Source organism: Elgaria multicarinata, chromosome 3, assembly GCF_023053635.1.
Source record: "Elgaria multicarinata webbii isolate HBS135686 ecotype San Diego chromosome 3, rElgMul1.1.pri, whole genome shotgun sequence".
In the NCBI taxonomy this organism is placed as follows: Eukaryota; Metazoa; Chordata; class Lepidosauria; order Squamata; family Anguidae; genus Elgaria; species Elgaria multicarinata.
In genome coordinates, this window is record NC_086173.1 from 17,958,971 (window position 1) to 18,089,583 (window position 130,613).

A 130,613-nucleotide genomic window follows, 5' to 3' on the forward strand; every position below is an offset into this window, starting at 1 on the left:
TGATCATCTTTGTTGTCCTTCTCTGAACTTGATCCAGTTTCTGTCTGAATCCTTCTTAAAGTGTGATGTCCAGAGCTGGACACAGTATTTGAGGAGAGATCTGGCCAGCTCAGTGCAGAGCAGAATTATTTCTTCCCGTGATTTTGAAACTATACCTTTATTGATGCAACCTATAACTGCATTTGCCATTTTAGCAGCCTCATCACACTGCTGACTCATATTTGACAACAACTCCAAGATCCTTCTCACAGTTGCCAAGCCAGCTATCCCCCATTTGCACTGAGGCACAGTGATACCACCCCCATTTTGATGAAGAACCATTGACATGCACTCTTACGTTTCTCCAGCCAGCTATAGCTTCACCTAGAATTAGTGCCATCCAGCCTGTGCTTAACTAGCTTGCTAATCAGGATATTCTGGGGTGTTTTGTCAAAATAGGTAAAGTGATTTACCAGGGACAGCTACCAGAAAAGAGGTTGTCCTTGGTCAACTGGGTTTGTTGGAATGTTTGGAATCTCTTTTACTGTTCTTTTTTGCTTTGTGACATTACTAATAATGTCTGGCATGGTATATTGTGCTGTGTTATTGTGCATATTTGTGTATGGGCATATCTGTTACATTTTCTAGCCCTTAATGATGAGTCGGAAGCGACTGAACGAATAAACAACAACAATGATGATGGAGAGAACCTGGGGCTGAGTTGTGGTGAAGACAGTGGAGGCTTGTGCCTCCGATTTCAGTGGAGCTGTCAATCCACTCTGGTTTTCAGTCAAAACCAGTCACAACTCTAAAAGAGCCATCCAAGGTGCTGAGTCCGTTTTGGGGATTAGGTTCAGCACCTCGGATAGCCAGTGTGGTGTAGTGGCTAAAGTGTTGGACTGGGAGCCAGGAGATCTGGGTTCTAGTCCCCACTCGGCCATGGCCCACTGGGTGACTTTGAGCCAGTCACACTCTCAGCCCAACCTACCTCACAGGGTTGTTGTTGTGAGGATAAAATGGAAAGGAGGATTATGTACGCCGCCTTGGGTTCCTTGGAGGAAAAAAGGTGGGATATTATTATTATTATTATTATTATTATTATTATTATTATTATTATTATTTAGAGTTCTGACTGAAACTCCGAGTGGATTTACAGCCCTACTGAAATCGGAGCCACCAGCCTCCACTGGGTGAAAATCATTCTCTTCATCCTGGTCTCTTCATGTTCATCTCTTTGATGGGAAATCTGAATTTTCTGGGGTCCCGCTAGCCTGTGCCCCCACACAAAGCACCTGTGGCAGAGTGCAGGAAACTGTGAAACCGGCTCTATCAGAACATGTGACCAAATGAGATCACCTAGTTGTGATGTCAAACCTTCCAGAAAGTTATTTCATAGAATCATAGAACAGCAGAGTTGGAAGGGGCCTACAAGGCCATCGAGTCCAACCCCCTGCTCATTTTCTCTCTCTCTCTCTTCCTTATTAGCCCCAGAAGGGTCCCTGCCATTGAGCCAGCCTGGTACCCGTTGCTGCTGCTGGGTAGAATGCACCCCGTGATGGGGCCCAAGCGAAGGGGAGGCCCCTCCATCAAGCCTCCACCCTTCCTGCCTCTTGCAGCCTTTGAAACTGCGTTCCCAGCGCCCATGCCAGCCCCTTATCTGAGAAGGCAAGAGGACTGCGTGGGGAGCAATGATCTCACTATGTCGGCCTCCAAAGGCCGTGACTTGATGGGCCAGATAAAGTCCCCACTGCCTCCTTTGATGGCTCTACTGAAGGATGTGGGAAAAGGGGAGGGAGAGATCTGGGCTGATACACCCCCATCATCAGCACTTCAAGGGAGACCAAAAACTCGGCCGCCCTTGGAGGGATTCTCCTTAGATTACGCTAAGAGCTCCCGGAAAGGAATACTGTTGCCTGTGTGGGATGAGATGAGTGCACGCCAGATCTACACCAAGCAGGATACAACACTTTAAAAACAATTTGAAACTGTATCTGTAATGTGTCCTGGGCCTGAACAGTTGTCAAAACCATTATAAACCATTATAAGCAGTAGTGTAGATCCAGTGAAGGTTTCTAGGCAGGGTTGCTGTGTGTCTCCTGTTGGACAGACGGAGCTCTTTTTTCATGAAGCAGCAAAGCAAGGGGACAGGAAAAAAAGCAGCATTCCTGTAGAATGTCGCTACCACCCTTAGCTAACTCAAGTCTCCTTGTCCCCTAAACAACACACACACACATCACCCCCCACTCTTAAAAGAGCTACCCACTGTCAAAATGTAGATTGCAAGTTCCTTGGGACAGGGACCTAGGCTTTTTGCTTATGTTGTCCTGTGAAACACCATATACATTGATGGTGCTATAGAAATCGTCATCATCATCATCTCTAAAACTCTAGGAACTCTTAAGAAGCCAAGCTTGATTTGGGACTTCTGGCATCTAAAAAACAGGGTAGGCTATGGCTTACAAAAGTGTATATTCTTTTCTTCTTCTTTTTTTAAAGGTTAAAAGGTGCTACTGGACTGAGATTTTCTAAATTTAATGCCAAAAGCCAACGTTTAACGTTTATTTATTTTTAATTTTTGCTGGTAGGACACCACATTCCTAGCTTTGATACTAGAATCAACCACTTTCCTTGTTGGTGAAATTGTGGGAATTGTAAGGCTGGGAAGCTGGGCATTGGAGAGTCAAACTTGACTCTCATTCCTTCTCTGGTGCAAATTGCCCTTCCCTAAGGATGCTTCACAAAGAAGAATCTTTCCGGGTTTTGTTACAGGTAGTCACGAAGAGTCGGAAACGACTGAATGAATAAACAACAACAAGCTGTAGTATAACATATAGTTTGCTCCTAAATGTGAAAATGAAACAAAGCTCCAACCTATTATTGACATGATAGAGAAATTGACACATGTGGCTATGGTTAATCAATGGTTGAAATGAAGACACTCGGCACATGCTCAGAGAACTCTTTCTAATTATACCACATGTCCAACCTCATACAAAATAGATGCCAGGGCTGAACCCTGTCCTCACTGTGGTGGATGCAGATGAAATCAGTGTTGTGGTGTATATCCAGCAGGTTCTCATTTAGGTGGGCTGCAGTCAGCACAAACCTGTATTACCTAGTATGTAGACAATAGGTCTGCGTGCCATCCTCAGTATTATAGAAGAAGCTGAGATCTAGGGGATTCAAGTTCAGAAACCAGCATGCCTGGATTCTATCTCAACAGCCACATTTCTGGGTACAGTAAATAAATGCTGGCATTGTCTACCTTTTGTTTTAGACCTGCACAAGCTGTGACACCCTGCTCCCCTGCCCCCAAGAAACCAAACACAGCCCACCACTTCTGTATTGTCACTTGCCAGGCTCTTGTCACTTCCCCCTTGCTTTTGCAGCCCCAGATGCGCAGCAAATACAATGACTGGGTTCACACAACACACTAACCCACACTCAAGCCACCTTGAGAACCCATGGCTTGTTGTTGAGTTGTTCAAGGTGTTTAACAAGCCACACTCCAGGGTTAAAAAGTTGTCTTGTGGAAAATGTCCTGGGTTTGGACAACACACTAACCCACGGTTCAACAAACAACCCACATTCAACCACCGTGTGTGGGTTAGCATGTTGCGTGAACCCAGCCAATGTTAATATTGAGCCCCATTGGTTCAGGCTGGAGGATCGCAGGCTGTGCAGGCCTGTTGTCTCTTATGTTTTATGGTTTTAATTTTTGTGAACCGCCCAAAGAGCTTCAGCTATTGGGCAGTATAAAAATGTAATAAATAAACAAACAAACAAACAAACATATTTTCTGTGTTACTCTCAGTAATGAGAGCACACACACCCATCCAGAGGTTGTTCCTACCAGGAGTCAAGGTGCAACCAGTGCAACCACTCCTGTTCATTTCAGTGAGGAGACTGTCCATTTGAATTGTGACCCATGTCAATTAGACTTCATTTAATTCATTCATTTAATTACACAAAATTCTTCAGAAGGCACTTGAGAAAGCAGGCACTCCGTGCAGGGATCTCTTCCCCTGTATTCCAAGTCATGCCATAGTTGAGACCTGCAGAAACGACACTCACCCCCTCACCTTTCTGTTATTAACACGAAGTAGTATATATATATATTGACAGCCTTGAAACACATTTCAGCCCCAAATAACAGGGCTTCAATGGAAGCTCAGCATCTGGTTTATAAAGCCAATAAAGAGACCATAGCCAAGAGGGTGTATAGTATAGTTAGTACCTGTGCTAGAGGGTAACATATATCTCCCGTTCTCCTCTTTCCTGTTGTGGTGCTTTAGAGAAGAGAGTGAAGGCATCAATTCACGGAGAAGCTGTATGAACTGGGTGGCAAGACAAGGTGGGGATTTGGGCAGGTTGGATGGATTTGGATTGCGATGGAAAGAGCAAGGACATGGGTGGGAGAGAGGCCAAATGATTATTTTTTGTCCTTTCTAAGACAGGTGAACGGAGAGATGATTGCATAGAACAGGAGTAGGCCAAAGGTTGAATGCAGTCTACGCGTGGACTATTAGATCATTTCAGGTGGATCAGTTTGAGGTAGACCTCCAAGTTTTTGCTGATTATGGGGAATCGGGATCCTTGCAAATAATGCCAATCTGATCCAGTATGGCACTTTTTTAAAAACAAGAGGTATATTCATTTTATGTGAAACTGCCAACTGCCCAGGGCTGTCTCGTGGAGTTTTGTACATTTAAAACTTATTGGTGGACCATTTAAAAAAATAAAGTAGACCATGCAAGATAGGGGGCAACCCTCGTCCTGGCATGGAACATGAAAAAATTGCCCGTTGACTACATTTTTTTTAACAGGGGTGGGGGGATATTTTCGATCAGCAAGGGCTAGAGGTGGGCGAGCAATGGTGGCTCCAGCATGGGAACCAAGAAGACACAGGCCACTCTCCTTGAACTCTTTAACAGTTTAAGTGCTTCTGCTTCAGTGTGAACAGCGTGGCAGGTTCCTCCTTATTATCTCCACAGCCACTCACTCCTCTACTTGATCCAAGACACAAGGTTAGTTTCTATACTCAGCAGAAACATGTGGTAGAGCTTTTCTTGGACTGAACTTCTTCAGGATGCAGGGGTGTGTGGGTGGGTGTCAAGTTTAAGTGCTCCCCAAGACAAAGGGCTCCTTGCGTATATAAAACCTCCATGCACATTTTTTCATGTCAGGGGAAATGGCTTGCCTTCGTCTTCTCCTTTATATGTTGGGAGTATATTCTTTGGGAGAGCATTCAGACATGGGGTTCCCTTCCTTTGCAGACCGTGGAGGCAAAGAGCTTTTCAACCTGATTTTGCTGATCATATTGTTTTGAGCGTGGGGCGGGGGCAGGATTGGACTGGACTGGATAATCTCCAGGGTCTCTTCCAACTTGGTGATTTTAAAATTGGGGTTTGGCGAGATTAATAGTACCAGCCATGACCAACAAGGTTCTAGTTTTCTTTGAAGGTGATATGTTGCCATGGAAACTAAATAGTTGGCCCTTGTTTCTTGGTACAGAACCATCAGAGAAGGGTCTGACCTCTCCCCTCCCCCACCCCCAATAAGGGTGATGTAATCAAGTGTGGTCTGATACAAAACGAACAACAGACTGGCAAATTGCAGTTTGAGGCAGACTGAGAACAGACACAGAGGATTTGGGGCAATTCCTTGGAGCTCTACCTCTGTTCAACCTGTATATTTGCAAATAAATGAAAAGCTTACAAAATGCTATAAGCGACTTGTGGCCTCTTTCCAAAGGCAGTCAACCCTAGGTAAGCACTGCACCCCAGAGCTTTCTCACAGTGTGTAACGCTATAAAGTACACCCTTAATAGACAAATGGGATTAAGTAGCTCAGATGCATAAAGGGGGGATTTTCCAACATCTCTGTTGATGTTCACACAGGGGTGCAGCAGATTAAAAAAAACTTTGGCACTGTTTTGCCTTACTTGGGAGAGAGCAGTTGAGATACAGAATGCTGGGACAGTCCTTGGAAGTGAGACTGGGAGGGGGCCAGATGGGAAAATCCGGGGGGCTGAACTGAACCTTCAGATTGCAATTTGCCTACCCCCATCATAGGGTGGGGGAACGTTTTGGCTCTTCAGGGAGGGTTCATGGCTCAGTGGTTGAAGAGCCCCTGCTTTGCATGCAGAAGGTCCCAGGTTCAATCCCTGGCCTCCCCAGGTAGGGCAGGAAAAGCTGCCTGAAATCCTGGCAAGCCCATTGCTGCCAGTCAATGTTGACAATACTGGACTGGATGGACCAAGGGTTTGACTCAGTGTAAGGCAGCTTCCTATGTTCCTTCCTGTTTTTGGATTGCAGGTCCCATCATCCCTCACTATTGATTATACTGGCTACGGCTGATGGGAGTTTGCAGTCCAGCAAAATGTGGAGAGCAACACGTGCCCCACCACTGCCCTAGCATATGGGGCGGATTGACACAGGGAATAGACAGAGAGTGTGTCCAGTGGTTTGGTGACTGGCTGAAAAAGGCAGGGTCAGCTCACCAGGCACGTGGCAAATGGAGTTAAGCGAGATGCAATTCCTCACGAGCATAAAGCAGGAGTTTTGCATTTGCAGGCCTCCCTAAAATGGGGTGGACAGAAGTGCATAAATCCCTGGGTCTGGCTTATAATGGGCCAGTTCAGCAATCCGAGTGGCATCGGCTATGCCCCCAAGGAACCTGTTGCCGGGGGAAGCATCAGGCCCACACAGCTCATGTGAATTATCCCTCAAGGGGTGCATAGCTGAAAGGACAAACAGATGCCGATTGTTCATGGGGATGGAAGTACCCAGATGAACTCCAAGGGGTGGGGTTGCAGAATAAGCAAGGAAGAGGATATGTATGGGGGTTATTTACAGATGGCTGGAGAAAGCTGGACATGGTGGTGATGGACAGTTCAATTCAGTCTTTGGCTTGTTCACAAACAGCAGATGTGGTGTTGTAACAAGGTGGCAGAACTGCTCCTGGACTGTACCACTTTGGATAGCAGGTGGGGGGCTGCATAATAACGTACCTCTGTGTGTGTGTGTGTGTGTGTGTGTGTGTGTGTGCGTGTTTAAAAAATCTTTCCATACGTAGCTGACAGTCAAGTGTCCAGCCTTGGGTCTCTCCTTGCGATCAATCAGTGAGGTCAAAGTGCAATACAATTGCTTTTACTATGCAATCGATAAGCAATAGTTTTCCACTTCGACTTCTCTGATCGCTCGCAAAGACAGCCCTGAGGCTGGGCACTGGACATTGTCAAAGAGAAGGGTTGCAGCTTAACCCGAACCCTCATCTGCTACTTGGATTTTGTACGGACTGCAGTGATCGGTCTGCCTGCCCATCTGCCCCCTTGTGACGTAGAAACATCCAACCACACGATTCCCCCACCTGCAATCTGAAATGGTACAATATGGGAACACGTACCCTTTTATCACCACCTCGTCTGCTGCTTGTGTGAATTAACACATGGTCTATCTCTATCTTCCTGGATGAGCTGAGAGATCATAGTACCTCCTATTGTTACCAAATATTTTTACCCGTCATTTCAAAGGCACCAAACTGCAAGCAGTTAATAGGGCTGCTCCGAAAGGTTATCAGCGGATAGCTGCTGCTCCCTCCACAACTCTGCCCCAGAGTCTCTGTACATGAATGTGTGGGTTGTATGTTACAGGGAGGCTCTTTACCCCAAAGCAGAGACAATCCCAGGGGAGCTATGTGGGGCAGCAGACGCCTGTGCAGGGAAGCCTGGAGGAGGCCCTAGAAGGTGTGGACTGGGTCCAAAAGGGAGCAAGTGTCCCGGCAACATCATGGGGCTGAGACTGTACAGGGCGGCAGCTTCATCCCCCATCAGAGGTGGCGGCATCATCTCCAAGGGGGCGGTTGTGGCGATGGAGGCTTCGCCAGAATTTCCCTTGCGCTTTTTGGACTTGGCGGAGGAGACCTTGCGGTTCCGTGTCTGGATCCCATCCTTGCGCATCGCCAAGGGACGATTCACCTGAAAGGTACAAGTAGGAGCCACAAGTAAATGTGTGCTCAGCATCCCAGATAGAGATCAAAAGCAGAAATCACTATTTGGTAGGGTTAGAAGAGAAAAACATTCATGGAAAGATCATGGAGTAAAGCAACTTGTAGCCTTCCGGATGGTTTTAGCCTACAATTTGCATCGTCCCTGACTCTGAGCTATGCTAGCTAGGGCTGATGAGAGCCGTAGGCAAAACATCTGGAGCACCACAAGTTTCCCACCCCTGGAGTAAAGAATAGACTACTAGACTATAACTACAAGAGTGATACACAGCCCTGAACCTTTGGGGTATTAGATTGAAAGCTGCCATTTGCAGAGCAGGAACACAGTGCAGACAGAGGGAAGATAGGTGTAGTACTGGCCCAACTATAGAGGCAAACACTTGCAGTGCCAAAATTCAGAGGGAGTGAACAGAGGCAACTCAGCAGCTCAGTGTTCCAGGGGATACAGGAGCAGAGGAAGCTGCGTTATACGAAGTCAGACCATGAATCCATCTCGTTTAGTATCTACACTGACTGGCAGAGGTTCAGGCCGGATTCTTTGCCAGCCCTACTTGCTTGCAGGGCCGAGAGGTTGAAGCTGGCATGTTATGCATGCAAATGATGTGCCCTTACACTGAGCCACGGTCTCTCTGTGGAACCTTATGATCATAGATCTGTTGTAAGGGGAAGGTAGTAAAGAAATGACAAACCTTAAAAATGACAACAAGCAAATAGTATCCAACTGACTTCTTGGTCATTTGATATGCCACTGTTAGGCTTCTCAGCATATGATAAGACATCAGGTGGGTTTTAATTTTTTATGTGCTTAAGGCAGCAAAACAATCCTTGGGCTAAGCCCAGAGAGAAGAGTTGCTCTACCCTCATGCCTATCTTGTCCAATTTGCTTAGGAGAGATTATGTAAACCACCCAGAGAGCTTTGGCTATGGAGCGGTATAGAAATGTAGATGATGATGGTAATAATAATAATAATAACAACAACAACAACAACAACAACAACAACCCTCTACACCAGGAGTGGGCAACGTATGGTCCTCTAGATGTTCCTATCAGTCCTATAGCATGGCCAGTGGTAAGGGATGATGGGAGTTGTAGGCCGAAACATCTGGAGGGCCATAAATTGCCCACCTCTGCTCTATGCCATGGGTAGGCAATCTCCAGCCTGCAGGCCTGGGGATCAGCAGCTTAGTTGAAAAAGGCATTGCAGGTAAGAGGTGGGCAAAATGTTAAACCCTCTGCTGCTTCTCTGTTGAAAATGCCCACCCCCACCCCCAACAGCAGCATTCCCAGCATGCCCGAGAATGGCAGGAACCAGGTTGGGGAAGGCTGGAAGCAGCCATCAGAATTAAATAACACATATGGATAACACATATGGACAACCATCTGTCAGGGATGCTTTAGGGTGGATTCCTGCATTGAGCAGGGGGTTGGACTCGATGGCCTTGTAGGCCCCTTCCAACTCTGCTATTCTATGATTCTATGATTCTATATCACATGTTGTTCAGGAGAATGGCTTGTTCAAGGCCACTGCATGAGTTGATGCAGTGGGCGAGGGGACGGACCTGGCGAACCGAACGGGTGCTGGTAAGCCTGTGCTGCCTCTTGCAATTTAAATTACTCGCTGCTGTTCCCCCCACCCATCAGCGAAACCGTGGGGTTTAGCGGCAAAATGATGGTGCCCTGGCAGTCTGCTATCCAGGTGCTCACTGTAGATGGGCAACCTCCAGGCCCTACCTGCTCTGCCTTCTTATGGTTCTTTGACTTTAAACTGGACTTGGATTGGACAGCCCATGACACAGAGCCCTGTCCTCTGACAGCTCTTCAGACGGAGGATTGTCCTCTGCAAAGCAGAGGTATCTGGCCTCCCTGGTGCCTCTCAGCCCATGGAACCCTTTCCCCCAGATATTCCAGACCCAGTTTCCCTGGAAACAATCACATTCACACAGATGCCCCTGTCCCACTCACCCACCCACCACCTCACTCCTTCTGCCTACATTGTGGAGCTTGAAGTAGAGACCGCAGGCGTTGCACACGGGCTCTCCATTTGCGTTTCGGCGCCAGAGGGTGGTGGTTGTCGTTTGGCAGTTACTGCACTGGGTTCCAGCTCGCTTGCTGACAATCTGTATGAATGAATATGACAATGATTAATTATAGGCATCGATCCTTTGTAGAAGGGGAAGTACGGATGAACCTATTGTCCAGGGTCCCAAGCTCAGAAGGGCTGTGGTCACGTGGTCAGGGAGGGTTTGCACTCCCTCAGAAAGGACATGAACACAAATGGCATCCCAGATGCGGCTGTTTCTGTGGCCAACCCTAAAAACAGAAAGTGCTTTTCAATTCTGATTACATTCCTCTTTATCTAAATGCCATAACAGAGGTGGGTCATTATTTCCATTTTACAGGCCAGGAAAACTGTACTAGTTGCTGACAATGCAACCTAATATACAGCAACAGAATTCCATTCATTCTGGACATATCTTACAAGTTTTACCACTGAGGCCACAGCTAGACCGAAGGTTTATCCCTGGATCATCCAGGGGTCAAACCTGTTCATCTAGATGACACACAGGGGATCCAGTGCTCAGGCAGGGGCGAACCCTGGATGATGCAAGGATAAACCTTAGGTCTAGCTGTGGCCTAGCTCTCACTATCCTCAAGTAAACAGTGAGGTAGGTAAGGAGAGTACAGACAGGATGCAAAGAAAATATTGAGACAGAATTGTAAGGGTAAGGCGAAGGTTAAACTGGACCTTGGGGCTGGCATGTCTTTTAATTTATGAATTTTATGGTTCCATAGGAAGGGAGATAAGAACCAGGCAGCTGTATGGGGAGAAGACTGGAGCGAAGCCGATTGTAACTGTCCACTTGTCCTTGAGTGATTAACCATTCGGGCGGAGGTGTGAAGACGCTCCACGCATCAAAGCTGAAGGGAGGGGGAAGGAGTGAAAAAGAATAGTATAAAGACATCCCTGTGAAGGGAACAGGGAGGTCATCGGCTGAGATCGGTCTGGGGTGACGTATGAATTGTAGTTTTAGTTTTTAGCTTGCTTGCTCTGGGTTCTTACATATATATGCATGCTTTTATAGTTTTACTCTGTTAATCCCATGTATTCCTACCCTTTTCCTAATAAATGGTCTTAAACCTCATTTTGTGTGAGCCGTGAGTGTCTGTGCCTGGGGATCCGTGCTAAATCCAGTCAAGAAGCCAACTGTTTGCTGGGCGCTCTTCCTTTACATGGTGGCAGAGGTGGGATTCGACACGGATCCGGAGGGGCAAGATGCTGGTAGGAAAAAGGGGATAGAGACGAGGCATAGGTTTGAACCCAGCGCGAGCAAGGTCGAGTAGACAGCCGACAATGTTGCAGGACCAGGGAGCAGTAGCTTCTGGTGTGGAGTTGTTGGGGGCGACTTCTCAGGAAGGGGCGGAAGGGGATCCCATCCCAGCCACTATTGAATGGGTGGTGGAGGGGACGCCTAGCTCCGTGGAGAGGGCCCGGAGATGACATTCCGCACAGCTCTGGACGCCAAGCGAAGGGCAGGAGAGTGTGTGGTACGACATTCAGCCTAAGATCTCTTTCCCTCAGGGGATGATGGACGGAAATGGCCCAAGCGTACAGATCCCACACCCTCAAGGGGTCCCTCACCCTCAGGGGGCGGTGGATAGAAAGGGCCCAAGCGCGAAGGCAGAGGAGGAGAACAACGAGGGGAAGATGCAGCGAATGTATACGGAGTGCTTAGAGCTGATGACCCGCCACCTGAAGGTGGTCGGAATGGAGAGAGAGGGGACCTGGGGTCAGTCTCTGGCGGGATCGTCGAGGAACCGATTTGACCGGCGGGCGTTCCCAGTGTACCAGGAGGGTGATGATGTGGGGGCTTTCTTGGCGCTCTTCGAGGATACCTGCGATGAGTTGGGGGTCTCGGCCACCCAGATGATGAGCCTGCTGCGTCCGCAAGTTTCCGGGACATTGAGAGAGATGATAGCCACCATCCCTCGGGAACTGCGGCACGATTATGGGCATTTCAAGTCAGTGGCAAAGGAGCAGTATGCCCTCACGGCAGAACACTGTCGCCAAAAGTTTCGGCAGCTTACCAGGAACCCGAAGGAGACCTTCGCGGCATTCACTACACGGATGCTGACGGCAATGGAGGCCTGGATGGAGGCAGAGGGAGTCCGCGACCTCAAGGCGGCCAAGGATCTGATGGCCAAGGAGCAACTCTATCGGCAGTTCCCCGAGAAGTATGATGCCTGGATGGGGGAGAAGAACCCCAAGACACCGATGGAAGCAGCCAAGATGGCGGACCGCGTGCAGGTGTTCGAGCGGAAGGGCGCTGGGGGGACCCCTCGGGTGACGGAGAAAGGTCCGGAGCGGCGCCCCAGTGGAACGTCAGTGGAGAAGAAGGCAGCTTGGCCCGGGAAAGATCGCAGAGAAAAAGGGAGTGCCTCGTCAGCGGCGGTGGCGGCGGGGCCCCAAACGAGCGGGGGGTGCTTCTACTGCAAGGAGCTCGGGCACTTGAAGAGGGAATGCCCCAAGTTGACGGCAAAGCAGGCGGGGGCGAGCGGTGGCCCAGCTCCGCGGCCGGTCATGCGAGCGGCGGCGGCCCCACCAGCACTGGCCTCTCCGTTGTCGAATTGGAGCGACGACAGTGAGGGAGAAGTTGCTGACCTGAAGTGGGAGTACATGAGCACCGAGCCAGCCGGAGTAGCGAAGGCAGGCCAGGAGAAGCCAGGTTCCTCTTCAGTCGTCGCTATGTGGTTGGTGACCCCGGCGCAGCTCCAGTGGAGTCGGAAGAAATTCTGTGAGTGTGTGGTGGTCGATGGGAGACAGGTGCGGGCTCAAAGAGACACCGGCGCGGATTTGAGCAGCGTACATGTGGGCCTGCTCAAGCCGGGACAGAAACTTTCGGGCCGAACTGTGACAGTAACCCCGTACGGAGCACCTCCTTTCGAGGCTCCGCTGGCTCGAGTAAAGATTGAGTACCGGGGGTGGAGGGGCAAACTGGTTATACTCACGTATACCAAGGGGCCAGCTTTCCTACTGGGAAATGACTTATGTTTTAAAGTCACACAACTTGCCGTGGTTACTTGGGGGAAAGCCGCCAAGCGGAGGGAGGACCTGGGGAGCGAAAAGGAGGATGCCCCTTTATCCGAGTCACCCGAAGCTGAAGGAGAGGGAGGATGTCCTTCCCCAGAGGGCCTGGACACCCCCGAGTTCCGCCAAGAACTTCAGCAGGATCCCACCCTACAAGGGTGTCGGGAGGCGGCAGGGGGGCCGTCAGAGGGATGGGGAAAGACAGGCGCGGCGGTGTTTGCCTGGGAAAAAGGCCTGCTGTACCGGCTGTTCTCGCCCAAAGGTGGGGGGGGGTAGAGAGGAAACAACTGGTAGTACCCCAGTCGGTGCGGGGAAGGGTACTAGAAGCGGCCCATGAGTTGCTGTGGGGAGGACACCTGGGTATCTGCCGAACCCTGGAGCGGGTGAGCCGGGATTTTTACTGGCCGGGGGTAGCCCAGGAAGTACGGGGCTTCTGCTCCACGTGTGACACCTGCCAACGAGTAGGGTTTCCCTGGGATCACCCTAAGGCCCCACTTCGTCCTTCCCCCATCACAGAGGTGCCATTTGAAAAAATGGGGGTGGATATCTTGAGACCGTTCAGCCCAGCCACTTGGTCGTGGAAGAAATACATTTTAACACTGGTAGATTACGCCACCCGGTTTGTGGAGGCGGTGCCCCTGGCTACGATCTCCACTCCGCAGTTGGCAAAGGTGATGATGACGATTTTTACCCGCTTGGGGGTCCCCAAAGTACTGGTACATGATTTGGGAGGGGGAGTTATGTCCCAGCTGCTGAAGGAACTATGGAAGTTGGTGGGAATGCAGCAGTGTACGTCCGCGGCGTACCACCATGAGGGCAACGGGCTGGTAGAGCGGTTTAACCAAACCCTAGGGAGAATGCTGAAGGCGTACGCCACTAAACACATTGGGACCAAGCCCTACCCTATCTCCTTTTTGCTGCCCGAGATGCCAAGAGCGATAGCTTGGAGTTTTCGGCGAACGAGCTGGTGTTCGGGAGGGAATTGAGAGGCCCACTAAAGTTGCTGAGGGAAGGGTGGGAAGGGTGGACCAATCCCACTCCTGTTTCCGTAGTAGCGTACATGCAAAATTTACAGAACTTGCTGAGGGAGGTAGGAGAGGCTGCTCAAGAGAACTTAGCCCAAGCCCAAGAAGTCCAAAAGGGGTGGTACGATAGGAAGGCACGGCAGCGGGTGTTCCAGGAGGGAGACAAGGTACTGGTTTTAAAACCACTGAAGCTGGAAAAGCTCGCAGTCAGATGGGAGGGGCCCCTGGTGGTGGAGAAAAAGCTAAACGAGGTTAATTATCTGTTAAAGGACCCCGCCACCCAATGCCGCTCCAAAGTGTATCATGTAAACATGATGAAGCCGTTTCAGGAGCGAGTTGTTCGGGTATGCCAGGTGGGAAAGGGGGACCCGCTAGATCAGCAGTTCTCAACCTGTGGGTCGGGACCCCTTTGGGGGTCGAATGACCCTTTCACAGGGGTCGCCTAAGACCATCGGAAAACAAATATTTCCGATGGTCTTAGGAAACTGTATTGACTGAACTATGTCATGTATCATCTTTTGTATTATTAAAGCTATTGTTATGTATTATTTTCATTAGCAAACCATCCCATGACAATGGATCGTGTAGAGAAGAACGAAAATAATTTTATGGTTGGGGGTCACCACAACATGAGGAACTGTATTAAAGGGTCGCGGCATTAGGAAGGTTGAGAACGAACCACTGCGCTAGATGGAGAGGCGGGAATGGACGTCTTAGCTAGTTATCGGGGGAAGGAGGGGCTGGCCGACATTCAGATACCGGAGGAATTGGGCCAGACACAGCAAGAGCAGCTGAAGCGATGTCTAAGGGGGTTTGAGGAGCTGTTTTCAGGGTTGCCGGGGCGAACGTCCCTGACAACACACTCCATTGACACAGGGAATCACCCACCGATCCAGTCCCCTCCCCACCAACTGAACGGCAGGCAGTTAGAGATAGTGAACAAGGAGATCGAGGAGATGTTGGCAATGGGGGTTGTGAAAAAGAGCCACAGCCCCTGGTCCTCCCCCCTCGTCCTCGTGGCGAAGAAAGATGGCTCGATCCATTTCTGCGTGGACTTCAGGAGGCTAAACAGTGTTTCCACGGTGGCGGCTTATCCCATGCCACGTACGGATGATCTAATAGAAACACTAGGGAAAGCCAGATACATATCCACATTGGATTTAACCAAGGGATATTGGCAGGTGCTGCTAGATGAGGACGCTGCCTTGAAGTCCGCCTTTTCCACCCCTAGGGGGCACTACCAGTTCACAGTGTTGCCGTTTGAGCTCTCGAATGCTCCGGGAGGCTTTCAGAAACTAATGGACCAGGTTTTAGAGGGGTTGGGGGCTTTTTCGTGTGTTTACCTGGACGATGTGGCGGTGTTTAGTGACACCTGAGAGCAGCACTTAGAACATCTAACTCAGGTGCTGGGGCGGCTACGGGAGGCTGGGCTAACCGTGAAGGCCTCCAAGTGCCAATTTGGAAAGGGGGAAGTAACGTATCTAGGACATCGGGTAGGGCAGGGAGCGTTAAAGCCCCTGGAGGCCAAAGTGGAGGCAGTCCAACAGTGGCCTGTCCCACAAACTGGACTGGCAGGTCCAGTCCTTCTTGGGGCTAGCGGGCTACTATTGCAGATTCGTTCCCAACTTTAGCCAGCTCGTGGCCCCTCTGACTGATCTGTGTAGGAAGAGGCAGCCGGTGAGGGTACAGTGGACGGAAGTTTGCCAGCAGGCATTCGAAAGGTTAAAAGAAAAACTAAAGCGGGCTCCAATTCTCCGGGCGCTCGATTTCAATCGGCCATTCGTGGTGCAAACGGACGCTTCCGAAGCAGGGTTGGGGGCGGTGCTGCTTCAGGAAGGAGAGGGAGGGCAGCTCCAGCCAGTCGCGTTCATTAGCAAGAAATTGCTGCTGCGAGAAAGGGCCTTGGCTACCATCGAAAAGGAATGTTTGGCCATTGTATGGGCAGTGGAGAAATTACGGCCGTACCTGTTGAGGCGGCCATTCCAAATACAAACCGACCATTCCCCGCTGTGCTGGCTATCCCAGGTGAAAAACAGGTCAGATTATCAAGAGAGTATGAGCATTTCTATAACGGGCACAATTCAATGCAGGAACTACCACTTTTAGAGCCAGGAGAGAAAGAGTACATATGAAACAATGGAGAAAAGAAATGGCTGCATAAGGAAAATATGGAAATATTCTTTTGAGAAAATGAACACGGAATACATAACAGAAACTGGCAATATCTTCTTCCTACTACTGAAAAGGTACAATCACCAAATGCCTAAACAGTACCTGAAAACCCAAGTTCATTTTGTGAACCGCCCAGAGAGCTCTGGCTATTGGGCGGTATAGAAATGTAATAAATAAATAAATAAATAAATTTACTGAGATTCTGCCAGAGCTGTCTTGTAAGACTACCAGTGGTGTTACTACTTGTTCTGGGTGAGTTATTCAAAAGTCTTAAATATTTAGAGATGAGTGAATATGTGAACCACCAAACTACACTGTTGATATATTTAAATGTTTCTTTAAACAATTAAATATTGCTTAAATATTTCCATGTGGCTTGTTTAAATATTTCTGTGTGGATAATGCCATTATATAGTTCAGTCACCAGGTGGTGCTGGCGTTGATTGTATTTGGGTGGAGACAGGAGTTCCTTGCTGCTGTTCTGGTCTTGTTAGAGAAAGGCATTAAAGTTCCTGTCTGGCTTCCAGAGTGGTGGCTCCTCTAAACCTTCCATGACAGTACCAGATTTTTTTTGTAGCTGTTCTACAGGATTAACACTCTTGGCCTCTAGGCAACACTGATTCCATCCTTGCTGCCTCTACCGCCATTTTCCAATGCCAACAGCCATTGATTATCATCTGATGTAACTGATTGAAATACAGAGGTTAGAATTGGTGTGGACCCTTTTATCTTGCTTATGAATACTATTGATTCTGAATTTTCTTTGGCATCGAGATGACTTTATTTGAAATCTTTTCACGGCTTTCAGGATTGTCCTGGCAAGATATTGGAGAAAGTGTGATTATTCTATCTGGAAAGGAGGTGTTAAAAAAAAAGTTGTGGAGCTAGCCAAGATGAATAAACTGACTATATCAAGAGGAGAAATGCACTCTATCCTACAGTTTCTATAATGGAATATTGGAACAAATATTGTCATTTTATTACAGTGTTTCACAATATTGAATAGAACGGTAAAACTTTTAGACATATATACTAATTTATTACCCCCACCTGCTCCCTCTGACAGCTGCAGCCATCTACTTTAAGCAGCATCCCTGACAAGGCTCACCTGGCGCCAACGCTGCTATCTTTCCGGCGCCAGGTTAGGACTTTCCCCTTTGCCCAGGCATATGGCAGCACATCTTAAGCACCCACGTGTTTATTTTTAACGGTTTTAAATGTTTTATGTATGTATGTTCTGCGTTTTAGAATTTTAAATTTTGTATACTCGTTTTTAATCTCAATTTTAGAATTTCTGTAAACTGCCCAGAGAGCTCTAGCTATGGAGGTAGTATATAAATGTAATAAATAAATAAATAAATAAATAAATAAATAAATAAAATTAGAATGCCACTTAGGGCAAAATCTTATGTATATTTAGACAGAAAAAGTCCTACAATTCTCAGCACTCCCCAGCTGGGGGATGCTGGGAGTTGTAGGATTTTTTTCTGTCTAAACTTGCATAGGATTGTGCCCTTAAACAGACAGCTGGAATCCAGAGACAGGAGACTTATGAGGGGCAGCAAAGTAGAGATTCCCAGTCTGATGGGGAGGGGGGGAAACTTACCAGGCGCTTCTTGGGCCGGATGAGAGGCCGGTTCTGACCATTCATCTTGTGGTAGAGCCCGCAGGCATTACAGAGATAGTGGCCGGTGCCATCCCTTCGCCACAGCGGTGTGGCTGTGGCACCACAGTTCACACACTCACGTGCCTCTGAGGGAACAGATGGAGACAGAAAGTCAAGCAAGAAGGGGCAGCATAGCACCTTCAGCTCTGAAGGAAAGCTCTGAAAAAGACACATCTGTTTTGACTGACCTTCCCATAATGTTCAGACGGTTTTTATTGATCTATTGTTTTTATAGATTTTTGTTTTATCTACTTGGCATTGTTGTTGTTTTTAATCTTGTATGCTACTTTGAGAGGTTTCCACCCTTAAAGGTGGACTGAAAAGAATGATTAACAAATTAATTAGTTAATTAATAAGGTGAGGGGCCTTTCACCTGTAGGAAATGCTGCCAACATTATCTCTGATGCAGTGCTGGGCTGGAACAAGAAAGTAGGTAGAGCCTAATTAATTAGGGAAGGAGCAAGAAAGTAGGTAAGGCCTAATTAATTTGTTCAGTGGCTCATCAGAATTTGGGAAGTAGAATATCTATTCATATGCATACGGGATAAAGAAGGACACCCTCTGCATGATAAAGATACACTACTATAGGCTAAGTTCAGTTAGGACTCTGCCTTTAGCCTGTAAGCTCAGCTTCAAAACCTTCTTACTGTGCCAGACCCAGAGCTGTAAAGTTGGAATTAGAGTACTACTGAGCAGATGCAGAGCCCATTTACAGTGTGCGGCAGGAACACATCGCACAGGTCTGGAATTGAAGGACTCTAAGAACTTCTCCAAAATGGAATTTGGCCTGTGAGCTGAAAGCAGTTTCCCACCCCTGGATTATGGCAATTTTTTTAAAAAAAAAAGTATTAAAAGAAGACACTGCCTTTCTGGCTGACATCATTTCACCAGCGTGCTCTTTTTGTTTGTTTGGACCTCTACTTAAAGTTGTCAGGACTGGAATTTGACAATTTATGGATGCAAAAGCATTTGCTCTACCACTAAGCCACATACATTCCTTGACTTAGGAGAATTTCCCCTGCCATGCCCACTAGTGTGAACGGAACATACCAGGATGTACAACATACAACTTCCACCCACAATTAACCAGGTTAACCATTCAGCCCTAAACTTTGATTCTGCAACTTCCTTTGTCTGCATTGGTAAAGCAGACCCCCACTTGAGTCTCAGACATCTTGGAATCCTTCACCAAACTGTGGGTGGGTAATGTAGCTTAGCCTTTCCCACCAACCTGTTGCCCGCCAGATATTTTTGGATTTCAGCTCCCATCAGCAGCGGCCAGCATAGCCATTGCTCAGGAATCCTGGGAGTTGTAATCCAAAACATCTAGTGATGGGGGAAGACTGTTGTAGGACACATCCCAAATTCAAGGGCAGGCCCTGCTTTAGGCATGCAGCAAAGTGAATTGGCAGAATGGACTGAACCACCTCAGACAACAGGTGGGGGGATCACATGTTTGTATGCTGCCTGACATTAAAAACAACAACTGCACTCTGCCAATAGAAAACCAGCACAGCAAGCCAAAGGACAGAGTAAAAAAAAAAGCTTCCTAATGTGTTAGGTTTTCCCTTTACAGGGGGATTTTTTTTTAATGTAGAGAACCATTTAAAAATTGTATCCCCCCCCACCGTCTAAAGTGGTACAGCCCACTCCACCACCTGGTTTCCCTCTTCATTCTATGGCACGTGGGCAACCCAGCAGAAGATCTCACCTGTGGGGGAGAGCTGTGTAGGCCCTCGTATTTTGGGGGAGTATCCAGCTGTCAGGGGGCTCCCGACCGGCTGGAAATATCCATACTCCTGCCCCATGGCGTAAGGGCTATGGGCCGCTCCAGTCGAAGTCCCCAGGGGCAGCAGTTCGGTGTGAGTGGGGCTCATCCGTTCCGTCTTCAACATCTCCAGGTATCTGGGGCTCCCCTTGCTGTCCTCAGGGCTGAGATCCTTGGGCGAGGGAGGGGCTTGGAGGGTCTGGTAGGAGGACGTTGCCGAGGTGTAGATCGGAAGTCCAGTGTGAGGTTTCCCAGAAGCACTGGAGGCCCATGTGGCTGTGCTGTAAGGGTGCCCGTCCACCCACTGCAAACCATTGAGGATAGGATACAATTGCCGCACTGTTGGCAAAGGGGGTGGAATTTTAACAAAAGCCATTAGTTGTGAGCGGTGGCATAATGTATTTGTTGCTGTATTTTAATTTATTTACAATATTTGTATAGCACTAGCGGCGACCGACAAGAGATAAAATGCACAGAAGAGAAAAAAGAATGAAGAATGAATTAAGAATGAAACATGACACCAAAATTATTCTTTAAAAAACAGTGTGTCAATAAAACCGAGGTTGGTCAGCCTGCCTGACCTCGAGGCAGGGAGTTCCATAGGAAGGGGGCCACCACACTGAAGGCTCTTCTCCAGGTGGACTCCAGTCAGGCCATAGGGCCATGAGGATCCACCAGGAGCATGCCCTCTAATGACCTCAGTGATCAGGCAGGTTGGTAAGGGAGGAAGCACTCTCTCGGGTATCCTTGGTCCCAAGTTGTTTAGGGCTTTGTGCGTTAGTGCCAGAACCTTAAACATGGCCTAGTAGCAAATAGGTAGCCAGCATATGTAGGTGGAAATGTTCGGGGCAGTGAGCCTACGCTAGGGGTTGCAGATGAGAGAGAGAGATGCCAGTGATTCACTGTGATTCACTATATGCTCGTTCTCTGCATGTCAGTCCGTATATAGCCAAAATGGCACCACCCACGCGCAAGACGGAGGTTTCAGAATGCTTGGGAGAACCCCAAGGGTTTGCAGAAATCCAAACTACTTTGGAGGCAGTGGGGGTGGGGACCAAAATAGCCCCGTCATAACTGAGCGTGCTCAATGGTCACACAATGCTGAGTGTCTGTGACGGGGGCAGGGGGAATTGGGGGTGGAATGGAGTATCATGGAAAAGGGCATGGCTGGCTGGGACCCTGCATAGGGGTACGCCACACTGCCACATATTTCTCCCAGGCCCACTTGTACTTCACTATTTGCAATGTGAAAACAGCAATACCAACATACGCTAAGAAACTGAGAATGATGAAGCTACAGAGAGGCACTAGAGCAAAGGCGGGGAGCGAAATCCACCTCCTTCCCCAGTCCCCCATTTGGTGGTTCCCCAGCGTCTGTGCAGTTTTCTCCCTGTTCTAAAAGTTTGAAACACCTTTCCTTTGGCTTAGTTACTGGCAGGAAGAGCTGACAACTATTACCCAGAGGACCTTTTCTTCTGCCGCTCCCAGTTTGTGGAATGACTTGCCGGGAGAGATTCGTCAACTTAACAGTCTTCCAGAATTTAAGAAAGCCGTAAGTCTGATCTCTTCCGGCAGGCCTACCCAGTTGAATTTTAAGATGCCTTTTTTTAATGGTGTGCTGCTTTTAATGATGCACTGGTTTTAAACGTTTGAATTAGTTGTATGTATTTTATGGTGTTTTTATTTGTGTTGTACCCTGCCTCGATCCAGAGGGAGAGGCGGGTAACAAATAAATATATTATTATATATTATTATTTAAGTGAAAATACACTGTTGTTTTTGGCCACACCCCCTTTTCCCTTCAGCCCCACCCTCCACTGGAATGCAACCCCAGAGAGCTTCTCCAAAATTGGATCCAGCCCTTGAGCCGAAGACTTGGCCCCTGTCTTTACGGCGGCGCTTTGGTGGCAGCAAACAATGGCTAGTAGAAGCAGAGGGTTTAGTCCCTGAACCAGTTTTCAGTGCCAGGGCTCAGACCAAGCATGTGTAGTAATAGTAAAAATGCCTTTGAAAATGTGCAGAGTGCCGTTGCCATATACCCTCCCATCCACACACCCATCTGTGATTAAAAAGATGGGTAGTACAATTTCCAAGGGCATGTCTACACAAAGGGTTTGCCCCGGGGTGGCTTTGCAGTAGCGACACATCATCTACATGACGCAGCCGCCATTGGGAAGCCATCCGGGGCAAACCATGGAAATGGCGCTCCAAAAAAGTCGGGCACTTACCCCGACTTTTTGGGCAGCGGAACCCATGGCGCCCCTAATGGTTGCCATGGGCGGCCCCACACCTACAAAAGGAAGTGAGGGGTGGCTACTAGGAGGAGGGCTTTCTCCGCTGTGGCACCCCGGCTGTGGAATGAGCTCCTCAGAGAGGGCCGCCTGGCGCCTACACTGTACTCCTTTCATTGCCAGCTGAAGACCTTTTTATTCTCTCAGTATTTTAACACTTAATTTTAACTTAAATTTAAATTTTATTGTTCTAATTCTGTATTTTAATCTTATATCAATTTCTGCTGCGTGGTTTTATCCTGGTTGTGCTTTTTTTACTGTATTTTGTATTTGTGTTTTCAGACTGTTGGTTGTTTTATTATGATTTTAATTTTTGCGAATCGGCCAGGGAGCTTCAGCTATTGGGCGGTATAAAAATGTAATAAATAAATAAATAAAAAGTAAAAAAATAAATAAAAACGGGGGGGGAGAAGAGGAATGGGAGTGCTCCTCCCCCCTTTTTATTTTTATTTTCTGTATCGCCGCAGCTGCGCAATGCTAAACATAAAAAGAAACATAATAAACATAAAAAGAAATGGGGGGAGGAGCAGGCAGCCAGAGGGAGGAGAGGAGAGGTGGTTCGACCCGAGTCCCTGTCCCCTCTCCTCACGACCTCTCTCTGGCTGCCTGTTCCTCCCCCTTTTTTATTACCTGTATCTGCGCAGATAAATATAATAAAATTTTAAATGGGGGGAGGAACCCCCCCCGTTCCTCTCCTCCCCTCCCCATTTTTGTTTTTGTTTTTTTAACTTTTAAACATAGGAAAGGTTCGCACTTGTGTTCCTTCCTGTGCAGATGTCAGGAAGGAATGCAAGTGCGGGTGCAAGGCGCCTTGTGGCACCAAAGCGCCGCCGTAAAGACAGGGGCCAAGTCTTCATTTAAAAATGAGGTATTAGGGCCAACCACCAGATGCTGCTGCATCCGTGCAATCATGCCATACATACCTGGAGAGTGCCTGTAGGATTCAGGCATGCGAGAGAAATATGCGGTCACGGTCCCGGAATCAACACCCTCTGAGCCGGGAAAGAAGAGGTCGGAGTCATCGTTTGGTTGCAGATGGGAAGGTTCTAAATAATGGGGGGCAGAGTCCTGACCCCCCACAGTGGAGTAATCCATTGCCCACTCTTATTTAGAATTTTCCTTCACAGAAGATAAAACCTACAAGGATAAGAAAGAGAGTGTCACACAAAACAGGGTACTGGGAGTCAAAATTCTTCACAAATGAATGTATTATATTGAATACCTGGAGCCTAGTGGTTAGAGCAGAATGGGGATGATAGGAATCAGAACTCATGGGTTATATTTATAAATATAAGAAAATTTGTGGTTATCTAGTCTTTTGTCTTCAATTCCAAAACGCTCTATAGACTGGAAAGATTTCATTCAATGGGTAAGGAATCATTTGTCCCTCTCTCCAAACAGCATCTATACTCTTTTGAGTATAAAATAGGCTATTGCTTTCTAGATTGGTGGTTTTCAAAATGTCTACCTTCAGGGAGCATTCCCTTACATACATTTATGTATTTAGACATTGACTCATTTACTGAAGAAACCCTGCAAGTCTTCCACGGAGACATCTGCCATGGAGGGACAGAGGAATACGGCAGAAGGTTCTGGAGCCATGTTCTAGAGCAGGGGTTCTTAATCTGGGGTCCATGGACCCCCAAGGGGTCCATGGATGGGCTTCAGGGGGTCCATGAAAGCCAAATAAATTTATTCATATTTTGTGTATGTCATACACTGTATGAGGCAATCAATTTTCAATAAAATAAAGTATATTCATTGCATGCAAAGTTGTGTTTATGTGCTTAAGTGCATTTTTCTAGGGAGGGGGTCCATAGCTTTCACCAGATTTTCAAAGGGGTCTGTGACTCAAAAAAGGTTAAGAACCACTGTTCTAGAGGGTACACTCAGTCCATGTGGAGCAGTATTGAAGAGCAGTTTCTCCTCTGATAAATCTCCTTCCAAGCTAGCTCAGGCTTCTTGGAACGCAGCTTGAAAATCACTGCTCTAAAATCAAACCCAAAGGAGATATATTAATGGATATTGAACTGCTTCTCCCTCTTTACAGCACAAAACAGAAATATCCCCATCTCCAAAACAGACAATGTTAAAAAAAATCTAATGAAAGGAAGGGGTAAGATCCGAATTGTAATAATATTGCTCTGCCAAACTGAAAAATCTTGGGATATACTGAGGTGCTCTGATTGTTTTCCAACCATTAAGCTGCCCTGGGGTTGAAAAATGAAGGGTGTTATGTACAGTACCAAAATGGGAGGGGAAAAAAGGAAGCAAGATGGTTATAAAGTGGGGGGTAACTAATTCCCACCCAACTTTAAATACTTTGAATTTTTTAAAATATAAAGAGCTGGGCCTGCACGTGTATGTGTATAGCCCCAATCAGAATCAGATACTTGTAATAGTACTAATGTTTGGAATGGGGGCAGAAGGCTTCCCTGGTGTCATGTCTAGCCCTGGTTGGGGGAAGGTGTTTCAGGTGATCAATCCGAATCAGACTCTGAGGTAGAGGAGACGGCGCCAGAAACATGCCAGATTACACCAGTGGGGAAAGCAACTCTCACGGGCTCGTCACCAGCTGGAAATGAACCTTCTCCAGAGCTTATCTCCTCAAGGGTAAACAACACACAGTCAGTAGGAAGCCAGTATTCTTCCGAAGGGGAGGGCACGGAGAGGTTAGCTGATCCTAGAGTACGCCGCAGACTAAAATGGGCGGAGCTAAAGGAAGGTGAGAGAAAGTCAGCCCGGCTGACATCTTGTCAGAAGCTGCCTCACACCCAGGCCATTTCTATACCTGCTTTTTTCCCCCTGTGCATGCAAATGACACACACGGGATCCCGGGAGCAGGCAGCGACGATCCCTCCATTTCCCTGGGATAATCCTTAGGCCCCAGTCTTTCTGAAGTTACCATGTTTTCGCAAAGGGCTTTCCATTCTTCTTAAAAGAACAATTGTCTCGCGTAGTTTGCATAGTTTTGCCTAGAGGAAAGTTTCTAGAGATTAGACTCCCTTCAGGTGGGAAGAGATGTTTATTGCCTGAATAAAACTTTGTGGATTACGTGGCAGACCTCGTTATTGTCTCCCAGGAAGGCGGGAAGTCTTGGGAAACATGACACCTGGTTCCCTGCCAGATAACTGATTGGCATTATCCTGAGTGGATGAGGCAAAGTAGGGTGGCCATGTGCCCTACTTTATGGAGGACAGTCCTCTATTTGAAGGTCTGTCCAGTCCAATTCTGGTTTAAAGATAAAGCAGCCTAAGACGTCCAACTGAGCACCTTGAAACTGCTCATCTCGTTAGCACCTAGACGGCAGACTGACACAGTCCTGACTTTTCACAGTCTTTCCCCGCCCCCTTATGATGAGATATGCTGTATTTCTATCTAAATAACAGCAATGATTTCTACCTTTTAATCTATACATATAGGTTAACATATGCACATTTTATACAGAGCTGTGTCCTCCTTTTTGGGTGATGCATAAGCGGCCTGTGTACAACATCTGCTGCTCTACAGGGTTAAAATGCCAGACTGCCACTATTCTAATTCCTATCGTCAAAACATCATGTGAGGTACATTGCACACCACAACGTATTTCCCATGGGATAAATGAAAACAATTGTTTAATAAACGTCACATGCAGACTGCCTGGCTCTTTATATGGCTGTTGGCAGCACCACGTAGTTAAACTGTGGAATTTGCTACCACAAGATGTAGGATGGCCAGCAATTTGGTTGGCTTTAGAATTCCTGGAAGAGAATCAATGGTGACTAACCCTGATGGCTCTATGCTACCTCCATTATCAGGGGCAGTATACCTGTGTACACCAGTTGCTAGGGAACATGAGTGGGACGGTGCTGTTGCACTCATGTCCTGCTTGTGGGTTTCCTGTGGGCAGCTGGTTGGCCCCCGTGTGAACAGAATGGTGGACTAGATCGACCCTTGATCTGATCCAGCAGGGCTCTCCTTATGTTTTTATATCCATTCTTAAGGTTTCTCTGTATTCCCAGAGTGGAAGGTCCCTGGAAAGATTTTTTTTTAGCAACCCCTGTGTTCTTCTCTTTTGACTGAAATGTCTGGCTGAATCATCTAGAGACATCCCTTATGTCCTGGTGCATCTGCTCTTATGTCCTTAATGCATTGTGGGGACAGATAGGGTTAATGGGAAGTGAGGCATAACAGCACTACAAGGGCCCCAAACATTTGTTTCATTTGCCTGAGAAATGCAGAGAAATCCAGGGCTTGCTGGAGGGACCCCATTCCTAGTAACACTCTGTACAGCACCATGTACATTGATGGTGCTATATAAATAAATAATAATAATAATAATAATAATAATAATAATAACAGAGTGAACTCAGCAACCTAAGATTCACCCTCTTTCCTCTATCACTTTCTCTAATCAGCCTCTCTTTCTCAGAAATGACAGGCTCACTTTGGGGCCTGCTCTGGTTTCTGATATCATCTGGTAGATCTGATTACGGCCCAGAAAGTGGGGCCTTCTGCTCCTAGTTTGCGTGTGGTGTTTTACATGGTATAAGTGCCATTTCAGTTTGTTTATCAGGTGTGTCTTATTGTTTACCACATGTGTCATAAGAACATAGAACATAAGAAGAGCCCTGATGCTGGATCAGACCAAGGGTCCATCTAGTCCAGCACTCTGTCCCACTGAGTATGTTGAGTATAATACACAGAGACAGCATGTTGGACTGGGACTTGGGTTCTAATCCCCACTCAACCATGAAGTGACTGGGTGAACTTGGGCCAGCTGCTATCCTGCCTTAAAAGTTGTTGTGAGGATAAAATCAGGGTGTGAGGAGAACTAGGTATGCCACCCTGAGCTCCTTGGAGGAAAGACAGAATATTATATCTATAGCTGCTCATGCCCCTTGGGGGCAGCCATCTTATTTTTCCTATAATGCCCCTTGGGAGAAAGAGGAACATCATCACGCACCATTATTCCCAAGCCCATTTGCGGCCTGATTTTCAAAGGAGGTGGAAACTTGGCTACTGCTAAGCACCCCATGCAGCGAAGCCATAGCCAGTGATGCAGCTAGGTGATTTTAGTCATTGGACGTAATGGTCTTACTGGGGTGCTCTTTAGAAAGCCATGTGTATTACTTCACTTAGGAAGCACACAATGGCTATTTATCCCCACTACCGCTCCATGCTTTACAACGGCTTCGACGTGCCTGATTTGTTCTAAGACAACAACAAAAAATGTTTGCCAAGAAAGAGATGCTCTGAGTATATGCAGTTTTGTTTTAAACTCTTTTAAATCATAACACTATCACAGCTACAATAATAAGTGACAGACAGTGTGGTGTAGTGGTGAGAGTGTTGGACTGGGACTGGGGAAATCTGGGTTCCAAAAACCTCTCAGCCATGAAGCTCACTGGATGACTTTGGGCCAGTCACGCAACCTGACCTATGTCGCAAGGCTGTTGTGAGGATAAAATGGAAAAGAGGACATGTAAGCCATCTTGGGTTCCTTGCAAGAGGAAAAAAGCCAGGATATATATGTAATAATAAATAAATAATACGGAGTTTGCCAGTCCAGGTGCTGGCTGGTTTGCCACTGCCCCACCATCTACTGTTCTCTGAGCAGGCATTTGGGGGCCTCTGGTGCTGTGGGACCCTGGACTTTAGTCCCAAGCTCCAGCCCTTATGGCACCACTGACCACAACTTGAGGGTGCTTCCAGACAGAGGCCTCCTAGTTCTACCAATCCAAAGGCACTGTGTAGCGATTCAGTCTTCCCCTCCTTAGGGAAAGGAAGGAGGAGTGGGAAAACTCAGAAAAGTTACAAAAGGAAGCTGACATCATTCCCCCCACCCTGTAACATTCCATGAATGAGACAAGGCAATTGCACAATAAAAGCTTCTTCTGGAAGTCCCCTCAGTTTAAGGCAGCTTCCTATGTTCCTTAAGGTAGTGACCAGTCTGAGACCAGATTTTAAACTCAAAAGCTTCTTCAGCACTAATCTTTTAAACCAGTGGTTCTCAAACTTTTTCAGGTAATAGCCCCCTTGGTTCCACAAACTCATGCCCAGTGCCCCCTACCTACACTATAAAAATCATTATTCAGAATAGCAGTTTTCAACGACCCACTAAAGAAGATAATAACAATAAAATTCAAAACAGTAACAATTAATTGAATATTTATTCAAAATCCGAAGCACCCGCCGCAGGCTTGCCGAGGGAGGGAGGGAAAAGAGAGTGAACGCCTCTGTTTTGCAGCTGGCATGGCAGGGCACACCAAGCAGGGTATGTCTCTTCATTAGCGTTTTGGTGCTTTTGAAACATTTCAATTCACCATTAAAAGGACTCTTCTTAAACGGTATTAATAAATGTGTGGATTCTTCCCCTATATGGCTTGGGACCAAACTACCTTCTCCCATAAAAATGTCCCTGGGTTTTAAGACCTTCTGGAGAGGCGCTTCTCGGAAAAGACATCAAGCGCCCCCCCTGCCACCCCCTTGCCTCTTAACGTCCCCCTGTGCAATCCCACTGCCCCAAGGGGGCGGTACCGTCCACTTTGGGAACCACTGTTTTAAACCTTCCTAAATTAAAAGCCTTGCATGGAAGCACCCTGACTAAAAACAAGATTTTTTCCCCCAGCGTTTGGATCACCTGGCATTTCATAGAATCATAGAATAGCAGAGTTGGAAGGGGCCTACAAGGCCATCTAGTCCAACCCCCTGCTCAATGCAGGAATCCACCCTAAAGCATCCCTGACAGATGGTTGTCCAGCTCCCTCTTGAATGCCTCTAGTGTGGGAGAGCCCACAACCTCCCTAGGTAACTGATTCCACCGTTGCACTGCTCTTACAGTCAGGAAGTTTTTCCTGATGTCCAGCCGGAATCTGGCTTCCTTTAACTTGAGCCCGTTATTCCGTGTCCTGCACTCTGGGAGGATCGAGAAGAGATCCTGGCCCTCCTCTGTGTGACAACCTTTTAAGTATTTGAAGAGTGCTCTCATGTCTCCCCTCAATCTTCTCTTCTCCAGGCTAAACATGCCCAGTTCTTTCAGTCTCTCTTCATAGGGCTTTGTTTCTAGACCCCTGATCATCCTGGTTGCCCTCTTCTGAACACGCTCCAGCTTGTCTGCATCCTTCTTGAATTGTGGAGCCCAGAACTGGACACAATATAGATGAGGCCTAACCAGGGCCGAATAGAGAGGAACCAGTACCTCACGTGATTTGGAAGCTATACTTCTATTAATGCAGCCCAAAATAGCATTTGCCTTTCTTGCAGCCATATCGCACTGTTGGCTCATATTCAACTTGCGATCTACAACAATTCCAAGATCTTCCTCGTTTGTAGTATTGCTGAGCCAAGTATCCCCCATCTTGTAACTGTGCATTTGGTTTCTATTCCCTAAATGTAGAACTTGGCATTTATCCCTATTAAATCTCATTCTGTTGTTTTCAGCCCAGCACTCCAGCCTATCAAGATCACTTTGAAGTTTGTTTCTGTCTTCCAGGGTATTAGCTATCCCACCCAATTTTGTGTCATCTGCAAATTTGATCAGCGTTCCCTGCACCTTCTCATCCAAATCATTAATAAAAATGTTGAAGAGCACTGCGCCCAGGACTGATCCCTGCGGTACCCCACTCATTGCCTCTCCCCAGTTTGAGAAGGTTCCATTGATAAGTACTCTTTGAGTCCGATTCTGTAACCAAATGTGAATCCACCTAATAGTTGTTTCATCTAGCCCACTTTTAGCTATTTTGTTAATCAGAATGTCATGTGGTACTTTGTCAAAAGCTTTGATGAAGTCAAGATATATGACGTCCACAGCATTCCCACAATCCACAAGGGAGGTTATCCTATCAAAAAATGAGATCAAATTAGTCTGACAGGATTTGTTCCTGACAAATCCATGTTGGCTTCTAGTAATCACTGCATTGATTTCAAGGTGTTTACAGATTGACTTCTTTATAATCTGCTCCAGAATTTTCCCAGGGATGGATATCAGACTGACTGGTCTGTAGTTCCCAGGTTCCTCCTTTTTGCCCTTTTTGAAGATAGGGACAACGTTAGCCCTCCTCCAGTCGTCCGGCACCTCACCCGTCTTCCATGATTTTGCAAAGATAATAGACAAAGGTTCAGAGAGTTCTTCCGCTAGCTCCTTCATTACTCTAGGATGCAGTTCATCGGGCCCTGGAGATTTAAACTCATTCAAGGAAATTAGGTGTTCTTTGACCATTTGTTTATCAATCTCAAACTGCAATTTTAATGGAAGTAAAGGAACATCCAAAAGTTTTTCTGTCCCTCCCCCTTCATGGATGACTGGGGCTCTGTAAAGATTTTGGAGGTATTCAATTCAGTCCATCTACTCTTCTCACCTCCACCATTGGGCACATCTAGACCTGGGGAGGATCTTGTGATATGGTGATCGTGAGATCCTCCCCCTCAGTCCACACACAGCGCATGACGTCCCTGGAGGAAGAGGACCACGCCCGCCATTTTGTTTTTTGTTTTATTGAAGATGGGCACACGAGTGCTCCATCAAAAAGGTAAGTGGTGTTTTTTTTAAAAAAGATCCCCCTCCCCCCTCCCACCCCCGATGGGCACAGAGCTCTTGAAGAGCTCCATGCCCAGTTCCTGGTTCCTCGCATTTACTCATGAGGAGCCAGGACGAAAACGGGACGGCTGCCCACACTTTCTACGGTCCTGGGGTGATCCTGAGACTGCGGGAAAAGTCAGGATTAAAGCCGGCCCAGTTATCCTGGGGAAAGGGAGGGATCATCCCTCCCTGCCCCCAGGATCCCCTGTGCATCATGTGGATGCACAGGGATGATCCTGCTACGATCTCTGGGATAACCCCTCATCTAGACATGCCCACTGTCTGGGCCAGAGTGAGAGCAGGTGACCCAATGGGTTGCAATGGCAAAGAGGAGCAATTCCAAGGGACTCTTGCCAACGGGCCTTCTGGGGTGTGGGCCCTCAGCAGGTGCCTACCCTGGGCCTAGTTCTCACTGAGGTGTCTGGGCTGTACCATGAAATGCTACAGATGGGTGTTCAAATGACTGGATGTTCTTCTTCACAAAAAGAACAAAACAATTGTTCGAAATGGAAAGCTAGTATATCAGTTTTATCCTGCCATTGCCCAGCCCCATTCATGGAACTGTATGGGGGATCCAGACATGATTGCTTTCCATTTTTAAACTCCCCATGGCCTCACCCCCTACCCTACCCCCTACCCTACCCCCAATTCTATCTTTTTTTTTCTTTCAACAAAAAAATCCATTGAGGAGGGAAAGTTGGAATAGCTGCACAATGGCTTTTGACTGGTAATTCTAGGAGCCGTCTGTATGGAAGGCAGCACTAAGTCAGTCACTACTTCTCAGCCTAACTTACTTCATAGATACCTGTGAGGTAGAATAACATGAGTAAAAACCTGTGTTTGCAGCCCTGACCTCCTTGGGGGGTGGAGCTCCTATGAATTGCCAAAAAATAGGACCTGCACTGCCAAAAAAAAGGGCAGTGATTTGCATATGCTAATTTATATGTATAGGTGCACATTCAGAAATAATTACTATAATTTAAATAGGAATATAGTACATCTCTCCATACTGTGAAAGACCTGTGTGCCTGTTTGTTTAGCCTGCTATCCAGCTGCTAACTTCTGATAGGCAACAATTCTTATGGTTCTGTATCTTTAAATCAGAATTAGACGGGACAGCCCTTCAAACAGAAGATGGTCCTCTCTAAAAGAGGCCACATGGCCACCCTGTGTACAGTGCAATTACATGTCAACTTAGAAGTAAGTCTCACTGAGTTCAGTGGGGTTTAAACCCAGCTAAATTGGTGCAGGATTGCAGCCTCAATTATCAAGGTTAATACTTATTGACCTATCCTCTGTGACTTTATTTGTTACCTTTTTTACAAAAACACATCAAAAGCCAAAACAGACATGGCATGAAAGGTCCATGATCAGATATTTAGACCTTTTAAAAAGCAACGACTTTGAAGTCACCACAGGGGCTCAGTTTTTGATAAGTTCAGTGGCTCTAGGGAAGGAGGTGTTTAACCCTTTTCTCTGCATCATTTTTCCTGATCTAAGTCCCACCCTGAAGCTGCTATTACCTTGGGTGACCATATGGAAAGGAGGACAGGGCTCCTGTATCTTTATAGAAAAGGGAATTTCAGCAGGTGTAATTTGTATGCATACAGCACCTGTTGAAATTCCCTCTTCATCACAACTGCTAAAGGTGCAGGAGCTATATTAAAGTGACCAGATACAAAAGAGGGCAAGGCTCATGCAGCTTTAATTGTTGTGATGAAGAGGGAATTTTGCCAGGTGCTGCATGCATACAAATGGCACCTGCTGAAATTCCCTTTTCTATACAACTGTTAAAGATACAGGAGCCCTGTCCTCCTTTTCATATGGTCACCCTAATATTAGCCCCACTGTAGGGAAAGTATAGACACCTGTATTGTGCTTCTATTTAATTTTTCCTCAGTGGGGCTAATAACAGTGCTGCTAGTGGGTTTTTTTAGATCGAGCACATGATACAGGAAGGAGAGGATTAAAGGCCCTTTCTCCAACACCGCCGCTGCATCAGCCAAAACCTGAGTCCCGGTGGTTGCAACTTCTGCGTCACATCTGTTTTGACTAAGATAGTGGCAATCGTATCATCTTGTGGCAGTGTAATGGAAGATTTGGGGGCTTTCTCCCTCTGGGTCACATGAGCTACTGGTCTTGTACTCTTCTTCTCTTCTTTGAGAATTCACTGGGGACAGAACTGAGCAATCCCAGGTCCTAAACCCCCTACACACTCCCCTACCATCCCCTCTGGGTTTCCAAAGCTTGTGATTCCCTGTCTTCCATGTTCTTTTGGTTTTCCCATCACCATCTTTCCCGCAGATGGCAGTTGGAATCTGCTGCCTGACCTTATCGTCCCATCTTTGCAGCGTGTTGACGCATGGGGTACCAAAGGAAGCTTTTGAAATCAACCTTGAACAGATGCCAACTTCCTCTGAATGTGGGACTGGTGGCACTGTAGTCTTCTGATTCACTTCCTCCTTTTTCCACCTCTGGGGCCATTAAAAGGACCTCCTTGATTCTGTTCTCAGATGTGGGAGGAGAATGGAGGCCCCCAAGCTATGGACAGGACTGGGATTCATAGGCATATTTTATATTTGTATTGTTGTATTTTAATAATGCTGCTCCACCATGTAGCCCCAGTGAGTGTCCAATGTGGATTATGAATCATTTCAAACCAAGCAACAGAACTACAGCAAGTAAACAGAATTAAAAACAATCCTCAAAATCACCTAAAACACCAATACATTATCTTCAAACCCTATCATCTTCAGAAGCACATCTTAGCATCCATAGCTCTCTAGATAGCCACATCTTCAATAGCATCCTGAGCAGCAGTAGAGGGGGAGCCTCGATCCCTAAGGACCTTTGAGGGACCAGAGGCTGTGGGCAGACAACCCAGAGATGGCCATGATTTTCTTCAAAACCTGCCTGTGAGCTTCCAGAAGGCATTTGTCTGGCCACTGCCAGCCACAATGGGCAAAAAGTCCACCCTAAGGAGTTCCATCTGGTTCTCCAGGAATGAGCAACCTGTGGCCCTCGGCCTAATTTCATGCAGGTGGAGTGAGCCTGATGGAGAGAAGAAGGGCTAGAGAGGAAGGAGCCAAAACAATATGGTGGAAGGAGGAAGGGAGAAGCCCTCTGTGGGTAAGTAGTTTAGGCCTCAGGAAAGAACAATCTGTCCCTCCCCAGCAGCTGGCTGAGCCGGGAAGAGAGAGAAGGAGAGAGATGGCCATGTGTCCTTTTTTACAGAGAACAATTCTCTATTTGAAGGGCAGCCAGAGGACTGTCCTCTATTTTGCAGGTATCCTCTTTTTGAAGGGCTGTCCAGTCCAAGCCCCATGTAAAGACAAAGAACCATCAGAAGGAAGAGCTGGGCCTTGAAGTTGCCCGTCAACACTGAACAAGTGGACAGCAGGCTGAGCAAGGCACACAGGTTACCGGTGACAGTCTTCCGCTCTATGGAGAAATGTACTGTATTTCTATTTTAAGTTATTATTGCACTTCTGTCTCGCCTTTTTTTCCTCTCGCAAGGAACCCAAGGTAGCTGCTCACACAGTCATCCTCCTCCTCTCCATTTTATCCTCACAACAACCTTGTGAGGTGGGTTAGGCTGAGAGTCAGTGACTGGCCCAAAGTCACCCAGTGAGCTTCATGGCTGAGTGGGGACCCAGAACCTGGATCTCCTGAGTCCCGGTCCAACACCCTAGCCACTGCACCACACTAGCAAATTTATTTCTAAATTTGCATCTATACCTATGAATCAGCCTATGCGAATGTTATGCAAATTGATGCTCCTTTGTGCTCTTTTTTGGTGATGCATGCACTCTTACTTGGCAGTTCACAAGTGGCCACCATAACAGGGAAAGGGAGGTGGCAGAAAGAGAGTGAAAGAGAGAAAAGGGGGTGGCAGAAAGAGCGTTAGAATAGGGATGGTAGAAACAGGGGGGCTCACAGTAGGGGGCGAGAGAGAGAGAAAATAAGTGGCCTTGTCCAGTTGTAAGAGCTTTTAACTGAAACATGCTGGTATTTTGTCCCTTTTGCTTTCATTGTCATCTAACCACTGGAATGTGGGCCCTTTATTCTTTCCAGTCTGGGTTCAGGCCTGGTTGGGGAATGACAGCCTTGTTCACCCTGATGGGTGACCTACTTTGAGAGGTGGACAGTGGAAGTGCATCCTTGTTCGTTCTACTGGATCTCAAGTGGCTTTTGATACCATCAGCCATATTGAGGTTGGGAAGTCAGCTCATCTGGGATTAGGGGTACAGCCTGTTTTAGGGGAGGTTGCACCCCCCTTGAAGAATCAAGTTCTTAGTCTGGGCATGCCCTTGGGGCCAGCTCTGCTCCAGGCTGGTCCAGTGCTAGCTATGGCTGGTAATGCAATTGCACAGCTTCATTCAGTGCACCCACTGCATTCGTTGTCTTGCAGAAAGCAAATCTGGATGCTGTCACACATGCATTGATCGCACCCAGATTAGATTACTGTAACATACTCTGTGTGGGAAAGCCTCTTCAAAGTATCTGGAAACTCAGTTGGTGCAAAACACAGCCACCAGGATGTTGTCTGGAGCTTGTTTTGCAGAGCACCCCGTCGCGGTTTAATCTGCACTGGCTGCCATTTTGTTTTGGGTCCAGGTCAAAGTGGTAGCTAATACCAATAAGGCCCTAAATGGGTTGGGATCAGGTTTTCTGAAGAACTCTCCCACATGAACCTGCTCACACACTGCATTTGACATCAGAAACCTTGCGTCATGTCTCATTACCAACAGAGGCTCTTTTTGTTGAGATGTGGGAAGGGAAAAGGCCTTTTCAGTTGCAGCACCGAAACTGAGAGACTCCATCCCCTTGGAAGCCTTAGGCGCTCCTTCCTTTAATAACTTTTGGGCAAATTGTAACAGCATTTTTAGTTTGCAAGGCCTTAGGTTTCCTTTGAGTTTTGCTCCCTTGTCGTGAAGTATTTGATTTGCTCTAGGTTGCTTTTGCTCTTTTATCTTCATTGCTTATTGCATTTTGTATTTTGGCTTTTATTGTTTGCTTTTAAAGACTGTAAACTGCCTCAGGGGCCCATTTTGGCTGAAAGGTGAGGTAAAAATATAATTACCTATAGAATAGTGTGCCTATGGCCAGCCAACTACTGAGTTCATGGCTGAGGCAAGATTTGAACAGGGGATTTTGCTGGTCATAGTCCTAGAGCCAAGTTCTACCAGTCTTCTTCAACCTGGTGCTTTCCAGATGTATTTGACTACGGCAGGATCTACACTACTGCTTTTAAACGGTTTATAACGGTATTGACAATTGTTGGGGCCCAGGACACATCCCATATACAGTTTTCAAACCATTTTCAAAGTATCATATCCTGCTTGGTGTAGATCTGACCTACAACTCCCATCATCCCTAGCCAGCCTGGCAATTAGCTAACGGGATTATGGGAGTTGTTGTTCAACGCAACTAGAGGGTGCCAGGGTGAGGAAAGCTACATTACACGCAAACACACGTAAATGAAGCCAGTCATCACTTTTTAAATCTAGCCATTCTAGGACAAGGTGATTTGATGCCGGGGAAGCGGTGGTGATGGTGGTGGGAGGATGATTCGAAATCAGTATTCGGAACCTCTCAGGAAGTAAAGTTGCTAACAGATGATCTGTAGCACAACAAGCAGAAGGTTAAGCACCTCTTCCCTGCATCATGGCTCCACTCTTAATAGCCTTCTCCAATCCAAATAGCTTTTCAAGATTATTAAAAGGGTTGTCAAGGGGTGGCCTACAACTCTCGTTATTCCCCAACACTGGCTATACTGACTAGGGTTGCCGGGAATTGTAGGCCAAAACATCTGGAGGGTCACAAGTTTCCCACCCCTGCTACAGTTATACAAGTGTTTGTGTGTAACGTAGTTTGGCCCTTTGAGACTAATCTACTCCAACACCTATGAACAGGCCAACAGTATTGCACATTCATCTGAATAAGTGCTATGGAAACGCCTCAGACTGTTACCTTCCTGTGAACATAGGAGAGGACCACTAACGGCCCTGGGTAGCCTACCCATGGTTTAGTGTTATGTGAATAAGCCTAAGGCTCATGCACCCCTATCTCCTCCTCTGGGGCAGGTATGAGGAGGTGATCAGAAGCTTCTGTATTCAACAGTGATTTGGTGTTATATCCAAAACTAGACAAATGGTGGGTAATTTTAACTATGGTTTAGGGAAACAGGCCAACTTCAAACAATGGTTTCTGATCCTGGCTTGTTTTTCTGAATCAGGGGTGGGCAACCACTTTCCATCCCCTGGGCTCCCTGCACATGGACTGCTGCCACTGCACCATCAAACTGGGCGGCATGGTGGTGGCAAAAAATAATAATTGGCAATTTCCTGCTGAAGTTGGCAGCAACCTGCTACAAAGCCTTAGAAAGTACCAATTTAGTTTGAAAACAGTTTGGGGGGCCACTGTGGTGGGGGTGGCATAAGAGAAGGGAGTCTCACATGCAGGCCACGTCTTGCCCATGCCTGCCCTAAATCACAAACCACACGAAAATGGAAGCAAAAGTTTCCAATTGTTTCCTTGTATCCATGCTGGAGGAAGAGGGAGGAGGAAGGTGTTCACAAGCCTAAAGTTTTCACACATAATGCTAAGCCATTGTTTAGCATTACATCCAAACCCAGACACTGAAGGAAGATATGAGAGGTCTTACATTTTAACAGGTCACCTTCAGTGTTTTCTTTTTAATTCTTGATCGCTGTTAGCAGCAAGTGCAGCCTTCCCCAACTGGGTGCCCTCCAGATGTGCTGGATTACAACTCCCATCATTCCCACTCAGCTGGCAGGTGATAATGGGAATTGTGGGCTAGCACGTCTGGAGGGCACCAGGTTGGGGATAGCTGCGCTAGTGCTCTCAGGGCCAAATTCCATTCCAGAGAAGGTCTCGGGGGCCACATTCTGGTGATGGGCGGGGCCAAAGGCAAAAGGGGCGGGGCCAAAACACCAACCTATTTCAGCTTAAAGCTCTTACTGCCAGTAACTAAATCTTAGGAGAGGCATTTAACCATTTAGAAGGGGTGGAGGAATGGCTTAGAAGCGAGGAAACGACCAAACAATGGGTGGTTGGGGAAAAGGGGGCATGGGCAGGGACAAGGGGCATGGCCCTTTGAAGAACTCCAGAGGGCCGGATTGGGATCCCAGGAGGGCCGGATTTGGCTGCTGGACCTGAGGTTCTGCACTCTTGACATACAGCAATGCCCTGAAAACACACATGTACTAAGGTGACCATATGAAAAGGAGGACAGGGCTGCTGTATCTTTAACAGTTGTACTGAAGAGGGAAATTCAGCATGTGTCATTTGTCTGCATGCAGCACCTGGTGAAATTCCCTCTTCAGTTAAAGCTTCAGGAGCATCACCCTCTTTTTGTATCTGGTCACTGTAGCTATACTGCAGCTTTAACTATTGTGGTGCTGCATACATACAAATGACACCTGCTGAAATTCCCTTTTCTATACAACTATTAAAGATACAGGAGCCCTGTCCTCCTTTTCATATGGTCACCCTACATGTACCTCACATGTGCACATACACGTAGAACCCACTACTACTCACCAAAAGATGCATCAGGCCTGTGCCAACTTGTGAAGCTCCAATGGTGCTTCAGGGACTTCATAAACTTTGCTGCCTGTCTGGATCCCCAAACCCCAGATGAATATCAAGCATCTGGCAGGCCACAATACACAGCTGGGGCAATGCGATCAGCTTGGTGGATCAAAGGTTTTGGCAGGGGTGGGCAGCGTGTGGCCCTCCAGATGTTTTGGCCTACAATTCCCATCAGCCCTAGTGAGCATAACCAATGGTGAGGGATCATGGGAGTTTTGGGCCAAAAGATCTGGAAGGTCAAGTTGCCCACCCTTGTTTTATGGGCCTTAAGGATACAATTCAACTGTTCCGATTTACCAGGTGTAGACTCTATTTCCTACTACCTGCCGCAGGTAAATCAACATCCCATTGGTATTTGGGGAAGCCTTTTAAAACAATTGTTAGTGGAAATTTCAGAAATAACCATTCTTCAGGGTTCAGCTCCCTTGCAGAGTCTCTAGAAGTTAAATCTCAGAATGGAGGGTGGAGACATCTTGTCTCTAACACATATGCATATAAATGTACATGCACAGGCCACTAACAGTGCAATCCTATACATGTCTACTCAGAAGTATGTCTCGTTGACCTCAATGTGGCTTATTCCCAGGTAAGTGGCTCCAGGTTTGTAGCCTAAGGCACTGTGCAATACACAGCTAACAGTTCACACGCTCCAGTTGCTGCTGAGTGTATATTTTGAATTGTAGATAACATACAGTAGAAGCATTATGTTTTTCTAGTATGCCTTTAACTAAAAGAACAAGTACTGTGTCTCTGGAGGACAGGCTATTGCAGTGGAAATAAATACAGCATAGAGAACTGGTCAAGACTTTGAGTATGTCCAGACAAGGTTTTCATCATGCCATCACCCTGCCGCACTCGCAGAATTTTACTGGTCAGGAGATTCAAATGTTGAGTTCAATCCAGATTTACACTGGATCAACTACGCCGACGGATGTGGCGTTCCCTCCCCCTTCCCTCCCATGGTAACCTCTCCAGCACCCTGAAAATACCACACAGAGAGTCAGAAGACCCTGCTGAATGGGGTGAGCTGTGGAGGTGGGTGGGTAGAACCCAAAAGTTGAGCAGAAGGACCTTCCCCAAGCAGGAACCTTCCATGAACAGAGCCCTTCCTCTCACAGGAGGTAGATCCTGGATGCAACCAAGATTTCCCTAATTACTCTTGCTGGCATGGCTTGCCTTGTTGCCTGAATCCGGGCAGCACGGCTTGTTTAGAGGGAGGCAGACAGCAACTCTCAAATAACCCAACAACAGCCCATGGGTTATGTGAGGTTTGCTGCCCCCTCAAACACACCATGCTGCCTGAGTTCCGGCGACATGGCAAACCAAGGATAATTAAGGAAATGTGGCTGGCAGACACGGTCAGGTTAACAAGCCATGATGACTTATTCGCCACACCACAATTGTGCGAACTGGGTCAATGTCACATTCCATTTGTAACGCACCTGTGTTTTTCCACTGCTTCTGTCTTTTTTTTCCTAACCACAGAAAAGCCATTGAAGAGAAAAAGACGGAATAAAACTGCCAGTATCATACTGACTTTATACAAATCTATGGTGCGACCACACTTAGAATACTGTGTACAGTTTGGTCAACACACCTAAAAAAAAAAAAAAAGATAGTGTAGAGCTGGAAAAGGTGCAGAAATGGGTAACTGAAGTGATCAAGGGGCTGGAGCATCTCCCCTATGAGGGAAGGTTACAACAGCTGGGATTGTTTAGCTTGGGAAAAAAGGAGGCTAAGGGGAGGCCTGATAGAGGCATAGAAAATTATGCATGGTGTGGAGAAAGTGGATAGGGAGACATTTTTCTCCTTCTCCCATGATACTAGAATCCATCCCATGAAGCTGATTGGTGGGAGATTCAGGATAGGTAACAGGAAGGGACCACCACGCTGTGCATAGTTAAACTCTGGAATTCACTACTGCAAGATGTAGTGATGGCCACCAATTTGGATGGCTTTAAAAGGGGGTTGGATAAATTCCTGGAGGAGAGGGTTATCAAGGGCTACTAGTCCTGATGGCTACTAGTCCTACTAGTCCCGATGGCTAAGTGCAACCTCCAGAATCTGAGGCAGGAAGCCTGTGTGCACCAGTTGCTGGGGAACATGGGTGGGAGGGTGCTGTTGCATCGTGTCCTGCTTGTGGGTCCCTGGCTGATGGCTGTTTGGCCACTGTGTGAACAGAGTGCTGGACTAGATGGACCCTTGTCGGTCTGATCCAGCAAGGCTCTTCTTATGTTCTTAAGCTGCACAAGGCCTTTTGCCTGATAGCACAAGGTACAGTAATGGGGTGGGGTGGGGTGGGGTGGGGTGGGGTGGAGGGGCGCCAGCCAGTAATCCTTCTTATAAAAATAAGATTGTTAAAATTGTGCCTCTGCTTTCATCTACGAAGTAGTAGGCGTGTATGCTGACGCCCAGCTTACTCTCAAGCTCACATACCCCCAACTTTATACACATACACATCCCAATAATATATCAAAGCAGCAACACTACCACAAACATCAGAGGAATCACCTTATCTTTGGGCCACACCAGTCCTTATCAGCAGGAATGAAATTTCCTTTTGAATATTTTAATTTCAACCAAAATTACCGTTGTTGCCATTCCAGTCAGCTACCCCACCCTGTACAGTGAGCTATGTGGGGGGGGGAGGGGGGCTGGGCATGCAGGCCCCAGAGTTGATTATACAGCCTTATCACCAGCCCTGGCTTCAGATTATTATTCGTGGTGGCGGTATTTGTTATCAGGGCACCCAGGCTCCTGAATCCGAGGCAGCAATTTCAATCCACCCTGAAACTGATCAGAAGACCAGCTTGCATTTAGACTCTCTGCTTCCCCCAACAGAAGCATCACGAGACCATGGAGCCTTCCAAAGAACCCAGGTGTCCGAGAGCCATGGCAGAAGGTAAACCGCGTTACATGGAAGAGGAGGGCTTGGAAGTCCTGGCTTTCTTCTTTCCAGCAGATTCCATCGCCTCAGGGAAGAGCCTGTCTCCCAACTCCAATCCTGTAGATCTCAGGTGGGAAAGGAGAACTGAGGAGTGAGTCCTATGAAGAGATAGGCTTGGAAAATGCAACTGACTCCCCTGTTTCCTGGACCCCATATTCCTGCCCCAATGTCAGTACATGTCATGTGGGTCCTTCTCAAGACAGGAGTTAAACAAGACTCAGATGCATTAGCTGCTGGGATGAGAAATGAGTGGGAAAGAGGTTATATGGAGAAGGAAAGAAATAGGTGTGTATTATGTTTTCCTTCACTATGTTCCACTCCTGTTTTTCTGTCAGAATAGATCTTCTCCGCCTACCTATGCCTTCGTCCTTACTGCCCAATCATCCATCCATCCATCCATCCATCCATCCATTTTCTTTTCAATGGTTCCGTTTCTCACCTTACTATTATTTTGTCATGCTTTTTTTTTAACCCATGCTGCTTATGTAGCTGCTTTCTCCATCAATTTCACATTTGTGGTTCCTTACTTTTGCAGAATTCTGTTTACAAGTATAGCCCTTTCCTTCCCTGAAGCTCATGTGTGTGCAGCAACATTTCCATATTTGGTGTAGTGTCACTGCAAAGAGTGTGAGCTGGGAAGTCCCCAATTCAAATGTCGCCTCTGCCATCAACTCACAAGGTGGCCTTAGGCAAGCCACTCTCTCTCAGCCTCAATCTCCCCGTCCCTCGCCCCAATTTGTAAAATGGGAATTCTGCTGACCTACCTGGAAGAGGTTTGTCAGGCCCCTTCTTTGCAGGTGCTCAGGAAGGCCCTGAAGATTCACCTGCTTTCTCTGGCTTTCCCATAATCTGTGGGCTTCAGGTTTTATTGACATAATGTGTTTTTAATAGTATTTTATTGTATATTTATTGCTTATTTTTATATTTTAATATGCTTTTTATGTTGTAAAACGCCACCTTGAGAGGGTTTTATCCTTATAACTGGCCCAAAAATAATTTTAAATAAATAAATACATAAGGAAAAGAACTTTGAGCCCTATCATGTGCTATATAAATGCTCAAACAACATACTTTTGCGGCACTATATGGACTATCAAATTTATTGTGGTACAACCTAATCCATTTTATCAGATGCATGAAATGCTAGCCCTAGTTGGCAAATAAATGCAAAAAAATATACATGGACTTTCCCATCCGTGATTCTTGCATGGGAAGAAATCCCATTGGAATCAACAGTACTTGCTTACAGGTCCATGAGTTTAGAATCGGGATGGTCATTTTACAGATGAGGAACTGAGGCAAAGCTTGTATTTCAGCCAGGATTAGAATCCAGGTTCGCCACATGTAAGGCCTCTTCCATCAAATCGCACTGTTCCATTCCCATTTGTAATTCTCGGGGCATTATTCCACTGGAAGCTTAACAGCCAAACCTTGTGTATATTTATGTGGAAGAACTAAGTTGAGTGTGACATCCGCCCAAGTAACTGCACATAAGATCGCTGCCTGATGGTTTTGCTTTAATTAGTCCCTAATGGGTCTGGAAAACCTCCATCGGCTAGATTACATTTTAAAACGGATGCATAGAACACATAATTGTGGTGCAAGACAGGATTAAACATGTTTTTTAGTGTCATCATGTGAAGACTATGACTCTGCGTTGAAGTGTTTGTCTGAACCTCCCATCATTTTGTTCTGAATTTCTGCAGTGAATATAAGTGAAATGAATTCCCTCTACGGCATAACGGTTTGCTAGTGTTCTGTCGCTGTTGATCCCTGTCCTCCATTTCAGGCTATGCCTTTCTAGACGTTTAAGAATTGCCGTGTGCCTTCCTTCCATTCTCTGCATTATGAATTCTTTCTGTTGTTTGATCTGCCAGTCCAATGTCTCCACCAGTTCTCATCTGCTTTTCCTTCCTTTCCAGACAATGCACTCCCTTTGCCATCCTGTTCTTACAGGCATACTTCTTCCTTTCTTAAAAGGCTGCCACTTCTCCCACTTTTCACTTCTCATTTACTCTGTCCAGACTCCTTAACCCACCCTGATGCTTTCTAGACCCCTTGGTTTCATCATACTTGTTTATCTGGTTGTGTTCTTCTAATTCACTTCATTCTTTCTCTATAAGAACCATTAGGAAGTGTAGAATTTTGCACTGCCTGACATTGGTGCAAGGAACTGCATAATTGCCCCTATGTTGTTGTTTTTTACTCTCTGGCATCAATGCAAATAATAGAACTCAAAACCCTATCTCATTTTGTCCAGTCCTGTATCTATTTACTTAGAAGCAAGTCCCAGGGAATTCACTGGGAACCAGCTTTGATAATCCTGTAAGTATCTGTAAATTATAGATACTTCTCTTGGTTTTGTTATTCTCCATATCTAAAACCTTGATTTGCTATCTAATAGGACTTAGAAATTGACCAAGATTAACTATCAATTCATCTCTGAATCTATTGAATCCTGTTTCTCAGTTATCACTGTTATTTTATTTTATTAAAATATTTATGAACTGGCTTTTGGTCCCAAAGTTCCTCTAAGGTGATATGCAACTTTTAAAACAACATCAATCTATTAAGAGACATTAAAAACAAACAAACAAACACCAGTCTATGGAAAGATAATCAGATTTTGATGTGACTCAAAATTTGAGCTTGTCCTGTTAGTACCTTGTTCTGTTCTGATCGCTTCACGTTTGACATTGTCAAACTATTCGGCCATTCCCAATGCATTTGGGCCATACACTGCCATATCTACCATCCTTTACCATCTGAAGAGAGAGAAGGTAGACAGGGCATCCACCTATTGCAATGTGTCTAGCTACACCACTCATAGCAGCCAAAAGTCCACCAGCGTGAAAAAATTCGGAACCTATTTTCAGTGCCAAAGTTCAGCCTTCAATTGAATAAGGGTAGAGGTTCCTGCTAAAATGAGGGAACCTCTGTCCATGTGCAGAATGCATTTCCCACATAAGGAACAATAACCAGCCCCAGCAACACTGGCAGTGAATGCCATCCAGAGCAGAATAATATGTAACTGTCAGTTAGACAAACACCAGTCCCTCTCATTTTCAACATTTCTCTCTATCCAACCACCATTTTCCTACCTGCCCTTTCCCATCCCATTTCTGTTGTGATGCTGACCTCCTCCTGGCCATGATCCCCTATGCCCCTTGCCCAAATACAAGTCAATGGTTATAAGCTCCAATCAACTGGATTTTCGGTCGTGCATCCGATCAAACTGACCTGATGTTGAGCACAAGGCTTGGCAACTTTTTGAATGTATCTCGATCCACGGAGCCCTAGTTAACTTGGGGAAAGGGCTGTGTTGACACTGGAGAAAGTGTTCCCACTTCGGTCTGTTGATCTGTCTCAACCGAGTCCGCCTACAACTTTCCAGGCTGCATTGATGGCAGAGAGAGAGAGAGAGAGAGAGAAAACAAACAAGGAGGGGACTGATGGCCCCAAAAGAAAAAATTAAAAAAATGACACAGCAACCACCCAAGTGATGTCTCCGCCTCCTCCGAAGGGGACTGGCAAGAAGAATGAAGAGCAGGGAGAGGGAATGGGGGGCGAAATTCATATAGCCCCTATGTGAATCCAATGAAGTTAAGACTCTCCTATTGGAAACAATTCAAGGAATAAGCTCTAGTGTGTGGAATGAGAACGAGAGAGAGAGAACCTTACATTCTGGAGTTTGCATCAAGGTCTGGAAAGGAAGCTGTGTTTATTAGGTTGATGAAAGGCAGGGAAGTCAAAACCCTAGATCTCATCCCAAACGAAGGGGAGAATTTGTGGCCTAGGCTTGTGCAAATGTTAACACACACACACACACACACATGCACACACATGAGTAGGAAGTCAGCAATGTATCTTTTGCAATCCCAGTTGCAAAATTTGTTGAATTTTAATTGACCACAAATTATTATTATTATTATTATTATTATTATTATTATTATTATTATTATTATTATTTCTAAAACACCATCAATGTACATGGTGCTGTACATAGTAAAATAATAAAATAGCAACACCCTGCCACATAGGCTTACTTTCTAATAAAATCATAATAAAACTTTAAGAAATGGAAGGGACAATAAAACTAGCAGTGTAAAAGTAAGATCAGAATCAAGTTCTAAAAGCTTTAGAAAAAAGAAAAGTTTTCAAATGAGCTTTTAATCTATCTTTAAGTCTGGCTGAGAGTTCAAAGTTTTTTTAAAGGGATATTGTCTTTTGTATGTTGCCTATTTGTATGGTTTTATGGTTTTAAATTTTGTATATTGATTTTTAATGTTTTAATCTTTGTAAACTGCCCAGAAAGCTTTGGCTATGGGGCGGAATAATAATAATAATAATAATAATAATAATAATAATAATAATAATAATAATAATAATAATAAATCTCTTGCTAGTTAGGTCCACAAGCACAAGAAACCTTTTGCACAGGCTTCCGTGGGGTTTGGAACATAATTGCACTGTTTCCCCCCTGATGCCAGCAGACATCATATTACTGCTGTCTAAGGTGACCCTATGGAAAGGAGGAGAGGGCTCCTGCATCTTTAACAGTTATATAGAAAAGGGAATTTCAACAGGTGTCATTTTTATACATGCAGCACCTTGTGAAATTCCCTCTTTATCACAAAAGGTGCAGGAGCCTTGCCTTCTTTTGTATCTGGTCACTCTAGTATAGCTCCTGCAGCTTTACCATGAGACCTGCCTCCTTTCCGTATGGTCACCCTACTACTGTCGTTGTGGACAGATTGCAGAAGGTTGTGTACAGGGGCTGGGACTGAAAAATCCTTACCACTACTTGTTTACGTACTTGCTCTACTGCATATGGGTACTCAAAAGAATAGTTTGCCCTGGGGCAGGGCAGAAAACAAGGATACGTCTCTTACTTATTTGCAACTGTGGATATGTCTATAATATTTATAACACAGTAGTGCACTTTGATGTCCAATAGTGGGGAGGCAGGACGGCTGCTTTCGCTTCCCAAATGTGCTGCAAACTCCAATTGTCTGGTCTCTGTCCCTGATAAACCATTATCCTTAGCTTGTCTTTCAGGGAAATGTTGTCACTGTCTTTTAGGGTTTAGCTTTCAGCGTTGCCATTCTTCACCCCTCTAGGAGTTAAATCTCTGAAGGCTCGATGCATCTTGACATGAGCGCAGGCCCATGTAAATGTACGTGCATAGGCTCAAAATGCCAGTGCGCTGCTTCTCACCTGTCCTCCAGCCCTAATTTCCTGTCCACATAATAAATCTTGATGGGTATGTTTGAGCTCTAGCTATTTGGTAAATACCACTAGGAACCATTATGACCAGTTTCCTGGCAAAACCTTAGTTTAGAAGCCAGTGCAGGACAGGCTATTATTGCAAAGTAAAGGAATTGCCCTGTGTGCAATTCAATTTTATTTTCGTTTAGGACAATACATGTTCATTATTATCATTATGATCATTATCATTTGCACAAAGGCCCTCAAACCTGCGATGCTTTTTCTAGGAGGCCACATTTCCCAAAAGCTGGAACGCTGTGCTTATTTGTCAGATTGGGGCTTTCAGGAGTTCACATGCAAAGGATAAAATTAGGGGGAAATATCCCAGGAGACCTTCCCCCAACCGCCCAAACCTAACCTGATGTCCAGAGAGCTTTGGCTATTGGGCGGTATAAAAATGTAATAAATAAATAAATAAATAAAAAATCTGAGTCCTGTATTCAGTTCAAACACCCTTAAATAAGCATTTCCCAAACTTCTTATAGCCAAAGGCACTCCCCAGGCCCAAATTGAAATTATTTTTTTATTTATTTATATAAAGATTTATATGCCACCCTCTTCGCACTTGCGAACAGCAGTTAAAAAAAGAATCATAAAATACAATAAAGTAGCAGTGTCAAAACACAGATCCAGGTTTCACAGATAAAACAAAAGCCTCCGGCAGAAAATTATTTATCCAAAGGATAACAGCAAAAGCCTGCAGAAACAAAGAAGTGTTCAGCTTTGTGCGCAATGCAGCAAGAATGCAAAGCAACCGAGTCTCATGGGGTCAACACCCACCCACCCCCTGCCCAATTTGAATCCCAGAGTGGGTAAGAGAATTACATACCTGCGCTTGTATTTCTGTGTGAATCACTGTTCTGATTGGAAAGAAGCCAGCTCAGAGCCATGATTCAAGCAGAGACACAACAAGTACCTTAGGGCAGTGGCAATCAGAAGTGGATCCACTGGTGGATCGTTTGGTGATATTAGCAAGGATTTCTGCCAGCAACAAAATTATCCCTCCCACCCTGCACATTCACACAATTATACTACTTAAATGAAGAAAGGTTGGGATACCCAGGAGTGAATTATGAACTCTATTCAGTTATTATTATTATTATTATTATTATTATTATTATTATTATTATTTATATAGCACCATCAATGTACATGGTGCTGTACAGAGTAAAACAGTAAATAGCAAGACTCTGCCGCATAGGCTTACAATCTAATAAAATCCTTGTAAAACAATAAGGAGAGGAAGAGAATGCAAACAGGTACAGGGTAGGGTAAGCAGGCACAGGGTAGGCTCAGAATTCTTTAATTTTAAGTGTCTATGTCTTTTGCATCAGGCTCTAGTTGCTGGATTTCAAAGTTCTAGTATAAAACTCTGTGAGCCCCTGCCAAAGGAAGTTAGGGAGGTGGCTGCTAGGAGGAGGGCTTTCTCCGCTGTGGCACCCCGGCTGTGGAACGAGCTCCCCAGAGAGGTCCGCCTGGCGCCTACACTGTATTCCTTTCGTCGCCAGCTGAAGACCTTTTTATTCTCTCAGTATTTTAACAACTAATTTTAACTTACATTTAAATTTTACTGTTTTAATTCTGTATTTTAATCTTATATCAACTTCTGCTGTGTGGTTTTATCCTGGTTGTGCTTTTTATACTGTATTTTGTATTTGTGTTTTTAGATTGTTGGTTGTTTTATTATGTTCTTCATGGGTTTTAATTTTTGTGAACTGCCCAGAGAGCTTCGGCTATTGGGCGGTATAAAAATGTAATAAAATAAATAAATAAATAAATAAATAAATAAATAAATAAATAAATAAAATAAACAAAGTATATTCTGCTAGCCTGAAATCTGCCCACTCCCACCGTAGGGGAGAGCACAGCTCAGTGTTGCATGCAGAAGGCCCCAGGTTCAATTCCCAGCATCTCCAGTTAGGACTGGGAAAGCCTTCAGTCTGAAACCCTGGAGACCTCTGCCTCCCTCTCTCTCTCTCTCTCTCTCTCTCTCTCTCTCTCTCTCTCTCTCTCTCCCTCTCTCTCTCTCTCTCTCTCACACACACACACACACTTTTATTAAACTCTTCAAAACATTTTTTAAAAAATCCAAATGTCTATCTAGTGATATAAAGTTATGGTGCAGATATCAGAATACTATAGAAAGAGATGATTGAGTTAATAATGACACTGATGTGGCAAATCCGTTTCTTCTCAGTTGGTTTATCCATTTCGGTGATTTCCAACGCCTTAACTGGGCGTTTGTTCATGAATGGGCTTGAGACAGGCTTCCAATACTTAGCTGAGATAATCTTACAAGGCTATTCATGTCTATGCTGAAAAGTAAGACCCACTGAGTTCAATTGCAACTTTATTACCTCTACCGACAAGATCATAATAAACCACTTTACAGGAAGTTGATAGATGGTTGTCTGTTTAGTAATACTGCAAGAGGGTCCATATTTATTCATATCCATTCTGACAATTTGACCTGTTTCTCTTGTAGCTTGAGGCCATGTTCCAGGTGTTTCCACATGGGCCCATGGTCCTATTGGAGTCCACCAGGAGAAGAGCCTTCAATGTAGTGGCCCCTTTCCTATGAAATTCCCCACCTTTGATGGTCAGGCAGCCTCTGATATTATATTGCTTCTGGCACCTCCTGAAAACATTGCTGTTTTAGGAAGCTTTCCGTGAATGACCAGCTGCGGTTTACCAGTAATGGGGTTTTACCAGGACCTTGTTCTTTTAAAAATTGTATTTTAATTATGGTGTTTTTATTCTTTTATTCTATTTGTTGTTCACCACTCTGAAAATTGTTGGATGGGGAGGGGTATATAAATATTTTAAATAAATAATGGCCATTGAAGCCTTCCATTTAATAGAGCTCTAGTTACATTATCAGCTCAGGCACTACAATGCAGCAAATGAAACTGACCAGAGCCAGCACTGAAATCAACAGATGGGCTGAAAAGCAAGATCTCCATAGTTCCTTAACATCAAAGAAAGTTTTTGCAGAGGTGCGACTATTTACAGGGCCAAGTTGGGGTGGGGGTGGGTGGGAAGCAACCTGATGCCAATTTCGGGAGAGTCACAGAATGAAAGGGCAGAACCAAACATTGCTGGCAAGTGGATTACCTGGAAAGCAAACTGACCAAGGATGGTCATAGCCTATCAGCATTGAATTACAGAGAAGTGCCAGAATCCCTTGCTATTTCAACCTGCTTATGTGGTCTCTGTTCCCAAATCCTGCCCCAAAGAACTCAAAATAACTAGGATTTAATCTGCAGTTGTACAGAGATCCTGAAGCTTTACCATGGCCTTCCCCAATGTGGTGCCCTCCAGATGTTTTGGAGTTCAACTCCTCTCAGCCCCAGCCATGGCCAAGAATGCTGGAAGTTGCTGTCCCAAACATCTGGAGGGCACCAGCGTTGGGAAAGGCTGTGTTAAGCCATTTAAGCTGCCAGTAGCGCCACCGGTCCAATTTTGCCTCGTTTCTGCCCCGGCTGCCGAGGAGTCTAGTAGTCTCTCCCTCCTGCCGCCCCCTCGGATTACTCAAGCTGTGCATCGTGCCGCTTCCCGCAGCGCTGGTCTCAGGGTGGTGCTGAAGCTGCAGACAGCAGTTCTGAGCAAGCAGAGCTGCACAGCTCTGATAAGGCCTTATCAGATGTCAAAGCTGACGGTTTGGGCTCCGGGTGACAGGGCAGAGCTGGAAAGCATTCATTGCATACATGGGTGGGTGGGTGAGTGCATGTAAGTGAGTGAATGTCCTGGTGACTGTTGGGAGCTTTTGCTAGTCATCAGTCAGGTGAAGGATGCATCCAGATCTCAGCCCAACCACCTGGCCTCACATCAGCTAAGGGATAGGGCCAGGAGTCAAGCGTCTAGTCCTCAGATTTAGAGTTACTTCACATGTAAGTGTGGATGTGACAATGAACATATGTATGATACAGATATACTTGCTAGGAAGCCTTTTGAGCATACACTGTAGAATGACTCCAAATCATCTTCTCACTCCTTTTATCCTTTTTAATTTTAATTGCTATGCCTTCCCGCTTCCTCAAGTATTTCAAGAGCCACTTACTTAACAATAAGCAAAGGTAGTTGTGCTGACCACGAGAAAATTCCAAAACCAGATTTATGTAATACCAGTTTTAGGCCGACAAAAAGTCCGCCACAAATGTGCAAGCTTTTGAGATCTCAGCATTCTCTTGCCTGATGAAGAGATCTGGAGATCTCAAAAGCTTGCAAAGTTTTTGTGATCTTTCGGTTGGCCTAACAAAGCTAGTGTTACTATCAATATATTCTCATAACCGTTCGGCATTAAATAGGTTGATAGGGAAGGCGCTACAAAACTATGCCTATAAAACTCTGCCCCTTGAGGGTGGAACACATTTTAAATCTTCCATAACCATGATGGCCAGAAACCTAAGATATTTTTTCTTTTTAAAAAACAACACCCCTATTGCTGTTGACGTTGTGTGAATATACACATGCATAAATATGTATGTTTGTGGAAGCTATCTTGTAGCAGACTTATTTATTTATAAATAGATTTATAAATTCAGTATAAAGGCAAACATTTCCAGCAGCATCCTTGTTAGTAGTAAGTAAAAACAAGTGTGTGTGTGTGTGTGTGTGTGTGTGTGTGTGTGTGTGGTGGTAGTGGTGGGGGTCAGAGGATGTAAAATTCAAGTGAAATTGTCAGCCAATTCTCTGAAAACTGCCTTATCTCTGGGGCCAGATAATGAGAAAAGCCCCAGCAAGCCCGGGCTGAGTACAACACAACAACTTTGATCGGTAGCTTTGCTTCCCCATTTGGTCTGGTGGGGCTCCACAATCTCCAGAATTACATGGGTAGAGGAGGGTGAACCATAGTTAATCCACCCCGCAGTGGATTCGGAGGGCAAAAAGAGGGGATCGAGGCCCCTGCTTGCCCTCAGTCACAGTGCAAGTAGTTACTTCAGTTAAGACATACAACATTGCCTTCTAATGCAGTCTTCCATAATCTGGTGCCCACCAGCGGTAGCTGACCACAACTCCCATCATCCCCAGCCAGTGTGTCTGACTGGGGATGGGAGATGTAGTCCCAACACAGTTGGAGAGTGCCAGGTTGGGGGAGGCTGTTTTACTGGATCAGCCATGTGTTCAAATCTTTCTTTCTTCTGTGTGCCATCAGTGTGCATGGTGCTTTACAGAGTTCAAGATGACAGGTCCGGGCCCAAAGAGGCTTACACTCTGAAATCTGACACGGGTCAAGGGCAAACAACAGAGGAAGGGCAGGGAAGTGGATGCAAGATGCAATTGCTTCAGTTACACCCGGTGTTCGAGGCTTATCTGTGCTAGGGCATGGGAACTGGGAACTGGTGCCAAAGCCTTTGCAGACAAGATGGGCTTTGAGGAAGGCTCTGAAGTACGCAAGCTGGCATCATGCAGGGATTCTGAGTGGGAGCGCCAAGCATAAAGGGCAGCAATGGCGAAAGGGCACAGCCTTTTACGGAAGCTGGAGACATTCAGACGGCTGAGGCTGCTGGGGCAAAGATCATAGACAGGCATGTATTGTGAAACAAGGACAGAGAGCTATGGGGTGGGGGAGCCATGGAGGGCTTTGAAGGGAAGGAGGAGAAACCTGGGCTCACCAGGCAAAGTGACTCTTCAAAGCATATAAAGGGCCCATTACAAAAAATGAAATCTGAAGTTCTCCAGAATCCAAATTCTGCACTTAGAGAAAAGAAAGGGTGCTTCTTACTTATTTATTTATTTGAAGTGATTTGTTGGTTACATTTCTAACCTACCCCATAATTAATGTTCTCTGGGCAGATTACAAAGAGTAATGCTGTAGCCATGCTCTTTTTGGCATATCAAGCAATCATTTCTCCCATGCTGGCATGTAGAGATCCAAGAAAGACCACTCCTCTTCGACACAGTGAGGATTCATGGTCTATGATAATCTCAGATTGTCTCCTGCCTCAAAGCTACATAATCCTACTTGCTCATGAGTCAGAAAGGACCAAAAGACCACCTAATTTGACCACAAATGATGCAAGCCCCTCACAAATCAAGTCATCACATTCAGATGACTCATGCTAGTGAGTCAAGCTACATTCTGCAGAAAAGGACCAACCCCCCCCCACACCCCGAATAAAACTGTGTCTCTAGCCAATCTGATTCAGAAAAAAAATCCTTCCTTTTCCCATGTATGGATATCATTCAGACATTAAGCATGAGCAAAAAAAAACATGTTTGGTGGCATTGAGAAGAACATGTAATTGGGTGTAAAATCAAATACTGTGTTTATTGCCTCTGATGCACCAAAGGAATTTATATATGTGGGGTGGAGAGGGGGAGAGCGATAGGAAGGAACCTCTTCTTGAACTCAATGAGACAAATGAGGCATTATCATGGAATTTTTTTTTTAATTTTTTTTTTTAAAACACAAAATAAACATCTTACAAAAAAGAAACAACAACACAACATACTACATACATTTTGAGTAAATGTTGAAGACATATATATGAGTAAATATTATCTATAACCTATCATATCATACAATATAAGCATCCTTAACATATAAGTGCACCCACCACCTCGGGATCTATTCCTGCTTCCAAAATCTCATGCTTTCTTCCGCTGGCGGTTTCCCACTTCCCTTAGAAAACACAAATATTAGGAACTGTTTCCAAATTCCTTCAAACTCATTTATTTTAGTTATACCTTTCCTCCACTTAATATTACAAGTCAATTTATCATTAATAGCTATATCCCAAACTTCTCTATACCATTCTTCAATAGAATATTCCCCCTGAATCTTCCAGTTCCTAGCTACCATCAATCGTGCTGCAGTCAGCAAACTCGATATCAACTCTTTAATTTCTTTTCCACATTTTAAGTCTTCAAATAGTGACAGTAATGCCATTTTTGGTGTTTGTTCTATTTTCATTCCCACTATTTCTTCAATTTCATGGAAATTCAAAAGAAATATTTTAAAGGCATTTTGGGAAAACAGATGTCATTTTTAAAGTGTGTGGGGGGGGGGAAGGGCATTCCGTCCTGTGAAATTCAAATAAATCCTCATAATTTTTTCTAAATTTGTATACATCGCTATAAATTAGCAGGTGCAGATTTTATGTAGATTTGTGTTCAATGGGCCTGAGACCCAAATCTAGCCTAGCCACACTTTTATAGAGAGGTTAATGGAAGTTGAGTTTGAAAGGGGGTGGTACTTTCTTAAAGAAAATGCAGTGACTAGAACAGAAGTACTTGAAACACCATTGGTCTTCATATGTACCTACTGGTATATGAGGATCTGCAATGGAAGGTGCCCATACCATCTTATTTTTTTATTATTTTTTTTATTGCTTTTCCACATAAACATACACCATTACAATAAAGAAACAACAACAACAACAACATACTACATACATGTTGAATCAATGTTGAATAGATATATATTGATTAGATATTAACTATAACATAACATATCATAACATAATCATAATCATTCTTAACATATAAGTGCACCCACCACCCCGGGATCTATTCCTGCTTCCAAAATCTCATACTGTCTTCTGCTGGTGGTTTCCCACTTCCCTTAGAAAACACAAATATTAGGAACTGTTTCCAAATTCCTTCAAACTCGTTTATTTTAGTTATACCTTTCCTCCACTTAATATTACAAGTCAATTTATCATTAATAGCTATATCCCATACTTCTTTGTACCATTCTTCAATAGAATATTCCCCTTGAATCTTCCAGTTCCTAGCTACCATCAATCGTGCTGCAGTCAGCAAACTCGATATTAATTCTTTAATTTCTTTTCCACATTTTAAATCTTCATATAGTGACAGTAATGCAATTTTTGGTGTTTGTTCTATCTTCATTCCCACTATTTCTTCAATTTCCAAAAACACCATCTTCCATAATCTTTGTACATATTTGCATTCCCACCACATATGTAAATACGTTCCTTTTTCCCCACATCCTCTCCAACAGTTTGCTGAATGCTGATTATTTATCTTATTCAATCTAATCGGGGTTAGGTACCACCTCCACAAAATTTTAAAATAATTCTCTTTTATTCTCACTGACATACTTCTCAACACTCTTTGTTTCCAAAGTCCCTCCCAGCTCTGTCGTCCTATTTGTATCTTCAAGTCTATCTCCCATACCAATTTTCCTGCACTATCCATTAGCCCTTCCTCTAGCAATATTTTATATATTTCACTCATTAACCCTTTTAATGCTAAACTTCCTCCCTTACATTTTTCCCTTTTAACTATTAATTCCTCAAACTTCGTCATTTCTCTACAAATTCTATTTTCTCTAATCCACTTTTTATTCCACTGTTCTAATTGCCTATACTCTAACCAAGTTAATTTGTTCTCCTTTAAAAGCTCTTCCATATCTTCTCTTGTATTTATTTCTCTTAACCAATCCTTTAATTTCATTTTATTTTTCTCTTTTAATATTTTACTTAATCTACCCTTCAGTTCCTCCGGGAAATTCTTTAACATTATTACTGGTGACAAAGGAGAGTTGCTCAGAAGCAGCTCCCCTTTACATTTACTCCAAATTTCCCATTGAGACCTCAGGAGTGGATTATCTATACTTTCCACCCATTTTCTCCCTCCTTCCTTAAAAAAAAACATTTTCCAAACTCATCTCTACATTACCTGTAGTTTTATCCTCCATCCAATCTAAATCTCCTATTCCTATAATTGCTTCTACAATGTGTCTTAACCTATTTGCTACATACTATAATTTTATATTTGGGAGACCCAGTCCTCCCTTTTTTTGGCTTAAATACCATTTACTCTTATTTACCCTTGCTTTCTTATCTCCGTTACAATATTTGTTTATAATATTTTGCCAACTTTTTATCTCTGATTCTGAAATTTTTATTGGTAACATCCTAAACACAAAATTAATCTTTGCTAAAATCTTCATTTTTATTAGCGCTATCCTTCCAAACCAGGATAAATTTAATCTTTTATATTTTTCCAATTTTGCTAAAACCTTTTTTAACCTCGTTAAATTCTCCTTTTCTAAATTATCTAAGTTTTTTGTAATTTTAATTCCCAAATATCTAATCTGTTCCTTAACTCTCATTTCTATTCCTTTTCATTCCCATTCCTTTTCTTCCTTCTTAGTATAATTAAACAAAATCATCTCTGATTTGGACCAATTTATTCTTCCAGTAGCCTCTTCAAATTCTCTCAATTGTTGTTTAATTCTATTTTTCTTATTGGATTCTTAATAGTCAATAGGGTATCATCTGCAAACATATTCAATTTTATTTCCCTTACCTCTCCAATTCCTTCTATCCCTCCGTCATCCCTTAATGCATTCGCCAATACTTCCATAACCATTACAAACAGGACTGGCGAGAGCGGACATCCTTGTCTTGTACCTCTGGCTAGTCGTATCTTATCGGTGAGTCCGTCGTTTACCACCACTACAGCTGTATTTTGGGAATATAACTGTTCTATTATGATTTTAAATTTATTTCCAAATCCCATTTTATCTAGAATAATCTTTAATGCCTGCCAGCTCACACAATCAAAATCCTTGAAGATATCCAATGCTAAAATTCCTGCCTTGATCTTAGATTTTTTTATCATATGTATTGCATTTAAAACTCTTCTCACTAAACTATGCATCTGCCTCCCCGCCACAAATCCACATTGGTCTTCTCCTATATATTCAGATATAAATTTATTTAACCGTTTCGCCAAAATAGATGAAATTTTTTTAGCATCTTGATTTATTAATGAGATAGGTCTATATGAGTCGGGGATAGTTAAGTCTTTATCTGGTTTTGGAATTAATATTATCAATGAATGTTCCCATGATTCTGGTATCTTCTCTCCTTGTAATATAGCGTTATAAAGTTTCAGTAATTTCGGAACTAAAAACCCTTTAAAGACCTTATAATCCTAAGCCATCTGCTCCCGGTGATTTACCCACTTTCAGATTATCAATTACATCTTCAACTTCTCTTTGAGTTATTACCTTCTCCATTAGCTCTTTATGTTCTATTTTTATTCCCTTCTTTATATACCTTCCTATATAATCCTCCACCTTCTTTTTTTGAATATCTTTACCCTTATATAATTCCTGATAAAATTTTTGAATTTTTTTTTATTTTATCCTTCATTGAATGACAATAATTCCCTTGATTATCCTTCAATGCTCCTATCCCATTTTATATTTGACTCCTCGCTCTCCTTTACTCCTCACATTGAGGCAGTAGCTAAATCCTGTCGTTTCTTCCTGTATAATATTGCCAGGATTCAACCATTTTTGTCTGTCTCTTCTGCCAAGACTCTCGTTCATGCACTGGTTATCTCTCGGTTGGACTACTGCAACCTTCTTCTCTCTGGCCTTCCTTCGTCTCACATCAGTCCGCTGGTCTCTGTCCACCACTTTGCCGCTAAGATCATCTTCTTGGCCCGCCGCTCTGACCATGTCACTCCACTTCTGAAATCTCTTCATTGGCTTCCAACTCACTCCAGAATCCAATATAAACTTCTCCTGCTGACCTTCAAAGCTCTTCACGGTCTAGCTCCTGCCTATCTCTCCTCTCTCATCTCACACTATCGCCCCGCTTGTGCTCTCCGCTCCTCTGATGCCATGCTTCTCGCCTGCCCAAGGACCTCCACTTCCCTTACTCAGCTTCGTCCTTTTTCTTCTGCTGCCCCTTACGCCTGGAACGCTCTTCCAGAACACTTGAGAACTACAAACTCAATCACTGCTTTTAAAACTCAGCTAAAAACTTTTCTTTTCCCTATAGCCTTCAAATATTGAGTTGGTTCTAACTCTATACTGTTTAGCTTCACCCTACCCGGTGCCTGTTTACACTTCCCTGTGCCTGTTCGCATTCTCCTTCCCTCTTTATTGTTTACTACAACTTATTAGATTGTAAGCCTACGCGGCAGGGTCCTGCTATTTACTGTGTTATCTGTACAGCACCATGTACATTGATGGTGCTATATAAATTAATAATAATAATAATAATAATAATAATAATAATAATAATAATATTTCTCGCTTTTTCCTTTTGTGTGAGTCTGGCAAGCAATCTAGAATTTTTATTGCTATTTTCAAAATACTCCCTTTTCATATATATTAAATTTTTCTGGACTTCCTCTAAATTTAAATTTTCTAATTGTTTTTTCTTAGCTTGTATTTCTATTAATTTGTATTTGTTTTTACCTTGCCAATATTCTTCTTCCAAACTCCTAATCTCTATCTCTAACTTCTCCTACTCTGCATACTGTTGTCTTCTTAAGTTACACATTTCTCTAATACAAATTCCTCTTGCTACAGCCTTCATGGTGTCCCAAACCACTGACCCTGCTGTTCCTCCCTTTTCATTAATTTCCCAGGACTCTGACAATTCCCTCTGAATTTTTTCTACCACTTTATTATATTTCAATATTTTTGTGTTCATTTTCCACCTATACGCTTTTTTGTAATTCTTCTTAACTGTAAATTCTAAACTTAACAATGCGTGATACCCCCATTTCCATTTTACAAATCTTAGTTGTAAGGTCTTTTGAAACAAATATATGATCTATCCTGGAGTATGTATGATGAACTGGGGAGTAATATGAGAACCCAGGCTTAGCCCCATTAAGTAAACACCAACAATCCACATAGTCATTTTCTTTTACTAATTTATTCAGTATAGTGAGATTATTTCTCTTTTCAACGTTAGTGGGGTTTGACCTGTCCCATCTATTGTCCATAACCATATTAAAATCCCCAGCTAAGATAACATACCCCTCCTTGAATTCTTCTATTTCTTTAAATAATTTTATAAAAAACTCTCTATGTCTCTCATTTGGGGCATAAACATTAACTAATGTATATACTTTACCTTCCATTTGACCTTTTATCATAAGGAATCTACCATTGTCATCCTTTTTTATAGTTTCTAATGTAAATCCACTTTTTTTTGAGATCAAAGTGGCCACACCATTTTTTTTGAAGTCCCCAATGACTTTTCATAATAAACTGACCACTTTGTTCTTATCTGATTTACATTATCGAAGCCGTGATGTGTTTCTTGCAACATAATTATGTCAGATCCTTCTTTATTTAATATTTGTTCTATTCTCCTCCTTTTCACGACTGCCCCCAAACCTTTAACATTGAGTGTTGATACTTTTATTCTTTTATCCGTAATCACCCTTTTGATGCCTCTTTCGATCCCTTGTGCTCTGTAACTCAAATTCACATACATAAAAACACAAACACCGTAATAAAAAACACACCCTCAGTTCCCTTACTCCAACCCGCTCCCCCCCTTCCCCCCCCACCTCTTCCCCCCCCATATCCTCGCAAGTCTATCACTCCGGCCATCTACTTAGGGGGGGAGGGGGGAGGCAGCGCTTCGCCTGGCCGGCAAGGTCTCTATACTTTAACAATTCCATCAACAATTATCTCATAATGCATTTATCAGTTCTATTATATCCCAGATGCCCCAGCCTCACTCCCCCCGCCTGTTCCAGCCAAAGTTGCATCATCATACAGACCCAAGCTCTTCAGCAGCTCTTTACCCTGATCCAAAGAGGTTACTGCTGCCCCTTACGCCTGGAATGCTCTTCCAGAACATTTGAGAACTACAAGTTCAATCGCAGCTTTTAAAGCTCAACTAAAAACTTTTCTTTTTCCTAAAGCTTTTAAAACTTGATGTTGTGCAGACTTTATACTGTTAGTTTTACCCTACCCTGTGCCTGCTTACCCTACCCTGTGCCTGTTTGCATTCTCTTCCCCTCCTTATTGTTTCATTATGATTTTATTAGAATGTAAGCCTATGCGGCAGAGTCTTGCTATTTACTGTTTTACTCTGTACAGCACCATGTACATTGATGGTGCTATATAAATAAATAAATAAATAAATAATAATAATAATAATAATAATAACTCTGTGTTCCCCCCCACCATATGTAAATCTTAAAAATACAGGATAACCCCATGCATATTTGATTGTTTTTTTCACTAGTATTTCCGTTATCTGCTTGACACTGCGTCTCCAATTAAGTGTGTGCTGAGAAAGATCGTTGTAAATTTGCACTGGTTTACCCTTATATTGTAGCAGGGCCATGGATCTCAATTTCTTCATAACTTGCTCTTTCTTATAATAATTGCCAAATTTCACCAGAATGTCTCTACTAGCTCCTTTATAATTTTGCCCCCCCCCCCTCTATGAATTCTGTCGAAATCGCTGTCCTCTATTTCCAAATCAGGCATCAAATCTTTGAACCATTGCAGGATTATATGTCTTAAGTTTTCTCCTGGTGCTTGAATAAGATGTTTAACGCGTATCGATGAACGACGATTCTGGTCTTCTAATTGGATCAGCCTTAATTCATGGTCCTGGAATTGCACATTAGAGGTTTCTTCCAAAAGGTCCTGTCTCTTCTCCATCAAATTTGCTCCTGCTTCCAATTCTTTTATACTTTTAACATTCTGGGCAATTTTTTCAGCCAGCACAGCCAATCGCTTATCTGATCTGTCTGCCTGTTGATCTATTTTCTTGAAGATACTTTCATTGTTTTCTAATATAAAGCTTTTAATTTCAGCCATGGTGGCTAGCTCCTTGCCAACTGGTGCCTTGCCACCTTCCACCATTTTAAAATCTGCCGCTGCTTTCTCTGTCTCTCCCTGCACTTCTTCCGAAGCCAAGTTCTCCAGGCGTGGGAGGTTGTGGTTACTGGGTTTTTTCCTTGACCAAAATACTTTTGCACATTCGGCTTTAATTTTTTTCTTTGTACTCGACATAGGGCATAAATCTGTTTCTTAACGTCACGGCTCTCCTCCTTGTCCGGGCTATTTTTATCTAGTCAACACAGTCTATCAATCCTGCCCGGGTGCTTTTATCTTATTGTAATTCCGGTGATTAACAACTTATTCTTCTCAAATAAAGAATGAGATTCACCATAATCAAGTCAACATTCGCTGTAAAATCTCATTAGTATAACAAGCAGCTTTCACAGTCCCGGCACACAGACAGCTCACTTTCACTTTCCAATCCGCTGTCCCACAGCCAAGACCGCATCAATTTTCACACTTCTTATCTCATTTCCACTTCGCAAATGTCAACAACACCAACAGATAGTATTTATAATCTTTTTCCAACATGCTCATTTAAGATTTATGCCCTTTTTAAAAGAGATAATTGACTTTTCCGGCATAGCCGGTGAGAACTCTAAGAAACTCTTACCAGCTCCATGGCTGCCAAGCTCTGCCCCCCCCCCCCCGCCTGCACCACCTTAAGTGAGGCTGCTGACTGTCACAGAGACGGCCTTCTCAATGGTGGCACCCCAGTTGTGGAATATCTTCCCCAGAGAGGTCTGCCTGACACCTACTTGATTGTCCATTTGGGGTCAAACAAAGACCTATTTATTCTCCTGTGCTTTTAAGACACCATTTCATTCTTGCTGACTGTTTTATGTGGTTTTTATGATTTGGTGGCCTTTTACTTTATTGCTTTCATACTTAAATTGCTTTTTTTTTCCTTGTAAACTCCCCTGACAATATGAGGAAATGCCATGTATGTATTTTTAAAAACAATAACCAGAATTCTAGTTGTCCTCCTTTATTCCTCAAGCTGCCCTCCATAGTCACAACCTAATCTTCCAGAAGAGACAGAAGAACTGCCTTTGAATCAGCCCTGTTCAGACCGGAAGTGGGGGCTCATTGGTCTTCATGTCCGCTTCCTGTTGAAGGTGTGCTGGAGACTACGCTCTCCTCCACATCCCGTCAACATCTGAGGTGAAATTGGTTGGCATGCAGGAGATGAGAAGGGCCTTCTGGGCGCTGCCACTTGGCTGTAGGACTCCATGCCTGGGGAAACCCGCTTTGCCCTCTCCTTGATGGCCTTCGACTGCATCAGGAACATTGCTTTATTTTCGCAGACATCTGGCTTGTTGAGATGTTGATTAGGAACACCAGGAGCTGCCTTATAGTGGCCGTGAAGCCATCTAGTTCAGCACTGCCTGCGGCTAGACACTGGGCCACACTGGCTTTCTCGGATAAGGACAGGTCACCTGTTAACATCTCCATGAAGGTCCACGAAACAAGCGTGATAAGGACAAGTAAAACCGGATGAGGGCCACTGCTCCACTTGCTCAGCTCTCCTTCCTTCTGTGGAACTGACGTGGCCACAACTAACGTTGTTTCTGTTCATTTGGGGCCTGTTAAGGTCACAGCTTCTCCTGTCTTTTATTATGACAAATGTTTGAAAAAAACAGCACCACCGTCAACCATCCCAGACAGATGGCTTCTAATGTTACCAATCAAAAAGCATTGTTTCTTTAAAAAAAATTATTTTAATTTGTGGAAAGAAAAAAAGACAGAGGAAATGTATAAACAGAAGACAAGTGCCTTAAAATTCCGTGAATGAGGCAGTGCAAGAGTCTCATCAGAAACAACCAGAAAATGGAGGGACGGGCCAGGAAGAAGACCTTTGGATAATAGCATGTGGATGCTGAAAACAACCGAAAGAAAATCATGAGAAGAGTTGCAATGAATGACTGCAAGAAAGAGAAACCGTTCAGGAATGCCCGGCCTGTGCCTGCCTGGTGCCCTCAGGCCCCACCCATTGGGCTAGAAACAAGCAGCTAGTCCATGATGCAGCAGGATGGCTAGGCCGAGATAAAGTTATCTCCAGAGGCCAGGCGGCAGTGCTGGTGGTGGAAAAGGCTGTGGGGCCTATCATCATATGCTCTTTTTTTCTGCACGGCAGCAACTGGGCTGCCTCACTTAGGATCCGGGATGTTTCTTAAGGAGGAAAAATACTTCTTGCCTTCGTGCTTGAGAAGAGAAAGGCCACAATCCCACAGCACACTAGAGCACACACCACAGGGACTCCAATGCCTGCATGGAACTTCGTGGGGAGGATGCGTGGGCATACATACACACATCGCCGGGTGTTTGCTGTGCTTCACAACCACACTGGGGACCCCCTCTTGTGTGCACAGACAATCCTGCGATATAGAATTGGATGCATGGAGCTCCTGCACATATGAAGCTCTGCATACACATGGAACAGCCACAGAGGTCCTGACTGTAGCCAATGTTCGCTATTATTATTTTACTTATTACATTTGTATGCTGCCCCATAGCCGAGGCTCTCTGGGCAGTTTACAGAGGATAAAAACACTTAACAAAAACATACAATTTAAAACCACAAAAACAAGCAAAACCAAACCCAGGCTAATTACATATTACTAAATGACTGGGAGAAGAGAAAAGTCTTGACCTGGCCCCTCAAAAGATAACAATGTCGGTGCAGGTGGGCCTCGTCAGGGAGATTGTTCCACAATTGGGGGGCCACCACAGAAAAGGCCCTCTCTCTTGTTGCTGTCCTCCGAGCTTCCCTCAGAGTAGGCACCTGGATGAGGACCTTAGATGTTCAGAGTTTAGATAGAGCCTTGGGAAGAGGTTCTAATGGGGGTTGGGGCAGATTTGAGTCAGTCCTAGGCCCTCCCCTCCCCACAGATTCCTTTGCCTCCTCCCCCCCCCCTCATGCCCCCTTTCCTTTTGTTTCACGTTCCCCTCTTTTGCAGTTAGGCTCAGCTGAGCCTGCAGAATGCCGATGGCTTCAGATAAATTATTGCTGCTTCCGTCCAACGAAGCTTGCTTCTGAAGCGTCAGAAATGATGGACTTCTTAGATCAAATCATCAAAACCACACGCTTTTGTGTAACTTGCACATTTTTTTGTTTTCCCTGCTCAAGAAGAACTGGCAGCTTTGGAGTTACTGGGCTGGGGAAAGCTGGGTTTTCACCCCCCAGGATAAATGGGCAACAGTGAGCTGCCCCCAAGCCCCGTCAAGAAAACGAGGGAGAAGAAGGCCTGAATCACTCCAGGTGGAGCTAAGAGAATGACAGAAAATGGTTTGGAAGAGTGACCTCATAAACCCTGGCATGGGTCCAAGCAGATAGAAAGGAACAGGCTCAAAGGGCACAGCCAAGCTACTGGGGAACCAATAACCAATTTCTGGTGGACCAGAACTTAGGCCCAGAGGCCAAATGCGGCCTTCCCGGGGTTGCCCAGATAGTAGGGTGACCATATGAAAAGGAGGCCAGGGCTCCTGTATCTTTAACCATTACATTGAAAAGGGAATTTCAGCAGGGGTCCTTTGTATATACGGAGAAGCTGTTGAAATTTCCTCTTCATCAAGCTGCAGGTGCCCTGCCCTGCCCTCTTTCAAATCTGGGCCCTCTACTATAGCCCCTGCACCTTTAACTGTTGATTGGTGGATGCGCCCCTCGCTCTATTATGACGTCTTCCCTGCCCTTCTATTTCTGTGTGGCGGCAACAGTGTTCACCGAAGCTGCATCGAGAAGGACGTGAGAGGAGCGGCAGGCGGACTGAGAGGGACGCCGACACTGGGGCGTAGCCGCTCGCCGTTGAGTCGAGCCGCTGCTCGTGGGGACCGAGGGCTTTCACCGAGCTGCTCTGGTTACGCTGCGGAGATGAGCGCGCGGCGTCCGCCTCCTGCCTGGGAGAAAGAGCATCTCTGGTTCTACCTTCTGGCGCTGGACTTCGATCCCACGGGAGCCGCCGCCGCCGCGGCAAAAATTCCCACCCCCCTCCGTCTGGGCGTGTGAGTAAGAGAGGGGCGTGGCCGCTTCGTGGACAGGGTTCCGCCCGTCAGTTCTCTGCCCGCTCTGATCATCCCTTTTAGGAAATCAATAGTGGTTTAAGGAATGTATTAGTATTTTTATTAACTTATTTCCCGCAGAGGCGGAAGCTTTTTGGGTGGGTGCTGCAGGGAACTCTTCTGTTACGAAGTCATTTTGTCTGTGGGGTGGTCGCTCCCGTCTGCAAAGTCGGTGCTGATATACCATGAACACTTTTGTGAAAGGGACAGGTGAAATGCTTCCCCTTGCTCCATTTCTTTAAGAAGAACTGCTGTTGTGAACGTGGGGACGGGGACTGTTGTACAGGTGTGTCTAATGGCCAAAAGGACTGCTTAAAATTGAGTAAATGTGCCAGAGGCATCCTAGTGCAGCCCTCTGTCAGGGAAATACAGGTGGTATTTTGCCATGGGAACTAAAATTAGCCAGTTGCTTCTTTATGTAGGATAATATGGAGATATGAGGATGGTTATGTTAGCAGCCTCGGGCCCCTTCTGAGAGGGAAACAAGGCGGGATATAAATGTAATAAATAAATAAATAAATAAATAAATGAGACATTTGGGAGAATGTGCTGATCAGAGATGGGGGCAGTTTTTCTTTCCCCCTCCCCTTGCCTTAGTGTGAGGTAATCTAGTTGTGTGTTTAGAATGAAACTGCAGCTTGAGTCAGATAGTGGGAAAGAATTTTGGGGGTATGTAAGCTACTTGTATTTTGGATTGCTGGCTGTATCCACAGAAATTTGATGTGGGAGCTGTGGGCTTTAGCTGTCAGAATATTTGAGCTGAACTTCCACCAATGCTCAACCTGCATATTTGTAGATAAATGCAAATATTACAAAATGCCAATAAGCCTTCATTGACCTCCTTCCAAATGAAACTAAACCTAATTAAACGCTGTGCCCCTGGAGCTTCTCAAAGCTTGGAGAAGTGTGGTGCATGTACACATTATGAGTTTCTACTTATCACGATGCTGTTACAGGACTCCTAGGTGGAAAAGGAGGCAGTCGTGATGGGTTCCCTTGTATTGTGCTTGGATTCTGAATTTCTTTTACAGTGACATTTATGAACTGCCCAGAGAGCTTTGGCTATTGGGTGGTATAAAAATGTAAGAAATAAATAAATAAATAATTTCATAGCTACTCTTCCCATCTTTTTTTAACAGGAACATGTCTGATAAACCAAACAGAGATGCATTTCATATTGTTGCATGGTTCTTGTTTTCAAAATTGGACCCATCACGTTGTAATGAGATATTCAGGTGAGTGTCATCTTTCACTGATAGCATTAAACAATTTTTATTACATGGGTCTTTCGAAAGGGTTTTTTAAAATTTATTTACTGACATAACACAACTTTTGGCTGGTCTTGCTAGCAAAGCCAAAAGTTGTGGTTGCAAGGACCTGGGTTGGTCTTGCACATCAGTGTTCTGCTACTTGGAAATAAGTTGCAAGATCTTCGCTGAGAATTGTACCCAGAAAAATGTGTATAAGATTGCAACTTAATACAAGGAATAGGTGCAGCAGATTTTTAAAAGAAGAGATAGGTCTACTAAAAACTTGTTTTCCTGGTACATCAAGTTCCTGCTTGAACAAAAAATGTCACAACTAGTTTATGGAACCATGACAGGGAGTTCTGTAATGTGTTACCTGGATTCTAGATGCTGTTGACTAGTTGCTCTTGACTAGTTGTGCCTCTTTTTCTGATGGGACATGAAGAAAAGTCCCTCCAGCAGATACTAAAGAGTGGGCAGCCTCATATGGGATGAGAGACTGACTTGGGCACAAGCCATTCAGTGCTTTAAAGGTTATGACCAGCACCTTGAATTGTGTTTGCAAGTGGTCTGGAAATCAGTGCAGCTGTTGTAAAATAGGTATCATGTGTGTCTAAGGGCAAGCACCAACCAAAATTCTTAATACTGCATTTTGGACCAGCTGAAGTTTCTGGAGACTTCAAAGGCACATTGCACCAGTGTGCTATCATTTAGTACTATCAAAACCTGCCTCAAAATCACTACAACTGTAACTATATGTCAGTCTACCATGTGTGAAGCACTTTTGAGGTTCTTTACAGTAAACATGCAATAACTTGCTAGTACAGATGCGCTCAGACAATACCAAGAGCTTTTGTATTGCTAAATTTTGAGGAGGATATGTCTGTTTCCTGAAATGTTTGTTGAAATTCTCTTCTTTCCTTTCCCTGGGAATGGAAAGATTTCGTTTTCCTCCCCCAGATAAAAAGGCAGATTCTGAATTCAGGAAGCAATGTTATGAATGGCTAAGAAGAATTTCAGTAAGTATTGGTAAGAATGAAAGGTGTCCACATGTTTGTCCCTTACATGTTGATGTATGCCTGTGCTTTGGTGGTTATGGAAATTACCTTCACAGTTTGTGCTCTGACCTTCTTGACAGTGAGGGAGAGAATTTTCTGCTCATAGATTGTTCTGTCTGTACCTTTTTACCTTCCCAAGCTATTAGACAGCTAGGAAAAACACATGTCATTCAAGATGACAGTAGAAGAGAATTCAGAAGAAACACATTGAGGAGAGCCAGAAAACAGTGTGAAGGAGAGAAGGGTCTCCCCTCTCTTATATGTTTGGTCCCTTAACTTGGTTATTTACTTAAAGAGTGGTGTGGCTGCCCACCAGCCCCAAAGTATCTGGCCAGTAAAACTTGTCATCCAGGATCAGAAAATTAGTATGGCCTGCTTCAGACATCATGCTAAACCATGCTGCTTAACCACAAAACGGTTGAGGGAATGCATTGAGGTTAATGCATTCCCTTAACCATTTTGTGGTTAAGCGGCATGGTTTAGCATATTGTCTGAAGCAGGCCACTGTCTCTTAATACTCTTTTATTTCGTTCTCATTTGGGTCCTTTTAAAATACGGTGTTGAGCATAATCCTCTGCTTGGAATATGTGGGGTTGGAGTTAAAACGCCTATTGCTAGCATGCAGTCATGCTGATTGGGATCCAGCACAACAGAAGCTGTTACTCTAGTGCTAGTCTTTGCCATGGCAAAAAGGTAACGTGGAAGGGCACTTCCGTGGCACAGAGGGGAAGGGGTATCATGCCCTGTGGGTACTAGGGTGGCTGCTTCACCTTGTGCAACCCTCAGTTGTGGTAACGCCAGGCATAGCAAGGAGGTCAAAGCTGTTTGGCACTGCTTTGTTTGCCAGTTGTACTGGTTATGGGGAATACAAGCAGGCATTACTAAAAATAATCTAAAAGTTCGCTTTTTCAAATGTATTCGTAATCCATTTACTTTCCTAGGATGAATGTGGAAACAACTTTCCTCCAGTTTTTGCATCATTATTCCTTTCTCCTGGTGGACCTACGTTCATTCATTTAATGTTCCACTTTGCCAGATATGTCTTAATGCATCACATTAAAGCAGATTCTTCAGGTAAGCCGTAGTGTATGATGCTGTTCTTGGAATGTTTTCTCTTCCAGGATGGCACATGCTCTAATTTGGAGGAGTTTATGCTGTTAAGGAATTTTGCCGCATAAATGCAGAACCCCTGTAAGTTGTAGTGGCTATGAAGACGTGCAGGGAGAGCCCCCACTTTTTTTAAAAAAAGGAGTGTGTTTTAGAATGCTTCTAGCATTCTCCTGCTGCATGGGAAGATGTGCATGGCTATAGCTTCATCTTCATGCAGAGTAAATTTTCTTGGTCAGTAGAAATGCCCCACTTTGTCCTGGTCCTGTGTGGCCTCATGAAGCATCTAGCCTTACTACTAGGTGACAGCTCCCATTCACTGTTTAAAGAATCCTGCTGTCTACTGATGTAAGCAGCAAATTGGCATGGGTCAACCTACAGGAGGATCCCTTTAGCATAACAGTAAGACTCAGATGGTTCATAAGGCAATGCAGGACCAGGACATCATGGGGCAACTTTGCTGACCTACTAGGTGCTGACATACCTTCTCCAAAAGCCATGAACTCTAGATCTTCAGACCTGAATATGGCAGCTGCAAAATACCATGTAGCCCAAAACAGATTTTTACAGAATCTACAAAAGGAAGATTTGATAATTCAAGAAGTTCAGGAAAAAGCACAGTAAGTGGAGTTTCTACAGATGAATATAATTCATATATTCTAGATTAATTGGCAAGGCTCTTGTTACAGTTGGATGTCTTGTTTTGATATATTGTATAGAGAGTTGTAGTCATGACACAAATTGGAACAATTTGGATAACTCAAACCACCACATATATGAGATGATTTTGTCCTCTGCCTATAGAAAAGGCTGGTTTGATGATGAGACAGTCATTGCATTCATACACTTTTCTCAGTAGCCTCCAAGGAATTGCCATCTTAAAGTCGTATGTTACTAAGGATAGTAATGTAAAGTTGCCCCTCTCACCAATAAAACAGCTTTTGTCAATGATATGGGGTTGGGAGTATTATCCCTCCTCCCGCATGTAGCTTTCAGAGCGCTCTCAAAAACTGCTCTGGAGGGTTGGGCAAACCTCAAGCAGTTTGGGAAGTGCATGGGGGTGAGGCTGCAGAGGTAATGAGAGGAGGGGAAAGTCCCATCATGTGAGCAGAAGTCAGTTTATGTGACCTTGAATGTCATCCATAGAAAAAAATCCTTTGATATTTTTAAGCCATTCATGTTTCAGAAAAGAAATGCTTAACTGTCAATAGGTCTTGGGATATCTTGCATTAACAAATCTTTATGAATTGTAACCGTTACTCTTCTGTTTGCAGGCTTTTCAGTAAACGAATAAGAGATTTAACATTTGAAAATGCAAATCTGGACAAACAACTCCAAAAGTAAGTGTATCCTATTAGCTCGTTTGCATTTGTAAATTTCTATCTAGGTTGCAATTCTGTGCATGTTTACACAGGAAAAAGACCTACAACTCTCAGCATTCCTTAGCAAGTCATGTAAGTTGCAGAATGCTGGGAGTTGTAGGATTTTTTTTGTCTAAACATGCATAGGATTGCACCCGTAAGGTCTTTCCCCCCTAATAGTTTTCTTAATGCTTTTGCAGTAGTGTTACATTTGATGGGTATGTCAGGATGTGAAATATGGCAGAAGGAAGCTTAGTGTGTTTATACCTGTGTTTTGTGTTCTGTCATGTCTAATGTCTTCAGTAGGTAAATCATTGACAAAATGCATCAAAATACATGAAAACCTTTTGACTGTAGGATATTAATGTCAATAATTTTTACATTTCTTTTGTTTCTCACAGCTTGGGTAGAATGGGAAAAAATGTTAATCACAGCCAAAGTAACACAACAGAGAAAATTGAAAAGGTGAGGATATTTGTCCGTATATTTCCAACTAATACAATCTAGCACAATCCCCTACCCTCAGCACTGATATTTCCATACATGCATTTTTCTGCTTTCTTAAGGTTTCTCTTTTTCCTTTTCCCTTCTCCCTCTTTTCTCCATTATCCCAAAGGTTTGCTGTTTATGGGAAACACATAAACTTCTGCAAAAAGAAAGAGAAGTTGTAGATTATGTTGTTGAAGGTCATGTTGACCAGTATGTATTAGATGGCACGAGTGTAGCTGTCAGTGTTCCGAGGCCTCTACTTGAAAAAGTTGAAAAGGGAATCCACGAAGTAAGTTTTTTACCTGTGCCTCTGTCCAGATACTCAGCTATGCATACAGATTCATTTTCTGACTTGTCCCCTATCACTTGATTTAGTTGTTTGACATGGGTTGTCAAATAATTATTGAGATTAATAATAATCCTTGCAATAGATGTCAAAGAGAGCAACAGAGCCACCAAATCTGCATCCTTTCCCCCCCGTAAACCTAAAACCTTAAAAATTAAGAGGGAGTGTCAACCTTCCCACTAAGCAATGTGTTTGAATCCTTAGAGATAAGAAGCAGTACTTTGTAAAATGTAGATGAGTGTCCTGCCTCATATTAACATATGTTTCCCGTAATAGAATTTTTCTTTCTTGGTCCTGCTTAGTAATTCATTATCCTGTGTGACAGTCTTCTCCAGCTTGGTGCCTCAGATGTTCATGCTGGCTAGGGATGATGGTAGTTGTAGTCCACCACATCTGAAGGGCATCGTGTTGTGGAAGGCTGCTGTATGCAAATGAATGTTGATGTGCATTAAGCCCTCATAAGTCCTGAATGGGGGAGCTTGGGGGAGCTAGGGGTGGCAACGGCCGACAGAAAGCTCTGGCGTGGGCTGGTCCATGAAGTCACGAAGAGTTGGAAGCGACTGAATGAATAAACAACAACAAGAAGTCCTGAATGGTTAGACAAGGAAGGAGAAAATGGGCATTCCATGGCACAGGGAAACCAGTGCAGTTGGGGCAAACGTAATGCACATATTGCAACACTTATAACTATAATAACTTACTTGATTGTGGAAAAAGACGTAAAGAAGCAGCCATAAATAAAAGGTACAGGCACTTTTGTTATCTCTTAATTGAATATAAATAATGTTATTCAACTCATTTGTTCTATATTATTCACTATTCTTTTATAATGAGTTTAATTGTTGAAAGGAGAAATGGGGTCTTATGACAATTTGTTTATGTACTAATTAGTTCTCCTTTGTTTTCAATATCTAAAGCTGCATGTAGGGAATGTATCTGAAGCAGGAAAACTAAATATTTTAACAACCATCCAGTTACTGAACAATGGCTTGGAAATGCTGGTGCATGTGCGTCGGCGCATTGACAGGAATGCATTAAAGCTGGATCTTCAGTACCTTGAAGAAAAGACGAAATTCCAGAAAAAGACGTTATTGGGACTAAAATCAGTGAGGTGAACTCTGATGTCTGAGGCATATATTTTCTTTTCTGTGGGCTCAATCGAAATGTTCTGTGTGCAGAATTTGCTTATTGACCAGCTAAAACGTAATAGTCTTGATCTTCCAGTGTTTGCTGAACCATTGTTTCCTAGTGTCATCTGAACGAGAAAGTGTGGCTTAAGCAATCCCTACAAACCAGGATCAATTTGTTATCTGTGGCTTAGCATACCCTAGAAGGCATTCAGTTAAGGTTTCTGGCAGAATGGATTGGGGAGCATGTGGGCACTCAGCTCATTCTTGGTCTGATTGTTGCATCTGAACCTTGTCACATCTGAACCAGGCCACGGCGTGCCCTTCTCCTATATCGTTTGATGGATAGATTAGTCTTAAACATACAAAGTTCCATAGCGCCCATGCTGAGGCATACTGTAACCAGGAATTATACCCTACTCATGTCATTAACCTGCACTTGGTGCTCTTTAAATGCCTGTTGGTAATGGAAACCATTCCTGCCTCTCAGATCTCTATTAGCAGATTTGGTTTTCTTGGGCATCTTTACAATTTCAGATTTTTGTTGATGAAGCATGCATGTGTGGTTTGCAATTTCTTTTTGTTTACTATAGTTACAGATTACAACTAAATCACAGCTAGGACATAAGGAAAAACACTTTTGACAGCTACTGTATATTTATAATGAAAGGCATACATTTGGTGGGAATCTGCACTGGTGTTATTCTAATGTTTTGAATGGGTTACTGTGACACATAGCGTCACGTGACCCTGGGTCTCCAACATTGTAAATGAGTCGTACTTACAGGTTCTGTTTCTAAGTTCCAGCGTGGCTACAGATTCATGTGCCTCCTTCTACCGGTATCAGAGCTGCTGGGTTTGCTCCGCCCACTTCCTGTTCTCCTTCCTTCGCCCCGTTTGCTATCTTATCTGCTACAGCAGATAAATCACACCAGCATTATACTGTGCAATCACTGACAATTGCATGCAAAGGACTCAGAAGTTTTCTACCTTAGAATCTGCTTTTATTGTGAAGTACTCCCATGCATCCTGCCTTAAAATTTGAATCAAATTGGGTCATTGGTTGATTTTTTATGATTTTTTTTTAACATTTCCCCCCTCTTTGCAAAGGAGCTGAGGAGTGCTCAAAGGATCGCTGTAGCTCCGTGCAGGAAAATTAACAAGGGTCCAAAGTCCAAAACTTATGACCAGCGGGGCTTAAATGTGGCTGCTGCTAAAACTTTTCAATTTGGTCTCCCGTCCCAACCCTGACCAGACCCAACCCTGCTTAGCTTCAGCAAAGTGGCTAGCTCGTATGGACTCAGGCTATTTCCCAGGACCTGCATTAAGCTGTTTTGGGAGGAGGTTAGTGTGTGTTTATGACTATTGCCCTGCACTCCTGGCTAGGAATGAGGCAGGCAGTGGGCGGAGCAAACCCAGCAGCTCTCAGAGAAGAGGGAGGGAGAACAACAATGTGCCCTGCGGTAACGTTACAGCTACAGAGAACCGATACAGAGAACCACGTTAGAAAGGGACACTAGCAACGTTATAAGACTAGTGTAGATCCAGCCTTGAAGTAACTGGTAAACTCATTTCTTTGTGAAATCTCAGTTTGCTTAAATAAAATCTTTGAACATCAACAAGTAAATAGCTTGGATCTGAACCTTTTTACATGCAAAAATTGAAATCTGAGGATCATGTATCAATAAGCCAATCAATTGCTGAAAAGCAACAAGAATGGGATTTGAAGTGGGAAAACTCTCTTGGCTAGTCACCTTTTCATTTAATTAAAGATCCAAACCCTGTAAGTATCTGGAGAGAGGAGACGGAGATAGAATGGCTTGTATTGAGCAAGAAGAAATGTGTGTATTTCAAAAGGTTTTTATCCAATGTTAGTCTGACTTAAGTCCCATTCATTTTATTGGGTCTACTCTAAGTAGGATTAATATTAGGTACAACTCAATGTGTTTGCAGTATATAATTGAAACGAATTGGCCTATAACAATTCCACTCTTTCTCACATTGCTAATTTGTTAAGTTAAACACTGTTCTTAGTTCTTATAGGGACGGTGTAAAAGCCGGAACGGAACAGGCCGGAACGACCCCATTATATTAAAAAACCATACCAAAAACAGTGGCATGTGTTAGCAACACTTGGGAACAATATTTTAGGACTAAAACCATTGCAATATTATATCACTATTAACCCCAGAACTCCCAAAACAACATCTGGAACAGAATGGGATAGCCGGAATGGCCACTTCTGAATGGGCAATATCAACCAAACTCACCAGTTATGCATAACTCCATGGCAGGGATGCAAGAAGCCACAAAAAGTGCAAAGAAACTGCGTTCCGATACCCGTTCCGCGCATAGTGCATATTGCGCAAAACGGGCTGGGACAGCAGCTTCCAAGTAAGGTATGTTAACCAAACTCACCAGACACACATTACTAGGTGAGCCCGATATAATAAGCTCCAAAAATTGCCCCCAAACCACGTTCAGAAACCCGTTCCGGGCAAAAGAGCGTGTTGCGCAAAATGGGCCGTAACGGCAGCTTCCCGATGAGATAAGTCAACCAAATCACCAGACGCATATGACAAGGTGGGACAAATATAGAAAGCTCCAAAAGTTGCCCCCAAACCACGTTCCAATACCTTTTGGTGAGTGTTATATGTGTTTGGTGAGTTTGGTTGACTTACCTCACTTGGAAGCTGCCGTTACAGCCCATTTTGCAAAATACAGACTTTTGCCCGTAACGGGTATCTGAACGTGGTTTCGGGGCAACTTTTGGAGCTTTTTACATCTGTCCCACCTAGTTATGTGCGTCTGGTGAGTTTGGTTGACTTAACTCATTGGGAAGCTGTTGTTATGGCCCATTTTGCGCAATACAGACTTTTGCCCGGAACGGGAATCTGAACGTGGTTCCGGGGCAACTTTTGGAGCTTTCTATATTTGTCCCACCTTGTCATGTGCATCTGGTGAGTTTGGTTGAGTTACCACATTGGGAAGCTGCTGTTATGGCCCATTTTGCGCAATATGCACTGTGCGCGGAACGGGTATCAGAACGCAGTTTCTTTGCACATTTTGTGGCTTCTTGCGTCCCTGCCATGGAGTTATGCTTAACTGGTGAGTTTGGTTGATATCTGCTCTGAGGTAAACTACAGCAGCTGGTAATGGCCATTTTTGGCCACCATAGTTTACAGCAGTAGATCTACAGCAGGTCAGACTCCCCAGGAGGATGGGCGGCTCATTGGTGTGCCCAAAGGCTTCAGGTAAATCCCGTGGGCAGGCGAGGCTCAGTGGCTGGTCATGGGGCCAAATTGTCTCAAAGTGCTTCAACTGAGTCAGACCGAGACAGCTCATTTTGGCCCCGAACCAGATTCGGAGCAGGGCGGGCTGAATCGGCCCACTTTCACTCAGATATGGGGTTCAGACCCCAGGTAAAGCACACCTCTACGCTTCACCCGTCTTACCCATGCCGTACCTATACATGCACCTCCTGATCCAATGGGGCAAGTTTTATTATTGGCTGCCTGCTCATGAAGGCTGCACAACCCCAGGTCAGTGTATAGTAGGCAGGAAAAAAACCCATGGGCTCCTGGCCAATCAGGACTCACTCAGGGAAAAAATTCCTACTCAGCCCCAATCAATTGGCCACCAGCCAGGCTCACATTGTTCTCTGCAGGCAGCAGGCAGGTGCCAGTTATGTGAGAACTAGCACAAGGATGAGGGACTGCCTGGCTGGGCCCTTCTTTCCTCTCAGCAGGCTGCATGAAGTTTCCGCAACCAACCTGTCATCTCATGGCAACTCGGCCCACTTCGGATCTGGTTCTGAATTTGAAGTGGGCCAGCTATTTGCGGTTTCCCAGGCACCCATGGGCGCCCACAGGCACTCCGGAAAGCTGGGCGCAAGGCCAACCAGGAGTGCAATGGGCTCCCCTCTTAGAGAGCCACTCTGGCCTGCTGTAGATCTACTGTGGTAATCGACAGCAGCTGGAAATGTCCATTTTTGGCTACTTACGGCTCTTCCACACGTCGTACTGAAAGCGCTTCCATCCGCCCCCAGTGCACCCCGAAAACGATCATGTAGCTTGCCTGTAAAAGAGACGAGGAAGAGGCGTCCTTGCCCCCGCCGCCACCCTCCTCGCCCGCCGGGACGCCAGGACGGAGAGCTCGGCGGAAGAAGGCGGGGTGGAGAGCCGCCTTCTTCTGACGAGCTCTCCGTCCCGGCGGGCGAGGAGGGAGGTGGGTGGCAGCGGCGGCGGGGGCAAGGACGCCTAACTAAACTAACTATGAACCTCAGCAGCTAACATATTCAAATATATAACCAAATTAAAGCAGTACTGAAATATTTCAAAAGCGACCATCTCTGGGTTGGATCCAGATTCACACTGGAGCAACTGCGCTGAGGGAAGTGGGTTTCCATGGCCCCTCCTTCCCACGACAGTCCTCCAGGCCCCTGGAAATACTACACAGAAGCACAGAAGCCCCTGCTCAAGGAGGTGATCTGCGATCTGGGGGTGGAGATCCCCCCCCCCAAATTAGGCAGAGGGACTTTCCATGAGCAGCAGGCAGATCCTAGACCCATCCCTCTGTTGAGGCTCCTCAACTGTCCTAACAGCAGTTAGATACGGAATGACATCACTGAGGTGATGACATCACTTGGAACCCAGAGCATTGTGGCCTCAGAGGTGTTGTGCATTTCTTCCTCTTAAAGCTATATCCCACATCCCCAATGGAAGCAGCCTGCCTGCAGGGCAGGGCAGCATACAAACCTGGATTCAAAACCACAGGATGAGACAGTACATAATTTCAGCTAGCTTGATGCCGGGCTGGTGGTGGCCTCCAAAAGGGTCTGCCAAGGCAGTTTGCTGCCTGAGCCAGAGCAGTAGATGGTCCCACCTGCCCTTACAAAAGCCACAGTACACAAAACCACAAACATTATTTTGGCACCTGAAGCAGAAAATCCTACAAGGGCCTCTATCCCCTCCCTGGCAGTAAGAATGCCAAACAAGGCATGGGCTACCTTGGCTGGTCCCAGGCCTGCCATCCTTCCCATCTGGATTCTGGATTTGGGCCTGAAAGGCCAAGGGAAAGTGTGGGTGTAAGTTGTAAGCATGCACAAATTGTGACACTGCACCGCATCATCACTGATCATGGGGCACATCTGTTAGGGCATCAGCTTCCCATTTCCTGGCTGTTTGGAATTTGAGCCAACGTTAGAGTGACCATGAGCCCGTCCCGTCCCCCCATGCTTAGGGTGACTATATGAAAAGGAGGACAGGGCTCCTGTATCTTTAACAGTAGTGTAGAAAAGGGAATTGCGGCAGGTGTCAATTGAAGTGGGTGAAATTCCCTCTTCATCACAACAGTTAAAGCTACACTAGCTATAGTAGAGTGGCCAGATACAAAAGAGGGCAGGGCTTCTGCAGCTTTAACTGTGTTGATGAAGAGAGAATTTCACCCTCTTCAATTGACACCTGCTGAAATTCCCTTTTCTACATTACAATTAAAGATACAGGAGCCCTGTCCTCCTTTTCATATGGTCACCCTACCCATGCTCCTCCTCTAGATCTGGGCCCACGCACTGCCTGTAATGGCTTTCTTCCCCTTTCAGGCGCCGCGCGGCACCTGCACGTCCGACATGGTATCGTGAAATATCCCACAATGCCTTGTGGGAGAAGGGAGAAGAAAGCCCTTACTGGCAGCGGAGAGGCTTGGCGGTCCATGAATCTTCCCTTCAGGAAAATCGGGGGGGTGCAAAATGGCCCCCTTACCAAGAACTATGGAGGCAACATGGGGCTTGGCAAGGGGGTCATTTTTGACCACCCCCGATTTCTCACTTTTTGGGTTTTGTTCTTATAATCCCATTAGAGCAAATGGGATTTTGAGAAAAACAACAAAACAAAAAACATTAGGAGATCAGGGGTGTCCCCCCCCAAAAAATGACCCCCTTGCTAGACACTGTGTTGCCCCTACAGTGCTTAGCAATTCGAAAATACACAGTCCCTCAGGAAGCATATTCAACTTTTGAAAATAAACAATATCAAATAATTTACAATAACCATAATGATTTATAACATGCAGGTACCATCCGGCCGTGTTCTGCCACATTAGTGTATTCGATAAACAGTAACCAAACAGCCCAAAGGGTCATACTTTCACTGACCTCTCATGACCTGTAATTTTTTATATGTCAATTTCTCCATTATTGCTGTCTTCCACACCGATTTATACCACTCATTCAACTCTGTAAATTTGAAATCCTTCCAATGCAATGCTATTACTTTCCTGGCAGCAAAAAAAATATATGGAATTAGCTCCTTGTGCTTCAAATTAATATTTACTTCAACAAATATGTTCAATAGAACCAATTCCGAATCCATATGCACTTCAACTTTTACAATCTGTTTTTAATCATCATCATCATCATCATCATCATCTCATTGAACAAATAAAATGCCTGGGAAAATAAGAAGGTTTTCACCTGGGTCCCAAAGCTTAATAAAGCTTTAAAGCACAATCCTTTGTGTGTTCAGATAGAACAAAGGGCTTGCACCTCCTAGCATGGCTGGCTGGAAAATGTTGAGAGTTGTGGAACCGTTCTTCCGTCTACACGTGCATAAGGTTGTGCCCTTAGAGTTTTAATACATTTTAAAGGATACTAGACTTAACTAACCATTTTTACGAAATTATAGAAAATAGAAAAAGTGGAGGAGTTATTGCTACAATCTTTTTTAGAGTTCAAAATGGAACAGAAGTGTTAAAATCAAGCTGCAGATTTTGATGGTGCTATCATGCTCATAGTATCCAGTGTGCTAATGCTCGTAGTTATTTACAAACTCAATTGTAGCTTTGAGGTTTCAAATAAAGACCCACCCATGCTAAGCTGGCACACTGACCAAAGGGTTCTCATGACCAAAGGGTTCTCACCAGCTTTTGGGGTGGGGGGAGGTGGGTTCACTCCTTTGACGCGTAGGCACCACCGGGATTTCCAGAAAATACAGTGAATTTAAATATTGCCTAGTTCCACAAAACCGTATTTTACAGCTCCCACTTCCCCTGACAGAAGGAAGCTCCAGGGTCAGCTGCTACAAAGTTTGCTTACTGGCAAAATGCAAGGGGTTTACATTCACTGGCAAAGTGCAGGGCAATAATTATTTAAAATTGTTATATCTTTTGTAACGTCTGTTTGTTTACAGATGTACAATTGGAGCATGAAGAAGTCTGGTACCCACTCCAAAGAATGGTAGTCTTTAAAACATGGTCACTTTGCCTGGAAAGCAAACAGCATGAAGCCTTTGCAGATCTTCCAGTCTTCCTCTTGCAAGCCAGGTCCAAAGCTCACACTTTTGTCCTTTGCTGGCTATCTTCCAACTGCTCAGACTTTTACTCCTCATTACCTGCTATTATTTGCATTTATATACCGCCCCATAGCCAAAGCTCTCTGGGCGGTTTACAAAAGTTAAAAACAGTGAACGTTAAAAAGAAATATACTAAATTTAAAACCATAAAAGCATGAAATACATACAAAAACAGACAATATCCATTTAAAAACAACTATTCTGGGGTCAGTTTAAAAAACTCAGCATTTGCTGTTAAATGCCTGGAAGAAGAGAAAAGTCTTGACCTGGAGCCAAAAAGATAACAATGTTGGCACCAGGCGAGCCTCGTTGGGGAGATCATTCCATAATTGATCTATGAACTAATAAGATGAATAATGCTGCCAGGCTGAACAGGTTCTCTTCTTTTATGTTTTGTGGGAGTTTCCTTCTGAGTAAACTTTATATAAGAAACTTGGCTATAGGAATGGGGGCTTCCATGGATAATATCACACTATATTAAATAGCAAGAGGAGCCATCATTTTAATTCCGCTCCAAGGTGGCTTTAGAAAAGCAGTGCCTCAGCCCCTCCAAAGGGCTTGAAGAATGATTTAAATGCAACCTCCAAGTTGAGAAGCAGATGATGATTTCTACTACAACTCATTTTAGGAAGGCTTATTTTTCTGGTAAGAACCACAGAGTTGGATCTAGACCTAATCATTTTGAATGTAGACCCAGTGGGAATCTACACTATTGTTATTATATCGTTATGAATCAGCAACTGTGACGCAAAGTGTCACATGACCCTCTGTATCTTCAGTTGTAAATGAGTTGTACTTACCTCCTTGATTTCGTTGTCTCTGTTCGTTGTTGCTCAGTACTAGCGCTTATTTAGAAATCATGTGCCCTGTTCTAACATTAGCTCTTCTCCGAAAATGTTGAATTGAGTGATCAGCCAATTGCTACCCTGGGGGCATTTCCACTTCCGCTACCCGCCTTTAGTAACCTTTCTACTGAGCGTTTTGCCTCGTGGATGACTGCAGTAGTCAATCCTATCCTCCTCAGTGATTATTGTTTGATGGAGGGGACATGAATGTCAGGTTTGTATTGCCCAGAGTCTATATATTAATAAACATTAGAAACGTCAAATTAGGCACCATGACACCTGATGCACACATACACATGCAAGCCAAGACTCAAGCAAATCCCATTATCCCCTGATTTTTGGCGGGGCTTTAACCTCTAACGCATCACCCCTAACCCCAATTCACACCCCTTTCGATATCTCCGTCAATTTTCACATTAGAAACGTCAAATTAGGCACCATGACACCTCATGCATGTATACACATGCATGCCAAGCCTCAAGCAAATCCAAGCCTCCCTTGATTTTCGGGGAATTTTTGAAAATCGGACACCCCATTTTCAGACATGGGATTTTCTCCGACATTTTGACAGATAAAAAACTTTGAAGCAGGCACCCTCACAGATGCCATCTAGATTCACATTCATGGCAAGTTTCAAGCAAATTGCATCATCCCCTGATTTTTGGCGGGGCTTTAACCTTTTAACTCACCCCAAATCAAGTCCCATGCTAGAACTACGTCAATTTTCACATTAGAAACGTCAAAATAGGCACCATAACACCTGATGCACGTATACACATGCATGGCAACCCTCAAACAAATCCAAGCCTCCCCTGATTTTTGGGGAATTTTTGAAAATCGGATACCCCAGTATCTCAGGGATTTAAAGCTGCAGACAGCTCAATGGGCTTTATTCATGGCCATTTCAAAGGAAATCCCAACATGCCATGAATTGGGGAGTAGATAACACTTAAATATGAATCTTCTTCCACACTTGAAAAATTTATTTGGAACTTCAAAAAGTCTAAGTGAGCGCAGGAAGGACTTATCCCCTGAGTCAAAGCAAGACACACACAAACCATCCCTGCGAGGCGGGCACAGAGGAGGAGGACTGGGAGCAAGAATGCCGGAGGCTTGTGGGCACGAACCACAAAGCCCATCATGTAGTACAGCTCCCAGGGGGAGGAGGGAAGGAAGGCAGGCAGGCAGCAGACATTTCTGGGGGCACAAGAAAGTGAGCCAAGGATTGTTTGTTTGTTTCTAAGCCAGCAGTAACGCGTTGCAAACCAACCCTGCGAGGCGGGCACAAGGAAGTGCGGCAAGGATTGCTTATTTGTTTCTAAGCCAGCAGTAACGCATTGCTGAGAGATTTCGGTCCCTAAAATGCCCCGCCACTGGCAATTCAAATTACGAGCATGAGCAGAGGGACGGTGTAAAAGCTGGAACGGAACAGAACAGGCCGGAACAACCCCATTATGTTAAAAAAACCATACCAAAAACAGTGGCATGTGTTAGCAACACTTGGGAACAATAATTTAGGACTAAAACCATTGCAATATTATATCACTGTTAACCCCAGAACTCCCAAAACAACATCCGGAACAGAATGGGATGGCCGGAATGGCCACTTCTGAATGAGCGATATAAACCAAACTCACCAGTTATGCATAACTCCAAGGCAGGGATGCAAGAAGCCACAAAAAGTGCAAAGAAACTGCGTTCCGATACCCATTCTGAGCATAGTGCATATTGCACAAAACGGGCCGGGACAGCAGCTTCCAAGTAAGGTATGTTAACCAAACTCACCAGACACACATTACTAGGTGAGCCCGATATAATAAGCTCCAAAAATTGCCCCCAAACCACGTTCAGATACCCGTTTCAGGCAAAAGAGCATATTGTGCAAAACGGGCCATAACGGCAGCTTCCCGATGAGATAAGTCAACCAAACTCAACAGATGCACATGACTAGGTGGGACAGATATAGAAAGCTCCAAAAGTTGCCCTGAAACTATGTTCCGATACTCGTTCTGGGCAAAAGCCCATATTGCGCAAAACGGGCTGTAACGGCAGCTTCCCAATGAGGTAAGTCAACCAAACTCACCAGACGCATATGACAAGGTGGGACAAATATAGAAAGCTCCAAAAGTTGCCCCAAAACCACGTTCCGATACCTTTTGGTGAGTGTTATATGTGTTTGGTGAGTTTGGTTGACTTACCTCACTTGAAAGCTGCCGTTACGGCCCGTTTTGCACAATACAGACTTTTGCCCGGAACGGGTATCTGAACGTGGTTTCGGGGCAACTTTTGGAGCTTTCTATATCTGTCCCACCTAGTAATGTGCGTCTGGTGAGTTTGTCTGATTTACCTCATTGGGTAGCTATCGTTACGGCCCATTTTGCGCAATACGGACTTTTGCTCGGAACGGGTATCTGAACGTGGTTTGGGGGCAACTTTTGGAGCTTTTTACATCTGTCAGGTGCGTCTGGTGAGTTTGGTTGACTTAACTCATTGGGTAGCTGTCTTACGGCCCATTTTGCGCAATATGGACTTTTGCCCGGAACGGGTGTCTGAACGTGGTTTCGGGGCAACTTTTGGAGCTTTATATATTTTCCCCACCTTGTCATATGCGTCTGGTGAGTTTGGTTGATTTACCTCACTTGGAAGCTGCCGTTATGGCCCTTTTTGCACAATACAGACTTTTGCCCGAAACGGGTATCTGAACGTGGTTTTGGGGCAACTTTTGGAGCTTTCTATATTTGTCCCACCTAGTAATGTGCGTCTGGTGAGTTTGTTTGATTTACCTCATTGGGAAGCTGCAGTTACGGCCCATTTTGCACAATACGGACTTTTGCCCGGAACGGGGATTGGAACGTAGTTTTGGGGCAATCTTTGGAGCTTTTTACATCTGTCCCACATAGTTATGTGCGTCTGGTGAGTTTGGTTGACTTAACTCATTGGGTAGCTATCGTTACGGCCCGTTTTGCGCAATACGGACTTTTGCCCGGAAAGGGTGTCTGAACGTGGTTTCGGGGCTACTTTTGGAGCTTTATATATTTTCCCCACCTTGTCATATGCGTCTGGTGAGTTTGGTTGATTTACCTCACTTGCGGCCTTGCTTCCGGGTGGAGCCAGTGCTCTCAGTTGAAACCCGAACCTCCCATCAACGGAGCAGGTAAGTCGGTTGCCCAGCGGGGGTTGCCCGGCGGCTTTCCCGGCGGCGGGGGGGTTGGTGTGGGGGCAGCTTTCCCGGCGGCGGTGCACCGGGACGGTGTGTGTGGGGTGTTTGGGCTTGCCCCCCGACCTGGGACCATGGTGGGCTCAGGTGGGGGGGCGAGTGGGGTGCCTTGCCTGGAGCTGCCGTCGCCGCTCGTGCGGCGGTGGACCCAAGCGGCGCAGTGCAGCATGGGACTTTGGGGAAGGGGGCTGATGACTCCGATGTCAGTGGGGCTATGAATCTTTGCCAAGTTTCAGTTATAACCAGCCAGAACTCTAAAGGAGCTCTTCAAGGTGTGGAACCCCATCCCCAAAATAGGTGCAGCACTTTGAAAAGCTCCTTTAGAGTTCTGGCTGAAACCCAGAGCGGATTCACCACCCCACTGACATCAGAGTCACAAGCCGCTGCTGGATTGACCATGTCTCGCTCCTGTAGGGTGACCATATGAAAAGGAGGACAGGGCTCCTGTATCTTTAACAGTTGTATTGAAAAGGACATTTCAGCAGGTGTCATCTGTATGCATGCATGCAGCACCTGGTGAAATTTCCTCTTCATCACAACAGTGAAAGCTGCAGGAGCCCTGCCCTCTTTTAAATGTGGTCACTCTAGCTCCTGCACCTTTCACTGTTGTGATGAAGAGGGGATTTCACCAGGTTCTCCATATATACAAATGACACCTGCTAAAATTCCCTTTTCTATGCAACTGTTAAAGATACAGTTATCTGAGATTTAAAAGATATCTGGTGATCCTTTACAAAAAGCCATGAAATTCAATAAACAAAAAACCTACGGTTTATAAAACAACGTTAAGGATGTACACTTTTCCACCAAGCTCCAAAAAGTGGGGAAATTGGGAGTTAAGGCTCACCAGCCTTAATGCCACATCCTCCCTAAGGAGGCAGAAAGTATTTTTATTTATTTATTTATTTATTTATTTATTCCTATTTATTTTTCTTCAAATTCCAAAATACATTCTTGAAGCTAACATTTCAAATTCTTTTGTACAGCTATGGTCAAACTGGTACAGGAAAGACGTTTACTATGGAAGGGGAGAAATCACCTAATGAAGAATATACATGGGAAGAGGTAGCATTTGTTTTATGAATTCTAAAGTGAAAAATGAGGAATTGGGACATGTCAGCTGCCTAACCTGGGCCCCTCCAGTTATGTTTCACTACAACTCCCATCATCCCCAAACAGGTCCAATGACCATACTGCCTGGCAAGGATAGGAATTATTGTCTAACACATCTGGAGGGCACCTGGCTGGGGCAGGCTAGAATATAGCTAACAGCAAAATTCCCTTTGAATGTTTCCTTTGAAGGAAATACAGGGGACTTCTTCCCTGGAAAATATGCACAGGAATGTAACCTAAATTTAAGTGCCTCTTGCATTAAAACAATTTACAATGGATTTTATTAGGGACACATATCTTAAAGTTGCATACTTTGCTTGATAGCATTCTAAAGTCCAAAGATTATACACTGATCCATTTAATGCTAGTATGTTTTGCTTATACACTGTTATTGTAGGATCCATTAGCTGGTGTAATTCCCCGTACACAGCATCAAATATTTGAAAAGCTTGCAGAAAATGGTACAGAATTTTCTGTGAAAGTATCTTTGTTGGAAATCTACAATGAGGAGCTCTTTGATCTTTTGAATCCATCTCCAGATGTTGGGAAAAGGCTGCAAATGTTTGATGATCCACGCAACAAGGTAAGAAATCTGACTTGTTTTCTTGAGGACTGTGGGATTCTGAATTAAAGAAGTAACCTCACATTTTGTTTTACAGAGGGGTGTCATAATCAAGGGTTTGGAAGAAATAACTGTTCACAACAAGGATGAAGTCTATCAGATCTTAGAAAGAGGAGCAGCAAAAAGAACCACTGCAGCTACTTTCCTGAACCAAGATTCCAGGTACGAAATATTTTTCTTTTGATAAGATGCATCTTGCTCTTTCATGTTATTGGTAATGATAAAAACAAGAAAAACATTAAAAAGTTGTAAGCCTTGAGGAGGACAAAAAAGTGGGATATGCTATAGCTTTTTGAAGTCTACACCATACAGCAAGAGTGTGAAGTTTCTCTAACAGCACATTTCTGTGCGCATCTACTCAGACGTTAATCCTATTATGTTCAGTGTGGCTTATTCTCAGGCAAGATTATCAGATTTCAGCTTAAATTACTCTGGAGATATATCTTGATTTTTGTTGGTGCTAGATACATTTCATTATGCACCATCTTTGAAACTGTGATTCAACTGTAGGTGAATACCTTTAAAATATAGTTATGACAAACATGAAATATGCCAGATGGTAAGGACCAACTTCTCATATGAGTCTCCTGATCTGCTTCTGACATAATCTAAGGTCCTGCTCCAGGTACCCCCACCTTCTGAGCTTAAGCAGGACCATCTCAGTGAAAGACTTCCTTTCACAAAACAAATACAGACTTTTGGAGGCAATTGAAATACCTGCTATTTATAACATAGTTAACATATAATATTGTCAGCATATAACATTGTCACATTTGGCATATTTATGAAATTTACAGAGCAATCCTGTGCATGTTTACTCAGAATTCCCAGCTAGATGTAGACCCACGTTGCTCTGTGGGTCTTGTTTAGAATTATTTAGAGTTCAGTTCTCATCCAAACATACAGACTTCTCCTTTGAGGCTGAAGTTTATTCTCCCCCACAAAAAGACGGCCCCTCCCCCATACAGCCCATTATAGCAATCCAAGCAGGATGTAACTAAAGGATATGTCACCATGTCCATATCAGTCCATATCGATTCCTGTATTGAGCAGGGGGTTGGACTCGATGGCCTTATAGGCCCCTTCCAACTCTACTATTCTATGATTCTCTGTGATCTACATCAAGACATCCCCATGTGCTCAGTTGGCGCACTAGGTTCAGCTTTGCAAATGCACTCCTAGCCACTGCCAAAACCTGGGAACTCAGGTTCAGGATGGAATCCAGGTATACACCCAAACTGTGAACCTGAATCCTGAAGGGGAGTGTAATCTTCTTGAAGACTCAGGTTGAATCCCTATTCTCTGATCTGCCTTTCGACTGACCAGGCGCACTTCTGTCTTATCTGGATTAAGATTCAATTTGTTTGTCCTCATCCAGTCCATTACTGATATCAGACACTGATTTAGAACTGAAACAGCATCCTTGCATTTGGGTGAAAAGGAGAGATAGAGTTGGATGTCATCAGCATACTGATGGCAGCAAAGGCCTAAATGCTGAAAAACCTCTTCCAGGGATTTCATGTATATGTTAAATAGCGAAATGGAATCCTGAGGGACACCATGGGCCAACAGCCAAGGCTTCAAACAGAAGTCCTTCAGCATCGTTTTCTGAAATGCTGTTCCAAGAAGTACTGGAGCCTCCATAGAACAGTGCCTCAGACCGTTTGCATCCAAAGGATGTGCCACTGAATTATAACGCTTAAAGGTAGTTTGGTTGTTCTGCTGCTGTTTACGCTTGTTACTTACTGTTCTGAAGTTTATTTTAGTTCTAGCATATATTGTAGATTAACATTTGTTGGAATTCAAAACTGAATTGTGGAAAGGCTTGATATTTATTTTAAATAAACGTAACTGCCACTTAAATTATTTTGGACACCATGCAGGCCTTGCTACAGCAAGTGCAATTATGTAGAACATATCATCTATAATCTACATAATATATTACGTAGAATCAGTGCTGGCTGGTGGCCAATGTGACTGGTCGAGCAATTGAGGTGGAGTAAAAGGCCGTGTGGCACAACAGCTTCCCAAATAAATAAATTGCAACTCATTATCAAGGATTAAAAATATTTGCAAGTTTCTCTTTCACCACCAAGCCTTTTTAAAAAGTATTTGCAACTCTCTGTCTCTCTCCCCACTAAGTCTTTTTTTTCTCTTACCACCAAGCTTTTTTTTTTTTTAAGTATTTGTCACTCTCTCACACCTTGGTTTACTAGATTTTTGGTGGTTGGAAGAACTCTCTTGGAACTTTCATTAGGTCAGTTCCTAATAGCATTTCCTATACTTCGGAGCGTTGGAAACAGCTTTGTGTTCGTGTTTCCCCTTGCTTTCTCAGACTTTCTTATGGTTTCCTTAGAACAGCAAGTATCTGGTTTGCAATCCTGATTTGGAGGGCAAACGCAAGCAGTTGGTTGCTGGTTTGGATGTAACAGCAAGCAGGCTTGTTTACGATCCCCCAAATGAGTGTCTGAAGGTTCAGGAACATGTGCTGTCGAATTGGCCTGTTTTTCATACTAAATTGTTCAACTAATTCAGAATTCATAGAAGAATATATTTTATTGCAAACTTTAATAAATAGTAGTTCCTACTGAAGCTTTCCTTGCCCAGTTGACTTTTCTGTATGTGTGATAGGGAATTTTTAAAAATGGTTTCTGCACTGAACTGAAGGAAAATCTTTCTGTATAGCTGGGCGATTTAACCCGCATTGTGAGTTGGTTTGATGTTAGGGGAACACTGCTCAAGTTTTTTGTTTTTTTAATAGTCGCTGGAATATTTATTTGAAACTCTTAACTTAATTTGCAGTCGATCCCATTCAGTGTTCTCTGTCACGTTACACATGAAAGAAACAACAGATGGAGAAGAGCTTGTTAAAATTGGGAAGCTAAACTTGGTAAGTGTCAGTGCATAAGATTGCACAGGTAGAGTTTATATGCAGGAACAAACAGAAGGGGCTGGAGAAGTATGACTTCAACCACAATAAAAGATGATTAGGTGAGGTGTTATTTCCAAATGGCCAGCCTCTGACAGGAACCAAGGGTCTGGAGGGAGGTTGCATTAGAGCAGCTAAAGTGGGCTGCTGGAATAACCTGGGACAGATTATTGGGAGAGGAAGTCTACGTTCCCTAGTTTTGAAGGGCATCTGGAAGGGTTTCTTCTTCCCTTCTCCCTCCCTCCCTGGCAATACTGCACATCTGGTTGGTAGGCTGAGGAGGGAGCCTTGGCAGCACCATTTTCTGTCTCAATTTTTTCAAGCGCTCAGTATTGAGTGTAGTCTTTCTTCCTTTGCTCAATCCTTTTACAAAGCTGGTTTCCCCACACAGTCCCTTCACTTTTGCTCTCCCGCCCTAGCATTAGCCTTTTCCTGAAGCTCAGCAACATTTGTTAAAGAGCTTTTGTAGCCCCAGTCTCCACCCCTCACCCTGAGGGGTGTATTTCAAATACCTCCCTGTCAACCAGCTCCAGTCCTTCATTATAATTGCAGGTAGGTTTATTTATTTATTTTTGAGACCATCTTTTATCAGTTGGCCGAGTAGAAAAGCAGGCCTGGATTTTTGTGGGCAATGGAAGAAATGTGTGTTTAGCTCTGGCATTGAAAACAAATTCCTAGGCTGAGCATGTCATCGCAGACATATTGTTCCGTAATTCTAATTGTGTCTTGCTTGTGACAAAAAAAAGGCTATGTGTGAAAAAAAATAGTTGTAAATTTAGTTTAAAAAGTAGAGTCCAGTGCCTAGTTTCTAAAGGTAACTTTTTGGAGGGGTTATCCCTGTAGGAGATATGAAATCATTTTGTTAGCCCTGTTCCTTATTTTTAAGTGTGGTTGGAAGATACAGGCTATAACTGTTTATTAATATTTGGAAAGAATGGCACTCTGAAAATTTTCAAAGGCAAGTTTCCGTTTCCTAACAAAAGTTACCCTGCTGCAGATGCTTAGCCTCTATCCCTCATCTAAGATCTTGTGCCACCTTAAAGACTAACACATTTATTCTGGCACAAGCATTCATGGATTATAGCCCCCTTCATCAGATGCATGGAATGTTAACAAAAGTGGGTTTTTTTTATAGCAATAGACTAACAGAACTACCTTCTAAAACATTATCCCTCATCTGTTCCCTGCTTTTCCTGGGCGGTAGAGGGAGTTAACCCATTGTGGGATACCTTCATTTCACCAACCCAGAATGAAACTTTTTGGTAAATAAACAATCACCTGTTCTCATCTGAAATGTAGGGGGTCTGCAGTCCCTGATGCCATCTCCAGTCCCTCTCAGTCTCATTTCCTCTAAACCTCCCCCAATACTACCAGTTGGTGGGGAACATGCGCGGGAGGGTGCTGTTGCACCATGTCCTGCTTTGTGGGTCCCTGGTCGACAGCTGGCTGGCCACTGTGTGAACCGAGTGCTGGACTAGATGGACCCTTGGTCTGAACTTGCATGGCTCTTCTTACGTTCTTATGCTTATTTCCCTTCAAATGGACCAGTTTGACTAATCTTCATTTCTGGCAAAAGGGCAGAGAAATAAAGTTTGCACCCAATCTGTCAAAATGCTTGTTGTTGTTTTTAAACTTCTCCAAGTCTGAATAATGTGTGGTAGCAACATTTAGTCTTTTGTAGCATGCCTCACAGTAACTGTGCTGATTTTGTTTAACATATAAGGCCGCAATCGTATGCACAGTTAGTGGAGTAGCTGAGTAAAAAGTGCATAGGATCAAATTGTTAGTCTGATTTTTCTCACTGAGGTGGCAGAGCTGAGAATGTGATCGATTACTTGCCCAGGAAAGCCGTATATCTCTTCAGGCTCAATATTCCCTAGCTCTAAAGTGAGACTTCCTGATTCAGAATGCTGGCACAACTTGCTTTTCCTCCAAAAACTATGTGCCATGCCCAGTTGTTGGTACTGGGCTGATCTCTCAGCTTCTGTGTTCCTCATCTGTAATTTATGAGCATTGCTTGCTTGCCTTTGATCAGCTCTTCATTTTGCTGGCCATGTAAGAGGGGGTTGAAGTTAGGTTCTTTCATTTACTTGTCACTCAACAGTTGTACCTGTATATGCAGGTCCTTCCAATCTGTGGTTCGTGAAATGCAGGTAATTGGTTCCACTCCCATTTTGGGTCTTGCTCTGGTTGTTAGACCTCCAGGTTCTAATAAAATCAGATCATGCAAGCCTAATGTCTCCCTGTCCCTGATGTATGGAATATTTGCAAGGGAGGTGGAGGCCACACTTACCTTCTAAAGAGAGATGTGTAATGACTTGGACAAGGGCTTGTAAGCCCTTCACCTTAATGGGAAGAGGGGAGCAGGATGTTGCACTTGCACAGTGGAAATGGAGCAGCACTCTGCATGTGCTCAGGGACACTCCTCCAGCTGGCTAGTGGAAATAATATTAGCTACCAAGCTTGGCCCCAATTTGTTGGCCCAACCTGTGACTATAGCAGCTTGCTGATGTAGGCAAGTTCTTGTTTATAGGTTGATCTGGCAGGAAGTGAAAACATTGGTCGTTCTGGAGCTGTTGACAAAAGAGCTTATGAAGCTGGAAATATCAACCAGTCCCTGTTGACTCTGGGAAGAGTCATTACTGCACTTGTTGAAAGAACCCCACATATCCCATACAGAGAATCTAAGCTCACTAGAATCCTGCAAGACTCTCTTGGGGGACGCACAAAAACGTGTATAATTGCAACAGTTTCTCCTGCATCCATCAATGCTGAGGTAAGGTGCTTTCCTTCAAATTACTTTATTGGCTGAAAGGGAATTTGGCCTCCAAGGTAAACTTGTTGCAGCCATTGGGAAGGCTTAGCAGAGGTTTGTTGCTGGACTCCTGACCTGTTGCAGGCAAACTCTGTGTATATTGCAGGGAATAGATGGGGGCATGTTTGAGATTTCAAATCTCCCTGCAGTACCATAAGACTGGCTGAAAGCTTACATATTGCAGTGGAGGAAGAGCAGACTTCTGGTGCTGGTAGGGCTGCCATGTTTCGTTGATGAAGGAGTGAAATTAACTCAGTGAAACATTTTACTCAGTGAAAAGTTTTGTCTCAGTTGAGACAGACTCATTAAAATAAATGTTTTTTTAAGAAGCTACAGAACCTAGGCATCTTATTAGAAGAGCCATTTTGCCTTCTCTGACACGGGGGGACTGCTTCTTTTGAGACAGTTCTTCCTATGACATGTGTCATCTAAAAATATACCAATTTTCATTGATGAAGGAGTGAGAAAACTCCTGAGTAATTAGTTAAGGTTTCTTTAATCAGGTTGCATCCCTAGATGCTGGTGAGGGGTGGGGTTGAGTAAAGTTGACAGAATGCACCACAGTTAAATGCAGCTTTTCCTTCCTGAAGTGAATATTGGGAGTGTGTTTAAGGGGCACTCTTGAATTTCTGTATAGAAGTGCTGAAATAGAAAACACTTGCTTTGCAGTAACTTTTTGTCTCTTGTGCAATAGGAAACCCTGGGTACTCTTGAATATGCTCATAGAGCAAAGAATATCTTGAATAAGCCTGAAGTGAACCAGAAGCTCACAAAAAGGGCACTCATTAAGGTTCAGTATGCCTTCATTAAGTATAAATGTTATACTTCGTTCTTTTAAATTGCTGAACTGCCTTGATACTAATAATAAATAAATTCCCGGTCATATCTTTCCGTTGCAATAAGTTGGAAAATGGGACTTGTTAAGAGTTATTAGATAGTGGAGTTTACAGATTGTGGTCACCTCAGCGGCTACATTGCAGCTAATGTTTTAACAGGAGTATACAGAAGAGATTGAAAGCTTAAAACGAGATCTTACAGCTGCACAGGAGAAAAGTGGCGTCTGCATTTCTCTGGAAAACTATGAGTGAGTATTTGGGTGTCTGTGAAGACTGGTAGCTTGGGGTTAACATGGCGTCACCCTTGTCCCCTGGGGTGTACAATTGTTTTGGTTGACTTGGCTGCCCAAGCCAAAAACCTTTGTCTCCAGCCATGCCCCAGCCTCCCAAAACAGGCCAAGACCCCACGCCACAGCCTTTCCTGACAAAAGAAGTGGAACAGAGGAGTACTGAGCACCTCTGATCAACACCTTTCTCAACCAGCTTTTCCACTTCGGGAAAGGCCACTGAGAGAGTGGGTGGCTGGAGCTGCTCCCGGACCTCCAAGCTGCCTTCGCTGCCTGGCTTTTACTGCTCTGCAGCAGGAAAGGATGGCGGGAGTGAGGGGATCCCAGTTTGGCCCTGGGTAGCTGCCTCCTTGCCGGGAAAAAGCAGCCCACACACTGTGGCTGGCGAGTGGATTTGTTAAAGCCTTCTCCTTCACTCTAATAGTGAACTCAGGTGGTGAGTGCCAACAGGATTGGCACCCAAATAAAGATACTGAGAAATAAGTGGAAGATTTCTGGAACTCTTGATGTTATTTATTTATCAATTATCAATCACTGTATTAAAAGAAATTTCTAAGCAGTATACAAACAATGCAGTATAATAAAATACTGTATAAAAGTTATAAGAGATAACAGCATGATAGCAAGGAATCCCGGAACAAGAGCACTCTTAATAGGATGAAAAATATACTATAACTTAATTGCAGGTCCCATTTGTTCCCTCTACAACAAACTGGGTGGTGGTGGAGTTGAGGACTGACAGGGTTATTGCTGATCTGGGCCACTGAGAAATAGAAAGGTGGTATCGGCTTGCTCAGGTGAAATCTGAAGTATGCAGATGTACAAAACTTTTTTTAAAATGGGGTAAAACCATTCCAATGATTGAGCATAAAAAGCTGCAATGCTGAGTGTGAGATGGAAAGGAAAGTGGGGGTGGCTGAGGGAATTGGCCTGCTTAAACCCCTTACAGCTTGTAGTATCTGGGAGGATGGCGTGGCTGATATATTGCAGTGTTTTGTTGCAGATCCCACTTGTCTTTGTCTAATGTGCTGTCTAGGCAATATTCCGATATGGGATACCTGGCATAGGTTTAGACTACGTACACTTCCGTAATCTTACTGATCTTGATGTAAATGGCCCAGTTACATAGTTTTATCAATAATTAGCAATATGAGAAGCTCTCAAAACTCTTTTATACTGTAGTTTTAAGCTTTTATATTTTATATTGTATTCTGTGGTTTTATTTTTTGTGAACTGCCCAGAGATCTTTGGTTATTGGGCGGTATAGAAATGTAATAAATAAATAAACCTGTGAAAATATGGTGGGAAATGGTCAAATATAAGTACGTATGTGTCTCTAGCTTTGTTCTCACAAACTTTTGAGTTGCTTTGTATATTCAACTTGCTCAGTGAGCACCATATGTGATTTTGGCTTTAGTGCTCTTCATGGGACGTTGACAGTTCAGGAAGAACAAATTGCAGAGTATATTGAAAAAATTGCAGCGATGGAGGAAGAACTGAAAAGAGTAAGTAAACTTCGTTAGTGGTTCTTAGTCTTAGAGATGCTTTGGGAAGGTGCAATCTATTTGTCATTTCAAAGAAGCTTCAGACTTCCTAGCTTAAAGTGAGGGATTTTAAGAGTGGCCTATTCCCACCTAGCCAACACTGTTCAGCATGTACCAAACTGGACAGTGTTGGCTAGGAAAGAGAAAGAAATGTACATACTAAATTCGTTGGTTGTAGTTAAAGCATTGTTAACTTTCCCATGCCGGTTTTCTCATGAGATGCAAATAGCATCAGTTGAACCTAATGCAGCTAATAGCTATCAGTTTCTAATTAAAAATAAGCATTCCGACAACATGTCCAGTCAGATGTTCTGAGGATGATGAGCACCAAGCCTCAGGCTTGCACACTCCTCCTTCCCCTTCCTTTCTTCCTTTCTATGTGTTAGGACTTTGGGAGCTATTGTAGCGAACTATAGCTTGCCGCTTTGTCTAAATGAGGCAAATCGTAGTTTGCTTTAAACCAGAATCCCAAGCAAAGATCAAATCATGCTTTAGGTCCTTGTTTAAGGACAAGCCCTGGTTTACTGCATTTGGGCAAAACTGCAAACTAGAAGCTGAATCTTAAAACCGCCTACCCTGATGCACAAAAGAAGGGAAGGAGGGAGATGCGAATCCAAGATTCACTGTTACTCATTCTTGTAATGACAAACTATGGTTTATCATTTTACATCTGAATTGTAAAATTCAGAGAGCTTCGGCTATTGGGCGGTATAAAAATGTAATAAATAAATAAAATAATAAATAAATTGAATGAGTGGCCTGGTTTAGATGTTAAATAATCAAGTGCCACTTTTTGCATTAAGTTTAGTTCTGCAAACCCATCATGAAGGGAGACCAATCCTTCCCTTACATGCTTCTCAGTTCACAGAAAACTCAGAGAGGTAGCAAGGGCGTCTGGGAAACCCTGTATATGAGCTGTTCAGGAAGGTGTTCCTTGCTTCTCTCAAATTCTCCAAGGAATACACTCTTTCTCCACAAGGAGCATCAGTTAGGAGAAGAGTGTGTCTGTACTCCAGTTCTCCAGTTACTTTAACTAGCTTTCCAGTGAGTTATTGCATGTTTAAGAGTAGATTTACAATATATATATTTTAATTAAAGTAGTTAATTGCATGAACGTTGCCTTAGTTGGTTTCCTGTCTCCAAATTATTCCACCAGCATAGGCTTGTAAACTCTGTTTAAGTGGATACTGCTGTTGCTTGACTCACTGAGCTGAAACCTACAAAACATTTTTGAGAATTAAATGGTTTATTAAATGCCAGTGTTGTGTAGTGGCTAGAGTGTCAAACTGGGATCCGGGAGATCTGGGTTCTAGTCCCCACTTGGCCATGGAAACCCACTGGGTGACTTTGGGCCAGTCACAGACTCTCAGCCCAACCCACCTCACAAGGTTGTTGTTGTGAGGATAAAGTGGAGAGGAGGAGGATTATGTACGCTGCCTTGGGTTCCTTGCAGGAAAAAGGGTGGGAGATAAATGCAATAATAATAAATAAATTTATTATGAGAAAAGCTTATGCGTGATAGTTGAGTTCTTTTGCTTAAAAACAAAACCATCTTCGAGATTTACGCTTTATCAGTCACTTTTAGCAACTTGTCTTATCCTACCATTCGAAAAGCTTTATTTCATTGTCAAGATAGTGCTCTTGGTACTGCCAGAGGGGGACTGGCTGAGTGGGTAAGCGGAGTGGTCAATGCCTCCCTTCACCAAGGAAGGGTCCCAGCCTGTTTGAAGGAGGCAGTGGTAAGACCCACACTGAAAAAGCCCTCCTTGTATTGGATAACTACCGGCCAGTCTCCAACATCCCATTTTTGGGCAAGGTATTGGTGCGTGTGGTGGCCTCCCAACTCCAGGGATTCCTGGATGAGACGGATTATCTAGATCCATTTCAATCTGGCTTCAGGCCTGGTTGTGGGACAGAAACAGCTTTGGTCGCCTTGGTGGATTATCTTCGCCAGGAACTGGACAGGGGGAGTGTGTCCCTGCTGGTTCTGCTGGACCTCTCAGCGGCGTTCGATACCATCGACCATGGTATCCTTCTGGGCCGCCTTGCTGGGATGGGTCTTGGAGGCACTGTTTTACAGTGGCTCCATTCCTTCCTGGATGGACGGACCCAGAAGGTGGTACTGGGGGACTCCTGTTCGACTCCTTGGCCATTGGCCTGTGGAGTCCCTCAGGGCTCTGTTTTGTCCCTCATGCTATTTAACATATACATGAAACCGTTGGGAGAGGTTATCCGGAGTTATGGGGTGCGGTGCTACCAGTACGCTGATGACACCCAACTCTACTACTCCTTTTCACCCAATTCCAAGGAGGCAGTTTCTGTGCTAAACCGCTGTTTGTTGGCAGTAATGGATTGGATGAGGGCGAACAAATTGAAGCTTAATCCAGATAAGACAGAGGTGCTCCTGGTCAGTCGAAAGGCAGATCAGGGAATAGGGATTCAGCTTGTGTTGGATGGGGTTACACTTCCCCTGAAGACGCAGGTCCGCAGCTTGGGTGTGCTTCTGGATTCAGCCCTGAGCCTGGATGCCCAGGTTTCGGCAGTGGCCAGGAGTTCATTTGCACAGTCAAAGCTAGTGCGCCAGCTGCGCCCGTTCCTAGAGATATCGGAGCTGGCCACGGTGACACATGCCTTAGTTACATCCCGATTGGATTACTGTAACGTGCTCTACGTGGGGCTGCCTTTGAAGAGTGTTCGGAAACTCCAGCTGGTTCAAAGAGCTGCAGCCAGATTGACCGGGGCTGGTTACAGGGAGCATACAACTCCCCTGTTAAAACAGCTCCACTGGCTTCCAGTCTGTTTCCGGGCACAATTCAAAGTGCTGGTTATATAAAGCTCTATATGGTTCGGGTCCAGGTTATTTGAAAGAACGTATTCTCCCTTATGAGCCTGCCCGTGCTTTGAGATCTTCTGGAGAAGCCCTTCTTTCAGTCCCACCTTCTTCACAGGCACGCTTGGTGGGAACATGGGAGAGGGCCTTCTCGGTGGCTGCTCCGGTGCTCTGGAACTCTCTTCCTGGGGAAGCTAGGCTGGCTCCCTCCTTGATGGGCTTTCGGAAGCAGGCTAAAACTTTTTTGTTCAAGCAGGCCTTTGGAGAATAATCCAGCCCTCCATCTATGTTAATGTCTTATAATTTTGTTGTGTTTTTTTTATTGTTTATGGTTTTGTTTCCCTCCCCCGCCCCCCCTCCATGTATATTTTAAACTTTGTAAGGCCGCCTTGAGGCCCAGCATTGGGCAAAAGGCGGGATACAAATAAATATAATAATATAATAATAATTCCTCTTAATACAGATCTCAGAGTTATTCACAGTTCAAAGAAGTGAAATGGAAAAGTGCCAAACAGACCTACAGTTCAGGGAAAAAGAACCGGAAGACACTCAGAAGCACTTGGAAACAACCAAGGTTCTTCTTGTCGAAGAAGAGTATGTGGCATCAGCTTTGGAGAACGCAGAAGAAAAACTTCATGGTACTGCTACCAAGGTTACACAGTTCACTGTCCTAGACTTTTCCCGGCCTTTGTGTGGTTAATATGCTTACAATACCTTGATTATAACCTACACTGTTAGAATTGGATGCATTCCAAGTAGCTCTTTAAATTTTGAAGCTTGCATCAGTCCATACATGTGATCCATTTCTGGTGAAGTGGGAGTGAATTGTCTACTTCACCCTCAAAAAGGAGAGGTGACTTGTACCATCTACTTCGTGGAAGCAAGGCTGGTAGAGTCTTTTAGCTTATGCCAGTTGGGGATGCCCTCTCAGCTTCTTATTGCTTTTACCAAGCTAGCAGGATTGCCCATGGCATGAGCCTTGCGCACCGAATCTATCCATAGGCAATAGTCCACATCAGCACATAATGCAAAACCATGATTTAGCATTTTATGGCTCTAGTTAATTGCTAAACAAGCCCATTTTAAACCATGGAATGTTTGGCTGGTTTGTTTATCAAACTAGAATTCATTTTAAACCACAATTTCTAGTTTATCCATAATGACAAGCCAGGAATAGCAGAAACAGAATATATACCAGTTGCTAGGGAACATGTGTGTGGGGGTGCTGCTGTTGCACCGTGTCCTGCTTGTGGGTCCCTGGTTGACAGCTGGTGGGAATGGAGCGCTGGGCTAGATGGACCCTTGATCTGATCCAGCATGGCTCTTCTTATGTTCTTGTTAAGTCCCCTTTCTGTCTGCACAGGAAGCAGAGAGGGTCAGGTGGAGCATGAGTCTGAGACGTTGCTTGGAGCTGGAGAGGATTGTCTATGTGGTGCTAAATCATGGTTTAGCTTTACATGTGAACTAGCCCACTGTGACTGAAGCTTTTTCCCCTTCTCTCTCTCTTTCTCTGGTTTAGTTTATTTGGAGGAACTTCTGCTTTTGCTGTTTATCTGGGGAGCCTGCAAATTCTAGCTTGATTTCCAGAGAGCTTGATTTCAAAAACTGATTTCTGGTATCCAATAAAAACTAGAAATCAGTGGCAGAAACCATCTTCTGCAATTTAGAATAATTCATAATCAGTTTGATTGTGGCTTCACATGACTCGCAGATATGTTGATGTGTTTGTTTTTGTAATCAAGTTGGTAATATTTGAAGACTGACAATGTCTTTTTGTCGTAGTTGCTTAATACAGTTAAAGAAATGGCTTTCTTTCTTCAGGTGCCCTGGCTCTTTGCAGTAAAAGCACCCCCCACTGCTCCGCTTTTCTCCCGGCGCTCCTTCCCAGGCCATGCCGCCTTCCTTTCTACAGCCGCCCCGCTGGGACGCTTATCTGGAGTCTTCGGGGTCCCCCCGGCTCCTTTCCACTCGAACGCCTGCAGCCAGTCTGCCATTTTCGCCGCTTCCATCAGGGTCGAGGGGTTCTTTTCCCCCACCCACGCATTGTATTTCTCGGGAAACTGGCGGTAGAGTTGCTCCTTAGCCATCAGGTCTTTGGCCCCCTTCAAGTCCCGGACCCCTTCGGCATCCATCCAAGCCTCCATAGCCGTCATCATTTGGGTGGCAAATGCAGCAAAAGTCTCTTTTGGGTTCCTGGTTAACTGGCGGAACTTCTGCTGGCAATGCTCCGCTGTCAAGGCAAATTGTTCTTTGGCCAAACTTTTGAAATACAGGTAGTCGTGGCGCAACTCCCGCGGGATGGTTGCTATAATTTCTCGCAAAGTCCCCATCACTTGTGGACGTAACAGACTCATCCTCTGGGCTGGCAAGACCCCCAACTCGTCACACATGTCTTCGAAAAGAGCCAGGAACGCTCCCACATCATCTCCCTCCAGGTACATGGGAAAAGCCCGCCGGTCGAACCGCAGCCCGGGGGTCCCCCCCTTTCTCTCTCCACGATTCGCAGGTGTCGGGACATCAGTTCCATACATTCCGCGTACAGCCGTTGAACCTTCCGTTCCTCGCTTTCTCCTCCGGCCCTCACCCCTGAGCCATTTCCGTCCGCCTCTCTCGGTGGACGAGGGGGTGGGGGCAGCGGTGTTCCTCATGGCCGTGGGACCTGCACCCTCCTGGCGTCCCCTTCCAACGTTACTGCCAACGTCGGGGTCATCGGCAACTGCGGGATTGGCATTCCTGGAGTGTCTCCTGCCAGCAGCATCGCCAGGAGTGACATCCTTGGCTCACGCTCAAACCACGCTCTTTCCCGCTCTTCCTCTGGCCTCCAAAGTTGTGCCGCAAACCGTCTCCGGGCTCCTCCCTCGGAGCCGGGTGACTCTTGCATCCCCCACTCTAAAGTGGACAGACTGGACTCCCCTACCGCTCCTTCCTGATGGTTCAGCCCCCCAACTTCTACTCCTGGAGCTTCTGCTCCCTGACTCTGAGATAACCACTCTACTCCTGGAGCTGGAGCTCCTTGATCCTGAGACATCCTTGGCTGGCCTAACCACTTTTGCTTAGCCTGGGTTCAATTCTCTGCTTCACTGCTCTCCTTTTCCTGCCAGCGTTCTGTTCCTCCGGATCTGTGTCGAATCCCAGCGCTGCCCACCATGTAAAGGAGACTGGACCCAGCCAAGCTGGCCTTCCACTGGATTTTGCACAGATCCCCAGAACAAAATGCACACAGCTCACAGTTTGGAGGTTTAAGCCCAATTTATTTAGGAAAGAGGTAAGTAAACAAGATTAGCAACTAAAACTATAGATACATGCAGATATATATTGAACCCAGACCCAAGCAAACTAAAAACTAAGTTACAATATCATATGTCACCCAGCCATGGAGTCAGCCAACTCAGAACAAAAAACCCCTTTCAAAGTATACCAGATACTTTTTCCACTCCTTTCCCCCTCCCTTCGGCTCTCCCTGCGATGATCTTTTCACACCTCTCCAGAGATGTTAATTTCTCTCAAGGTCGGCCGGCCTAGCCCCAAGCGGTTCCAGGAAGTACCAGAACGCCCCCATACATCCGGCCGGTTATCTACTCCGCTCCTAAAACCATAACAATAGAACACTTTAACATATTTTAAGAATAGCTATTCCATGTATGAATTTACCCCTTCCTTACACATCCTATGGATCATCGTCGTTTTGATTTGGATCATTTTTCAAACTGTGCCACAAAAAGGGTAATTTATTTGATCATGTGTCCATGTGGCCTTATTTATGTTGGTAAAACGACACGTGCAGTGAGGACAAGAATATTGGAACATAGATCCAAGATTAAACATCAAATTGTGGAGGCACCCCTTGTGCAACGTTTTATGGAGAAAGGACATGGATGTAATGATTTTAGGTTTCTGGTAATAGAGAGAGTTTATGCACACAAGTATAATTGGCAATGTTATGATGATATTTTACTTAGAAAAGAGGCTCAATGGATATTTAGGTTGAATACAGTGGCCCCACAGGGTCTAAATTCCAGTTTGGATTTTTCTTCTTTCTTGGTAACTTAGGTTTGAGTGGTGGATTTCACTTTAAGATCTGAAGCCTCTGTTGAGAGATCTAGTCTGATTCAGACTAAAAAATATCAATAAAGCGTTTGTAGAACAAAATTCGTTATATACTAATATTCCACACGATGAATCACGCATGGTCATAACAACTGTTCTTGATAAGAGATCTAACCTTCATCCACCAACATTGTTTCTACTTAACCTTGTGGATATTATAATTGAAAAAAATTACTTTAGGTTTTCTGATCAATTTTATTTTTAGATTAAAGGGGTTGCTATGGGCAGTCCATTCGCCCCAAGTGTAGCCAATTTGTTTATGGCACATTTAGAGGATTCTGTTATTTGTAATTCCAATACTAATCCATTTTATCATAATATTTTGTTCTACAAATGCTTTATTGATGACATTTTTCTAATTTACAATGATGAACATACATTACAGGAATTTTGCAACTGGATGAATACCATTCATGCAAGTATAAAATTTTCATCGCATATGGACAAATGTGAATTGTCATTTTTGGACACGGTAGTGTATCGCGAACAGAATACATTATATGTTAAACCTTACACAAAACCTACTGATCGAAATTCCTTGCTGCATTTTTCTTCTTATCATTCACCGGGTCTATTGAGGAATTTACCTTATGGACAATATTTACGCTTAAAGAGGAATTCTTCAAATCCGCGTGATTATATGACGAGTAAATTGAATTTAAGACGACAATTGGTTCATAGGGGCTACCCTCTTTTAGTGGTTTATTCAGCAGAAAGGAGAGCAGCATTGGTACCACGATCATCTTTAACATCACATAGGATCATTCCATCTGTAAATAGATTAACATGTTCATTTACTTATTCACATTTGGTGTATCCCATTAACAACATAATTAAGAAACATTGGCATATTGTCAAGGATCTTCCAGGTTGCAGTGATTTTCCATATTTTGGTTTAAAACGTTCCAGGAATCTAAAGGATTTATTGATACATACTGATGTTGACCAGCCCACAAGGAGAGTGGATTCTATTTTTGGACATTTTAAATGTGGAGGATGTTCTGGGTGTGCATTGGCTTTGGAAACGAAAACTTTCATACATCCTATGGATCATCGTCGTTTTGATTTGGATCATTTTTCAAACTGTGCCACAAAAAGGGTAATTTATTTGATCATGTGTCCATGTGGCCTTATTTACATTGGTAAAACGACACGTGCAGTGAGGATAAGAATACTGGAACATAGATCCAAGATTAAACATCAAATTGTGGAGGCACCCCTTGTGCAACATTTTATGGAGAAAGGACATGGATGTAATGATTTTAGGTTTCTGGTAATAGAGTTTATGCACACAAGTATAATTGGCAATGTTATGATGATATTTTACTTAGAAAAGAGGCTCAATGGATATTTAGGTTGAATACAGTGGTCCCACAGGGTCTAAATTCCAGTTTGGATTTTTCTTCTTTCTTGGTAACTTAGGTTTGAGTGGTGGATTTCACTTTAAGATCTGAAGCCTCTGTTGAGAGATCTAGTCTGATTCATTATTTAATTAACTGAGCAAACGCTGTTCTATGCCAGCTGAGGAACAGATAGTCAGTGTGATTAAGCGAAAGACTGTCGACTGTTTTGGTATGTATGCAAGGTCTTAGTTTTGTGTTATCTTCTTGTTATGTTAAATAATGTGTAAATAATACATAACGGCATTATCCAATGTGGATTTAGTTGAAGTATAGCTAATTTAGCCTTTTGTATATTGTATAGATAAAATTCTGGAAGATGTTCTCATGTTGAAAAACTTTATAAAGACAAATTTCGTCAGCTTTCCACTGCCTGTTGGCGAGTACAAGGACCAGCGTTTTGGAAGAAGATATTTCGAAACAAGGAATAGCATGTGTAAAGGAAGTACGCCCCAGCTAAGCTGGCCTTTCCACTGGATTTTGCACAGATCCCCAGAATAAAAAGCACACAGCTCACAGGTTGGAGGGCTAAGCCCAAATTTATTCAGGATAAGGGTAGGAAATACAGGATTAGCATTCTAAAACTATAATACATGCAGTTACATAAGAGAACCCAGACCAAGCAAACTAGAAACTAAGTTGCAATATCATATGTCACCCAGCCATGGAGTCAGCCAACTCAGAACAAAAGCCCCCATTCAAAGAAAACCCTTTATAGAAACTTTTCTTGCTCTTTCCCCCCTCCCTTCGGCTCTCCTTGCGAAGATCGTTCACACCTTCCCCAGAGATGTTAATTTCGCTCAAGGCCAGTCGGCCTTGCCCCAAGTGGTTCCAGGATGTACCCGAACGCCCACATGCAGCTGGCCGCTTATCTGTTCCGCTCCTAAAACCATAACAATAAAATAATTTAACATATTAAAAACAGCCATTCCAGTATGAATTTACCCCTTCCTTACAGCATGAACCTTGTTAAACAAATAATTTTGGCCTTCTTATAATGAATGATTTAGATTCAAGTGTTAAATGTGTTTGAATGTTGATGGGTTTGGATACTAAAATGCTACACAGGTGTTGAATATCATGGATATGTAATGAAATGTTATACATGTGGTAGTAGCATTGTATTGTTAAGAGGTTACTTTAGTAAAAAATTTCTTGGAGTAGAATAATTGTTTGAATGACTATTTAATTCAATGTGTTGAATTTGTTTCTATGGTGGTTGCCTTTAGGGTTCTTTTTTGTACATATTTTCACCACCATTGCCTTTTCTAGTATAGCTGGAAGTGATCAGCCTTGCTCTTCTGATCTTTCAATCAATAATCCAGAGTTGTCATGCACTTGTGTTGCACCGACACCATCACTGTTGAAATACATGTGCCTTGTTAAGGGGAAACAAGTTATCCACAACTGCAGTGCAGTGAGAAAGTAGGGTCCCTGTTGGCCCATGAGGATCTCTGCATGTTCAATCAAGACAAGATCCAGCTCTTCCCAAGGTCAACTTTCATAGTAACCAAATGCTAATCCTTTTTCTTTTTTCTTTTGCCCACACTCAGCCTCAAGGAGCAACATCTGGATAGAAGGAGAGTCCTTGAGGTTTATTTGCAGAGGATTGAAGGGTTGTGTTCTCTTGGGTTCCATAATTGTGTCTTGAACAGGCTCCTTGCGATAGAAGATTTCTAAATGTATCCTGAGCAAGTGTGTCAAAGAATGTATACTCCTAAGTCAGCTCAGAGAGTCTGCCCTCTGAGATAGTACAGGCCAGTTGTTCACAAAGGCCATTGTTTCACCAGTTTTATGCCAATAAAAACTTTTTGTAGGGTTACTGCTCAAGCACGACTTTGTCCACCACTATAGAATTAACCCCTTTTTTCTAATGGAAACTTCCTTTTGAGTACAATGCTTTGTAACAAATTATCTGAGGAACAAGGCAAGCATATCCCATCCAGGGTGATAGTACTTCTTTTGTAATTGTCTTAGGATGCTGTTGTCTGAGGAATGTGGAGGTTGAAACCTGCCACCAAGGGTTTGTCTCAGAACAAGGTGGCATTTTTTCACACCTGCTTTGGACTGGCACTTATTCTGGACAGTTACAGGGGTCCTTAAAAAGAACTTTAACTAAAGGATGACCAGCTCCTCTCTTCTTCTTTTAACTTTTCAGCGGTAAAGAATCTTGACTTTTTCACATGTAAATTTCACATGGCATCATCCATTTTTTTCCACTGAAAAACTGCCTTGCGTTATTGGTTGTAGGATGAGTCAAAACATACAATGCCCGCATTGTGCATTGGGTTTGGACAACACAGCAAACTCACGACATGAAAAATAAGGGAATTCTGGTCATGCAGCTGGCATGTGTGGGGACAACAACCCACTGATAGCCTGAACACCCCCAATGAGTCAGAACAATGTTGTCTCTCTCGACTGCAGTCAACCCAAGTCTCTTCCCACAACAGATCCAATGAACAGGCAGTAGCCTCTGAGTGGAGTTGCTTTTGGATGCTGCTTTTCCCGCCAGATTCGTGGGTTGCCTATAGAATATGCAGATATGCCCATCCTTAATAACGATTTAAAAAAAATTAAAAATGGGAAAGGCAAAAGAGGGAACCACTGAGTGAAATGAAAACGTCCCCCCTCCCCCCTCCCCCCTCCGCGCTGGCGGGAAAGGTGAACAGGAAAAATGGATGCTGCTTTTCCCTCCGGATTTGAGGTTTGCCTATAGACTATATGCACACTAGCCGCTGTTCTGTAAACAGCATATTAAACAAATATGCAGATATGCGCATCCTTATTAACGATTTCGCCAACTGTAGAGCGGCCTGTAAAGGAAGCACGCACCAGCAAAAGCCGGCCCTTGGACTGGATTTAGCACAGATCCCCAGAACAAACGCTCACAGCTTGAAGGTTTAAGACCATTTATTTGGAAACGGGTAGGTTACATGGGATTAGCATACCAAAAACTATTAAAACATGAACCCAGAAAAAGCAAGCCAGAAAACTAAAACTACAGTTCATACATCACCCAGCCATGGAGTCAGCCAGCCGCCTGAACTCCCCCCACAAAGTATGCTTTATAGTTTCTTTTCTCCAACTCCTTCCCCCCTCCCCTTGGCTTTTCATACGTAGATCTTTCACACCTCCGCCTGAGATGTTAATTTCTCTCAAGGACGGGCGGACATGCCTCAAGCGGTTCCTGGCTTCACCATTCTCCCCCATGCAGCTGGGCCGCTTATCTCCCTTTTCCTATGAACCATAACAATAAAATTAACACGTTCAAAGACAGGCCATCCCCAGTTCCATTTACCCATCCCTTACACGGCCAACCCCAAACTGCTCTGCTGCATTTTTATAGAACGCAGGGTTAGCCAGCTTCCAAATTCCAATGGCAGCACGCTTAGCGACGGAAAGTGGCTCCCTCATGGCCGTCTGGTTCCTCTGGAGTGCTGGAGTCAGCTCAGCAACGATTTCAAACAGTGTGGCTCGACTCATCCTGAAGCTCTCAATCCACCTTTCATCATTCCAGACTTTTAAAACTAAATTCTCCCACCAGTCCTTGCTACTGGGACGGACCCAGTAGCATCTGAAAACAGCAGGGAGACTAATGAACTCGGTGCCTAACACCAAAAGGCTGTTGTCCTGCTCAAGCTGCTGCAAGAACAGCATCCTCCGTCTGTGGTGCATTTTGAAGATTTTTCGGAGTTGCGACCGGCGATGCCAGTACTCATCCTCGAGCACAGACAGTGCTCGAAGAGCACATAGGAGTACATTGATCGAAACTGCCATGGTGCAGAGTAACTCCGTTTGGCTATCCATGGACTCCATCTTCTCCACAAAGATCACAACGACCCAAACAGGGAATTCTGGGATGTGAGGAATTTTTAAAAGGGGGGGAGCAAGGGAGAACATCACAAGCATCCCCCAAAGCCAGCCCCTAAGAAACGCCCACTTGGGACAGAAGAGACGGAAGTGTGAACCGCTCAGACGAAATGAAACAAAAGAAAAGGCGCATGAAGCAGTAAAGAAAGAGGCGACTCATTTAGGTACATACTTTAAAAAGGCGCACTGAAGCACCTTCACAACGATGTGTAGATCCCCTCCTGGTCCTGCATTGCCTTATGAACCATCTGAGTCGTACTGTTATGCTAAAGGGATCCTCCTGTAGGTTGACCCATGCCAATTTGCTGCTTACATCAGTAGACAGCAGGATTCTTTAAACAGTGAATGGGAGCTGTCACCTAGTAGTAAGGCTAGATGCTTCATGAGGCCACACAGGACCAGGACAAAGTGGGGCATTTCTACTGACCAAGAAAATTTACTCTGCATGAAGATGAAGCTATAGCCATGCACATCTTCCCATGCAGCAGGAGAATGCTAGAAGCATTCTAAAACACACTCCTTTTTTAAAAAAAAGTGGGGGCTCTCCCTGCACGTCTTCATAACCACTACAACTTACAGGGGTTCTGCATTTATGCGGCAAAATTCCTTAACAGCATAAACTCCTCCAAATTAGAGCATGTGCCATCCTGGAAGAGAAAACATTCCAAGAACAGCATCATACACTACGGCTTACCTGAAGAATCTGCTTTAATGTGATGCATTAAGACATATCTGGCAAAGTGGAACATTAAATGAATGAACGTAGGTCCACCAGGAGAAAGGAATAATGATGCAAAAACTGGAGGAAAGTTGTTTCCACATTCATCCTAGGAAAGTAAATGGATTACGAATACATTTGAAAAAGCGAACTTTTAGATTATTTTTAGTAATGCCTGCTTGTATTCCCCATAACCAGTACAACTGGCAAACAAAGCAGTGCCAAACAGCTTTGACCTCCTTGCTATGCCTGGCGTTACCACAACTGAGGGTTGCACAAGGTGAAGCAGCCACCCTAGTACCCACAGGGCATGATACCCCTTCCCCTCTGTGCCACGGAAGTGCCCTTCCACGTTACCTTTTTGCTATGGCAAAGACTAGCACTAGAGTAACAGCTTCTGTTGTGCTGGATCCCAATCAGCATGACTGCATGCTAGCAATAGGCGTTTTAACTCCAACCCCACATATTCCAAGCAGAGGATTATGCTCAACACCGTATTTTAAAAGGACCCAAATGAGAACGAAATAAAAGAGTATTAAGAGACAGTGGCCTGCTTCAGACAATATGCTAAACCATGCCGCTTAACCACAAAATGGTTAAGGGAATGCATTAACCTCAATGCATTCCCTCAACCGTTTTGTGGTTAAGCAGCATGGTTTAGCATGATGTCTGAACCAGGCCATACTAATTTTCTGATCCTGGATGACAAGTTTTACTGGCCAGATACTTTGGGGCTGGTGGGCAGCCACACCACTCTTTAAGTAAATAACCAAGTTAAGGGACCAAACATATAAGAGAGGGGAGACCCTTCTCTCCTTCACACTGTTTTCTGGCTCTCCTCAATGTGTTTCTTCTGAATTCTCTTCTACTGTCATCTTGAATGACATGTGTTTTTCCTAGCTGTCTAATAGCTTGGGAAGGTAAAAAGGTACAGACAGAACAATCTATGAGCAGAAAATTCTCTCCCTCACTGTCAAGAAGGTCAGAGCACAAACTGTGAAGGTAATTTCCATAACCACCAAAGCACAGGCATACATCAACATGTAAGGGACAAACATGTGGACACCTTTCATTCTTACCAATACTTACTGAAATTCTTCTTAGCCATTCATAACATTGCTTCCTGAATTCAGAATCTGCCTTTTTATCTGGGGGAGGAAAACAAAATCTTTCCATTCCCAGGGAAAGGAAAGAAGAGAATTTCAACAAACATTTCAGGAAACAGACATATCCTCCTCAAAATCTAGCAATACAAAAGCTCTTGGTATTGTCTGAGCGCATCTGTACTAGCAAGTTATTGCATGTTTACTGTAAATAACCTCAAAAGTGCTTCACACATGGTAGACTGACATATAGTTACAGCTGTAGTGCATTTTGAGGCAGGTTTTGATAGTACTAAATGATAGCACACTGGTGCAATGTGCCTTTGAAGTCTCCAGAAACTTCAGCTGGTCCAAAATGCAGTATTAAGAATTTTGGTTGGTGCTTGCCCTTGATACCTATTTTACATGATACCTATTTTACAACAGCTGCACTGATTTCCAGACCACTTGCAAACACAATTCAAGGTGCTGGTCATAACCTTTAAAGCACTGAATGGCTTGTGCCCAAGTCAGTCTCTCATCCCATATGAGGCTGCCCACTCTTTAGTATCTGCTGGAGGGACTTTTCTTCATGTCCCATCAGAAAAAGAGGCACAACTAGTCAAGACACCAGAGACAGCATCTAGAATCCAGGTAACACATTACAGAACTCCCTGTCATGGTTCCATAAACTAGTTGTGACATTTTTTGTTCAAGCAGGAATTTGATGTACCAGGAAAACAAGTTTTTAGTAGACCTATCTCTTCTTTTAAAAATCTGCTGCACCTATTCCTTGTATTAAGTTGCAATCTTATACACATTTTTCTGGGTACAATTCTCAGCGAAGATCTTGCAACTTATTTCCAAGTAGCAGAACACTGATGTGCAAGACCAACCCAGGTCCTTGCAACCACAACTTTTGGCTTTGCTAGCAAGACCAGCCAAAAGTTGTGTTATGTCAGTAAATAAATTTTAAAAAACCCTTTCGAAAGACCCATGTAATAAAAATTGTTTAATGCTATCAGTGAAAGATGACACTCACCTGAATATCTCATTACAACGTGATGGGTCCAATTTTGAAAACAAGAACCATGCAACAATATGAAATGCATCTCTGTTTGGTTTATCAGACATGTTCCTGTTAAAAAAAGATGGGAAGAGTAGCTATGAAATTATTTATTTATTTATTTCTTACATTTTTATACCACCCAATAGCCAAAGCTCTCTGGGCAGTTCATAAATGTCACTGTAAAAGAAATTCAGAATCCAAGCACAATACAAGGGAACCCATCACGACTGCCTCCTTTTCCACCTAGGAGTCCTGTAACAGCATCGTGATAAGTAGAAACTCATAATGTGTACATGCACCACACTTCTCCAAGCTTTGAGAAGCTCCAGGGGCACAGCGTTTAATTAGGTTTAGTTTCATTTGGAAGGAGGTCAATGAAGGCTTATTGGCATTTTGTAATATTTGCATTTATCTACAAATATGCAGGTTGAGCATTGGTGGAAGTTCAGCTCAAATATTCTGACAGCCAAAGCCCACAGCTCCCACATCAAATTTCTGTGGATACAGCCAGCAATCCAAAATACAAGTAGCTTACATACCCCCAAAATTCTTTCCCACTATCTGACTCAAGCTGCAGTTTCATTCTAAACACACAACTAGATTACCTCACACTAAGGCAAGGGGAGGGGGAAAGAAAAACTGCCCCCATCTCTGATCAGCACATTCTCCCAAATGTCTCATTTATTTATTTATTTATTTATTACATTTATATCCCGCCTTGTTTCCCTCTCAGAAGGGGCCCGAGGCTGCTAACATAACCATCCTCATATCTCCATATTATCCTACATAAAGAAGCAACTGGCTAATTTTAGTTCCCATGGCAAAATACCACCTGTATTTCCCTGACAGAGGGCTGCACTAGGATGCCTCTGGCACATTTACTCAATTTTAAGCAGTCCTTTTGGCCATTAGACACCCCTGTACAACAGTCCCCGTCCCCACGTTCACAACAGCAGTTCTTCTTAAAGAAATGGAGCAAGGGGAAGCATTTCACCTGTCCCTTTCACAAAAGTGTTCATGGTATATCAGCACCGACTTTGCAGACGGGAGCGACCACCCCACAGACAAAATGACTTCGTAACAGAAGAGTTCCCTGCAGCACCCACCCAAAAAGCTTCCGCCTCTGCGGGAAATAAGTTAATAAAAATACTAATACATTCCTTAAACCACTACTGATTTCCTAAAAGGGATGATCAGAGCGGGCAGAGAACTGACGGGCGGAACCCTGTCCACGAAGCGGCCACGCCCCTCTCTTACTCACACGCCCAGACGGAGGTGGGTGGGAATTTTTGCCGCGGCGGCGGCGGCGGCGGCGGCGGCTCCCGTGGGATCGAAGTCCAGCGCCAGAAGGTAGAACCAGAGATGCTCTTTCTCCCAGGCAGGAGGCGGACGCCGCGCGCTCATCTCCGCAGCGTAACCAGAGCAGCTCGGTGAAAGCCCTCGGTCCCCACGAGCAGCGGCTCGACTCGACTCAACGGCGAGCGGCTACGCCCCAGTGTCGGCGTCCCTCTCAGTCCGCCTGCCGCTCCTCTCACATCCTTCTCGATGCAGCTTCGGTGAACACTGTTGCCGCCACACAGAAATAGAAGGGCAGGGAAGACGTCATAATAGAGCGAGGGGCGCATCCACCAATCAACAGTTAAAGGTGCAGGGGCTATAGTAGAGGGCCCAGATTTGAAAGAGGGCAGGGCAGGGCACCTGCAGCTTGATGAAGAGGAAATTTCAACAGCTTCTCCGTATATACAAAGGACCCCTGCTGAAATTCCCTTTTCAATGTAATGGTTAAAGATACAGGAGCCCTGGCCTCCTTTTCATATGGTCACCCTACTATCTGGGCAACCCCGGGAAGGCCGCATTTGGCCTCTGGGCCTAAGTTCTGGTCCACCAGAAATTGGTTATTGGTTCCCCAGTAGCTTGGCTGTGCCCTTTGAGCCTGTTCCTTTCTATCTGCTTGGACCCATGCCAGGGTTTATGAGGTCACTCTTCCAAACCATTTTCTGTCATTCTCTTAGCTCCACCTGGAGTGATTCAGGCCTTCTTCTCCCTCGTTTTCTTGACGGGGCTTGGGGGCAGCTCACTGTTGCCCATTTATCCTGGGGGGTGAAAACCCAGCTTTCCCCAGCCCAGTAACTCCAAAGCTGCCAGTTCTTCTTGAGCAGGGAAAACAAAAAAATGTGCAAGTTACACAAAAGCGTGTGGTTTTGATGATTTGATCTAAGAAGTCCATCATTTCTGACGCTTCAGAAGCAAGCTTCGTTGGACGGAAGCAGCAATAATTTATCTGAAGCCATCGGCATTCTGCAGGCTCAGCTGAGCCTAACTGCAAAAGAGGGGAACGTGAAACAATAAAAGGAAAGGGGGCATGAGGGGGGGGAGGCAAAGGAATCTGTGGGGAGGGGAGGGCCTAGGACTGACTCAAATCTGCCCCAACCCCCATTAGAACCTCTTCCCAAGGCTCTATCTAAACTCTGAACATCTAAGGTCCTCATCCAGGTGCCTACTCTGAGGGAAGCTCGGAGGACAGCAACAAGAGAGAGGGCCTTTTCTGTGGTGGCCCCCCAATTGTGGAACAATCTCCCTGACGAGGCCCACCTGCACCGACATTGTTATCTTTTGAGGGGCCAGGTCAAGACTTTTCTCTTCTCCCAGGCATTTAGTAATATGTAATTAGCCTGGGTTTGGTTTTGCTTGTTTTTGTGGTTTTAAATTGTATGTTTTTGTTAAGTGTTTTTATCCTCTGTAAACTGCCCAGAGAGCCTCGGCTATGGGGCAGCATACAAATGTAATAAGTAAAATAATAATAGCGAACATTGGCTACAGTCAGGACCTCTGTGGCTGTTCCATGTGTATGCAGAGCTTCATATGTGCAGGAGCTCCATGCATCCAATTCTATATCGCAGGATTGTCTGTGCACACAAGAGGGGGTCCCCAGTGTGGTTGTGAAGCACAGCAAACACCCGGCGATGTGTGTATGTATGCCCACGCATCCTCCCCACAAAGTTCCATGCAGGCATTGGAGTCCCTGTGGTGTGTGCTCTAGTGTGCTGTGGGATTGTGGCCTTTCTCTTCTCAAGCACGAAGGCAAGAAGTATTTTTCCTCCTTAAGAAACATCCCGGATCCTAAGTGAGGCAGCCCAGTTGCTGCCGTGCAGAAAAAAAGAGCATATGATGATAGGCCCCACAGCCTTTTCCACCACCAGCACTGCCGCCTGGCCTCTGGAGATAACTTTATCTCGGCCTAGCCATCCTGCTGCATCATGGACTAGCTGCTTGTTTCTAGCCCAATGGGTGGGGCCTGAGGGCACCAGGCAGGCACAGGCCGGGCATTCCTGAACGGTTTCTCTTTCTTGCAGTCATTCATTGCAACTCTTCTCATGATTTTCTTTCGGTTGTTTTCAGCATCCACATGCTATTATCCAAAGGTCTTCTTCCTGGCCCGTCCCTCCATTTTCTGGTTGTTTCTGATGAGACTCTTGCACTGCCTCATTCACGGAATTTTAAGGCACTTGTCTTCTGTTTATACATTTCCTCTGTCTTTTTTTCTTTCCACAAATTAAAATAATTTTTTTTAAAGAAACAATGCTTTTTGATTGGTAACATTAGAAGCCATCTGTCTGGGATGGTTGACGGTGGTGCTGTTTTTTTCAAACATTTGTCATAATAAAAGACAGGAGAAGCTGTGACCTTAACAGGCCCCAAATGAACAGAAACAACGTTAGTTGTGGCCACGTCAGTTCCACAGAAGGAAGGAGAGCTGAGCAAGTGGAGCAGTGGCCCTCATCCGGTTTTACTTGTCCTTATCACGCTTGTTTCGTGGACCTTCATGGAGATGTTAACAGGTGACCTGTCCTTATCCGAGAAAGCCAGTGTGGCCCAGTGTCTAGCCGCAGGCAGTGCTGAACTAGATGGCTTCACGGCCACTATAAGGCAGCTCCTGGTGTTCCTAATCAACATCTCAACAAGCCAGATGTCTGCGAAAATAAAGCAATGTTCCTGATGCAGTCGAAGGCCATCAAGGAGAGGGCAAAGCGGGTTTCCCCAGGCATGGAGTCCTACAGCCAAGTGGCAGCGCCCAGAAGGCCCTTCTCATCTCCTGCATGCCAACCAATTTCACCTCAGATGTTGACGGGATGTGGAGGAGAGCGTAGTCTCCAGCACACCTTCAACAGGAAGCGGACATGAAGACCAATGAGCCCCCACTTCCGGTCTGAACAGGGCTGATTCAAAGGCAGTTCTTCTGTCTCTTCTGGAAGATTAGGTTGTGACTATGGAGGGCAGCTTGAGGAATAAAGGAGGACAACTAGAATTCTGGTTATTGTTTTTAAAAATACATACATGGCATTTCCTCATATTGTCAGGGGAGTTTACAAGGAAAAAAAACAATTTAAGTATGAAAGCAATAAAGTAAAAGGCCACCAAATCATAAAAGCCACATAAAACAGTCAGCAAGAATGAAATGGTGTCTTAAAAGCACAGGAGAATAAATGGGTCTTTGTTTGACCCCAAATGGACAATCAAGTAGGTGTCAGGCAGACCTCTCTGGGGAAAATATTCCACAACTGGGGTGCCACCATTGAGAAGGCCCTCTCTTTTTTCCACCACCCGGGGCGGAAGTGGGAGCTTTCTATTGACGATAATGAAAAGAAACAAAAACACGAAGCCAGTATTTTCGCGAAGACGTGTGTTTTCCCACATCCCAACAAAAATTAGTAGGAAAGATAAATTGAAATGTTCTGAAAGAATCCCCCTGCCAATGCCAATACGGTCTCTTATCCCCAAAGCGATAACTGTAAGAGCTGTAACTGAGACACTGGATGGTCTGATTTCAATGGAGCTGTGAATCCACTCTGGATTTCAGTCAAAACCAGCCAGGACTCTAATGAATCTATCCGAGGCGCTGCATCTATTTTGGGGACTAGTTCAACACCTTTGGATAGCTCTTTTAGGGTTCTAGTTGGTTCTGGATTTGCAGTCCCACTGAAATCGGAACCTCCACTGGCCTTAGCCCTGCGATGTAGTTCATAGTTTAGATTGCAGGTCAAGAAGTGGGGCTGAAGCTAGGCTGACCATATGAAAAGGAGGACAGGGCTCCTGTATCTTTAACAGTTGCATAGAAAAGGGAATTTCAGCAGGTGTCATTTGTATATATGGAGAACCTGGGGAAATTCCCTCTATATCACAACTGTTAAAGGTGCAGGAGCTATAGTAGAGTGCCCAGATTTAAAAGAGGGCAGGGCAGGGCACCTGCAGCTTTAACTGGTGTGATGAAGAGGAAATTTCACCAGGTTCCCCATATATGACACCTGCTGAAATTCCCTTTTCAATAGAATTGTTAAGGATACAGGAGCCCTGTCCTCCTTTTCATATGGTCACCCTACCAGATAGCTCCCCCCCTCCCCCTGGCTGCAGCCATTTTCCCCAACCACCAAGCGTGGTGTAATTTCCCAGTTTTTGCAGTTTTACCTCCCCTTCTAACTGGGGTGCCACCATTGAGAAGGCCGTCTCTGTGACAGTCAGCAGCCTCACTTAAGATGGTGCGGGCGGGGGGGGGGGGCGGAGCTTGGCAGCCATGGAGCTGGTAAGAGTTTCTTAGAGTTCTCACCGGCTATGCCGGAAAAGTCAATTATCTCTTTTAAAAAGGGCATAAATCTTAAATGAGCATGTTGGAAAAAGATTATAAATACTATCTGTTGGTGTTGTTGACATTTGCGAAGTGGAAATGAGATAAGAAGTGTGAAAATTGATGCGGTCTTGGCTGTGGGACAGCGGATTGGAAAGTGAAAGTGAGCTGTCTGTGTGCCGGGACTGTGAAAGCTGCTTGTTATACTAATGAGATTTTACAGCGAATGTTGACTTGATTATGGTGAATCTCATTCTTTATTTGAGAAGAATAAGTTGTTAATCACCGGAATTACAATAAGATAAAAGCACCCGGGCAGGATTGATAGACTGTGTTGACTACGGAGAGATAAAAATAGCCCGGACAAGGAGGAGAGCCGTGACGTTAAGAAACAGATTTATGCCCTATGTCGAGTACAAAGAAAAAAATTAAAGCCGAATGTGCAAAAGTATTTTGGTCAAGGAAAAAACCCAGTAACCACAACCTCCCACGCCTGGAGAACTTGGCTTCGGAAGAAGTGCAGGGAGAGACAGAGAAAGCAGCGGCAGATTTTAAAATGGTGGAAGGTGGCAAGGCACCAGTTGGCAAGGAGCTAGCCACCATGGCTGAAATTAAAAGCTTTATATTAGAAAACAATGAAAGTATCTTCAAGAAAATAGATCAACAGGCAGACAGATCAGATAAGCGATTGGCTGTGCTGGCTGAAAAAATTGCCCAGAATGTTAAAAGTATAAAAGAATTGGAAGCAGGAGCAAATTTGATGGAGAAGAGACAGGACCTTTTGGAAGAAACCTCTAATGTGCAATTCCAGGACCATGAATTAAGGCTGATCCAATTAGAAGACCAGAATCGTCGTTCATCGATACGCGTTAAACATCTTATTCAAGCACCAGGAGAAAACTTAAGAGATATAATCCTGCAATGGTTCAAAGATTTGATGCCTGATTTGGAAATAGAGGACAGCGATTTCGACAGAATTCATAGAGGGGGGGGGCAAAATTATAAAGGAGCTAGTAGAGACATTCTGGTGAAATTTGGCAATTATTATAAGAAAGAGCAAGTTATGAAGAAATTGAGATCCATGGCCCTGCTACAATATAAGGGTAAACCAGTGCAAATTTACAACGATCTTTCTCAGCACACACTTAATTGGAGACGCAGTGTCAAGCAGATAACGGAAATACTAGTGAAAAAAACAATCAAATATGCATGGGGTTATCCTGTATTTTTAAGATTTACATATGGTGGGGGGGAACACAGAGTTATTATTATTATTATTTATTTATTTATTTATTTATTTATATAGCACCATCAATGTACATGGTGCTGTACAGAGTAAAACAGTAAATAGCAAGACTCTGCCGCATAGGCTTACATTCTAATAAAATCATAATGAAACAATAAGGAGGGGAAGAGAATGCAAACAGGCACAGGGTAGGGTAAGCAGGCACAGGGTAGGGTAAAACTAACAGTATAAAGTCTGCACAACATCAAGTTTTAAAAGCTTTAGGAAAAAGAAAAGTTTTTAGTTGAGCTTTAAAAGCTGCAATTGAACTTGTAGTTCTCAAATGTTCTGGAAGAGCGTTCCAGGCGTAAGGGGCAGCAGTAACCTCTTTGGATCAGGGTAAAGAGCTGCTGAAGAGCTTGGGTCTGTATGATGATGCAACTTTGGCTGGAACAGGCGGGGGGAGTGAGGCTGGGGCATCTGGGATATAATAGAACTGATAAATGCATTATGAGATAATTGTTGATGGAATTGTTAAAGTATAGGGACCTTGCCGGCCAGGCGAAGCGCTGCCTCCCCCCTCCCCCCCTAAGTAGATGGCCGGAGTGATAGACTTGCGAGGATATGGGGGGGGGGGAAGAGGTGGGGGGAAGGGGGGGTGGAGCGGGTTGGAGTAAGGGAACTGAGGGTGTGTTTTTTATTACGGTGTTTGTGTTTTTATGTATGTGAATTTGAGTTACAGAGCACAAGGGATCGGAAGAGGCATGGAGGCAAAGAAGGAAGAGCAGCACAGTACCTTTTCAGTGGAAGTGCTAAGAGCCCCCCTTCGTCATTGTCCCCATACTTGGGATTTCTTAACAACATTCTAATGCTTTTAACTACTAAGAAATTCTCTGTACGAACTCTTTCTGTGTACAAAATTCTGTGTACGAAGCCATGATGTGTAAAGAAAACGAATTCTAGTGAAGGAGAAATGTAAAAAGGAAGGCACAGCAGTCAGCCCATCCCAGCTTCTCATTTATGGGTCCTAACATGAGTCACTAGAAACAAAAATATTGTTGTTGAAAGATGAAATGGGAAATTGTTCTACTTGGGAACCGATTCCATCCCGAGAGCTGAATTCAATTTCAGAGACGCTCTTGGGGGCCATTGTTCCAATGGTGGGAGGGGCCAACATCAAAGGGGAGGGGCCAGAAATACAAAACAAAAACAAAAACCAGCCTATTGTAGCTTAAAGCTCTTCCTGCCACCAGCTAAGGCTTAGGAGAGGCATTTCAACCTTTTAGAATGGGTGGGGGGAACTGCACAAAAGCCAGGAAACCACCGAATGATTGGCAGTTATGGGGAAAGGGGGTGGGGCCAAAAGAAGGGGTGTGGTTACCTGGGGAAGCCTGGAGGGGTGGATTTGGCCCTCAGGCCTGGGGATCCCCACCCTTGTACTAGGGGGAGGCTCATCACTGCCTTTTTTATACTAAACAATAGGGTGAAGTAGTAAATCAAAACGTGCCCAGATTCCTGATTTAGGCTAGCAAGGTCTCCTGCAACACTTTTGGACAAGGCTGGGCAGACTTCAGGTTTGCAGGCCCAACTTTGATTTTTTTGTTTGTAGAACCGTGAGATCTACCAGCTGTAGCCAGATGCAAAAGAGTGGCTCAGGTGTGCAGATATACAATAAAAAAACAGGTGCCTCCAAGCACACAATCTTTAGGCATTTTGAGCTGAACATTATGGCTTAGTGTGTTGTCTGAACAGGCCCAGTGTTTGATCCAAGAAAGAGGCCAGGAGTTTGATTTACAATTACCAATTGTTTAATGACAAAACCTTGCGGAACTGCTGCATAACTGCACCACCACCGCTACAAAACAGCTGATGAGATAAAGACAGCAAAGGCTTCAAAGGCCTGGAAGGAAAGGACCAAAATGGGGGGGGGGGCAGCAGCTGGCACCTTTTTGGGACTCCCCGCCACCTTTCTGGGCCAACTTCAGAGGAATAAGGAACTTGCTCTTCAGGATACGTTGTGGCCTTGTTGTGTGTTGGTGGGCAACAAGTATGATCATGTCCCTTTAAGACCAGCATTTGGGCTGGAACAGCTTCTCGAGCTTCTACTGCTGTGGCAACAGCTGCACTTGCATCAGTTCTCTCTCTCTCTCTCTCTCTCTCTCTCTGGCTATCCCCTGCATACCCGCTCAGTTCACTAGCTCCCCTTAAGGCAAGGGTGGGCAACTTGCGGGCCACCAGATGTTCTGGCCTACATCTCCCATGATCCCTCACCATTGGCTATGCTGGCTAGGGCTGCTGGGAGTTGTAGGCCAAAACATCTGGGGAGCCGCAATTGGCCCACACTTGCTTTATGGGGCAAGCTACCCCCCCCAACCCAGAAGACAGCACAAAAGCTGGAGCCTCGTGCTGAGCCAGAGAGATGCCCTCTTCACACGTCAATCACATATGGTGCCACAAGCTCCAGGTCCACGACCGACTCCTCCAGCGGCTGCTCCACATGGAAGTCACGCTGGTGCTGAGGACCCTGATGGGCCTTTTTGCCCCCACAGTGGGGAATGGGCAGCTCTGAGTGGTGGGCCGGCAACGGGGGTGTGAAGAAGTAGGGGTGCAACAGTGCCTGGAGAGGAAAAAGAAAGAAGAATGGTCTTGCTGGATTTGGCCAAGAGCCCAGTATCCTGTCTTCACCAGTGGTCAGCTAGAGGTCTCTGAAAGCTCACAGGAAGGAAGGAAGGGGGTTAGCTTTCCCTCTGTTGTCCCCCAGCACATGGTATCCAGAGGTCTATCATGTCTATACGTGGCAATTGAACAGCATCCTGTACAAACATTGTAAATGCATCTTTCCCACACAGACACAGACACAGCCATGGGAGGGCTTTCTCCACTGTGGCACCCCGGTTGTGGAATGAGCTCCCCAGAGAGGTCCGCCTGGCGCCTACACTGTACTACTTTCGTCGCCAGCTGAAGACCTTTTTATTCACTCAGTATTTTAACACTTAATTTTAACTTAAATTTAAATTATACTGTTTTAATTCTGTATTTTAACCTTATATCAATTTTGCTGCATGGTTTTATCCTGGTTGTGCTTTTTATATTGTATTTTGTATTTGTGTTTTTAACCTCTTGGTTGTTTTATGATGGTTTTAATTTTTGTGAACCGCCCAGAGAGCTTCGGCTATTGGGCGGTATAAAAATGTAATAAATAAATAAATAAATAGCTGTTACCTCAACCTCAGTTGCCAACTGACAATCATGTGTTTAAATAAATAGTTGCATTCTCATTATCCTCTCTCCCTCGCTCACACACACACTCACTAAAAGTCACAAACGTGACAATGTCCACGGTCTGGAGCGCTCTCTGGTGGCCGGCTCAAACAATGTGACTCCCTTTTCATTGACAGTGAAGAGCCTACGACCCATGCTGGACCAGACTAAAGTCCAGAATTCTCTCACACCGTTCCAAGAACCTCTCAATGCGATCTGCACCTGCAGCAAGGTGACCCGGTGTCCTCCAACTGCTTGGGACTGCAACTCCCATAGGCCCAAATGAGCATGGTCCAACAACCAAGGTGATGGGACTTGTATTCCAAAACATCTGGAGGGCACCAGATTGCCTACCCTAGGCCTGCTGTGAGCCACGACAGATCGTAGGTGCTTAAAAGGAAGACGCCTGCAACGTGATTTTTACTCTGTCTTCAGCACACCTGAACTTGGTTCTACAGAGGGGTCCGGGTTCTCTTGACATGTGGATGGCCCTGCACTCCTTCCCTGTTTCCCCAACTATGGCGTCCCTGCTTTGTGCTAAACGAGGGAGAGGAGGATGTCCCCACGTGGACAAGCATAAAGGAACCACGAGACACAGAGCGTCCAATGCCAGGACTACTCCAAGCACCAACACCACCCTCGCATCTATCGATAGCAGAGATCAACTTTGCAGCTGCCATTAACCAATCCGTGAGATTCATGCTAATTCCTTCACTCAGGCCTGCACAACTCGCAGCCTGCCACGAGTTCCATAAACCCCTTACATGTACTGCTGGCCTGGAAATGCAAAAACAGGTGAGTGGACAAACTGCTGAGTGTCAGCCTGTGGCCACTCTGTGAACAGAGTGCTGGACTAGATGGACCCTTGGTCTGATCCAGTAGAAGTCTTTTTGCGTTCTTATGGCTGGTAGGATGCTATGGGGTTTGGAGGGTCACCTGTTGCTCAAGCCTGCCTCAACTATTCTATTGCATTTAAGCCAGGGGTGCTGAAGCTCAAGCCTGCAGGCCAAACCTGGCTCACCTGGTTTCCCAGATACTCACACACACACACACACACACACCCTGGCCCCACCGCCTTTCCCCCCAACCCGTTTTGCCTTAGGCCCCACCCACCAGTGGCATGAATCCCACCCCCCTGCCAACAAATGGAATTCGGCCCTTAGTCTGAAAGAGGTTCAACGCCCCTGATTTAAGAAATCCCCCTGAGATACGTGTCCATGTGACAGCCAGCCATTACACCGGGCTCCTCTGTTTGCTTCCTGCACCCCAACAATGTTTCCTGGCCCTGCCTCCCGAGGCCATTCCGGTGTGCACAAGGCCAGGCGACAAACTTCTACCCTTTCCCCCCCAGCTCCCCTTACCTGTGCTGCCTGCACCCGCTGTTTGGAAGGGTAGACCAGGAACTGCTTCAGGAGCTGCACAGCTTGCAGGGAGGCATCAGGCACCACCTGCTCCAGAGGAATGGGCAGCTTCTCTTTGAAGGAGATCTTGTTATAATCAGGCAGCTCGGTGATCTCCTGCACTGACAAAAGGGAACTGGGATGGGCGATGGCTCTCGGCTTCTCCGCTCGTGAAGGCTCCCTTCCTCCCGCAGCCCAAAGGATGGGACCCTGGACCCAGGCCCCTGTGGCCAAGCTAATGGCTACTAGACCCACCGGCCAGATCTTCTGGTTGGGCGTCCCAAGCACGCGGAGGACGCAACACAGCTGTTCGATGTCGTTCTCTCCAGGAAAGAGCGGGGAATTGTTGAGAAGTTCTGCAAAGATGCAGCCCACAGCCCTGGTCGAAGGAGAGAGGGTGGGTAGCAGAACCAGGGGACAAGGGTCCGAGGGGGAGGTGAAACCCTAGCCATGCCCTTGTTTGGAGCTTCGAGACTCCCAATACACAACTGTGGATCTTGTGTGGTGGCTTCCCCCACAGAACTGTAGTCCTTTGAGGGTGCTAAGAAATCTTTGGTTCTTTTCTAGGGTTCCTAGGTTTGTTTAGTTATTTATTTATTTATTGCATTTATATACTGCTCCCATAGCCAGGGCTCTCTGGGCAGTTTACAGAATTTGTAAAATTGAGATAAAAACAAGTATACAAAATTTAAAATTCTAAAATACAGAACATACACACATAAAGCATTAAAAACCGTTAAAAAAAACTAAACATGTGGGTGATTAAGATGTGCCACCATATGCCTGGGCAAAGAGGAAAGTCTTAATCTGGCGCCGGAAAGATAGCAGCGTTGGTGCCAGGCGAACCTCGTCAGGGAGATCATTCCAACAGTCTGGGGGCCACCACCGTAAAGGCCCTGTCCCTCGTTGCCACACTCCGAGCCTCTCTCGGAGTAGGCACCTGGAGGAGGACCATAGATGTTGAACGTAGTGACTGGGTATATTCACGTCTGGAGAGATTTGGCAGTTAGCCAATATGAAGCCTGTTTAATAACAAGGGAGAGGCAGAAGGTAGGCCTCTAGACGTGTTGGACTTCAACTCCCAGAACCCCCTGCCAGCATGGCCAATGATCAGGACTGCTGGGAGCTGAAGTCCAAAACAACTGAAGATCTAGTTTCTGCCCACCCCTGGATAGCGCAGCTGCCCTCATCGAAGGAAAGCAAACAACACTTCCAAGGATCCAGGCATGTCTACTTTACAAACCAAGAGTGCCTTCAGTGTTGCAGTTTCCCCCACATCAGTGAGTGGATATCGAAAACAATCAGCATGCTCACAAAACCACAACTCCCAGGGTGCCTTGTGGGGAAGCCATTGTGGTGAGGCCAGCTTACATTGGTAGAGTACGTTTGCCCCAAGGCTCTTCTTGGGCTCCAATAAAATGTTCACTCTCTCGGCGCAAAAGAAATTCAAGGCTGATACATGTCTCTGGGGAGCCTATGAAATGCCTGTTCAGAGCCCTAAGCTCTCAGGATCTGCCTTCTCGTAGTGGGTGGGGCCAAAGGGACAGGGCCAAAATACCAGCCTATTGAAGCTTAAAGCTCTTCCTGCCCGTACCTTAAGCCTTAGGGGAGGCATTTCAGCCTTTTAAGAGTGGGGAAAAGAACTGTGCAAAAGCCGGAAAACAACCACAGCAGGGGTGTTGAACCTCTTTCAGCTCAAGGGCCAAATTCTATTTCAGATAAGCTCTCGGGGGCCACATTCCAGGTGGGGCCAAAATTCCAGCATATTTTAGCTTAAAGCTTTCACTGGAAATAACTAAGCCTTAGGAGAGGAATTCAGCACTTTTAGATTTGTGAGGGGGAAGAGACTTGCAAAATCCAGGAAACCACCAAATGATTACCTGTCAGTAGAAAGGGGTAGGAGTGTGGTCATCTGGCAAATCCCAGAGAGTTGGATTTGGCCCCTAGGTTAGGCAGGCCGAATTTAGCCAGCGGGCCTGAGGTTCAACACCCCTGCGCTACTGCAAGCCTTATACTGCACTATTACTGGTTGTGCCCAGGAAACCTATTGCAGGACTTGCCCCTTCTAGAGTTAAAGATGGTAGTGCCTGCGCTGGTAACTTCGAGGCTCGACTTCTGCAATGCGCTCTACGTAGGACTACCTTTGTGCCTAGTCTGGAAACTTCAACTAGTTCAAAATATGGCAGCCAGGTTGGTCAGCGGCACACCTAGGGGTGACCATATTACACCAATCCTAAAATCACTCCACTGGCTGCCAATTAGTTTCTGGGCAAAGTATAAAGTGTTGGTTATTACCTTTAAAGCCCTACATGGTTTGGGTCCAGGTTACCTGCGGATCGCCTTCTCCCGTACAATCCTCCCTGCACACTCAGGTCCTCTGGGAAGAATTTACTTACCGTTACCCAGAGAACCTTCTCTTCTGCCACTCCCAGACTGTGGAATGGCCTGCCAGGAGAGTTTCATCAACTTAACAGCCTTTCTGAAAGCTATAAAGACAGACTTCTACTGGCAGGCCTACACAGTCGAACTATAAAATGTCTTAAAAGATTTTAGGATTTTAATAATGTATTGGTTTTATGTTTTTAATCAGTTTTATGTATTTTATATTTTTGTATTCAATGTTGTTCCCCGCCTCAATCCAAAGGGAGAGGCGGGTAAGAAATAAATATATTATTATTATTATATTATTATTATTAATTTCCAGGTCTGCCCCGAAAGCTTGTGAGTCTGTCCTGCAAGCCACCTGAGCAACCAGCACTGACCCTAGGAGGCCCTTCATGGCTGGGTGCTGGACGACACAGTCTTTCATAGAGAAGAGGCGGTGTCTACTCACTTCTCTGAGGTCACATGGCTTTCCCAGAGAAAAGCAGAGTGGCAGAATGCTGGAAATACCCCTGTGAAACCCATGTACTTCATGGCGCATGGAACCCAGACCCGTTGGGGGAATCTCGCCTTTTTGGCCTCGTTCTGTGCCAATCACTGCCGTTTCTAATAGGGGGAGATGAATCCCCAACCCTCAAGAAGTGAGACCCATAAAATAGTGGGGGGGGGGGTAGATGGGAGGATCCAAACCCCTCACGGCAAAAGACCTGACCACGATGCTCACCACAGATCCACACCTTCGTCATACTTCCTGGCGCCGTACAGGAGTTCAGGGGCCCGATACCACCTAATGGAGAAGATCGCGCAAGTCACACCTTTGAGGGTATCCAAACCCATTCAGCTTTAGCTCCAGCCAGCTCCAAGGCTCAACTTTTCTCACGCCACCTGAATCACAGTTCCTGGCGACCTCTTGCTCCACTACCACTAGACCCCACAGCCTTCTAACATCTACATCTATGCCACCCCTCAAGAGTCTTGAAATAAAGGGTGGGGTTTTTTTGTGGGGGGGTGTTCTCCCTTCCCTGGCTTATGCTCCATCCGCCGCCGCCCCTTGTCCATCCCTATTCACCTGGTGGCCACTTGGTGGCTATACAGCCTCTCTCCGTCGCTGGTGAACACTCTGGCCAGGCCAAAGTCCGCAATTTTCAGTTGCCCCGTGGAGCTGATCAGCAAATTTGCCGGCTTCAGATCCTGAAAAACGACACGACAGCAATTCAAAAACATCCAGAGGTGCGGAGGAAGGGGCGAGGGGTGAAGGCTGCCAGCAGGCCAGAGAAGGTGGGTCTTGGGGAGCAGGGAACAATCTCGCGGTCAGAGCGGAGCAGGCCTCACCCGGTGCATGATGGAGTTGGCGTGGCAGAAGGCCACCCCCTTGAGCAGCATGAGCATGTAGCCCTTCACCTGGGCCTCCATGAGAGGCTGCTCAGAGTTGCGAATCACCTCCGACAGGTCGGACAGCATGTACTCGAACACCAGCACAAAGCCCGTGCCGTGGGGGAAGACGTCCTTCAGCTTCACCACCTGGGAAGAGGGAAGAGGCGGCCTGATGTGAGCCTTGTAACCACTGAATGTGGAGCAGCAAAGAGGCTGGCCTACAAATCAGGAAGTCCCTGGTTCAAATCTCACCACTGCCACATACTAACTAGGTTGCCTTAGGTCATCCCTGCCTTAGGTCAGGGATGTACAAACACAGGCCATATCCAGGACTCCTCCCCAGAAGGCCCTGGCTTCACCTCTGTTTCTCCCAACCACCAATTGTATGATTCTTTTCCCAGATGAGCCATTCCGCCCTGCCCCCCAGTTCTAAAAGGTTGACATGTCTAGGCCTTCGGAGAGTAAGAGCAGTAAGAGCACTGCCAAAGGAAGTGAGGCAGGTGTCTACTAGGAGGAGGGCTTTCTCCGCTGTGGCACCCCGGCTGTGGAATGAGCTCCCCAGAGAGGTCCGCCTGGCGCCGACACTGTACTTCTTTCGTCGACAGCCGAAGACCTTTTTCTTCTCTCAGTATTTTAACACTTAATTTTAACTTAAATTTAAATTTTACTGTTCTAACTCTGTATTTTAATCTTATATCAATTTTTGCTGTGTGGTTTTATCCTGGTTGTGCTTTTTATACTGTATTCTGTATTTGTGTTTTTAAACTGTTGGTTGTTTTATTATGGTTTCAATTTTTGTGAACCGCCCAGAGAGCTTCGGCTATTGGGCGGTATAAAAATGTAATAAATAAATGAATAAATAAAATAAGAGCTTTAAGCTAAAATAGGCTGGTTTTGTCCCCGCCCCTTTCACCTTCAGCCCCACCTACCACTGGAATCAGCCTCCTCCGAAGGTGACCCAGTGCCCTCCAACTTCTTGGGATTACAGCTAGGGCTGATGGGAATTGCAGGCCAAGAATCTAGAGGGTCGCAAATTGCTGACCCCTGATCCAATGCCACTTATCTCTCCCCACCCACCTCTCTCTCTCTCCTGCAGCCTACTCACATGCTGATTTTCCTCAATCTCTTGCAGGGCTTTGATCTCCCGAAGGGCTTGGTTGGGGATCCCATCCTCCAGCTTACGGAGAGCCACCTTCTTCAGGGCCACTGTCTCGCCAGTCTGCAGAGGAAGAAGTGCAGGGAAAACCAAAAGTAAATGCTCCCTGTGGCATTCCCACCTTCTCCTCGTGAGAATCCCCCTCCTCTGATGCCTTTTTCACCCCAAGCAGGAGCCACTTTCTCTTACCCACTCTAGGTTTTGCTGCCACCAGGACCTTTAAGGCTCAGGCCCAACCCTTACTCAGTCCCCTCTCAGCGACACTCACATACTTTACTCTATTACCTTATATTCTCCGTTTATTACCTCCCCCTTATGCAGCCATGAGTAGGTGGTGCAGGGTTTTATAAGCAAAGAAAGCTTTATTAATTACAATAATACGTTGCTGAATAATAAACAAGTAACTCTTAAATGGCTGCATCAATATAGGCTGCCTCATATATAATACTCCCAAATCACTCTCTCAAGCAGTCCTTGCACATTGACCACAGACATCTCTCTTTCTGTCCTATCTCTGAACTAAACCCTCTGTCATCTCAGTCCTGTCTGTCTCCCACAGAGACAGCACCCAGTTTATATAACGCACACACATTTCACCCCCCCCCTTTCTCACTCTCTCAGCCAATCAGCTCACAAATGCAAATCCACCACCTAGAGATACTTCCCAAACCATAGATCTATAACAAGAATAAACAATTATGAACATAAATTCCGTATGGACAGACGTGTTACATCAGACTCTCACGCTCCAGTCCCCTCTCCCAGAACTTTAGAAAACAGGAGCTTGCAGTGACAGCCTTTAGTGAAAAGAGGGATCCCACTTACTTCTATGTTCTTGGCTTTGAAAACAATGCCATGGGCCCCTTCTCCAATACGGCCCAGGATGCTATATTGGTCCATAGTGGCCCCTATTAGAGGGAAAGGAATCACGGGACATTCTCAGTGGTGCATCTCATCTTGGACCGCATGTATGATTCATGGAACATGAAAGTTCAGCTTTCATCATGGATGTTACACTGAAGCACATTGCACAATAGGGCACAAACATTTCTTCACATAGGATGTACTAAAATGCAAACTGTAACACCTGCATTAGGCCAACCAAAAAGATGACAAAAATGTGCAAGCTTTTGAAATCCATAGATCTCTTCATCAGGCAAGAGTTTACAAAAAGCAGGGGGTGGGGGAGAGATATGGGGAGGGGAAAACCCCTGCTTTGATTAATTATTTATTTCATTTCTATACCAGTCAATAGCCAAAGTTTGATGGTGGAGTCAGTGTTTGCTTGTTCAAAGTCCCAAGATGAAGGGGACGGCAGGAGTTTGCAAGTCTTGTGACGTTAGAAAGGTGAACCTGGAGCTGCCCTTAGAATGGATTTTATATTTCCATAACAGGGGATCCTCTCTTGTTCCCTGTAACCCTAGGAATAACTCCCCAAGTTCTAGTATGAAAGAGGGAGGGGGGAATCCCTGCCCTCTTTATCCCTGCTTTTCGTCATTTTATACACTTCTACCATGTTCCCCCTTTAGCCACCGTTCTTTTCCCTTCCTCCGCCGTTTAATTAAAAAGGTTCTAATGCTTTGCCTTTCCTCGCCCAATAGACGCTCCACCCCTCCGATAATTTCGGCTGCCCTTTTCTGCACATTTTCCCACTAGAGAGCTACACCTGTTGAATTTCTACCAACCGCACAACTGTTAAAGGCACAGCGTTTCTTGTAAGGAGGACTAGAGCAGTCAAAAGGCGCGCCGCCGCCGCCGCCGCCGCCTCCCCCAGCTTACTCCACCATGTCCACTCGGGATCCTGGAGCCCCACGTTCAGGGCCCGCCGAAGTCTTCAAAGCACGGCTCCATCACGCCCGCATTTCCCCCGGCTTCGGCCCCTTTAAATATCGGCAGGCTGCGCCTAAGAAGCGTCTGTGGAACGTAACTGAATGCTAGCGCCTCCTCCCATCATGCACCGCTCTCTTGGCCTCCGCCTCCTCCTCCAGAACCTAGGGGTCGAGGCTTCCTGGTGCCTCCAAGCCACGACTTCAGGTTCTCTATTGCCATTGGGACAATGCTTCATGCGCGGGCCTAACGCGGCGGAAACGAGGAGACGGCTTTGCGTTACCTCGCTTTTGAAAAAACGGAACTACGCAAGGATTACCTCGGGACAGTTCTCAACTGCTGCTGCTTTTTTTTAATGTTCTTTGCCGAACGCCTATGCTTTTAAAAGGCTTGTGACAATTTCCAGAGGACTAGTACCCCTGTTAGTCCGTTACAACAAAAAACAACAGTCTTATGGCGCCTTAAAGGACTCAAGCTACAATGGGTGGGTGGGGCTGGTGGCTCCGGTTTTGGTGGGGCTGTAAATCCCTTTTGGGTTTCAGTCAGAACCAGCAAGAACTCCAAAGGAACTACCCAAGGTGCCGAAACCCAACCCCCAAAATAGATTCAGCACTTTGGGTAGCTCCTGTAGACGTCTGGCTGTTTTTGATTGAAACCCAAAGCTCCATCAGACCAGCGTTTTATTGCATGTTCGTTACTGGGCACTCGCGGATTTTTGCAGGCCCCTCTCACGACAGTCGTCTGCCTCCCGTGCTCCTCCTGCCCCTTCTAGCCCTCTTCATGCTAGAGAAAAAGCACCCCAATAAGCCCGACTTATTTTTAACGATGGAAGTTGCCGCTGTCTCCTGCTGTCAGGGTCTTGCTATTTACTGTTTTACTCTGTACAGCACCATGTACATTGATGGTGCTATATAAATAAATAATAATAATAAATAATAATAAAACGACCCACTGAATGGGCCACGATCCACTGAATGGGCCACGTGCACGCTGTTTACTTCTTCTTTCAAAAGAGGAATTAATGAGGGACAAATGCCAGCACAGAGAAGCAACTGTAAGCAAACGTGATTTCCCGTCATGTGATGACGCAGCCCCACAGAAATTGGAGCCACCAGCCTTCACTGGCTACACTCCTATACACACCTGGGAACAAGCCCCAGTGAACCCAATGGGGCTTACTTCTGAGCAGACATGCATAAGATTGCACTATAACAGATTTATTATGGCATAAGCTTTCGAGAGGCAATGGTGAGAGAGGCTTCACCTATCAACCTGTAATCTAGGTTGGGTGGTATAAAAATGCAATAAATAAATAACTAGGTTGTAAATTTTATTACCATGAAGAGGGGCCTCCAAACGTTTTTGGTCAGTGGGAACATTTGGAATTTTGAAAGCATGGGGGTGGGGGTAGCCATGGGTGGTAGCCATTTTCTCTCAAAATGGCTACCACGGGGTATTTCCCAGAAGGCAAACCGGTGAAACTAAAATACATGTAACTTTCCCAACAACTTAAGTATCCGGCAGAGGTTGGGGCTGAGCTCCAAAATCAGAGCCAGTGTAGTCAGAGCATTGGACTGGGAGTCAGGAGATCTGGGTTCTAGTCCCCCCCCCCCCACTAGGCCATGGAAGCTCACTGGGTGACTTTGGGCCAGTCACAGACTCTCAGCCCAGCCTAACTCACAGGGTTGTTGTTGTGAGGATGAAATGGAGAGGAGGAGGATTATGTAGGCCACCTTGGGTTCCTTGGAGGAAAAAAGACAGGATATAAAATGCAATAAATAAAGAAACCCAAAAACATGATGCTCGAGGGCAGGACTTTGGTTCGAAGCATGCCAATCTTCCAGTTTTTGAAAATAATATTTTAAAAATCTGAGAAAATAAAATAAAAATCAGGAGGGCCAGAAAGCCTGGCAAACACCAAGAGGGACATTACAGGTACATTAGTGCTCATGAGCTCCGTGTTGGAGACCCCAGACCTAGAAGAACAGGCATTTATGCTCCCATTTTGTCCTGGTGCCCTGAAAGCATCACAACCTCTATTCCACCTGCCCACGCCCCCATACTTTTAACAACTGCAATGACAGGAAGAAATTCCCCAGTTGCTACCTCCCCATTATGTAAAGACTGCAACAAAAGAGACCCATTGATCCAAACCTGTTTTCTTTAAAGGTTGCCTTTCCCCAACCTGATGCCCTCCAGACGCATTGGACTACAACTTCCAGCATCCACTAGACAACAGGGCTGAAGGGCACCAGGCTGGTGTACATCAATTCCTTAATATGTACTTCTGGAATTCTTGCCTCAGGCACAGAAAATTCTAATCGGAACTAGAAGTGATGGCTGCGTGGGGAGCTTTTAAAATATCTCTTTGGGACACACCTCATTGCCTAGCAACCCATCTCCAACGCTTCCCCGATACTGTACTTTAGCCTGTCTATCACCTGAACAGGCTTCTCCCCTTAAAGAGACCAGTGATAGTTTGTAAGCCAGATAGCAGGGCCTGGACCTGTCTCTCTTTTTGATTGATGTTAACTGCTTTGGGAGACAATAATTCTCTGGAAAGCAGGATAAAAATACAGTAAATAAAAATAAATAAATAAATCTTGGCATAGGGAAATGAACCCCAGAATTCCTGGGGTTCACTTTGAAAGTGTTGGCCCATTTCGCCATGCCTGGCAGGGTTCCCAGGTCTTCAACAGCTTCCTCTGCACACTGTAGTTCAACTGGTGAAGTTTCCCCCATTTCTGCACCTCCATGCCAAACTATGTTTCACCAGTTAAATACCAGCCTGTCCTGAAGATATTACAGAATAGGCAGCACTGTCCAAAAGAAAGGTGGCCACCTTAGGGTTGACTTAAGGAACTTAATGTGGAACAGTGATAGTAGTCTTCTTCCCCTTAAAGGTCCATCAAAATCAGAGCTTGAAGACCGTGTTTGAGTTGGCGTTCATCAACCAGTTGTAAACAGGCACGGGGTGTAAGTATGAAAAGGCGGATAGGGCTCCTGTATCTTTAACAGTTGTATAGGAAAGGGAATTTCAGCAGGCGCTATTTGTATGCATGCAGCACCTGGTGAATTTCACTCTTCATCACAACAGGTAAAGCTGCTGGAGCCATGCCCTCTTTTGTATCTGGTCACTCTAGAATAGCTGTTGCGATGAAGAGGGAATTTCACCAGGTGCTGCACACGTACAAATGACACCTGCTGAAATTCCTTTTTCTATACAACTGTTAAAGATACAGGAGCCCTGGCCAACTTTCCATAGGGTTACCCTAACAGGGTGCAACTTAGTTATTTTTTAATTAAATTTATATACCGCCCCATAGCTGAAGCTCTCTGGGCAGTTTACAAAAGTTAAAAAACAGTGGACATTAAAAGTATACAAAATTTAAAACCATAAAAAACAACAGTATACAGTATCCATTTTAAACAACAATAGTTGTTATTTGAAGAACAGTTCTTTAATTTCTGCATAATTTAATTTAACTTTAATTTCTGCATAGTTTCCATGTTAATTCAAATATGTTCTCCTTTCTCTCACCCCTTATACTGTGATTTTTTTTAAAAAAAATCCCCCATTGAAGTGAATGAGAGGAAAATTCCTTGTGCTACTTCTGGGGCTGATGTAAAGTTGCGCCATTGATGGGAGCATGGTTATGGTCTGGAGAAGTATGGGATGTGGAGTAAGTCTGCTCCTCCCCTGAGCCATCACCTCCCACCTCCAACTCTGCCCCATTTTAGCTGTTCTACCGGTGTATCTTTGCCACCAGAACAGCTGCAGTGGCAGAGTGTTCCACTGGTGTACCAAATCCAAACAAAAATATTTTTCCCCCTCCCTTCTTGGACATCTCCCTGACCAGGGAACATTCCCAGACATGACCGGGCATCTATAAAGGTATGAAAATCTGCATTACTACAACCACCTATCTCATTCAGTGGCTTCCCAGCTGTTGTGTGATTTCTTTCCCATTCTAAAAGTTTAAAATCCCTCTCCCAAGGCTTAGTTAAGATCACATATGCTGCCATTTTTGGCCGTGTCCACCCCTGGAATGCAGCCCCTGAGTGTGTCTCTGGAATGGGATTCAGCTGGAAAATGTTCTGCACCCCTGACGTGCAGCCTGCAATTTCGGTAACAAGCCTTCATGTGTCTGATATTAGCAGACAAGACCTCAACACTTTGAGGTGGCAGTTTCGCCTTCTAATCCCAGATGGGGAGGGGCTGGCTGTTGTTATTCAGTGAAATTCCTCCCTCTATCTCTCTGTTCAGAGGCACAATATTCATTATTATTGCCTTATCTGTTCAAAAACAGGGTCAGAGCCTGAAAGCTCACGTTCAACAGTGGCTAAGACAAGTCAATTCCCCTTGGGCTTTTTGAAGCCACAACACTTGTCTATTTCTGGCTCCCACACCAGCAAGAGTTTAAGGTTTTCAGCAATCGGCCTGTGTTCTTCATGAGACACACACTTCACAAGGCCTCATTAAGCAAATGAACTGCCTGTGCGTATTTATCCCTGGCCTAGTTAATAAACCGTGCACCACCCACCCCACAGACACACACTTTCTCTCACTTTTCTCACTTCAGAAATATTGGGTCAGGAGCAGACCTCAGTTTGAGCTAGGAGGCCTCTGTCCCACCCATCCACTCGCACCCTCATTTTTAATTGACGTCAGAGCCTCTGCTGACAATTGTGATTCATATTGTGGCCATCAGCATAAGCAAAAAAGACAGGCCTTATGCCCCTAAAAATGATCATCTATGCAGAAATAGGTTACAAACTACTGCCACCACCCATTCCATGCACAGAAGCTGACCAGACAGGTAGCAGAATCTTACGTCAACACTGATAATGGGAGAATGACCTCCACCACACCTGGGAGCAGCAGACACAGCTCTGTCCGCCCACCATGCCACTGCCCAATAGCTCTCAGCTCTGCCTAATGATACGGCCGAGCCTG

General features: G+C 44.8%; 5 protein-coding genes across 11 annotated transcripts; 2 read left to right on the forward strand and 3 right to left on the reverse strand.

The window, feature by feature from the left end:
- Nucleotides 1-3,892: 3,892 nt before the first annotated feature.
- GATA1 (GATA binding protein 1) lies at nt 3,893-44,561 on the reverse strand. 2 transcript variants are annotated; one of them, XM_063119484.1, is made up of 7 exons: nt 44,363-44,561; nt 24,787-24,970; nt 22,919-23,132; nt 19,648-20,043; nt 17,877-18,022; nt 9,979-10,104; nt 3,893-7,957 (listed from the first exon to the last, which is right to left on the reverse strand). In XM_063119484.1, the coding sequence occupies exons 3-7, from the start codon at nt 23,088-23,090 to the stop codon at nt 7,643-7,645; spliced, it is 1,155 nt and encodes a 384-aa protein (XP_062975554.1). In that variant the 5' UTR covers nt 23,091-23,132; nt 24,787-24,970; nt 44,363-44,561; the 3' UTR covers nt 3,893-7,642. The 2 variants fall into 2 exon arrangements, with proteins under 2 accessions (XP_062975554.1, XP_062975553.1); XM_063119483.1 differs by lacking the exon at nt 24,787-24,970.
- On the forward strand, nt 41,227-67,833 carry LOC134394232 (HAUS augmin-like complex subunit 6). The gene is made up of 5 exons (XM_063119496.1): nt 41,227-41,407; nt 63,702-63,986; nt 65,183-65,278; nt 66,231-66,309; nt 67,290-67,833. Exons 1-5 carry the CDS (start codon nt 41,244-41,246, stop codon nt 67,431-67,433), a joined length of 768 nt encoding a protein of 255 aa, XP_062975566.1. The 5' UTR covers nt 41,227-41,243; the 3' UTR covers nt 67,434-67,833.
- Nucleotides 67,834-67,944: 111 nt separating this feature from the next.
- On the forward strand, nt 67,945-101,213 carry LOC134394222 (kinesin-like protein KIF11). The gene is made up of 15 exons (XM_063119475.1): nt 67,945-68,075; nt 68,730-68,795; nt 69,218-69,281; nt 69,433-69,594; nt 70,569-70,762; nt 83,173-83,251; nt 83,697-83,882; nt 83,959-84,083; nt 86,724-86,811; nt 89,384-89,626; nt 90,360-90,455; nt 90,661-90,749; nt 92,206-92,293; nt 95,626-95,800; nt 100,974-101,213. The coding sequence occupies exons 1-15, from the start codon at nt 67,954-67,956 to the stop codon at nt 101,168-101,170; spliced, it is 1,974 nt and encodes a 657-aa protein (XP_062975545.1). The 5' UTR covers nt 67,945-67,953; the 3' UTR covers nt 101,171-101,213.
- On the reverse strand, nt 99,092-108,891 carry LOC134394230 (HAUS augmin-like complex subunit 6). 5 transcript variants are annotated; one of them, XM_063119494.1, is made up of 6 exons: nt 108,673-108,891; nt 107,385-107,480; nt 106,350-106,428; nt 105,237-105,369; nt 101,444-101,552; nt 99,092-99,920 (listed from the first exon to the last, which is right to left on the reverse strand). In XM_063119494.1, the coding sequence occupies exons 1-5, from the start codon at nt 108,813-108,815 to the stop codon at nt 101,470-101,472; spliced, it is 534 nt and encodes a 177-aa protein (XP_062975564.1). In that variant the 5' UTR covers nt 108,816-108,891; the 3' UTR covers nt 99,092-99,920; nt 101,444-101,469. The 5 variants fall into 5 exon arrangements, with proteins under 5 accessions (XP_062975564.1, XP_062975563.1, XP_062975559.1 ...); XM_063119493.1 differs by lacking the exon at nt 99,092-99,920 and having other exon boundaries at nt 101,190-101,552; XM_063119489.1 differs by lacking the exons at nt 99,092-99,920; nt 101,444-101,552 and adding an exon at nt 103,927-104,526.
- Nucleotides 108,892-116,041: 7,150 nt separating this feature from the next.
- On the reverse strand, nt 116,042-125,754 carry CDK20 (cyclin dependent kinase 20). Of its 2 annotated transcripts, none has more exons than XM_063119463.1 (9): nt 125,609-125,754; nt 124,655-124,737; nt 123,779-123,892; nt 122,632-122,820; nt 122,369-122,490; nt 122,024-122,086; nt 119,173-119,296; nt 118,879-119,034; nt 116,042-116,873 (listed from the first exon to the last, which is right to left on the reverse strand). In XM_063119463.1, the coding sequence occupies exons 2-9, from the start codon at nt 124,727-124,729 to the stop codon at nt 116,685-116,687; spliced, it is 1,032 nt and encodes a 343-aa protein (XP_062975533.1). In that variant the 5' UTR covers nt 124,730-124,737; nt 125,609-125,754; the 3' UTR covers nt 116,042-116,684. The 2 variants fall into 2 exon arrangements, with proteins under 2 accessions (XP_062975533.1, XP_062975534.1); XM_063119464.1 differs by having other exon boundaries at nt 125,515-125,754.
- Between the last annotated feature and the right edge of the window lie 4,859 nt (nt 125,755-130,613).

What these genes read in the sequence shown, in the direction of transcription:
- CDK20 (XM_063119463.1), bottom strand. Translation starts at nt 124,729, where the DNA reads ATGGACCAATATAGCATCCTGGGCCGTATTGGAGAAGGGGCCCATGGC. An exon ending in TCAAAGCCAAGAACATAGAA is followed by an intron (nt 123,893 to 124,654) that starts GTAAGTGGGATC and finishes CTTCCTCTGCAG; the next exon opens with ACTGGCGAGACAGTGGCCCT. An exon ending in AGCCACCAAGTGGCCACCAG is followed by an intron (nt 122,087 to 122,368) that starts GTGAATAGGGAT and finishes CTTCTCCATTAG; the next exon opens with GTGGTATCGGGCCCCTGAAC.
- LOC134394230 (XM_063119489.1), bottom strand. Translation starts at nt 108,815, where the DNA reads ATGAGCGCGCGGCGTCCGCCTCCTGCCTGGGAGAAAGAGCATCTCTGG. An exon ending in AATGGCTAAGAAGAATTTCA is followed by an intron (nt 105,370 to 106,349) that starts GTAAGTATTGGT and finishes TTACTTTCCTAG; the next exon opens with GATGAATGTGGAAACAACTT. An exon ending in CATTAAAGCAGATTCTTCAG is followed by an intron (nt 104,527 to 105,236) that starts GTAAGCCGTAGT and finishes CTCACATCCCAG; the next exon opens with AATTCCCTGTTTGGGTCGTT.
- LOC134394232 (XM_063119496.1), top strand. Translation starts at nt 41,244, where the DNA reads ATGCAACTGACTCCCCTGTTTCCTGGACCCCATATTCCTGCCCCAATG. An exon ending in ACCCCCCTCCGTCTGGGCGT is followed by an intron (nt 63,987 to 65,182) that starts GTGAGTAAGAGA and finishes TTTTTTTAACAG; the next exon opens with GAACATGTCTGATAAACCAA. An exon ending in CGTTGTAATGAGATATTCAG is followed by an intron (nt 65,279 to 66,230) that starts GTGAGTGTCATC and finishes GGGAATGGAAAG; the next exon opens with ATTTCGTTTTCCTCCCCCAG.
- GATA1 (XM_063119483.1), bottom strand. Translation starts at nt 23,090, where the DNA reads ATGGATTACTCCACTGTGGGGGGTCAGGACTCTGCCCCCCATTATTTA. An exon ending in TCCGGCCCAAGAAGCGCCTG is followed by an intron (nt 10,105 to 17,876) that starts GTAAGTTTCCCC and finishes TCATTCATACAG; the next exon opens with ATTGTCAGCAAGCGAGCTGG. An exon ending in TCTACTTCAAGCTCCACAAT is followed by an intron (nt 7,958 to 9,978) that starts GTAGGCAGAAGG and finishes TGTACCTTTCAG; the next exon opens with GTGAATCGTCCCTTGGCGAT.
- LOC134394222 (XM_063119475.1), top strand. Translation starts at nt 67,954, where the DNA reads ATGAACTCTAGATCTTCAGACCTGAATATGGCAGCTGCAAAATACCAT. An exon ending in TTCCTGAACCAAGATTCCAG is followed by an intron (nt 84,084 to 86,723) that starts GTACGAAATATT and finishes CTTAATTTGCAG; the next exon opens with TCGATCCCATTCAGTGTTCT. An exon ending in CAAAAAGGGCACTCATTAAG is followed by an intron (nt 90,456 to 90,660) that starts GTTCAGTATGCC and finishes ATGTTTTAACAG; the next exon opens with GAGTATACAGAAGAGATTGA.